At 42.6% G+C, this 135,509-nt stretch overlaps 4 protein-coding genes across 5 annotated transcripts in view; all 4 read right to left on the bottom strand.

The window, feature by feature from the left end:
- Window positions 1-15,582, bottom strand: part of cfap65 (cilia and flagella associated protein 65) — a gene marked incomplete at both ends in the record, with an annotated part of 27,932 nt that extends 12,350 nt beyond the window's left edge. The window contains 18 exons of the mRNA XM_080785963.1: window positions 16-181; window positions 479-625; window positions 849-933; window positions 1,393-1,532; window positions 1,734-2,003; window positions 2,371-2,508; window positions 2,984-3,131; window positions 3,500-3,738; window positions 6,221-6,421; window positions 6,986-7,254; window positions 8,386-8,611; window positions 9,410-9,540; window positions 11,431-11,639; window positions 11,982-12,148; window positions 13,444-13,546; window positions 13,770-13,951; window positions 15,025-15,097; window positions 15,521-15,582. Of these exons, the coding sequence (XP_080642089.1) occupies window positions 16-181; window positions 479-625; window positions 849-933; window positions 1,393-1,532; window positions 1,734-2,003; window positions 2,371-2,508; window positions 2,984-3,131; window positions 3,500-3,738; window positions 6,221-6,421; window positions 6,986-7,254; window positions 8,386-8,611; window positions 9,410-9,540; window positions 11,431-11,639; window positions 11,982-12,148; window positions 13,444-13,546; window positions 13,770-13,951; window positions 15,025-15,097; window positions 15,521-15,582 (2,956 nt within the window). The remainder of the gene's footprint in view (window positions 1-15; window positions 182-478; window positions 626-848; window positions 934-1,392; window positions 1,533-1,733; window positions 2,004-2,370; window positions 2,509-2,983; window positions 3,132-3,499; window positions 3,739-6,220; window positions 6,422-6,985; window positions 7,255-8,385; window positions 8,612-9,409; window positions 9,541-11,430; window positions 11,640-11,981; window positions 12,149-13,443; window positions 13,547-13,769; window positions 13,952-15,024; window positions 15,098-15,520) is intronic.
- Window positions 15,583-18,228: 2,646 nt separating this feature from the next.
- Window positions 18,229-21,188, bottom strand: LOC308330889 (uncharacterized protein; the record flags this gene model as incomplete). The annotated part of the gene is made up of 3 exons (XM_080785962.1): window positions 18,229-18,537; window positions 18,824-18,981; window positions 20,726-21,188. The coding sequence occupies 3 exons, from the start codon at window positions 21,186-21,188 to the stop codon at window positions 18,229-18,231; spliced, it is 930 nt and encodes a 309-aa protein (XP_080642088.1).
- Window positions 21,189-34,498: 13,310 nt separating this feature from the next.
- Window positions 34,499-46,778, bottom strand: LOC308331048 (tubulin alpha chain-like). The gene is made up of 4 exons (XM_080786165.1): window positions 46,642-46,778; window positions 37,250-37,472; window positions 36,506-36,654; window positions 34,499-35,768 (listed from the first exon to the last, which is right to left on the bottom strand). Exons 1-4 carry the CDS (start codon window positions 46,642-46,644, stop codon window positions 34,794-34,796), a joined length of 1,350 nt encoding a protein of 449 aa, XP_080642291.1. The 5' UTR covers window positions 46,645-46,778; the 3' UTR covers window positions 34,499-34,793.
- A 346-nt stretch (window positions 46,779-47,124) lies between these two features.
- fn1a (fibronectin 1a) lies at window positions 47,125-98,766 on the bottom strand. Of its 2 annotated transcripts, none has more exons than XM_080786300.1 (49): window positions 98,439-98,766; window positions 97,245-97,370; window positions 96,384-96,521; window positions 95,604-95,735; window positions 94,846-94,983; window positions 93,498-93,656; window positions 92,358-92,540; window positions 91,220-91,402; window positions 89,923-90,099; window positions 84,965-85,120; window positions 84,452-84,580; window positions 83,937-84,080; window positions 79,808-79,929; window positions 79,160-79,328; window positions 78,139-78,324; window positions 77,393-77,521; window positions 76,778-76,867; window positions 76,202-76,396; window positions 72,451-72,729; window positions 71,052-71,318; window positions 70,259-70,353; window positions 69,422-69,590; window positions 68,468-68,554; window positions 68,036-68,227; window positions 66,683-66,973; window positions 65,497-65,611; window positions 64,927-65,003; window positions 64,603-64,692; window positions 63,420-63,686; window positions 62,550-62,666; window positions 61,713-61,877; window positions 61,335-61,490; window positions 60,832-60,945; window positions 60,118-60,387; window positions 59,446-59,657; window positions 57,974-58,061; window positions 57,588-57,770; window positions 57,049-57,138; window positions 56,739-56,930; window positions 55,539-55,628; window positions 54,328-54,433; window positions 53,671-53,890; window positions 53,312-53,491; window positions 52,612-52,750; window positions 51,591-51,758; window positions 50,347-50,472; window positions 50,033-50,139; window positions 49,745-49,864; window positions 47,125-48,847 (listed from the first exon to the last, which is right to left on the bottom strand). In XM_080786300.1, the coding sequence occupies exons 1-49, from the start codon at window positions 98,554-98,556 to the stop codon at window positions 48,779-48,781; spliced, it is 7,515 nt and encodes a 2,504-aa protein (XP_080642426.1). In that variant the 5' UTR covers window positions 98,557-98,766; the 3' UTR covers window positions 47,125-48,778. The 2 variants fall into 2 exon arrangements, with proteins under 2 accessions (XP_080642426.1, XP_080642427.1); XM_080786301.1 differs by having other exon boundaries at window positions 66,701-66,973.
- Between the last annotated feature and the right edge of the window lie 36,743 nt (window positions 98,767-135,509).

Below are 135,509 nucleotides of genomic sequence, written 5' to 3'. Positions count from 1 at the left end.
ACGTTCAGAGCGTACCATTGGGTTCAGTGTCGGGGTCATATATAAGCTCTTTATCCTGCAGTGTCTGTTGTGCAGTGAGACTAAAGGTCACAGCACATAGGCTTCTGTTGACCAGAGGCATCTCAAATGACTGACAGCCTCCAACCAGCATCTCCCCCAAATCCTGGACAGCATTCTCCGCCTGGAATGGAAACACGGTCAAAAGGCACGGCCCATTTAAACACAAACAAGTTATATTGAATCGAAATGTAAATAACACATTTTCTCAATAGAGACTGACCAATTCACAGTATTTTATTAAAATATTATAAAACACATTTTCAAAAATATGCAGGATATAGAAGCATGTCATCTTCCTGGACTATGCAAATTTGAAGTGAGTGGTACTGGTACCAACATACCAACATTTGGTAGCAGTGTTAATAAAATTAATTTCTGATTTTTTAAATAAACTTTCCCACACACACACAGATCCCACCTGTATGACACCTTTGGCCCCCATTCCCGTCACTTTAAGGGACAGACTGGACTCCTTACACCCAGGGTTCTGGGTCGGCCAGAAAGTGAGGTCACATGTACGAGCGTGCGTTGTTTCCTCCAACGGGCTGAAGGACCACGTCTGAACCTGGGTTACCGACGATGAACAAACAAAAATACATTAAATCACATACCTTATGAAGGTCTTTGACCAGGGTCCTTTTCCCCTTTCTACAAGATCAGCTATTTTCACTGAATGTTCGCCCCCCACAATAAGGAACACTATAGTTCCACTATAGTATGTTGTTAAGAGTTCATTTTCATATTCAAATATTAAGCTTGAGTATGTGTATAATATTTCAGTCCCTGACCGCACTCTCATTGGGCTGCAGTTCCCCTGAGTCTGGGTGTACAGCGATGATCTTCTGGTCCTCTTCACAAATCCTCCATTGGAACCTATAGCAAATGTCAATAAAGGCCATTAAGCAGAATAAGTACTGGCGCTCTACAGTGGTGGTAAGTAACTAAATACATTTGCATAAGTACTGCACACATCACTTTATGTGAGTATTTCCAATCTCCGACCAATCATTTTACTTTTACTCTATACATCTCAGATACAAATATTGCATTTTTAGTACATTTATTTGACAGCTTTAGGTCACAATGCGTCGCTATGCGACGCATTGTAAACTTGTAGATCTGCTATTTTCAAAAGATGTTTACATACATTTGAAAACTTGAAATGAGTACTTTCTACTTTTGGTACATTTTATACCAATACTTTTACTTGTAACAGTTCTATATTGGTAGCCTACTTTTACTCTCAAGTACAAAATGTGAGTACTTTTTGTTTCAAACCAATGGTGCTCTATACATCTTTACTGATACGGTGTATAAAGTCCAACCACGGACCTCAGAGGCAGGCGGCTGAGGTTCCTGATGGAATGGGAGCGCTGCGACTGGGAGCCCACCGCTGTGGGCTGGAAGTAAAGACCACTCTCTCCTTCCATAGACAAACACGGCTGCTCTGCCACACTGACCACTATTAACTCCTAGAGGGGACACACATGGAAAATTGCAAACAAAAATACATGCAAACTTATCTTGCAACCATATGTATACCTGTGTTAGTCTCCTGGGTATACGCTGTGTGTGTGTGTGTGTGTGTGTGTGTGTGTGTGTGTGTGTGTGTGTGTGTGTGTGTGTGTGTGTGTGTGTTTGCGTGTGCGTGCGTGCGTGCATGTCGGGTATACCTGTGTGTGTTTGGCTGCGTTGAGCTGCAGAGACATGCTGAACCCCTCCTTGGGGCTGTCCTCTGTCGGGGTGGATGCGAGGGTAAGGATCTGGTGTTCACCAGGATGGATCAACCCACAGCCAGGCACCACGAGCACAGAGGCTGCCTGGGTGCGGTCTGGGCTGTGGTCTGGGACCTGTTCCGGGTCCAGGGAAAAGGTGAGTGGCAGGTCTCCAGAGTTGTGGAGCAGCACTGTCCGGTAGGCGGGAACACTCAGCGCAGGGAAAACCTACAGTAGTACAGCATGTGTCAACCACATCAATGAAGTGATCTTTGAGTCTCCCCCAGTCATCAAATTATTGGCTTATAGGAATGTGCTAAAATCTCCACAAATTCAAGGCTTCATGTGGTGTGTGTGAAGAGTTGAAACGAGGAACCATTTAAGTCCATAATACTTATCCATAATGTATAAATTATGGCTAAGGGGTAAGGACAGATATGACTTTTCAGGGAGGGGTCAGAATGGACTTCAATGGTTCTTCGTAATTTTTTTGGGTGAACTACTTTCTGCAGTCAACTCTGATGTGAGAGAGAGAAAGAGGGAGAGGGGCACACAGACAGACAGATAGACATTGAATAGACATATATATATTTACCACTAATGGGCGCAGCAGGGAGCAGTGTGGAATGAAGTGCTCTTTGCCAGGCTGGAAGGAATGACCTATGACCCTGACCGTCACACACCAGGGGGGGCACAGCAGCCGCTCATCCACCTGCCGATGGTCCCGCAGTATCTGCAAGGGGAGGGCGGAGAGGTTTGGATTTTGACCACTTGAATCCTCGCTCCCACAATTCTGGGGGAAATACCAGATCTACAAGCTCACAACACAGTTTGTAGATCTACTATTTCCAGCGAAGCGATTTGGCGTAGAAGAAAACTAAAGCAGAACAAGTTTAAAGTCAAGTCAACCCAGGTGGGTTTCATAGTATAGAGTCCGCGGGACATGTACCACCAGTACGTGAAAAGCAGGTATCTTTATAAGCAGCTTCGAGCTTAATGCTATAGCATAATGGCGGCAGAAGATGTAACCCAGGTAAAGTAATGCGTCACAATATCGCAGAGACAGTTGGATTTTTTAGACGATTTTAAGATGTTATTCTGCATAGAGAAAAGCTTCTGAGAAACCCTTGGAACCAGGAGATGAGCGAGTGACGTCAGGACTTCGGCACTCTATACATCAACATATATAACCTGATTACCTTATAGACAGCGAAGCACTCCAGCTGTGCTCCATGCAGGGTGTTGAGCTGATGGGGGTCAAAGGTCACTCTGAACGAGGTGCACTTCAGTGGGCCCAGGTCACATGACTCGGGAGAGACGGAGAAGGGGGAGTCCTGCGCTACGGTCCACAGCAGGCTGCCACGTGGAATAGAAAAGCCTCTGATTTAAGCAGTGAGTTCTCAAAGACCCCCCAGATCGATATGCATTTGGCTGCAGATCCCATTTAAAAAGATGTCCCAGGGACAACCATAAAAGAAATGTTGAGAATAGCACATTTATCACGACGGGTACAAAATTGTCGTTTGTTGTGTCATTTTGCTGGGGGTCTGGGGACCACCTGGAATCCACCTGGTGGACCCCAGTTCCACAGAAAATCAATCATAGTCAACAGTGAAACCATGCTGAATAGAAGAGAATCCCTTGTCTTAATTGATTACCATATTAATTTAGGATTAACAGTTTTGTTGTAATTCCCCATTCGACCCTCGATTTTGGGGAAGTACCTGAGTTTTCCTTTGGTATGGTTGGTGATAGACACAGACCGAGAGGCAGAGGATGATGAGGATGAGGATGGAGAGGGCCCGTGATTGAAGAGCAGTTCAGCAGGTTGGACTGTGACGTGAGGAGAGGAGGAGAAGGAGGAGGCAGAGAGAGGAGCCATGCCACCAGAGCAGGCCTGGTAGTATTCCTCCATTGGAGAGTTGTCCATGACAGAAACATGGTCGGCTTCCTGGTCTGGGTTCTAGAAAAGGTTCAAGGTGCATATGCATATAAGAGTAAACATTAAAAAGGCAGTAACCGAAAATGAAACAAAGCTAAATTAATCAGGGCCTTCGCAAATTATGCTAGTTAATTTATTTATATTTTTATAAAGATATTTTTGAGGAGAGAGATGGGGGGGGGGGGGAGACACGCAGGAAAAGTAATTGGGACTCAAACCTGCTACACGCTGGACCGCGTGGCCGGCCCAGGCCATATAGTGTTTTTACAGTACATAGATTGTGCATTACATTCACCCATGGCGGAGGAAGTCACCAACCTGCACATCAGGAGCAATTAGTGGTTGCCCCCGGGATCGAACTTCCCATCCCGCTGACTACCGGCCAATCTACCCCTAAGCCCATGAATGGTATACTTGTTTATCCATAGAAATGAATCTCAATAAAATGTATGAAATAAAACACCATAACAACTAATCTTATTTTATTATGATGAGGTCTTCAAAACAGTCTTCACCTGTTAATATACTAGAATTTCGCCGGCCTTCGGCCGGCGAATCCTAGTTACATTGCAGCACAATATGGGAAGAAGGAAATAGCGGGAGGTGACAGACTCCACTTCATGTTTCAGCTGTGTTTTTAAACTCAGTAGTGTGCCCTGCACATGTAGTAACGGATGGGTTATAAATTATTATAATAACAGAAAGTGTTTTTTATTTCTCATAAAAACGCAAACATGGTGAAACAGCCTATTTAATTTATACAAAAGGAGAAGAGAGAGAGCAATGTGTTTGTGGCTCAAACTTTGTCTAATATTGTTTTAGAGCAGTGGTTCTCAAACATTTCCATGCCAAGAGCAAAGGACCCCCAATATTTTTTCAATCTACAAAAATAATCCCCAAATCGCTTATAAATTAAATTAAATTACTTACTAATCGCTTATTTGGCAACACTGGCCAGAAATTACCAGTGTTGCTTCTTTTTGTCTTATTTTGTATAGACCTAGGTGGCTTGTTTCTGCCATAGAGTTATACTGGCAACACCTGGCTTCAGCTAGCTGGTGCTGCTGCTCTCTCGTCTCTGTGTGTACTGTCAGTCCCAGCTCCGTGACTGGGAGATGGGACTGTCGATAGTCTGGATAGAACTTTCTGTTACAGTTAAATCAATATAAAAGTACCACACAACAGAAAAGTATTGCGACTGTGACGGCGATCATGTTTGGACATCTATGGACAGCTATTTTTCGTGGCACATTATGTTTAATCACAACAACGTCACGTTTACTTTAGCTCCTCAATGTTTGGGTCGGGACATGTATGTGTCTACGTGCGCTCCAGTCTTAAGCATTAACATTTCAATGGCCGAGGATCGTTAAGAGTCTATTGTTCCGTGTTGTTGTTATTAGACGTGTGACAACGCAACAATAGGAAGCGATTACCACGGTCCATTCTGTTGCTGGCGCTCCGAGTAAAATGATCTGATTATAATCAGCTGTTTTATGTGCGTGCGTGCAGGCCAGGGTGTCACCCAGGAACCGATAGAGAGAACCGAAATGTAATTATTGTAATGGGTACCCGGTACTCGAGCATGTTCGGTTCGGTACCGGATTGGTCCCGAGGTTCGGGACCCACCCCTACCCCCCCCCTCTCTCTCTCTCTCTGACGTTCTCTCTCTCTCGCTCGCGCGCGTTACTCTAACACGTCTTTCTGTCTTTCTCTCTCTCTCTCTCTGTCAGAAAGCGTTGTCAGTTTACTCACAGCACCGTCACTCCTGTCAGTTATTTCGTCGTGTATTGGTAGCCTATATGAGCCCAATATTGGCGTTACGCATTTCACTTGAATAATGTTGTGTGCGCACGTGCGCACGCTGAGAAAGACAGTTATGTAATGAAACTGAAAATTATAAGTGCTGCACTGCTGTCTCGCTGGCGTATAGCCATTCCTGTGTGTGTGTGTGTGTGTGTGTGTGTGCAGGCGTGTGTAGTCGGCATTGGCTGGCAGGCGAAAATAGCAAAAGCTATACGTGTAACGTAAATATTTCGGCACAATCCAAGTAGTGACAATGAACAATGTTGATTTAACTAAGGGATTCGCTGAGTGTTTTATTTTGTAAATACAGGGATTTAGAAGTGATAAGCAAAATAGTGAGCCAATAATTTCTCCCCTTCCTTCTGTCTGTTATCCTGCGAGAGCCCTAAAAAGCAAGATGGCTGCCGATTGCGAGCTGAGAGACGGAGAAAATAGTGACGTGTGAGCCGGGGGCGGGCCTCTGACAACAGCATGAACACAGGGCAGTGTTGCCAGGTTTGCGAATTGTAAGCGAGTTGTAGTGTGTGTAAATAGCGTGGTTGTGGCCTTGTTTCTGCCCCTGGTTGGGGCAACAGAACATGTCGACCAGTTTCTGTCAACCGCTTTTGGTCAGGTGACCAACTCCACAAATGTTAAATTAGATTATGTTTCCAGGTTTTCTATTCTATTCACACATAGAAGCCCCGCCCCTCCTGACCTCTACAGGTAAGCAGAGAGACCCCTGTTGGTCCAGCTGTAGCTTGCAGTCTAGCAGCATGGCGCCAAGGAGGTCTGGTGGGTACTGTGCCAGTCCGCGGTGCCGGTGTCGGCGATACAATGCCAGGTGTCTGGGTCGGAGTAGGGCTGGTTGTTGGAGCTCCAAATGGCAGGTACCAATCAGGTCCAGGAATACTGGGTCCTGCAGGCCAACGAAGGGATTTTTACCACTTATTTTATACTTCAACTCACTGGCAGGTGAGCCAGTACAAAAGCAGTGGCAACTCAGAAATCAGAATTAATTTCCATAATGGTTCAAATTGCACAGAAAAATACGCTAAAAATAATTGTGTGAACTCTTACCCAGTGTTAAGTTTCGATTAAAACTATAGGACTAGGCCCTTAGTTTAGTATAACAGGGTGCAAGTAAAAAGTGACAACGTTTCGATGTGTAAGTTACATCTTCGTCAGGTCATCATGACCCATCATGACCTCGCATAAATATATTGACAATTTCGAACAAATAAAAACTAGACTAAAATGTTAGGGAGGGACAAGACATTTTGAGTTAAGTCGTATTCATAGCTGTGCACTCACTGCCTTAACCAAGGGCAGTATCCAGAGGAAGCACACCTGTCATTTTATGTATATCGACAAAATCAAATGACTAATGACTAAATTATGAATAAAACTGAATTACATTTTATTCAAAAGACTATGACTAAACTAAATCAAAGTTTGCTGTCAAACTTAACAATGGTCTTACCTTATGCAGTATGAGACATGCCACTCTCCTGTAGTGTGCTATAGGGTGTGTGGGCCTGTAGACCACCTTCAGTGTGGCACGGCTGTGTGGTCGTAGGGCGCCCCCAGCTGGTTCAATTGTGAACACGCTGTGACCGCTGCGGTCCAAGTCCCATTGGTAGACAGCCTCGGCGGGGGAAGCATTAAGGAGCTCCACGCTCCGCACGACTTCCTCTCCCTGCTCAACGCAGCCAAAGTCCACTGCAGGAGAGGACAGGGTCACTACAGGCCCTGGACAGACAGAGAGACATTCAGCCATTTAATACGAAAACACCACAGTGCCATTAAACAGTGGTGGAAAAAGTACTAAAATGTTTTACTTAAGTCTTTTAGAAATACTCTTGTTACAAGAAAAAGTACAAAAGTATTGGCATCACAGTGTACTTAAAGTACCAAAAGTAAAATTACTCGTTATGCAGAATGTCTCATTTCAAGACAAGTTTTCATATGTATACAAATATTTTGAAAATGACAGATCTACAAGCTCACAATGTGCCACATCACAACGCAATGTGAGCTTGTAGATCAGCAAAATGTATATAGGGCTGAAGTGGTTAGTGTATGTTTTGTCATCATTATGAAGATGTACAAAGTAACTACCGGTAGTAACTAAAGTTTTCAAATGAATGTAGTGGAGAAGTAAAAGTTCTGGAAAATGGAAACACTCAAAATTGTACATAAGTACAGAACTTAAAGATGGAGTGCCACATTTTTTTCCACCCTAAAACATGATCATCAGGTATTATTACAATATAAGGGGGAAGAACTTTTTCCAAAAAGTGTACAGTATTTGTTAAAATCATGCTTTTATGTGGACACGCCCACCAGTTCATTAAGTATGCCTGGACCGCACCCACAGCTGTAGTTGTATAATAAAGGGGGAGGGGTTAGGGGAGGGGCTGATAGTGTGGTGTCACTATATTACTGTTTACTTCATTGGCCCGTTTGACTGTCAAGGGTTCAGCCTCCAGGAAGAAACCCTAAATACAAAGTTAATACACCAATGCACATAAAAACAACTCCAGGGTGTCTAATGAAGTACTGTCACCTCATAGACACATGAAAAACTGGAAAAATAAAAAAATTGTGGCACTCCATCTTTAAGTAAATGTACGTAGTTACTTTCCACCACTGCCATTAACGAGAGCTTTCCAAAAGCAAAATGGTTAACCACTAAATCCCTACTTTATACTTAGACGTACATTCGTACAATGGTGTCTTGCTAACACAAGCTCACAAGACATGTGACAACATGTCACATCACAACATGTTGTGAGCTTATAAATCTCATATTTTTCTGTTTCTGAAAGAAGTTAGCTTCTTCTCGCCCTAAAACGATTCATAGTGCACCTGTATACCTACCTATACATTTCCCGGTGAGTTTGAGCAGGGCTTTGCTGAGCGATCCGGGATAGTTCAGGGACAGGTAGTCGACAGAGACTGCGTCTGCGGCCAGCGGGGCGTAAGTGACCGTCACCCGCAGCGACGCACCGGGAGCCACCTCCCCGTTGGTGACGTCACAGCTGAACTCTGACCCGAGCAGGGGTGAAGCACCAGGCAGCCGAGAGAGGGAGAAGGAGGCCATCACCTGGAGGAGAGGGAGGGAGGGAAGGAGAGTGGAGAGAGAGTAGTTAGGGAAAGTAAGCCAAATGTGTGACCAACCTGCAAAATAAATGCTTATACCAATAGCTTTCTTCACAAAATGTGTTCATAAAAGGTGTCTACTATGACCTCTCAATTTGTTCCAACCCAACTCTCTTGGGAAACTTTGCGACAGGTGCTGAAAGTTCCAGTTCCAAGTACCATTAACAACCTGAACCTATATGCAAATTTACAAATTTCCATTTTGCTTTAAGTAGCATGTGACGTGTCAAACTATAGGGGTTTTTCATGATTCTGTTTTGCACAAAGACGTTTTAGCCGGCCCAGGCGGTGGCGTAACCGTTTGGGCACCCGACTGGTAATCCAGTCACAGTGTGCCGCGGGTTCGACTCCCGAGCCCGACACGGCCTTTACTGCATGTCATCCCCCCATCTCTCTCCCGTTTCCTGTCAGCCTACTGTCTGTCCCTTCAAAAATTAATAAAAGGCGTAAGCCGCAAAAAATATAAAAAAAAAACATTTTAGCCCTAGTTTGACCCGTCACATGCTACTTAAACTAAAGCAGATTAAAAATTTGAACTTTGCCTGCATATAGGTTGTTAATGGTACCCCAACTTTCAGCAGCTGTCACAAGGTTCGGTTGGAACAAATTGAGAGGTGATATTTGTGAAGAAAGCTATTAGTCATATTTTGCAGATTGGTAACTTTCGCTGACTAGAGAGAGAGAGAGAGAGAGAGGTACAAGGAGGATGCGTATACTGAGCATGTCTTCATTTTCTACTCACAGGGGAAGGATTGGTAACATCAAAGTGTTTCTGGACACTGACACCCACAGGTACAGAGCCTAAGTGGAGCGCTGCGCTGTCCACTTCCTGCTTCCTGTCTGAGCTCTTCAGCTGCAGATATGGGTACTTTGCTACAAAGGTATAGTAAGAAAATAGACGGGGAAGAAAAAAAAGAAAGGAGTGCAGACGGAAAACCCAGGGCAAAAATAGGGGAAACATGGAGGCAGATTCAGATAAACTCATCCAAACACGATCACCCTTGTTTCAGCTTTAGACGCTGTTGTTCTACTCCAGTGTTTCCAAAACTGGTGTTCAGGCCTGCCAAAGATCGCGAGGCCTTGTATGTTTAGGTAAGGTAATCCAACCCATGAGAAGCAATAAAGAACCATTGCCGTTGTGTGAAATATATTAATCTAAAACTCTTTCAATTAAATAACATTGACATTTGACAACAATACACGTGATGGAGGCAATGTACACAATACAGGGAAAATATCATGTTCAAAGTAAGTTTTAATTACTATTACAATATAAGTGCAGCCATTCCTATAACTAAAACAATATTGTGTTCCCAATAACTGTCAGTAAAAAAAAGGAAAGGAGGAAAATAATAATAATCTATAAATAGATTTCTGGCTCATGTCATCCAATATCGAATGATATGCAATAAAAAATAACCGATTTGCAAGCACTAGTAACAATGAAACAAAGACACAGTCTTGCCACACACACCCACACCTGAGATAAAGTGAAACATTTTGGAAAGGTTCTTGAAATAATTAAATAATGTTATTATTAATTATGTCAGGAAAGCAGCCCATATGATCCTGTTAACAGCAAAACAGTGACTAAGAAGAAGTGGTCTTGCCCATGCAGTCTAGTAGGCTACAACCTATGATCAAATAAATAGAATATTGTACGGATATTCTATAAGGTTCTTAGCTTACCATTGATGACTATTTCTATGTATTTGATGTATTAACATATGTTGTTCTTCTTGCTTCCTGTAAATCGCTCTGGATTAAAAGCGTCTGCTAAATGCCTCTTTTACAGGAACATTCCATTCTTAGCAAGAGAGACAGTCTCATTTCTTTACACAATTGGTATGGTCACTGAACTGAGATGTATTTACTATTTTCCATGTTCTGAAGTCTGATTTCTATTTCATGACGTGCTGGTATGTGCGCCCCAACGTCAATAGGCAATCTGCAAGCACACAACGTGGCAGTGGCGTTTCCGGACGTCTTTGACTGTGTAAACTAAAGCCTGTACCCTGTTTAAAGTTTAATTTAAAAGGTAAATAAACCTATCACAACACAACAGAGTGGCATCATACAAATATATACATTTGTATGATGCTTGTATGACTTTAAAATCATAACTTGCATTTACCACCCGTCTGCCTGTATGTTATCAATGTGAATCATTTCCAAATTCCAAACCAACATAAAGTGGAGATATACAACCTTACCTTACATCACATGTCAACACGCTATTTTTGATATTTGTCGCATGAGAAGTTATGGGCTCAAGTCAAGTGGTTAACATGTCTGCACATAATGTGCATGCCGTGCACCGATCTGTGGGAGATCTCGTTTAGTCAGTCTAAGCGACCATACTGCTTATTTTTGGCCACAAGCGAAAATCCCTGCCTCAAAGTAACTCTTATCTTGTACAAATGCAAAATCTAAGCTGCTTTCCCGGTTTCCCCACTTGTCCGGTTTGTGTGCGGCAAGCAATAACACCCCGCAGGTGCGTAGTTTTCAATAAAAAAGGTGTTTTGATCCACTCTGTCTCGGAATCTAAATATTGGGCTAAGTCTGAGGAAGGAGCAACAGCCTGAAGCGTCACCTGGACTACATGACCATGCCATATTTGGTTGAGAAACTACTGTATTGCCTCTCAGGGCAACATTACCTTTTGTTTAATTTGAATTGTCTTAGATTGCAGCAATTTCCTAAAGGTTCAGGTTCAAGGTAACAACTCTCGCCTTGCGGTTATCAGTGTCATGTGTTACTAACCAAGTCCTTCAAGAAGAACAGTGCAGCGGTTCTCAAGCTCCTCCCCTTCCTCTCCAAACTTGCAGCGGGCCTCTTGCTGATGCAGCAGCGCCTCTTGTGGTCGGAAGACCACTGCGACTTGACACTGCTCACCAGGCTTCAGCAGGCCTCGCTCTGGGCTGAGTTGGAATGGCGCCACACTCTCCCACTGAAAACATGTCTGCAACTTACTGAGAGAGGGGTGAGTGGGTGAGGGCAGGCCAGAGAGAAGAGACATAAATGGGGATGGTAGAGGGAGGGTGGTTGAAAGACTCATTCCCCATGCCTTGCTTTCTTCACACTTCTTCACCCAATGTGCAGAAATCAGAAATGTCTAAAATAATGCGACACCGACACGTTGGTTTTTGAAAAGCTTTCATCAAAGTATTTCAAATGTATTAGAATCAATTTAGCACTTTTTGACAAAATATCAGTCAAAACATTGGTAATCAATCATCTAGTTCTAGTACTATCCAAACTTAGGATCACACAAACACACACACACACACACACACACACACACACACATATACCTGGCATTTCTGAACAGGAAAGTGGTGCGTGAGGAGTGCTGCACGGCACAGAGCGGCAACAGCACCGATTCGGGGATCTCCACTGAGTGGCGTGGAGCGGCGGCACGAAGGGTGACCCGGAAGGTGCTATCTTTACCCCAGAACTCAACATTGTCCTCATACTCGCACTGCGTTCAGGGGGACAGAAGCATACATACAAGAGAGGAACCAAGTCAGGAAGGCACAGAATGGATGAAATGTCTGCCTTTATGTTTTATTTTTTCTCTCTTTTTTTTTTTCTCTCTTTTTTTTATTCAATAGTTTTTTATAGAGGGTAGTAGGCTGACAGGAAATGGGAAGAGAGATGCAGTAAAGGCCGTCGGGATCGGGAGTCGAGCCCACTCGAGGCACACTGCCAGGCTCTGGCTACCGGCCAAGGTGCCTGGACCACTGAGCCACGGCCCAGGCCCTCATAAAATAATTTACCCGGTGCAAATTGCCTAAGGCTGTGATGCTAGGCACCACTCTCCCTCTGCCAACCTGGGGAGAGCCCCGAACTGAGCTCATGTTTCCTTCAATTCAATGCATGAGGAGTGAACTGCGAACTAGCGTGTGGAAGGAACAAGTTATTCCAACCATTTCCTTTCCCCTCCATCAGGCGGACCAGGGGGAGGGAGTATAGACAAATTCAGAAACAGGTCTAATGGTCGCAGCAAACGCATTTCCTGTAGGCGGAGACGACATATCTGCGGTGTAAGCTTGCAGGTCTTCTACGACATTGAATGGTAGAGTGACTTATGTTAGTCTGCTCAAACTTTACTCTTTTACCTGCTTTTTACTAACACTAACTTTACAAAGATGCCCAGAACATCGGATGAACCTGTGTACTGTAGTTTATGGCTGCCAACAGTAGTGGCCACATTCAACTTGTCAAAAAATAGGCTGGCTGAGACCAGAGCCATAGAGTAATGGTTGAGACGAAGCAGTGAAAGGTCCTGAAAGATACATGACGTCAGTCTTACACAATACCCAATCATTCTGTTGTATGAACACAACGGCTGCTGTACTTTATACCTCATACTAAGCATTTAAAGTATGTTGTTTGCTGCGACCATGAGACCCGTTTCTGAATGTGTCTATCTATATAGAGACCTGGATTACTGCATGTTTTTGTGAGGGTACCTACCCTAGGGACACATACTCTATTAATGATGAATGAAGTGATTAAACACATGAACCCTACCAAGCTGGATTTACAGGTGAATATTCAACAAAATCATGCGGCAACAAGCTTGCAGATCTGCTATTTTTTGGCAAAAAACATTTGGTGTAGAGATAAAAAAGGAGTGGGGTAAGTACAGACCACTGGGGGCCCCAGTCTATGGAGGAGGTAATAGTATATAGCATTATAGGGTTTAAGTGGTTAAAGGATTCCAAATCTATCCAGCTAAATACTTTTTAGCAGTTGTAGAATAGATTTTACATTTTCTAGGGGTCTGAAGGTCACAGGCATAGAAAAGGAGATCCCAGGACTGAGAACGATGATCTGCGGGAAGAAGGTGGTGAAGAACTTGGATACTGGAGGCCTGGTGAGAAGGAAGAGGATGATTGGTCCATGCTCATCTGATGTAGGATATTTTGAAATGTTGGGTTATTATTTATTAATACGTATAAATTTTGAGTAAAATCACAACCTCTTTGCATGTAAGTGTTTTTTTATGCATGAACACAGGCTCCTGTGCTTGCACATGTGCTATTATTCAATATCAATTATTTGCATGCAACCGTTCATGTGTGCATTTATAGGACCTGAATCGTAGCTTCTGCAGCTTGCTGTCAACGTTCTTTAACACTAATGTCTTGGTGAAGTCCTTCCCTAGCTCCCAGTCCTCCCAGACCAGCTCTGGCCATGTCTCTACCCCTGAGAAGCACCTCCTCTGGCTGGATTCTCGCCGCTGGAGTAGCCCTCGTTCCCTGAGCTCACCTAGATGCTGCAAGAGCCGGAAAAATAGAAAGTGGTTTCACAACTCTTGAAGCTGTTAATGACGTGACAAATGCTAGAGAAGACAGTGAAAGCATCACAAGCTTAATGCTTTTCACACACAGGTCATTTTTATTTTTGTATCCCATGATTTTGTAACCCATTTTTCACCCGGTGCCAATTTCCTAAACTTTAATCCTGTGAACTACTCTCCCTCTGCCAACCTGGGGAGAGCCCCAAGCATTCAATGAATGAGTGAGCAGGCCGAACCAGTTCCTTTTGCCTCCATCAGGCAGTATAGAGACCAGGATTACTGCATGTTTTTTGTGAGGGTACCTACCTGCCTACCCTAGGGGACATGGGGAGAACATGCAAATTCCACACATGGGTCATTATATCTGCCATGTAGGCCAGCCAGGCCCATCAGTAAGTAACCTAGGTGTAACAGATAGCAAGGTGTCTACTAGTCCACTGCAGAGGAAATTTAGAATAGCCATGCATCTTTCATCTTCTCAAACCATGCGAGAAGGCCTATTATATTACTGTTAAACATAATGAATAATTATGTTTACAGATAGACAGATACACTAGGTGGTGCTAGAGCACCTGCCCTTTTGCCCTCTGGAGAGTATTGTGACCTTTTGAAAGTTCGTTTTTGTAGGCCTACAGTGTTTGTTCGTTTTGTGTGTACACTGTACAGTATGAGGCCCATGGTAACATTGATCAATTCGGACTTATATAAGCTTCTAATATAAAGTATTATGTAGCTATGGCATGCCCGAAAATCTATAAATTATCTCACACACTATTAAGGCAGCTGGTGGTTCAAGCGCCACACAATGTGCCCTTGCTGGACCTGCCCCTCAAAATATCTGTGCAGACTGTGTGCACGCCAATTATAGCCTTAATGATTTTACTGATTTATCCAATTTGGCACCTACACAACATGAAAAGTGTACTTCCTTTCCTTATCACAGGATTCTTTTTTTTTCTTTTTCTTTTTAATAACTTCAGTTTATGAAATGACATAAGTAAAAACTTAAATTACCTCAATACAAACTACAAAGTTGCAGATGGACTTACTTTGGCATCTTTACCACAGTTGTTGGATGTCCATTGTGCGGCCAAGTGTGGAGCCTGAACTGCAGCCGACATACTGCATGGGGTCGGGACACCGGGACAGGTTCAGTCGTCTGTTTACAGTTAGTCCAGTCCACATAGGCAAACTTGCAAGTTGCACACCACCTGTGTGAAATGCTAACTCAGCTGCAGTAACTTTAGGTTAATTAAAAAGAGTATGAACACATAAGTTTGTACTTTGTAGTACACTAATAACGCTGAAAGGCAAGCTAATTTAGTCACATGTGCAAATTAAGCACCCCGGGCGCTAGCATTCGCAAACATCTACCGACGTTATGTGATGTCACATTGACATGCAATTTTAACAGGGTTTAACGTATTAAACGTAGGCTACCTGATTTAACAGACCGTTCTTCTCTCCGCTGATTGTAATAAAGGCTCTAAAATGAATCTTTACCTGCTTAAGTTGTGCAAATATCAACATTATTTATTGTTTAACTTGTCGAAACAGTTGTACAGCCTTCGCTCAGGCATGAGGATGTCGTGCTTGCTGGTTTCCATGGTTAGAATGGGCGACACAGTTGTTTGTTTGTATTGCTATAGCAATGACGGTGGCCGTAGAAGAACAAAAGGCTTAGACGCTGTCTAATTAAAAGGTACCAAACTAGTGCTGGGAAATGCTTTAAAAAAGTACCCCAACATGTAATGAACATTCTTAAAAAGTCAGCAAATTGTGAATGCATTTATTTGTTGTTTTCACCCCTTTTCTCTCCACAAACAAGCCCATGAGAAGCAATAAAGAACCATTGCCGTTGTGTGAAATATATTAATCTAAAACTCTTTCAATTAAATAACATTGACATTTGACAACAATACACGTGATGGAGGCAATGTACACAATACAGGGAAAATATCATGTTCAAAGTAAGTTTTAAATACTATTACAATATAAGTGCAGCCATTCCTATAACTAAAACAATATTGTGTTCCCAATAACTGGCAGTAAAAAAAAGGAAAGGAGGAAAATAATAATAATCTATAAATAGATTTCTGGCTCATGTCATCCAATATCGAATGATATGCAATAAAAAATAACCAACTACTCAAATACCCTACAATTAAATATTCTCTGTTTTGTCCCTCGGTCAACAATAGGCCTAATAAATGTTATGAAAGTCATATACCGGTATATTTTATAAATAATGATGACATTGTAATTTCACAACACTTGGTGGTATATAAATTATAAATTATTTTGAATCCTGCTATATTAGGAGACATTTTTGTTGTTGTTGTTATTATTATTATACATGGAAGGAAATAATGCCCACATCAGAGGTGGGAAATAGTTTCAAGTATATTGTAACAAGATTTGCAAGCACTAGTAACAATGAAACAAAGACACAGTCTTGCCACACACACCCACACCTGAGATAAAGTGAAACATTATGGAAAGGTTCTTGAAATAATTAAATAATGTTATTATTAATTATGTCAGGAAAGCAGCCCATATGATCCTGTTAACAGCAAAACAGTGACTAAGAAGAAGTGGTCTTGCCCATGCAGTCTAGTAGGCTACAACCTATGATCAAATAAATAGAATATTGTACGGATATTCTATAAGGTTCTTAGCTTACCATAGATGACTATTTCTATGTATTTGATGTATTAACAATACATGTGTTGTTCTTCTTGTTTCCTGTAAATCGCTCTGGATTAAAAGCGTCTGCTAAATGCCTAAATTGTAAATTGCAAATGTGTTCAATCCAGATGAAAAGGACAGAGCAAATATCTTTTACAGGAACATTCCATTCTTAGCAAGAGAGACAGTCTCATTTCTTTACACAATTGGTATGGTCACTGAACTGAGATGTATTTACTATTTTCCATGTTCTGAAGTCTGATTTCTATTTCATGACGTGCTGGTATGTGCGCCCCAACGTCAATAGGCAATCTGCAAGCACACAACGTGGCAGTGGCGTTTCCGGACATCTTTGACTGTGTAAACTAAAGCCTGTACCCTGTTTAAAGTTTAATTTAAAAGGTAAATAAACCTATCACAACACAACAGAGTGGCATCATACAAATATATACATTTGTATGATGCTTGTATGATGTATGATGCTTTATACTATAAAGCCTCAATATTGCTCTCTGGTTTAATTGTGCCTATAAATGAAAGTTCGGCTTTCCCTTACTAGGATAATGGGTGGCACTTTGGGTGGCCAATGATTCCAGGGGTGGCACGTGCCACGTTATACCACCCCCCCAGACATGCCATCGGCGTTGTGTGTGCTTGTAGATAGGCTGTTAAATCAGGCTTTACAAACACATCCTCTTTCCTGGAGCTCCCTTTCCCAATGGGCTATATACACACAGAATAACGCTTCCGGGGTGCTTCCCTATACTTACCTATAGGTGTTACCGATGATACTAATTAAGGCTCTGTTCCATTTACCATGGTTCTCAAACGTTTTAACTCATTTACCACCGACACACCATCTGGTATCTGAAAATGGTACTCCAGGACCGCAGCCCAGTATTTTATACGGCGAGAGTTAAGTTTGAAAGCCATTTCACTCGGAAACCGAGACCCAGGAAGTGAATTTAATGGGTGCCGCGATTGTTATTTAATTCACCCAAAACATACATTTTGTAACCGGGGATCATATCGTTTTGAGAAATTAGCAAATCAAGCTTGTTTTGAGCCAAAAAGAAGAATCCGAGATATTACGATTCTAAAAAGTGCGTCCCGATAGACAGCATAAGCCAATGTATTATTTTATTTTTTCGCACCGCAACCGGACTGTTATGAGCCCATACAGAACATAGTTGTGAACAATAATCAATTTATATTAAAAAAGGTGTCAAAATGCAAACTCAGCACAGAGGGCGTTTGGACCGGGAGGCGTCAAAAGGCAATCTCGGTGCAGAGTGAGCTAATTTCAAGGACCCCCATAACTCGACCAAATGGTTCTATTTGTACACTCTCAGAGTTAACCCGTACAGGCATTTGGAACGCCCTCAAGGACTGCTCACTGTTTCCCAGTGAGCCAACATGCACAATTGTAGCACCCTGACTCTGTTTGACCAGAATGGAACAGAGCCGTCATTAGTATCAGTGGTAACACCTGTGAAGGAAGTAGGGAAGGGGCCCAAGTTCTGTCCAAAATGTTGTGTGTCCATAGAGCCCATTCCTTTTCAGAGTCAGGAGCCGTAGTTTCCTGCTCTTCCTGCCATGTGCCTCAGAAACCCGACAGAGCCTAAAGACCCTGCCACCCGCAACACCTCTACCCCCTCCTCTTCCTCCATGTCCTCTCCTTCAAGCTCTTCCTCCTCCTCCTCCTCCTCGTCAGCGCTGGAGCTGTGAGCGTCGTCCGCCCCAGACTTGCCACCCGCATGAGCCCCCGCTCCCGGGCTCTCTGTGTTGGCCTTCGGGGAGGTGGACGTAGCCTGCTCCTTGACTTTGCGGCTTCTCTTCCACTTCATTCGTCTGTTCTGAAACCAGATCTTGACCTGTGTGCGTGTGCGTGCGTGTGTGTGCGTGCATGCACATGTGTGCGTGCGTGCATGTGTTTTAGGGAAAACAAAGCATAAGTCAACTGAGGATATAAGAGGACATCAAAATGTACACATCTGTATGCAAATAAAAAGTGTATTTATAACCTATACATTATCCAGTATCATAGCGTATTATATATGATGCCTCAATAATAGACATTTGATCGTATATAATTCTAGATAGCAGATAGATACTGGCAATAATTATGAAAGCAAATAGCATAAAAAGAGCATCTCTTACCTGAGTTTCCGTCAGCATGAGGGAGGTGGACACCTCGAAGCGTTTGGGTCTGGACAGGTACTTGTTGACTTTGAAGTGGTTTTCTAACTCTAGCAGCTGCTGGCTGGTGAAGGCCGTCCTGGGCCTTCGACACTTTCCCAACAGACCTGGCTGAGCCACTGAGGAGGGATGTCACAGGAGGGATTTGCCACATTAACATTTTGCCATGTCAACATTTCGTATATAGAAATATATATATAATATATATATATAATAATAATAATAATAATCATGATTTATATAGCACTTTTCATGTCATAAAGTGCAGCGCAAAGTGATTTCCAGGGCAAAAGGAGATAAAAACACAAATGTAATGTAGCAATATAGCAAGCAAAACACTCAACATTAAGACAATAAAAAACAATAGCAAAGAGCATAGAAACAACAATAAAAGAACAATATAGCAAAGAGAAATTATATAGAAGGGATAAGGGAATATAACTAAGGGATGTGAAAAATAACTATACACATTTTCTGCCCGCACAATGATCTTCTCACATCAGAACAATATAGAATTTAGCCTGAATATCAGAAGTTTCCTTTCATTTGACTCTGAGAGGACAACCAACCCTTTAGGATCCTATACATTTGCACACAATGGATACATTTTAGCCTACATGAGGATTGTTAATGTATCTATATCTGTTGAGATGTCTGTTTTTTTTTTGTTAAAGTGCAAATTTGTTGTAGTGCCTTTCAATTTAACACCAGTGTGCTTGACACAACCTTGCCTCTATCAACATTAAGATTTATGTTTTGTTTAGATGCCATAAAACTCTGCAGAGTTGCAACAACTGAGCACCACACATCTGCCAGCTGCATTGACGGATTCCCCTATGCCAACTTGCCCCCACATCTCGTTCTGTCTGGCTGACCGACATCAGGTTTATTGCAAGTGAATGGTTTATGTGGGGACATGGTGCTATGATATTGCTTCAATGGGGCTATAAAACCCTTACAATCCATTACCTTAATGAAAACGCTATGAATGCTGGCCATTGATTTTATCGATGAAGAAGTGGCCTATCTATCCAGGTGTTTCCTTTTCCATGTTGGCATTTCACTTTATTGGATATATCTGTCATCTTGCGTTATTAGCCATTTTATACGATTTATAGGGAACTGTCAAAAGCTAAGTTAATAAAATAAAGACATGAATTACTTTACTGCATAAACTAATCTCAATAATAACCTAATTTATATTATAAAAACATAAAGGCCTATAGTGAAATCTGTTTTGCACTAATCAAATGGCCTTAGAATATCCTAGGTTAAATACAGCCTAGTTCTTAGTTCTATCAAAAATACCGTTACAAAAATATGCGTCTAAGTTAATACGTTAATAGGCCTACTAAATTGACGATGCATTTTATAATGGTTAGAAGTAGGCCTAGGCTACGAAATTAATATTTGCATTTAGCCTATGTTCAATTATTTATTTAGTAATCGAAATGGAAATAAAATGTCTGTTGCCTAATCAAATTGTATAGGCGTATACATTTTGTCCAAATCGAACACGTAGGCAACGACGAACGTCACCCAAAATAAGGCATTATTTTCTGGCCTATAGGCCTAAGCCCGATAGATTCAATATGGAACGGGGTTAAAGTTGTTGGAGTGGAAACCAATTAAAAAATAAACTTGTTGGCTTTCCATTTAATAAAGTTGAATTAGAAAGCCCATTAATTAGGCTAAAATATGCGTTTTGAGAAATATAGCCTATTGCGCTATAACTTTCATCGGTTCCTTTAACAGCCTATCCGTTTCATAGATTCAATGTGTGCTGATAAGCAGAGAGCTGTAGCCTACTCTGAGGACACTTTTGACAGAATAATAATAATAAAATGAAAGACCTGCACTCACCACCATAGTCCCCGAGTCTGGGCATCATCATGCCGGCTCTGATCCAGGGCTCCAGATGGAAGGAACCCGATAATGCAGCCGCCTTCAGGTGCTCTGGGTACGTCTGGGCCAGCTGCGCATAGCCGGGGTATAGGAACGCGGGATGTTGGCCTCCCAAGGCTGCCAGAGGGTACATGGGGCTCGCATACATTCCCGGGAAAGCTCCTGCTTGAGGCAGCGTGGTCAAACCTGGCGGGGAGAAATTGAGGAACGAAGATTTGGGGAAGAATGCTCCTGTCTGGAACTGAGTCGTGCAGTTCGGAGTTCGCCGAGGGGACGGGGTGTCTGAGCCGGGGCACGACGCGGGACTGGCAGCCGGGCTGATGTTGTGCGATCCCGGCGACGTGTTGTCATCTCTGTCGGTCCGGTGAGTGACGCCGTGTGCCAAGAGCGCATCGATGCGAAAGTTCTTAGATTTCTCCATGGTGGCGGTGGACATTATTTATTATTGCCGTTTTCCACCTCGAGAAGGTTAAGCAGATTCGATGTGTCTTGTTTTTTCTCAAAAAAAAACTAGCCTATCTAATCAAAACATTATGCTAAAACTTTCTTAACCACTGACTATTTTACCTCCGTCTTCTCTTGTGTATAGGCTACTGTAATTTCGTCTCCTCTGCCGTACATGTGCGTAAAAACTGCGTCGCCAAATGCAGCTTCCCTGAGAGTGAACTGCGCCCCACTCTCCTCAGGAAGGACTCTGATTGGCTGAAACTCGGCAGCGCAAGGTCAGTTTACACACGGACTGGACAGCTTTCTAATTAGCTAATTAGACCTAAAATAACCACTTCATGATCCACCCCTCGCCAGCCGCCAGCTCCACTTCTATCAATAGAAAGAAATAATGAATCTATCTATCTATCTATCTATCTATCTATCTATCTATCTATCTATCTATCTATCTATCTATCTATCTATCTATCTATCTATCTATCTATCTATCTATCTGAGAAAAGTTCAGAAAACACACACTTGCAACGCTTCTTTGCCTGTTTGTTTATCTATTATTTAATACAACTTTCCCTCACCCCCTTCCAGCCCCTCCCACCACCCACCCACCCACCCCCCCCCCCTCTCTCTCTCTCTCTCTCTCTCTCTCTCTCTCTCTCTCTCTCTCTCTCTCTCTCCAAAACACACAGTACATGTTCAAGCAATTAGGCCTATTGTTAATTAATCTCACTTTAGAGAACTGACAAAAATATATATAATTTATGACTGATGATCGTCACCATCATTTTATAACTAAATATTCATTAAACTTTATTGCCCGTTGAGGTTGAGAGTAACTCACCTGTCTTTATCATCAATTACTGACATCATTACAGGTCATCACCACACCATGGAGCAGATAAGCAGGCAGTAAAACCGAGCCAATGCAAACCAAAGCCACCCAAAAAGGGAAGCGACAGGGCAGTTATATAGGCAAAGGCAATGCTATTAACTCTGGGAGTAACTGAAAGTGGACAAATGATCATTTCCAGTACAAACCAATTGCAGTTTCAAAAGACAATCATAAGAAAAGCCTAGGAAATTGTCAAGTAACAAAACAGCAATATCAAAGAGTACCTGCAACCATGCAAATAAGCAAACCGTGTTGGCATGCAATCATATCGTTCATATAGTACAACTACGGTATTCATTCTTGAAGGTAGACACTTTCAGTGGCCAAACTAAACTCTTTCTGTGTCTGGCTGTGGTCTAACAAGTGTTGATTAGCTGGAAATGTGCTGCAGCAGGGCTGATAAGAGACCAGGAGGCCTGGGAAAGATCTGCTCTCACCTCAAAGACAAACATCAACACCTGCTGAGCTACCCAACACATAAACTGTCCCGTCTACACGCACCTGTGTGTGTGTGTGTGTGTGTGTGTGTGTGTGTGTGTGTGTGTGTGTGTGTGTGTGTGTGTGTGTGTGTGTGTGTGTGTGTGTGTGTGTGTGTGTGTGTGTGTGTGTGTGTGTGTGTGTGTGTGTGTGTGTGTGTGTGTGTGTGTGACGTGTGTGTGTGTGTGTGTGTGTGTGTGTGTGTGTGTGTGTGTGTGCTGCATGCGTCGTGTATACGTGTGTGTGCGTGTTTATTGATCCTGAGGGTAATTCAGGTGTCATAGCAGCACCACAGTTGGCCCTGGTACAGAAAAGAGCAGAGAGATACGAAATGAGTATAACAAACATACTAAATTAAAAGACTTAACCACTTAAACCATAGTTTATCTGCTATTTCATTCGTTTTCATTCATTTGAATTAAAAACATGCAACATTGAAATAATGTGGTTGTTGGTAACAGCTACAAAATTAAACTTATAAATTAAACTAATTTACGGAAAATGTGTACTTACGTAGACACAGGAAAACAAACACACACACACACACACACACATTTTAATCATTTATTTATGTCCACATAAGAGATACAAATACAAGGACACAAATATTTACAAGGTGCCGCACAGAATGCAGTCAGCAAATCCCTCTCTAATGCGTCTGCTTGCATTAAACAACGTTAAACTCACTTTGCCACACCATATGCCACTCACTTATATACATACTCTATTACTGGAAAATGAACTGGTTGGTGTTGGGGCACCGACCCCCAACAGTGATGCAACTGATTTATTCTATTCTATTCATAAGTGGAGTATTCCTATTTTTTTGGTATCACAATGATTTTTTTTACATATACTTATGTTTTATATTAATTCTATATTATCATTAAAATCTTTAGTGTTTTGCCAATTATTAGTGGGCACACTTTACTTGATCCCTGCATGGCCCACACGTTGAGAATCACTGTTCTGCAGCCTATTGTTCTGTTCCTTCAGTACTTTCTCGACAGCAGGCAGCAATTAAACTGCAAGGTAAACTCTAGCGCAACACAATCACAAAATAAAACAATTTCCATTGTTTAAACATAGTAGTTTATGTCCTTCCTGTTTTTTCCCTCGCTGTAATTAGGTCTCAAACTCCATTCCCTTGTCATTGATACATAGCCAGGCCTCTGATGTGTAAAGTATTACAATAGAACTCAGTTATAATGGCTTTGGGTTGATGGCTGGCTGTAAAATGATTAACACTCTCTGATCTGATGCATGGGAGGGGCCCGGGGGGGACATCACACCATTTAATAAAGGTACAGCAGATCATTACATCAAAGAGGATTACATGAAAGTCATCGTAGAGATTAAGAACTCATTTATCAGCCGTTTATGCCAAATTTAGCACGACTAAAGTGATAGGACGTTTGGTAACATAGTCATATATTGTGTTTTATGGTGACTTGGCCACCACCTTAATAATCCTTTACAAAGAAGGCTTTGTGTTTAATTGCACTGCTATAACATTATTGGCACGTATGAACTGGCAGCTTGCAGACAGGTTATCTAACCATAAAAAGATAGGATTCATATCTTGACACTTTGTACAGTTAATTATATACCTTGAAGAGAGCACAGGGAGAATCACATCTATACAGGTGGAAACAATGAACATTGTCTCCCTTCCACGCAATGGGCTTAATTGCAAAAGCCAAATTAATACATTCAGGTCCAGCACAGAAGCACACCAATGTTAATGTGCACGCAAGGTCACCGGTTTAATTATGAGAGTGTACAAATGTATATTTGTACATTAAAATCCTTTGCTCTCAGAGTTTTAAATTGACACATTGACATTTTTCTCCAGTTAATTAAGATCAACGGTAGTATGTTAGATACCATTCACCACCATTCACCCTTTTACCTCTCTCTCTCAGGAAGCTCTTCTGTAGACGCAGAATGCAGTGCAATACTTGACATGCACACTTTAATTGACACCCACTTCAATTAGTAGGCTATAGCTTCCCCTTTCCCCTTAGTTGTTTGTTTTGTCACTGTGCAAATAAAATAGGCCCTCTTCCAGAGTACTCTTCTCCACACAACGAGATGATCTCCTTGTGAAGGAGCCAGGAGAAGTGCCTCTTCTGGGGAGCAGCTATAGAGGAGAGACACAGATGCTCTTGCCTTGCATGCACACACACACACACACACACACACACACACACACACACACACACACACACACACACACACACACACACACACACACACACACACACACACACACACACACACACACACACCGGGCTATATCACAGAAATGACGTCTCTCCTCTCCTCAGCCGTAAAGACACCATTCAACCCTGCTTCTATTCATACACAAATGTGGTACAAAGGTTAACCCTGTGGGTGAATCTAGCTGACCTTTTGTAAACAGACACAGGGGTTACACCATACCAGCAGTCCCCACACAATATTGGGAGTGTAATTGAATAAGTACCGTGCTAAGTTGTAACTTGCGATTTGTAGAGGCATCACTTGTGTACACATCACTTGTGAACTATCCTCTCCAACACAGTTCCTAGAATATTGGTGTGTGTGTGTTCACTATAAGGTAATCCAATTGGTTTTGTCTGTTGCGGAGTCGTGCAGTCATTCACTCAGTGACAAGCGTGCATGCCAGTACAATTATTAAAAGACATGATCACTCTTACAGTAGGAGTGATTGCAAGAGACAATGATTTCGGATAGGCAAATGGATTTTTTACAAAAGCAATTATGTATAAATTATGTTGTAAATATTTTGCCAAGGGGAATATTATTTGCCCTTCCCAGGCTGAGATAAACTGACAAGGAGAATAACAATGTTTGAATATTTGATGAAGCATAACTTTCATGGAAAAACAACCTCCCCCAAAGCCCCAACAGATAATATGAATAACAAAGCCTGTTGTTCTCCTGTCTGTTCTCTACTCTCGTATCTGTCATCGGTCATTGCCATACTATTTATTGTCATGCCTCAGTCTTCCCTTGATTGGCCTGATGGACCGCAGGGGAATAGAATACTTCCTGGTTGAGCAGGGGTGGCCATTCAGGGTTGCAAAGTTCAAACTCGTTCAAAATGATGTGATTAATGATGGCTGTCCCAAGTGAGACATCAACATAATGTGGAGGAGAGGAAGAGAGGAGAGGTGGGGAGGTGGGAGGAGGGTTTTGGAGATTGGGTGATTACTACTTAGCACAGTAAAACAGATAGATGACAGCACAATGAGATAGGGGGGAGTGGAGGACAGGAGGGGAGAAAAGGAGCGATGAGGCAAAGGGGAAGGAGCACCTCAGTAATTAGTCCTCAGCACTGTTCTGTGAATGAGAGGAGGGTACAGACACACGTATGGCTGGTGGGGACACAAAGATGTGGGCAGTGACGGGGGACAGGGTAATGGTGGTGGGAGAGGAGAGTCAGAGTCACACATCTGTTGCTCCGTGGGAGATCTAGTCTGTGCTCTTGTGGCGTTCCCCTTAACAAGACTAAGCTTAAAAGCCCTATTAGCAGTCCCTGGAGGCCATGCCACTCCTACTCAACCTCAGGCCCGCGGGCCACATCAGGCCCGCGGGATCATTATGACTGGCCCACCAATGAAAATCTAAAAAAAAAGAAGAAAAAATAATCTGGAAAATGAAATAAAAATAAATAAATCTGAATGAAGTTATCTTTAATTACATTATTATAAGTAATACTATTAGAGTTGTACTATTACTCGAACGAAAATAAAAGCTTGGGGGGGGGGGGGAGATGCAATGCAAATGAAAGACATATACTGTGTATCCCTATTCCCTGACATAATTTTATAGCTAAACGGACAGAATTCTATTTTATTTGAATGATGAAACATTAATAGTTGGAAATGGAAATGGAAATTGCGGAAATTGCGGAAATTGCGGAAATTGTAATTGCGAAAATGGTGGAAATGGAAATTGCGGAAATTGCGGAAATGGAAATTGCGGAAATGGTAATTGCGGAAATTGCGGAAATGGTGGAAATGGAAATTGCGGAAATTGCGGAAATGGAAATTGAGGAAATTGCGGAAATGGAAATTGCGGAAAGAGAGAAGTTATCAAGTATCATTAATGTCGTAATTTTATCTACTGGCCCCTGGCCCCTTGCCATTTTTGTAATGTGGCCCACAGGTAAATCTATTTGAGTATCCCTGCCTAGCTGGCACAAGGAAGGAAAGGGCAAAATATTAGTACTACTCCTACTTCAGGGAGCACAAATGTGTCCAGCAAGTTACATGGCAATCCAGCCATTAGATTTTACAATATATTGTGTGCTACTGAGATGTTTGGCTAAGATCTATTGGGGTAAAGTGCACAGGATCACCAAAATCTGTTAAGGTTCATCCTTCGGGGAGCATAAAGGTGCACAGCAATTCCATGTTAATCCAGCCAGTAGTTTTTGAGATATGTTTTTTGGGACCAATGTGGTGGACATACGGACCTGCTGCAAGTGAGTTAAAATGAGTAATACTTGAAATGCATTGTTATGAACTTGGTGTTTGAAAATCATAACTCTCTAAGATTTTGTGTAGAGTAGTAGTAATTTATTGGGGGAGGGATGAACGTTTGAGATTGCATGCAATGAGACCCAGGCCTGTTTTGTGTTTATTAGTGTATATTTGTTTATTCATGGTGTCGTCCACAGTAACAGTTTTTGTATTGACTTGTGCTTTCGCTTGTAATGTACCCATTCTGCATACTGTGAAATAAAAAAATCAATCAATCAATTGTTATGGACTAGCCTCGCGTAGCGATACTAATATCACTGATGGATATTAGTCTTGTCTCTCACAGTGTTAGATTTATTTTTAAATGTCCCATCCCATATTTGCATACTGCGTGGGCCCTGTTTGGTTATAGCCTGTTCCAGACGAATGTGGTTGGCTCGTCACCACTTCCGCTGTGAAGTCCTCCCACAATTGAGAGGGGCCAGACTTAGCCTGCCTGAAGGCTGGCTATGAGAGGCTAGTCCTGTACAGTAGAAAACAAGACAAGACAGAACAAGACAAAAAAAGATAGCCTGTGATGGGGGCAGCCAGGTGAAGTAGCTTCTAGTCAGTCATTATTCTTCTCAACGATAATTTATCAATTTAAATCCCTTTAACTCTTAAAATGTTTGTACACACATTTATACAGATCATTTTACTGTAAGGCAAAAGTGAAAAGCACCATTACCAGATCAGGAAAAGTATCAGGCAAACAGTTTCAGCTGGGTTAAAGCTTCAAGAATCTGAAACCAGATTTCAATATTGTCAGGGATGAAAGTTACAAAAATAGCCTTATCCCCACACTCCTAGACATTCGTATACTTGTAATGGGCTTCATTAAGCTATCAAGTCTCAATCCGTTAAGGTAAAGCTTAATAAGTATAGAGGAGTTACACATTCCCCACCTGTCAGCAGCGATAAATTGAAATCTTAAAAACAATATTGAAATATTGCAGCTATATCCACATAAGGGCTCTTAAAACAAATGAGATGTATTTGTATGCAGCATGGACAGGTATAACTACTTGAATATAATCTGATTTATTTTGTTTCCGTTTTTCTCTCCCTCTATGTTTTTAAGCAGCCATGAAACATAAAGCTATGATTGAGGACAGACAGACACTTGAGTGATAACAACACCTCTTCCTAATCAACTCGTCTGCCTCGCCTCCTCTCTCCTCTCCTCTTCATCCCATCTTTCTCTGACCATCAGGCCTGCATTTTTTCATCTGGGCCTCATCATTCTGTCTGTATCCTTCCACAGCGGAGGGAGAGAAAAACACATAAAATGTGACAGTTCAATTAGCCTCGTGGTTCGCTGACACTCCCACCATTCTTGTTTGCTGTGTTTAATCAGAAGTATGCGTGCGCGTGCACACGCGTGCATGCACGTGTGTGTGTGTGTGTGTGTGTGTGTGTGTGTGTGTGTGTGTGTGTGTGTGTGCATGTGTGTGGGGAGGGTGAAGGGAGATGCATAATTCAATATTATGCACCTCACCTGACCCTTCTCTACCTCTCCACCTCTCTTTCATGCCCTTGTATCACTCCGGTGTCTAACAAGGCTGCGTTTAAACATATTTATTTGTTTGTTTCATTTCATTTTGTTTTATATCTAGTTCTTGGTTGGGGGCCACTGAAATAAAACATTCCACTTTCTTTCACATTTTCTGACCAAGCCAGGAGACAATCTGAATGATGTAATAGAGGTTACATAAACAGTATGGACAACATGGGCAACTTGCTTGATTTTTGTTGTCATTTTTTACTGTTATTTTTTTAGGTGATGTATTTTGGATGTCGTAAGAGCATTTTTTTATTTGAACCACATGAATCCCACTATCCCTATTCTGGGCTTCTTGTAATATGTGAACATTTGGCTAAAACGGGCAATCTACAATCTCACAACACGCCTCAACCTAATGCGTTGGGAGCTCTGATCGGATATATTTATGGTGTAGAGGGGGAAAAGTATAGGCCCCTGGGATGGGGGACCCCCTACACCTAAGTATATCGGGTTGAAGTGGTTATGCTGATATGTAAAAAAGAAAAAGAAGAAAAGAAGAAAAAAAATAAACATTTTATGCCCAATGTGACAGTGTGAGTGTGTGCATTCGTGCATGTCTGTGCTTGCACACACAGGAGAGATAAAGCTTTACTTTAGAGTGTCTTTCTCAGGGTTAACAGGGAAATTAGCTTTGGTTTAATTGGTCGTTTTGACAGGAGAGGGGCTGACAGGCTGAGAGGAGGGTCTGTCATTGGTTGATTTATTTGTGGTGCCGTGCCAAGCACAAGGTTTCATTTCCCTAATTAGAATCTCCCTCCTCCTCTACTTCTCTTTCTCCTCAATCTTTTACTTCACCTTCTGCCATCATCTCTGTTCAGCCTGCCTCCCTCTCCTTCTCCTAAAATCCATAGTGGTAATTTAATTCTGAGAGTGCACAAATGGAAGCATTTGGACCTGTGGGTCCATTTGTACACTCTCAATTAAATTAACACTGTATAGATTTTACTGGGTATGAACCCTTCACATGTCATTTATTTAGTGGCAGTGATATCAAATTAATTGGTTACATCAGTATAAAATACTTGAATCCATCTCATAATGGGAATGTCTTGGGACTTTCGGTACAAAAATGGACATTTTACATATTTGGCTGGCCCCAGATAACCGTTTTAGGAAGGGGGAGGAACAGGGAGTAGAGCTATTGTAAAATAGGTCGTTGGATAGAAGTATAGAAGAAATGTGAACACACACACAAGTGTGCACATAAAGACACATCTAACACACCTATTCATTTACAGTATTAACCACATGAACCATGACTGGTGTCCCCCAGGATTCTATTATGGTAGGTACAATTCTTTTTTTACACCAAATCTTTTCACTGAAAATAGTCTGTGACCATGCTCACCACGCATCACAACATGTTATGAGCTTGTAGATCTGCTATTTGCCCTGAAAGTTTGTCCCAGCATAGGGACATTGGGGTTCCGGTTAAGCTGCTTGTACAGCTACACTATAAAGCCAGTAAATGAGTACCAAATGATGTGTGTACAGCTATTTGCTTATCCATATCTATCCTCACAGCTGCATCTATTCACATGCACAAATACAGACAGATCAATGCATACCAGCTAGTCCTGCATGAATGCACACACTAAAATAATAAATAACACTGGCACAACAAGAGAGAAGTTGATACATGGACAAGTTGTTACATGAATGAAAGGAAAATTAATAACCTGTCAATTAAAATACTAGTATATATATGTGTAGAGGATATATAAGTAACCTTGCGTTATGTGGTCACAGCTATCCACAGATGGTGCAGCAGACGTTTCTCTCTCTCTCTCTCTCTCTCTCTCTCTCTCTCTCCTCTCCACTCCCCTCCATTCTTGCCTATTGACGTGATAATAGCTACAAAGTGATGAAGCCATTGAGTGTGCTGGTGACATGAGGGTGAGAGGGGACATAAACTCTCCGCCACCCAGAAACGGTCATTAATCAGAGGCGTGCATGTCCCTATCATTCCCTATAGACTGCCTGAAACGCTGCCAGGGGAGATAACTTCATACCGTACTCTCCTCTCTCCCTGTCTGGACTTCTGCAGCTCTATTTCTCTCTGCCCATGAGCCTCTCTGTCTCTGTCTCCAGGGTTGTGACCGCCACACCCATGCATTGTCCCTCTTCACAATACACTTGCCAAGTAATTACTTTTATTACTTAAGCCCTATTCGTTGTCGTACGACAATCTACAAGCTTCTAGATTTCTTATTTCCACTATTTTTGTTGGCAATTGGTGCTTCTGATGACATGTGCAAAATAGGGATAACAGCGTGAATGTGGTTATAAGTAAGAGAAGAAATGGAGGAAGGCTGCAGGTCCAGGGTTGGATAAGTCTTAGTCAAAACTAAGCAACATTCAGCAACTGAGCATGCAGGCAAAAGGTGATTCTGATGTATTTTTCCAGACAACCCTAAGAATAAATATGCTTATGCATAATATTATGCATGTCTCTTTCTGGGCATTTAGAAAAATACTCAGTCTGTGGAAGGATTCATCTAAAATGAAGCACTCATCTAAGTAAATCACACTGTTTTTGCTGATGTTCCCCACCCCACCCCTTGCAGATTGTGCAGGCAGTATAGTCTGAGGGCAGAATGACCTCCAAAATGAAACATTCACCTCTACTGAATCCTACAAGTTTAAAAAAATAAATGAGTTTCCCTTAAATGATAGATGTGCATATCACGGTCTGAAGGTGTGCTTTTATTTAAATCACTACATAGATTTATGCAGAAGTAAATCACTACAACGGTGGCCAATGTGTTGACACACACACATGCACATCCTGAACCCCTCACCTCAATAACAAAATCAGCCTTAACGCTGTGACGGCTCAATACAGCCAATACAATCAACTAATGCTCAACTTATACACCATCTTACGACAAAGTATAAATCAGGCATAAGAGCTGGATTTAAACAGGTACTGCTGTGTAGCTTATTACCTACAACTTTGTGAAATGCTCATTTTTGTGGCCTTTTCACCCTTTTATGTTAAAACCCTATTGCAGTTTACAAGAATTTGAATGGTGGTCAATGACAAAAGTTGCTCCTAAAACAAACACTAGAGGTTTTAATCAATCAGCAGCGTTAAATGCCAGTGTCATACATAGTCATCATTGTAGACCTGGTTATAACAATACAGCTTTTGTACAAAAATAGAGATGGGTGTATTAGGTACTTTTGACTTATTCCTGTACACCCCGCCACCGGACTCTGTTTTGAGCTGTTTTCTTCAGCTGGGCCCACGGTAGTCCGGTTGTCTTTGCCTCACTCTCCACTGATCTTCTCCAGGTCTGTTTTGGCCTCCTCACCTTTCTTTCACCCTGTGGATTCCATGCAGTCTAGTGCTTGCCTAGTAGTGATGTTGTCACTTGTCAGTAGGTTTTCGGAGGGTATGTATGTCCAATCCACCCCAACTTTCTCTTCTTCACATCCTGGCTGATAGAGTTTTGGTTGGTTTTCTCCAACAGGCTGGCATTTAATATTTTAGTTTTTGGTTAAAAAAGAAAAGAAAAGTTAAAGCTCTATATTCTGATATAGGTAGGCCTAGATATATAGTGTTTGTTCAGGGTCTCCTCCAGTTCTAATAAAGAGAAAGTACATTTTCAGGTGGGTTGCAAATTTTCAACCAATCAGGACTTGGAACCCCATTATCAGCTTCAAATTTATAGTGTTAGAGTTGCCATTTTGTCTGATCATTCATAATTTCCATGTCATCACTTCCAATCTTACTTGTTTATCCTGTAGCCTGTGTGAGATCCCTCTCCTGGTTGGATAAAATTGATATCCCAACCTGAAAATGCATTTTCTGTTTATCAACGAGTGGAGAGACAGGGAAAACCCTGTTACTGAACAAACACTATGAACGCAATGAGTACTCTCAGGATACTGTAGTTATTAAACACTTGAACAAAGGAATATCACCTACCATACCGTTAATATATCTGTATGGCTAATTGCCTTTTCACAAAGTGCTAGATGTCATTGTGTCCATCATTTCCTTGGATAAGGAATAAAAATGTCCACAGTGGATTGTTTGAATGTCAAGGAACTAATATTTCTTTACGTAGCGTGTAGTAGACACAGAGGAAGTTTCCATGGGGAACGCATGTTACGGTATGTTAATAAAACAAAAATGAACAGCAGACATGACACATTTAATTATGTGACTCATTTCCATGAGGACTAAAGGAATGTCTTGAGCATGATACAGTAATCATATTGAAGCAAACAATTGAATAATATTTACAGAGAAACAGGTGACAGAGAGAGACAGTCACAATGTCTTTATTTGGAACAGAGCAGCAATCCAAAGAAAGTAGAAAGTGTCTACAACACTTAGTATGTAATATTTATGAGTGAAAGGCCCATGTAGCCAAACACTAAATTAGCATTGATTGACCCCATGCATACGGTAAGCTTGCTTTGACTGTCCTCTGGTGGCTGTGCCATTTAACTACAGACACTCGATAGGTTGCAATGCATTACTTAAATTGGAACTAATCTCTCAAGACAGATTAAAATGATAGTTTCTTATTTTTCTTTTTCTTCTTACCAAATGGGTTCCCAAGATTGTACAAACAATCAAACAAAAACGTATTGTGTCAGATTTGGGGAAGGGTTATATAATGTATAATCACTGAAGGCATAACATACATTGTAAACAAACACTTGAAAGTAAGAAACCAATGAAGGTGGAGTGGTTGGAGGGCCCTTCCAACAGACACGTTAGGTCATGGGGCCACTCAAACGCTTACGAGATCATCCTCCAGGGAGCATGAATGTACTCAGCCAGTTTTATGGCGATCCACACCCATTAGATTAGAGATATCCGTGTATAGGTGGAAATTCTGGCCTAAGGGTGGTGCTAGAGGAAAGGCCATGGGGTCAACAGAATCAGCAGGGTTTATCCTCCGGGGAGCAGTAAAGTGCACGGAAATTCCATGGCAAACCTGCCTGAAGTCCGCTCTGGGGGAAAAGTGTTAACAGATGCATAGACAGTCCAACATTGCCAACCGTAGAGCCCACAAGCACTTCTAAAACAGACTAGCAGTCAGTGAGTGTACTTTAATGTTGGACTAGCTAGGCCAGTGGTTCCCAAACACTGGATCGGGATCAATTTGGGTCGCGGACACATTTTTATGGGTCCCTTTATTTTGTTCTTAAACAAATGTTTAATAAGTAGTGAAAATAGCCGATCTACAAGCTCGTGAAGCGACGTGTTGTTTGTAGATCTGCTTTTCACTAGTTTGGGTCCCAGGCAAATGTCTAATCTCTCTTTTGGGTCTCCAGCTAAAAAGTTTGGGAACCACTGAGCTAGGCCATGATAAAGGAATAGCTTAACACAGTGGTTCTCAATCTCAACCAGTGGTCCTTGAGGTTCCAGGTGGTCCCCCAGCTAAATGGAACCAATATGACCCTTACAGGTCCATTTGGTTTCATTTTATGTTGTCAAGAGTTAAAGTCTACACAATGAGAGAATGTAGAAGAATTTTGTTAATTAGATTATCTCTCCTATGGTACCAACATCAATACAGCATGGAATTGTGGACTTAACAAGTGACAACACAATATTCTAAGTTTTGGGTTTGAGAGGCTAAATCTCATCAAATGATGGTCTGTGGCTCAAATGCTGAATAAAAAATGGACCTCGATTTGAAAAGGGTTGAAAGTATTTGGTTGAAAAAAGTAGATCTGTGTTTGGGAAAGTTGTTATGATCATAAGTCTGGTAGTTGCGTTTCTTTTAAAAATAATGAAAAGTGAAAGATGCATTTTCAGGTGGTAGAGAGAACAAAAAAGACTATATAGAATGAAAAACATTTTAAAGGAAAATTTATTGAGCAACAACACAGAGCTCAAAGTCATAAAAAATGATTACTGTACAACAGTTAAGCCTTTGGATGAAACGAGGTGAATAAAAATAAATGTCAAAAGGCTTATACAATGGATCAGTCTCATTGGTACAGTAATTGATTTCAAACCTTATCGAGTATTGTTTTGTTATTAAAATAAACATAAAATGTTATGTTAATGCCACATCAAAACAAAAAAAGATTGAAAATTTCAATCTTTTTTCCTGAAAACACTCAAACTAATTTGAGTCTAATATTCTAATACTCCTCTCCTTCTTCATCCTCCTCGAAGGAGTCAATGCCCACCTCTTCATAATCCTTCTCCAGGGCAGCCATGTCTTCTCTGGCCTCAGAGAACTCTCCCTCCTCCATGCCCTCTCCAACATACCAGTGGACGAAGGCTCTCTTGGCATACATGAGGTCAAACTTGTGGTCAAGACGAGCCCAGGCCTCAGCGATGGCTGTGGTGTTGCTCAGCATGCACACAGCCCTCTGGACCTTGGCCAGGTCTCCTCCGGGAACCGCGGTGGGAGGCTGGTAATTGATGCCCACCTTGAAGCCTGTGGGGCACCAGTCTACAAACTGGATGCTGCGTTTGGTCTTGATCGCACCAATGGCCACATTGACATCCTTGGGCACCACATCTCCACGATACAGCAGACAACAGGCCATGTATTTACCATGACGAGGATCACACTTTACCATCTGATTAGCTGGCTCAAAGCAGGCGTTGGTGATCTCAGCAACTGACAGCTGCTCATGATAGGCCTTCTCGGCAGAGATTACTGGGGCGTATGTAGCAAGGGGGAAGTGTATACGAGGGTATGGCACCAAGTTGGTCTGGAACTCTGTCAGGTCGACATTCAGGGCTCCGTCGAAGCGAAGGGAGGCAGTGATCGAGGAGACTATTTGGCTGATGAGGCGATTAAGATTGGTGTAAGACGGACGCTCAATGTCCAGGTTCCTGCGGCAGATGTCGTAGATGGCCTCGTTGTCCACCATGAAGGCACAGTCAGAGTGTTCCAGGGTGGTGTGGGTGGTCAGGATGGAGTTGTATGGCTCCACTACAGCCGTGGACACCTGGGGAGCCGGGTAGATGGCAAACTCCAGCTTGGACTTCTTGCCAAAGTCAACCGACAGGCGCTCCATCAGCAGGGAAGTGAAACCTGAGCCAGTGCCGCCGCCAAAAGAATGGAAAACCAGAAAGCCTTGGAGACCGGTGCACTGGTCCGCCTTAGGAGGCACAGACACATGAGGAAAGATCAATAAATCGATTGTTCAGTCAGACAACTCAAGGAGGATGTAATATATATATTTATTGAATATAAGATAATCAATGCAATATATTTATTATGGTTTGGCGATGTATTGGATCTGCTTTTTAGGTACTCAGGATCAAGCGCATCAGTCCCGACCATAGGGACTCTGAATCCCCCCGTACCTAAAACAGTAGATCCAAAATGACAGGTGGTAGCTGGGGTGGAGGTGGGTGCGCACTTGTATACCGCAGCGTAGAGTATACAATAGAAAGCAGCAAGCGAGCAAGCAGAATTGAGCGCAGGTTGTATGACAGCAGCACGCTGATACAACGGCAGTGGGCCAGCAAGACGGCAAAGGTTGTATGACAGCAGCACGCTGATACACCAGCAGTGGGCAAGCAAGAAGGCAGAGGAATGCAAACCTCTGGTTCAAGTAGCCGGTATGAGAGATGGGGTGAGCTGTGATTGGCTGAGTGAATCATGCGGATGATGCTGCGGTGGCCCGATTAACGGCCGGCGCGCTGACTGAGGTTCCCTGACTGAACTTGCTCTGCGCATGTCTACGACAGGCACAAATGCTCATATATCTTTCTTAATTTTTGTCTGTGGTCCATTGGTCACTACAAAACTAACATACATGCCCCAATTCATGGGTCATAAGGTCATGCCCCATGAATGGTGATAGAATTGGGTCAGGGTGGCGAGGCTCACCAGTTTGCGGATCCTGTCCAGGACAGAGTCGATGATCTCCTTGCCGATGGTGTAGTGTCCGCGGGCGTAGTTGTTGGCCGCATCTTCCTTTCCCGAGATCAGCTGCTCGGGGTGGAACAGCTGGCGGTATATTCCGGTACGCACCTCATCTGGAAAAATGAAAATAAAATAAATAAAAGGACGGTAAATGTTGAGAAAAACTCTGCAATCAATGGGTTAATTCCCGGAGCTCTCTATTACACAGTGATATTCAAACACTGATCGCCACGCCATATAGATGTACGGTTAGAACTGCTCAAGGAAGGTAGGTTGTGGCCTAATATTTATACTTGTGTATATCGTTGCTGTCTGGAAGATTTCATCTTTATACGTTTCTACATACAGTGATGCCCGATTTCATACCTGCGAAAATATGAAATAGCCGATCTATAAGCTTGCAACGTATCGCAGGTGCGATCCGTCTATATAACGACATGGCTAATAACGTTAAGTTCATTATGCATACATCATGAATAAGATAAGATGAGTTAGGCTAATAATGTGCCACAGAGGCCGAAACGTTGTGTTTTTTACCCCGCTTTGGTAAATAAAGTTTTTGGGGAGCTTTCAAATGGTGTGCAGACTTATTCTTCCTTTTGCAGGCTAATAATGTGCAATTTCCTCAAAGGTTTGAGCTCATTACAAACAATCACAACAATGTACAGAATACAACACAGTATGGACAATCGGGGAAAAGCAACTGACCAATGACGGTGGGTTCAAGGTCCACAAAGATGGCCCTGGGGACGTATTTCCCAGTTCCGGTCGCACTGAAGAAGGTGGTGAAGGAGTCGTCGTGACCTCCAGGGGCCTGTTTGTTGGGCATCTGGCCGTCAGGCTGGATGCCGTGCTCCAGACAGTACAGTTCCCAGCAGGTGTTGCCCATCTGCACGCCAGCCTGGCCCACGTGTACAGAGATGCACTCACGCTGTCCAAGAGGAGAGAGAGAGTGACAGGGGGAAGGGAGGTTTAGTTCAGTGAGCGGAGCGGCGGGGAAAGACATGTTGGCTACCATTGCTGCTGACTTCTGCTTTGTATGGGTGCAACGAGGGCTGTCACGATTACAAATTTAAGTTGACGATTAATTGTCTCACAAATAATTGTGATTCACAATGTGTGTTGAATGGGTGTTTTTGGTGTTGAACATTGGAGCATATGAATAAAGAATACATTTCTGTTTGCCTGCATGTTAATCAGAAAATGGTAAGGGCAGATATGACAAATAACTGAAATATACAAAGAAATGACTGACATTCATTATTTTAGGGGAAATAGCAGATCTACAAGCTTACGAATCAGTTCGTGACACGTTGTAGCTTGTAGATCTGCCATTTCAGCTTTTTTGATGTTTGTATGTTCAACATGGAAACAATGATGACAAAAATAATTATGATTATCTCAGACGATTATGTAATAATTGTGACAGGCCTAGGTGCAACAGTTAAGTGTCAACACCGAAGTCTACCACTGGGCGGAGGCAGAGAGTTGAGAAGAATGTCTCCAGTGTGAGAGAACAGTCAAAGGCTGCAGCTTTACTGCATGGTTCTTATTTAACAAGTGGCTGGATGGAGGTCAGAATGTTATGTACTGCATTCACAACATTGTCAAATATGTTGAAAGAGCTGCGACAGCATCTAATGCATAGATAAGAGCATAAACGAATGGAAAAGGTGGCATGCATAACAGACTTTCAGTGATAAAGCTTTTAAATTATAGCTCCCCCTGCACAAAAAACATTATCTTGTATGCATGTAATTCAACTTCAAAATGTAAAACAGAGGCGCTTTAAATGAATGAACAGTATGTACTACTAACTATAGCTAGTTACACCATAGACAATAGTGTTGCACCATAGAAGAACACTATGACATGACAAAAAGTTCACCTGCTACTATAGGACTGGTAAAAGATACAATGAAAGAATTAACTCTATATGCATATTTATATGCTGGTCAATTAAGTATAGGGTTTAAGTTGTTAGGTCAAAGCTAAAGACCTTTCTACAAGTTTTTCCATTATTTTATTCAAATGTCCTTTAAAATGCCCGTTAATGCTCCCTCTTAATGCTTAATGTTTTGTTTAAAGCACTTGGCCTTGTTGTTAAAGTGTGCTATAAAAATAAATAAACTTAATGTTGGTTTTAACCTCTCCCTCTACACAAGCAGATATTTGTCTGACGTGACTTGACTAATACAGTATGTGAGCAAACAGGTTTGGAGAAACCTGTGTAGCGACAACATACAACTCTCGCTTCTGTTATCAGTCAGGTCTGGTCAACCTTCATTCAATCAAAGTTGAATTAATAAATGATAAACAATCACAGCCTGCTGTGATTGTGAATACATTTACCTGGAGCATTACAAAGTAAGTTGCGAGCCCTTGCTTTTGTTCATGAATTAATAAATGAACCATATCTTCACATCATCATTGGAATAGCTCAAATCTCACATTGGAAAGTTTAGTCTACAGTGTAACTAACTAATACACCAAACTAAACATCAGACCAAAGAATTTGACCCAAAAAGTAACCCAACTTGTCTCCCAACTTACCATTGCTTTACAAGAAACGTTAAAGTGTCTTATAATCTAACTTTTAAACATAAACACAAAACCTTTTGATACAAGTTTTACAAAATCATGTTAAACATCAATATATGAAAATAACATGCAAACTGCATAAACAAATACACAATCTGAAGTTTGTTTAATTTAAACCACCTAATCCCTAGTCAAAGATTTAAAAAGTCAGCAGTGAGCTTGTTGATCTGCCCAGTGCCCACCCCCCCACCCCCCAGACATATCGGCTGTTACAATGACCATAAGGTCAATTATGGCTGATATACTGTACAGTATCAGCCAAACTTTCGATTGGGCTAAAATTATTATAATATATTTACGTATTATATAAATAAAGGCTATACAAAGCTTTGCATCAGTGTTGTTGTGGTCAGAATTATACTTGCATCTTAAGACTTTGGCTTATAGGATATATATTAGAAAAATTACATGGTTAACAAGCTGTTATTTTTGTGCAGTGCAGTCACAAGACACTGGGGCAACCTGAAGACTGCCTCATTCTCTGCATACCACTGAGACAAGGTCATTTCTGATGTAGCCTAGTTCTGCACTCGTTGACACTCCTTTATGTGTATGTGTTTGGGAGAGAGATGGTGTGATGGAGTGTGTGTGTGTGTGTGTGTGTGTGTGTGCGCGCACACACAGTTCTGAAAGTATATTTCTGTGTATGCTTGTCCTGGAGGACAGCTATCTAGGACAGCTACCGGCTCATTCAGGCCTCCTAACTTCAGCTGTTGCAGCTCAAATACTTTTTACGGTATTACGCTGCAGGGAAGGCATATGGCGTGGTTTTTCCTGACCCATTATGCTGGGAGATTCATGGTAGTATAAAACAGTAGGACAAGTCTTTAAGGTTTCACACAGCCTATTCGGTGCTGCAATCAACTGTAAATGCTTTCATACCGTACATGACAGAATGGATATTCTTGCACGGGGGGGGGTATTATATAGCTCAGGCTCAGGGGTTCTCAACCTGTGGGTCGCGACCCCTCTGGGGGAGGGGGGGGGGGGGTTACCGGTCCCCAAATCTTTAAAAAAAGAAAGAAAAAACTTCTTTTTTTTTGCAACTGAATGGCTGGAAAATGGAAATGAAGAGTTTACATAATAGTACACATAGTACATGCATACACCTTCCCTTATGATTATATTTGGTTTCAGTATTTATTTATGGTGTATTGTCTCTATTATTAAGGTTATTGTAGCAGTCAATTTATATTGGGGGTCGGGAGGGGGCGGGGCGGGGGTCCCGAGACATTGCCAAAGCATTTCCGGGGGTCCCCGGCCAAAAACATTGAGAACCCCTGATATAGCTTCCCTCAGTTGATGTCATCAGGAGGATATTCAAGCTGTCTGACAATGTGTCAGTAGACTCTGGTTGCAGGGTATGTTTAGTAAAGGAGGCAATCTTCTAGCCCATACAATTCCTACATTGTGGGAGTCAGAAGCCAAAGTAGTTATGGCCCGGACCCTGGTGAGGCTCCATGATTTGTTTTTCTTTTAGGCCTTAGCTTGGGGGGAGGGGTGGGATTAACCCCCTGAAATCCACTTAAGCCCTATAGACTTTGTCATATGATCACAAATCACAACGTGTCCCATTCTGAGCTTGCAGATTGACTATTTTTGCTATGGAGAAAATAAAAATAAAAATAAGAATGTCGGAATCAAAAGACTCACCTACTGTACAATGAGTATGACATGCCCAAAATAGGGATGCCTTAATGTGGTTAAGGAAAGCGCCGTTAAAGAAAATGACTGTTTAAAAATGCAGCTTGGTGTATCATGGTGTTGAGTTTTCTGCTACTAACTATTTGTGGGAAAGTCCATGCTGACACCCAGAGATGTGGCGGTCAAGAGTGACTGGCATTCTACACAAGGCAAGAGTAGTCCTTGGCAGGTTAATGTTTAATTTACTGTATGCACACTGTACAGTGTCAATTGTATTGTGTAATAGAAAATGTATCCAGAGTGCATTCAGATGAATGAAGATTTACAATCCTAGGACTGGGTGAAATGGACAAAATCAAATATCACTTTATTTTTGACCAAATACCTCAATGTTGATAGTGACAAATTCTAACAATATCAATTCATGAAAAAGTTAAATAAGAAAATAAAGTATAAATTAGAGCTTAAGTGATTTTAAACCAGGAAAATACAAAGCTTATTCCACATCACAATATCATTTACAAATCAAAATACCAGACAATAACTAGTCTCATGACGAGAATATGATATCAAAAATAATATCATTGGTCGTGCCCTAAAAATCCTACATAATTATGTGACTACAGTATAACTCCCTCATTTAGAAAAGCGTATGCAGTCATTTCTGCTGCATAAGTTCTGAAAACAATTTGCAGCACTGACTGACTCATCAACACTGACCCCACAGGTGACTCAACTGGAGGACATAGTAAACAGTGAGTGCTAAAAACAGTTAGGGTGTGTCTGCTAAGCAAAGGAAAAGGGTGTGTCTCGTGTCTCCAGACTCCAACCACACTGACTTGAGATTACAGTCCAGCTGCATGCATCTCTTACTGGATAAATAATCTAGTGGGGATACTGCACTCTGCGACACAATTTATTAAAACATATTTTTAGGGCCGACATCTACAGCCTGACTGATGCCATAATTTTGGGTCTGATCCCGATGTCCGATGCAGTCCAAAGATTATCGATGTTTTGACCGATATTTATATAACGTCAATCGTTTTGACAGACTTTCATTTGATTAAATAGTGTTTTTTTTTAATGAAAAATAGCTTAAAGCTTATAATGGAACTCATTTATAGATCGATTTTTGAAATTATGTTTTAAAAGGTCCTAAAAACATTTTGTCTATGATGTCATGCCCAAAATAGGGACACATGGACTGCACAGTTTTTGATACAAATCTGTATTCACAAATGTCAAATAATGTCTGATATATCAGACAAAGCAACCGATATACAGTAGACATAACATTTAATACCCTCAGGTTACAGTACCTTCTACCACTATGATTGACAAGCAGTCTTGTAATACAACACAATGAGGTCAAAGGCTCTAATTGAGATCATGGCTGGCCTTTTTCCCCTCACGTACTTGACCTAATGTTACGACAGTTGATCTCGGACTAGATTACAAGTGAAGTGTTTAGGTTACACTGATTTTAAGATGTAAATTGACCAAGCCCTTAGACAGGAGTGATGCATTTCCATCAGACTGAATTTCAATGCAACATAACATTCTTTTGAGGATCTGGTGAAATATTTGTAATCCGTCAATGACCTCATTTAGACAAAACTGAATGACAAAACTTTCTGAATGACCCCAAATGATTATTTGGGGGAGGTCCCCAAACCCAAATAATCATATTGGAAGTGGGGACCCCCCCACCCTGACAGGGTCTTGGAATTGTAGAAGTATATATTTTGTTTGACTCTGTTCCACACATTGCTAAAATAGATTTATGTTTTTGGCCAATGACCAGTTTGTTGATTACCTTGATTACTTGATGCAGTAATGGTCCATTTTACTCTATTCTTTAAGTCAGGGGTGCCCAAAAGGTAGATCGTGATCTACCAGTACAGTAGATAACAAAGGCGGGGCTGTTCAGGTAGATCACATGACATGCCCCTAAAAATATATACATTTTAAATATAAAAAAGGGCATGTCAGGCTCAGCTCAACCTCAGGTACATCTTTAAACTATTTTCAGCAATGGGATATGTTTTTGGTGTGTAAATCTTGTTATGCTGGTTATGTTTTTTTTTTTTTTTTTTAACTTAAAATTTTTATCCCACGATTTTGTAACCCAGTTTTCTTTTCACCCAGTGCCAATTATCTAATGCAATTCTGGGCGCTACACTTCCTCTGCCAACCTGGGGGGGCAGCGGACTAACCTCATGCCTCCTTCTATGCATGAGGAGTCCAAGCTGCTTCTTTTCACCTGACAGAAGGGAATTTCCCCGGCCGGACGTAGCGCGTGGAAGGGACACGTTATTCCGACCAGTTCCTCTCCCCTCCATCAGGCGCCCCGGCTGGCCAGGGGGAGGTAGTTTTAGAGACCAGGATTACGGCATGTTTTTGTGAGGGTATCTACCCTAGGGGACACGGGGAGAACATGCAAACTCCACACAGAAAGGCCCTATCGCCAACCCCCGCCTCGGGTATGGGCACTGATGACGCGGAGGAGGGAACACGCCACCAGTGCCCACAGCGTCCCCAGCGGGAATCGAACCCAGGACCTTCTGGTTATGCATTTTAAAGTAGCTCTCAGGTCAAAAACAGTATGGGCACCCCTGCTTTAGGTATTGAACTACTGCTATCAGACTGCTGAATAAGAGCTAAGCCTGTGGCCACTGCATCAGATCTGTGTTTTAATGGACTCTCCATTACATACATTCATTAAATTATTATGCACATTTAGCCACTTTTTTCTAATGCACTTTATTCTGCTTCCATTCTCTATCTTTTAACCATCAATGCATGGGCCTGCACAATTAAGAATTTCAACCCATGTTACTTTAATGTGATGATAACAAAGTTTGATTCTGATATCAATATTGATATATTGCCCAGCCTAGCCACCAGCATCAATGTGAAACGGTGTGAGTAGTCAAAATATATTGAAATATACACAGAAAACCAGTTTACATTCTTGCCCTACAGATCTGCATGCCTCCTCTTGACTCAAACTGAGTCAAGAGGTTTAGGCGTGTCTTGAGACACGCCTAAACTCCTTTAGGCATCACACTTTAGGCGCACACTTCACTCTTCCTTGTTGAGCTGACAAGTTATTAAATACAAAGTACAATGCGAGCTTGTACACACGTAGTTTTTTTTTTTTTAAACAAATCTTGTCTTCTGTGGGTCCCTGACTCCCTGCCATAAAACATTTTCAGATGAGGGTCCATGACCAAATATATATCATTTTAGGAGTCTCTCAAAACTTTTGAGAACTACTGATTTAGATGGCATTTGTAGAATCAGCCTCTTAACCTCCGGTTAATTAGTAGAACATAGTTCCAACTTTTGGAGCGGAGCACCACTCATCAATGTCACGTTTGATCCTCCTGGCTGTACCTGACAGTGACAACAAGGTCATTTACGACCTGACTTTGCATTTTTATCACAACCATGAAGTCCATGTTTACCATTACTTAGCTAGGCTATTTGTGCTGATGCAGATGACACGAAACGTTGTGGGTATCAATCAATGAATGCTCTGTGAGTGAGTCTGTGTACTTACACTTAGTAACAAGCACTCTGTAAATGATACCCAAAGTACTCTAAAGTCTAGCTCTGGTCCATAGCTCTAATGCGTTGCATTTAGAGCTATGGACCAGAGCTATCTAAAGTCTAAAGTGCTCAAAAAATGCTTTGTGTGAACACACTGTACTAAGTACTGCACTTTTTACAATTTGTATTTGTACTGAGACAAATATTGTACTTTTACTCCACTACATTTATTTGAAAACGTAGTTGCTAGTTACTTGGCACATTTGGGTTATTATGACAATCAAAAAACATTACCCACTTTTATTTGAAAATAGCCCATCAACAAGCTCACAATACTTTCAAAAGATTTTTACAATATATTGAAATGGGACCTTCTGCACAATGACTACTTAAGTACATTTTGATTCCAATACTTTTGTACTTTTACTCGAATACATTTTAAATTCCAGACTTTTACTTGTAATGGAGTATTTCTATATTGCAGAAGATACTATTACTTAAGTAAAACATTGGAGTACTTTTTCCACCACTGGAACATGGGCCCTAAGGCCCCATGTACAGTTGTACACCATGATGTAAGCAACATAACTTCAGCTATAATAATCAAACAAACGGTAAGGGGTGTATTAGATTTAGGCGTGCATTTTCAAAACTGTTGACAACAACCCAAGAGGGAAATAGCATTTTAATTCTGTAATAAGAATAAAAGATCTGTCGGGGAGAAGCAAACCATGCCCACTTAGGATAAAAAAGTAGCTCCAACCAAGATCGACTATCTTCATATAACACACCCATTATCAATTTGATTAGCTACAAATCTACAAAAATCAGCCTAGGGTTTCATGCTCTGGGTTAATTTACCCATTCAACTGTTGAGGGTCCATTTGTTTCATTTGTACGCTCTTGAGAGTTAGATTAACACTCGGGAGTATTATAGTGTATGTGTGTGGCTGTGTGCAACACCTGCTCTGTGGGGCACCAGCCAAATATAGAAATGGCCAGTCAGTCAGATCTATTTTTGATGCGTCAGGGGTCCTTGCTGCGACTGAGAGACGCAGAGTCAACTGTGCCTCTGCATTGCACCTTTCTGTAGCAGAGTGTTTTCTAAAGGCAGTGGCACAGTCAAATATGTGTGGGCTGTGGGGAAAATACTGTACTTAAATGAAAATTACAGGTACTTTTAACTTTGAGTATTTACATATACTTGTACTTATAAACTTGCATTAACTGATTATCATGCATTATAGATTAAGCTGCATTGCACCTTCCTGTAGCAGAGGGTTTTTCTAAAGGCACAGTCATGTGTGGGCTGTGGGCAAAGTAACTATAAGTACATTTAATCAAGTACTGTACTTAAGTGCAAATTTCAGGTACTTTAACTTTGAGTATTTATACTTGTACTCAAACTTGCATTAACTGATAGAAACTACCAGCCTACATAGCAGTACCACATAAAGGCTTATTGAAATCAGGCCCACCTTTGCCAGCTATGGAACATTAAAGTGATAAACAACAATGCAGTATATCTGCATAATGAGTATTTTTACAGTATGTTTCACTGTAAGGACGGGATAGCAGGTAGTAATCGCACTTTATTAATCCCCAGAGGGAATGGGGGTGCACAGCACCACAGAATAATAACTGTAAGAAGTTATAAAGTGCACAGTAGACAATAAAGATTGAGTGTGCAATAAATACAGTACTGCAGCACCACACAGTGCGTGTGTGTGTGTGTGTGTGTGTGTGTGTGTGTGTGTGTGTGTGTGTGTGTGTGTGTGTGTGTGTGTGCGCGCGCGCGCGCCTTGCCAACATGAAGTTGTACGGCTGCATACAAAAACATAAATGAAACTAACACCCACCATGCACATATTAAAAACAGCTGCACATGTCAGTCAGCTTCTGCTACTGGCGTTCAGTTACAGACACTTGACTGATCCACTGATCGTAGCTAGCCCCTTTCGGGACCCAGCCTTGTTTACCTTTTCTGTATTTGGGAAGACGTCTTCCCAAATACAGAAAATGTAAACAAGGATTTCGAAAGGGGCTATACCTATATCTGCTTACATGAATACAAATTAACGACGTGGAAATCGCAAGAACAGGAGGTGTTAACAGAACACTGCGATACGTAACGATTAGCCCTTCTCTTGTAGGCCTACTATAGCCTATATAAAAGAGATACATCTGAAATTAAAGTGATGATGTCATACGAGACACAGACATTTAGGCTAAATGCAATTTATTTAGATGATGGTATTAAAGTGGGAAAAAGTATGATAAATCAATCTTCAACTTACCATTGTGCCTCGAAACAGTAGAAATGTATTCTATGAAGGTAGGAAAATACTTTAAAAAAGTGATCTTGGTTGTAATCTTCTCACACGGTCTTCAATGTGGACCTCGTAAGTAAGTAATGTCAGGTGTGTGGAGCTGTCACGCTATTATTCAACTCCAAGTGACGTTGTCAAACTCCTCCCACTAGCCTTTTCCACACTGTTTCTCATCGTTTGGTCCGGGGACCACCAGGGGTCCAAATGGACCCTTACGGATCTGTCTGAGGATAGTCTCTCAGACAGACCGAGGCGCTGTTTTCCCGAATATGTGTGTGTGTGTGTGTGTGTGTGTGTGTGTGTGTGTGTGACCTATGATGATGTATACTGTAATAGGCTAGACTAGACTAGAAATATGCTTGATTTATCCTACAAACAAAACATTTTAGTTACATTTACTAATCTGATGAGGATAATGATAACAAAAAAACATATTGAACAATACAATAATCACATTGACTTGGATTTTGTCCAAATTTATTAAAAAGAACTGTCCACAGTAGTTCAGACTTTGGCACCAACAATATAAAAAACAAATAAACAAACAAAGTGTACACCCCAAAGTAGCATTCAAACAAAACGTTTGGATAAAAGGGATAAATAAAAAATAGGAATTAAAAAAGAAGTCTTTTCTAAACATTATGAACACATTTCTAACCTGTATGCATATAATCTGAAAACAATATCAGATTTTCTTTCAATAAAGAGTGGATAAAGTGGATTTTTGATTATCACCTATGGAATAGTTATAACAGTACTTGCTACAACAACTGACTTGTAACTTCAAACATTCTCAAGTGGCATTCAATAGAGTTGACACAATCACATGTATATGCAGACCACCATTTGAACACATAAACGCAACACATTGTGAGCTGCAATTTACACGGTACACAACCAAGCATAAATTAGTTTTTGTAGAGTTTATATTTTCAATAACTTGCACGGAAATGGCAGCAACTGAATGTAAATGTGTAAATATCCAGACCACGACATAGAACCGAGGGCCATTTCTGGGTCTATACCTCATTTGTTCTAAAATGGGGCTTAAGTGGTTAATCAGACTACTCAATTCAGTCGATTATAAAAAACATTTCTTCTTCTTTTTTTTGGCGATATTCATATAAAAATGTGCTTCAAGACTATTCAATTAATCAAAAAAAAAAAATATATATATATATCAATAGAATACTCACTAAGAAAATAATTGATAGTTGCAGCCCTAATTTGGAACACAACTTTCTTTCCTGGTTGAAATGTCTTTGAAGACAGAGACAACAATGACATGAAAATTGTACAACATGCCATGGAATGTTATTAGATTATGTGGAATTCATCTTGGAATTCAAGACTCCACAATATGGAAATGCCACAACTTTGACGAAGGACAGGGACTCATTTGTTCACTGGCTCTTCCCACTATTAAAAACAAAACACATGTCTGTAATAATAATGAATAATAAAGCGATGCCACACTGGCCATGAAGAACAGAGTGTCTTTGAGTCAAGAGTGTCTTTGATCTGTATAGATTCTAGTGTTGGTTAAAAAAAATTAAAAATATACAATGAGAATGAGAACGGGTTGATTTTATATACAAATAAAACATGTTAAAATATAAATGTAAAACGACACAATTCCTGTGCTCAAAGCAGCTGGAGTGGAGTGTGTTTGAGTGATTTTGACGCTGGGGAAGGACAGTTTGAGGTGTCGAAGCAGCAGAAATGGTGCTCTGGTAGACTGGACAAACAACACAATACATACAATTATTTCTAAAATACATTGGATTTAGGAAATCCTGATTGCAGGGCAACAGTAAAGACTGTAAAGGTTGATTAAAACGCTTGATTTTGGCTCTGCAGAGGGTCAGCGTGGATACGCAGGGTGGATCTTGGGCAAAGCGGGCGTCTTTTCAAGGCACTGGGAGGCACGGAGAAGGCCTTTATTGCGACAATGTCTCGTTGAGGGAAAAGTCTCTTAATGCACAGTAAAAGAAAAGTCTTGTGTAATAGCGGAGGAGAGTTTGGTCTCGACTCTGTGGCGAGACTCTGGGGTCCCTATTATTTGTCTCCATCCTCCTCGTTTTTCCTCCTCTTCCGTTCCTCACTACTCTGAGGTGTTGTGCGCGTCAGCAAGCAGCTCTGGTCTCAGGCATTCAATAGGACACTGGATGTTCTGCAGGTGCAAGCAGAGAGAGGGGGAGGGGGGAGACATTCTTTTAGTTATGGACATCTGCTGGTGGAATGCACATGCCAGACGCTTCAGTAAGTTCATCTTCAGTAAAGTAAATTCTCTCAAGACTGAGTTACACTTAGTTGCACACGTGTGTCAAACACCGAAAATAGCATCTACAGTACATGTGCTCAAAGTTGTGCTGTGTTCGACGCCAGTGTGCAACTAAGTATACATACGGCTTAAACAAGGGGTGCAAAAGACTGAGGGGGTATCTGTGTGATTCTGGTATTCATCTGAAGTCTTTTATATCAAAACCATGGGATGCTAAAGACGTGTATAGGTGTCTTTTGGTCTTTTTTATTGATATATTAAAAATAAATCTTTTTGTTTTGGTTGACCTTTCCTTCTGCAATGTACTCCTTGTTGATTTGCGCATGCGCACTGCCGTATACTTCCTTGTTTGCGGCTGCAAAATAATGGCTCGTATCTCCTAATCTAGGGATAGTTTTGACCAGATGGGCAATGTTCTGTCTTCATTTCTGACTTCAGCATGCCTTTAGTTTGGAATATTAACGCTTCTAGAAAGACTTTAGCGTAACCAGCGCAAGGTAAGAATGGAAGATTATGCCTCCCGATTTTGGGGGGGAACGGAATGCTTTTCAGAGTAAAATCTGCCATATCTGCTGGCACTCTAGCACCTTTATTTTGAAAGATGCTGGCGGCATCGAAATTGTAAGCAGTGAATACGTTTGGTATGATAGCAGAAATAGACATCCAGGGGGACGTACACTTTTATGTAAATTATATTGCCACAAGGTCTGCCAACAGTCTTTTGGTGATTAGGTCTAATACCCAGACAGGAACCATATCCTGTTGTACAATTAGGGAGTCACTGACCAGCTTGCGCAAGGCGTTCTCTCTGTAGACGTCGTAGACATCTGAGTGTACGGGTTGCAGGAGGTCAACGTCCACCTCGGTCGGTCCTCCCGGCCTCCTGCAGTTCTCACAACGCCAGCCCTGAAGCAGCGATGGAGAAGCGTTATTGTACGCACATGAACACACATGGACAAGCATGCGTGCCTACACACACACACACACACACACACACACACACACACACACACACACACACACACACACACACACACTCTCTCTCTCTCTCTCTCTCTCTCTCTCTCATCCCACCTGTTGCCCTCCATAGCAGGTGCAAGTACAGATGGCTCCCAGGTATTCTTTCTGCCACTGGTTTCCTATCTGGTACATCTTCCCATCATCATAACATGTCGATTCATCTGGAAGAAATGGAAATCAAAATCAACAAAAATACCATTACATATCATTTTTTTTAAACTGGGTTGCCGAGTTAATCATTTTGTGCTTCCGCATCAATTTGTACCTGTATGCCTTTACACACTCACAATTGTCAGACTAACATAATTGAACTTGAGAGTTTGCAGGTACATTTGTACGCTCTCTCAAGCATCGTGTCCGTTACTTACGCGGTTCACATTTGAACTCTCCCTTGCCGTTGCCCAGGCAGGTGCAGCTCATCATGTGGCCATTCTCGGCGTGGCGATCCCACTTCTCGCCGATGCGATAGTTTTTGCCGTTGTCATGACACCACTCTATGAGGGAGGAAGGAGAGGTGGGGTAGGAGGACAACACAGGGAGATAGAAACGGTGGAGCAGAGAAAGGAGAGGGGTTAATGATGGTGAGGGGGGGGGGGTCACATTATTCCTAATCCATTAATTAATAAGGTTCATACACAATCTGGAGTGTTCATTCAATTTGAGAGACAGTGCAATATGTTTTACTTGTGAAGGCAGGTTGTCACTTTGGATAGATTCATCTTGTGTATTAGGCACACACACACACACACACACACACACACACACACACTTGAACTCATGGCATTTGCACTGCGGCAAGTTGCTGTCTCAGTTTTTGGTATCATCAAGTTAAACACACTGACAGACAATACAATAACCAAGACTACAGCAATTTGCTAAGGTGCCATGTTTTTACTTTTTAGAAACACAGCAGATGGGGCTAGCATGGATAGAATGTAATATATATATATATATATATATATATATATATATATATATATACACGCACAGAGAGAATATGAAATGTATACAATTGCATAAACTGTATCGCATTTCAAGGCTATCCATGCAAGATTTTTCAACAATAAGTTCCGACCAAGTAATTTGAATGGACAAGAGGCTTTCCATGAGTGCTGTCATAGAGTATGACAGCAATGGGACTTTTAACTCTATATTTACTAGATGTTCTAACTAAATACATTTTTACTTACTTACCATAAATTACTTTTGAGAACATGCAGATAAATGACTAATTATAGTTATGACACAGCTGTACTGATTTAAAAAACAATAGCGCCCCCTGCTGTGTGATATTGCTTACATAGTGGTAGAATAGAACTTTATGTTCTATCATTTTGTATTACATTTATTATGAAGACCTTTATTTAACTGAGAAGATGGGCCAGCTTTTCTGAACTAACAAAAAACAAAAGTCGAATATGGCTGGCGAGAAAGCCGTTCCTCTGTCAGAGACGTTACGACATGCGTAAAAGAATATTCATACATATTCATTTCACACTCCATGTATTATAAAGTCCCATAAATTGAATAGAATCCATAAAGAGCTCTAATTCTATTGCACTTGGTCGGGTGTTTGCAAAGCATGCTGGGATGGGGTTAATAAGCCACTCACTGGATGAATCACATCTAAAATGGCCGCTGCCCAGTCCCAGGCAGCGACACCACAACTTGAAGCCGGTCTCGGACATACGCTCCCACTCAGAGCCCACCTCGTGGTAGGTGTGCGTGAACGTGTCGTAACACACGTCGCGGTTGGTGCCGATGGGGAGGTCACCTGGAACTATGAGGATGGAAGAGAAAGAAAAAGAACGATCAGATGGGTGTTGTTTTTCAGATCTACCGACGTATTTCTGCTAATGCTAATAGAAAAAGAACAAATTCATCCTTACTCGTTCAACAACTAGCAGTTTGATTAGAACTTTCGCCCCCAATGGCACAATTTCTACAAATACAGTTACTATATTCATTATTCATAACTACATTGACCAATTACTGTAATGCTTGTGCAGTATAGTAATGAATATTCATTAAAATACAAACAAATGTTACATTACACATAACAAAATACCATATTCCTGTATTTAAGCACAATTGTCCCAAATGAGACAATGTGCTCGCATGAAAAGTTGTATGCTCACAAATACATATTACTAGGACAGAATACTGTACCGGCATTGCCCACGGTTATGATACATATTACTAGGACAGAATACTGTACCGGCATTGCCCACGGTTATGATTTAAATACATATTACTAGGACAGAATACTGTACCGGCATTGCCCATGGTTATGAATGATTACATATTACTAGGACAGAATACTGTACCGGCATTGCCCACGGTTATGATTTAAATAAATATTACTAGGACAGAATACTGTACCGGCATTGCCCACGGTTATGATACATATTACTAGGACAGAATACTGTACCGGCATTGCCCACGGTTATGATTTAAATAAATATTACTAAGACAGAATACTGTACCGGCATTGCCCACGGTTATGATACATATTACTAGGACAGAATACTGTACCGGCATTGCCCACGGTTATGATACATATTACTAGGACAGAATACTGTACCGGCATTGCCCACGGTTATGATACATATTACTAGGACAGAATACTGTACCGGCATTGCCCACGGTTATGATTTCTTCCAGAACCTTCTCTTTAGCCTCGCCCCGCATGGCCTCCACTACGACGTTATAGGACGCCCCAGAGGTCAGGCCAATCAGTGTTGCACTGGTGGATGTTCCAGGAAGTGTCATCTACACGAGGGGGAGACAAAGAGATTAGTAAGCATGTGTGTGTGTGTGTGTGTGTGTGTGTGTGTGTGTGTGTGTGTGTGTGTGCGCGCGCGTGTGTGTGTGTGTGTCCGTGTGCAAAGTCTGTACTCCCAGTTGTGTGATTATGCACGTGTGCCTCATGAAAATTATATATTTGTCCAGCAGCTGTCCGAGAAGCTCACAATCTACCATGCGAGCTCGTAGAACGGCTGAGACGGTTGTACGAAAAAGTATGAAATAAGGATTTAAAGTTAATCAGACTAATTAGGGCAGTTTTGACGAAGGTGAGGACGCTATTTGGCTGGAATGAGATGATGTGTGATGTTGTATGATGATAAGAGCGCCCCTCACTTCACACGATTTTACATTGATAATCGATAGTTGCAGCCCTAGTGTAATACAAGTGTGCGTGTGTGTGTGTGTGTGTGTGTGTGTGTGTGTGTGTGTGTGTGTGTGTGTGTGTGTGTGTGTGTGTGTGTGTGTGTGCGTGTGTGCGTGCGTGTGTGTGTGCATCCGTGCGTGTGCATGTGTCTGTCCAAGTACCTGGAAGGTCTTCTCCTCCAGGTGTGTGATAGGGTTGCAGGACACCACATACTCGGTGCTGTGGGGGATGGGCTGCCAGGAGAGAGTGGTCAGAGTCTTTGCTTCCTGGGGCAACTCTGTCTCGTTGTCAGGGAAGCCAAACGCCAGACCCCCGAGGCCAGGCAGCCGACCCTCGTTCACCTGTCGGACCAAACAGACCAAAGATAAGAATCAGAATCAGCTTTATTGTCACACTTTTATCTTCTATACGTACTTTGCTCAGCCAATCAAATCATCACTATGTGGTGATCAGCCAGTCACAGGCTAATGAGGGGGGAGTAAGGAGATCAAGGCAGGAAAAGAAAGAAAGTCTCACTCACGCTGACGAAGGGTACTCTGTTTCCATCAGGGCCTGGCACAGGGATGTAGACCAGTGGTTGTCCAATCGTGGGTCTCTGTCCTTCCCTAGGTCCAGTACCAGGCACATTAAGGCCATTGTTAGGACCCAGATTCTGGTACTCTGTGTAGATGTGCTGGCCTTGCTGGCCCGGCTGGCTCTGGCCTCCGGTTCCAGCTAAGTGGACGTGGTTGGAGTTGAAACTGGGAAGCGAAAGAAACAGGACAATGTAAGGTTGAGAGAAAAGCAGAGAGAGAGAGAGAGAGAGGAGTGTAGATAAGACAGAAATGGTTGGGTTTTTTATTCAGCCACCAGGACGGGACGGGTTAAAGGAATACTTCCACCCCAAAATAACTTACTGACTCGTATAATCGTAAAATAATTATTAAAATGTATTTGGATATAGCTTTGACATTGTTTATGTTGAACTAATTTTTGGATTCTTCACTCATCGTTGAAGGAATGTGACAAAAACCCATGAATTCAAGATTTCACAGAGTGAGTAACTTAATAACTCACAATGGGGTGTGAAGTATTCATTTAAACCCTGATTTATACTCCATTGTACGATAAATGAAAATCCCAGTGAGCTTGTAGATCGGTTAGGTTGCACAAAAGAATATAACTAGTCTGTGCTTACCTCTTGTCGTTGAAGGTTTCTGGGACATCCAGGTGGGACAGGATTCCGGGTCTGTGCGGGACAGGCAGCTGGGGCAGCTCAGGGGTTAATACATCTGGAGTTGTCTCTGATTGGAGGAGAGACAAAAGGTGGGCGGGCTGTTAGGAGCAAGGCAGAGCAAAGCACTATGGAAGTACGGGGGGAGTCTTTTTTGCGGAGCCTGGGAGTCGATGGTCGCTGAGGGGGTGCTTGTTTTACAGGTTAGGGTTAGGGTTAGGTTTAGTTTTTGTGAGGTTATATAACCCCGCCCTACTAGTAGTAGCCGGCGCTGTAAAACAAGCGTCCCATCAGCGCCCATCGAAACCCAGGCTCCGCAAAAAAGGTAGTCCCATGGAAGTACATTGTCTTCCTTCTACGGAAGGCACTGGATCAGACTCAGACAGTTATAGCCTTTATTTAGCAGGGTGCAAGTAAAAAACAAGAGACGTTTCGATGTATCTATAACGTCTTCATCAGGTCAGACCTGTTATCGTTGTTATCGAAGCGTTGTCCTTTTTTACTTGCACCCTGCTAAATAAAGGCTTTAAATTAACTGTGCAAGTCTCTTTTTTCATGGTATGCTATAAAATAATTTATAATTTACTGATGTGAACGTTGAGCAGAAACTCAAAAGAGACATCTGTTGGAGCCATACTTGAGGTGTTATTTGTCCACAGACACTGTCATTTGCAATTTACTCCACTAGTTATTATGGTTCAGGATTGCTGTTAGACAGCTGATGTCTGGCCCGTGTTTATGGGCGTCTCATTCATTTTGTACCCCTGAACCACCAAAGTACAAGTGACCACCAATCAGTGTCAAGGGGTTCATTTAGGGAGTGCAGTTACAGATAGAAGCCAGCAGGGTGCAGCACAGCGCTAAAATTGCTAAACATTCTTCTGACTGCATTTACACAAGACTTCCAAATGTCATTTCTACCCAATGCATAAACTGAGAAGTGCATGCATTATTTGTTACATTGGATGAGTACTATGATTTAATTACTCTTCCTGTACATTTTGTCTGTTACTGTATGTTTGGTTAATTAACCAATTGTTAATTGTAAATACATTTTGTTTAACTATTAGAAACAATTTCTTTTGTTTTTGGCTTTTTAAATCCAAAAACATAATATGGCGATTTTATTCAATTGATAGACTGGCCTATTATATATCATTTGAACATGTACTTACGAGTTCTGGCCTTGCCCACCAGAGCTGTGCTCCTCAGTGCATTCTGCAGGGCAACGATCTTAATGACATACTCGGTTCCTGGTTTCAGACCTACAACCAAACAAACATATTTATTTACACATTAAATGAAGCCCAGCCGTTGCACAGGTCCCGACTTGGGAATTGAACCCAGTGCCTTGTGGCAATGTGGCTGCTGAATGACACCGCCTAACCACTTTACCCCCGGTGTCTCAATTTTGGGCATTTTCTATTTCTCAAAAAGTGTCACAAAATATGAAAATCTAGAAATCTATAAGCTCACAACGTGTCACATCGCATAAAAGATCAGCTATTTTCATTATTCTAAGTCAACAATGTGTTAAATAAAAATGTCTGTATATCAATACAAATACAAAATCACACCCGTGTGAACTGGTGCAACTCCCCTCCCCCCCTCTCTCTCTCATTCTCTCTCTCTCTCTCTCATTAGCAGGCAACATGCAGCACTATCTCTCTCTCTCTGTTTCTGGCACAACAGCTCCCCTACTGGTACTCATAGTCATACTGGTGCTCATAGTCACATAGGTTAACACGGACATTGCTGTTCCTTGGAGTGGTTGCACCACTCAATAATACAGAAAAATAAATAAAAATGCACTGCACAGTATTTGTGGGTGTGTCCCTCTTTATGAGCATATAGTGCACCCATGTGGGTGTGAAGGTGTTTACGTGGACCTCTCAGTACATGTGCATGTGTTTTTTAAGAGCCTGAGTGTACATAATATATCCAGACTTTTTTTCCATTGCAACTGCGGGAAGATGACTTCATGCCCAGCATGGTTGACTGGAAAATCCTGCAGCACTATTGTAGGACAGGAGAGAGGACTTCTACACTGGCTAATGGGGCAGTTAGAGGTTCAGTGTTTTGCTCAGGGAACAAGTCCTGGAGGAGGACCTTCCGATTCCCAGGCGGCCTGCCATCCCTTAACCCATTGAGACCTGAGACCAACCAGATTCTAAAAATGTCTTCTAAATCATGAAACTATTTCATGTTCAAGGACCCCAAAAAGTATATGTAATTGGCCACGACCCCATCTGAAAATGTTGTTTCAGGGACCCCCAGAAGCAAAACGTTTGCTGTGAAAGAAATATATATTTAAAGATTTGCACCACATTTTCACGACTTTGCCACACACGTGTCCATCTATAATCAACCCTCACCACTGACAACAGCGTAGCTCTGGCCTGCATGGGGCCTGGGGGTGAGCTCTCTGGGTATGCCTCGAGATTCCTCGTAGGTGACGTAGTAACCGGTGACCCCCGTGCTACGAGATGGCTCCCAGGTGAAGGCGATGCTGCTGGGGGTCAGGGAAGTGAAACGGATGTTGGTGGGTGGGATCACTGCTGGCTTGGCTGGAAGAGACGCATGACAGACGAGAAACGTTATACGTTTATGAACGTTTCCACTGCTTGTGGTCAGTGGCGAGTGAAGAATACTGTTGCAGTTGAGAGCACTGTGCGGAGGTGGTACCTGTGGTGGCCGTGAGGGTGAAGGGCGAACTGCGTCCGTTCCCATTTAGAGTGTAGATGTTGACTTTATAGGTGGTGCTTGGCTGCAGACCTGAACAAAAGACACAGACGCATTAGAGAGGGGCTAGCTGTGTGTGTGTGTGTGTGTGTGTGTGTGTGTGTGTGTGTGTGTGTGTGTGTGTGTGTGTGTGTGTGTGTGTGTGTTGTTTTCCTTTGTCTACGTAAGTACACATTTTCCAGCATTAGTGTGCATAAGAAAATACATTGTTATTCAGCCTTACCGACAAATCCAACCAACCAACTGGCTATTGTGCATGGCTCTCACAACCAGTTGGTGGACCTTAGGTTAGGAATGTAAATACAACGATGACGGCATCTGAAGGTAGTGCCATTTGCTACCTATTCCTGACAGCTAAATGAGTAGCCTATCAAACAATACGCATGCATATCAAGTCAAACAGCATGAAAGCCTAGACACGACTGTTGATACCCAGATAATAGTAAAATAGTACACAAGCAAATACAGTGACATGTGTATACCTGTAATAGTGAAAGAGCGCGTTTCCGGGCTGATGTTTCTCTGAATGGGGCTGAGGCCTGTAGACGTTGTGGGCGTGGCCTCAATCAGGAAGCCAGATATTGCCTCCGTCTTGGAGCGCCAGGTCAGAGTGATGGAGGAATCCTTAACGTCAGAGATGCGTACGCGACGAGGCGGGCTGATAGCTGTGGGTGGAAGAACAGAGGACAGGTTGAGTGAAAGAAAGAAGGAAAGAAAGAAAGGAAGAAAGAAAGAAAGAAAGAAAGAAAGAAAGAGGCAGACAAGTCACAGTGGCTTGTAGATCATCTGTATGTAATGGAAATCTCCTCACAGTCGCATGAAAACAGAAAGCACTGGCTACAATTATAGGTCGGCTGAAATGACATACTGTCCAGGGTGGTGACCTCTCCCTGGAGCGGCCTGCTGGTCAGCGAGTCCTTCAGGGCATACACATGAACCTCGTAGGTGGTGGCAACCTGGAAGAGAGTGAGAGAATCTTTAAATAGGACTTTCTACCTCCCCTGCAAAGTCTATTTTAACACTCAAACGATACATTGGCACTCATGATTTGTACAGAGTGGACACTACCGTAGTCGTGATTTGGGCAGTTGTGCTCTGTGTGTGTCTTTGATGCATAAACCATGTGAAGATGACAGGGCAAGGCGGTGGCCTGTGGCTTCATTGGGCGGAGAGACTGCTACGCGCACGCTCAATCGCACAAGCTCGCTCGCCATACTCGTAGGCCTCTTAAGTACTTCTGCCCCCATGTTCATGTGTACTTCTGTACACGTACACGTGTGAAGCCATGTCTGTCTCATTAAGGATGTCTCAAAGTGCATCTCCATTTCTGCATCTGACTGTGTATATTCACGTGTGTGTGTATATGTGTGAGCGTGCACGCGCGTGTGTGTGTGTGCATTAAAGCTGAGCTGTGCTATAAAATGGCAGTCTGAACCCGTCAGCAGGATAAATGCATCTGAGCATTATTCCAGATTCAAATATTTTTCCTATGACTAAATGGGGAGAAGTCTGGAGTCTGGGCCTGTGACATGTCGCCTCCTTACCTTGTGTGTGTGTGTGTGTGTGTGTGTGTGTGTGTGTGTGTGTGTGTGTGTGTGTGTGCACGCGCAAGTCTTATAGCATATGGACTTTAGTCTAGTATTAAGGGCATTTAACATGGCCTGTTCTTCACCTTTCCAGATCTGTCTTGTTAGGGTGGATATACAGTATGCGATTTATGACCAGGTTCAGCTCCAATTACACATGTCAGCACTCCATTTTCTTTTTACAGTATTCTTGCGACACAACTATTGCACTCTAGCTCCGATCCTTGGAAAGAGTTTTGGAGAATTCCATATGTTCTCTTTTCCCGCTGTTAAAACATATGATCTGGCAAAATGTTGAGAGTTTGAGAGACACACTGGTGTTGAAATATTTTAATACGGCTTGACTTACAGTAATGCTCAATTCTATTTGGTCAATTACGACATTCAAAGGTCTGTTATTTCTTGATAGCAGACCATTGCTATGAAGAGCTTGGCTTATGCGGTATCCAACATTTCGGCTAAGCAAATAAACACATGATGTCATTTTACAGTTAAACAATACACTAAAGAATGTTTTTGAAAGCGTTTGAGGTGAAAAAATAGGCAATGCAGTGTCAGAATCTTGATTCATATTGCATCAGCACGTCCAGAGTGGGCCGGCCACGTTGCGAAACACTCATTTTGTTGTTACAATTGTGTCAAATTATTGATTTCTTTAACACACACACACACACACACACACACACACACACACACACACACACACACACACACACACACACACACACACACACACACACACACACACACTAACCATGAGTCCTGGTACGAGGGCCTGTCTAGTGTCTGGGGCCAGGTTGAGCTCCTTTGTTGGACCTGTCTTGCTCTTGGGGTTCACCACCACGCGGTAACCCGTCAGCCCCGTCAGCCCCGTCAGTCGGTTGGCCTGGCCCGACACGGCCCAGCTGATGCTGAAGGAGGCGGGGCCAACCTGGGAGAACTGGAGGTTGATGGGGGGAGGGATGGCTAAGAGATGGAGAGAGAGAGGGATCTCGTGTTAGAGAGAGGGAGCGAAACATGTCGCAATCGGTTTGCTGTTTTGGTTTCCATTTGATTACACAATGTTTGTGTATGACGTAAATCGTTTGCCAGCCAAGTCTATGGACTTTAATGTTTGTTTAGGGCAGTTATGAGGTTAATCGTTTGCCTGCCAAATCTATGGAGTTTATTGTTTGTTTAGGGCAGTAAAACACGACGTAAGACGTCATATGGCCAATACAAATACATCTTGTGCCCCACACATTTATATAATGTTTCAAGGACCCCAGTTTGATATTAGTCCACAGACCCATTGGTTTTTCTGAGAACCCTATCTGCACCTCAAGAGTATTCACTCAAACCTTTAGCTGGGGACCCCCTGGAACCCCAGCAAGGACCCCAGAGCCACTGTCACGCAGTAGGTGTTGCATGTCCCTCTCCCAATTACCTGTGGCCTGGGTTCCCACCACCGGCGTGCTATCCGTGTGGTCGTGCACGGCGATGACCTTCACCGTGTATTCGGTTCCGGGTCGCAGGCCGTAGATGGTGGCCGACTCCGCGTCCCCTCGTGGGGAGGGAAGCAGCTCTCTCTCGCCCTCCTCTGGGCTGTAGTACAACACGCGGTACGCAGTCACCACTCCCTCCGGGCTGTCCCACGTGATCCTCAGCGAGGTGGAGTCGATGTCGGAGAAGGTCAGGTCCTTGGGCCGGTCTACAGCTGTATGGAGGGAGAGAGAGAGATCAAACAATACTATAAGACTACCCAAATCAACCAATATGATTAGACCATCAAATGATAGGATTTGATGATCAAGACAAAATATTATCCAAAACGTAACATTTACCATAAACCATGATTACACATCAACAAAATATTAGACTGGTGATTGGTGCTATTTGTTTCAAAAAGCCACTTATAACATGAATATAACAAAGAAATGTGACATAGCTCTGTTTACACAACGCTGTACCCCCTCCAACTGTACCTATTTTCAACCGCTTTCATTATATTTTCACACTTGCTTTGGCAATGTAAACATATGTTTTCTCATGCCAATAAAGCTCCTTTGAATTGAATTGAAATTAATTGAAGGGACCAGTGGAGCAGACCTGATGTACCAAGCATACTCATATTCTAATACTGTACATGTAAAACTCTTACTTGTCACAGCAGTCTCCACTAGCGGGGGGCTCTCTCCGTCCTGACCCAGAGCATACACACTCAGGATGTATTCCATAGTCGGCATCAGGCCTGAGAACGTTATCTCTGTCTGATCTGGAACCAGCAAGGAGGAAGAGAAACAGAGGGACCGAAAGAGAGTGAAAGAGAGGTTTAGAAAGAGTCACGCCGATCTACTGAACTAACTAACGCCAAATAGACGCCCCTCAAATAATCTTAAAAGGATTCTAGCCATTTTAAAATGTATTGTTACAAGTGTTTGAAACAGGAAGCAGAGGGCAGAATGACATGCAATGCATTTCTCTAGATCTGGACTCGAACCGGAGACGTTGGGATTATGTGGTCAACCCGCTATTCAGTCAGCGACCGGAATTACAAAAGCCAACTCATTTATGCATACTAGCACTGGTGTTTGTATATTTTTGAACGTGTGTGTGTGTGTGCCTGTGACTCCATGCTTGCCTGCATGGCCCATGCGTACATACCCGGAGCGACCACCTCGGAGAAGGAGGGTCCATCTCCATTCCTGGGGGCTCCTGTCACCCTGTAGCCCTGGATGGGCCCCTGGGCCGGTGTCCACCTCACAGTGATACTGCTGTCTTTCACTTCAGTCACCTGCATCTCAGTGGGAGAGTCGATGCCTGGGCGAGGAATGAAGATACAGGTGAGGTGGGTATTAAAGTGTGATGGCTTCGAAGGCTGAGAAATCCTTTGTACGCACGTGCAGCCATACATGTGTAAGTATATATTAGGGCTCAAAAAGGGATCCAAAAATCCCCATAATCGAGGAATATTCTAAACTCAAATATTAATTTACCAGCCCTAGTATACAGTATGTGTGTGTGACTGTGTGTGTATTCTACCTGTCTTGTGTGTGACGTAGATGGGAGTGCTGGATGCAGGGCTGTCTCCTCGGCCCGTCACCGCGTAGACGGTGACCGTGTAGTCGGTTCCAGGGTTCAGGTTGGTGATGGTGGCGGTGGACTGGGACCCAGGCACCGTGAACTCCTTGGGATTACTGTGACCTCCTAAACAATCAATGACACACAACAGACAGCAAATTAATCGGCCAGGCGTTTTGATAAGATTTTATTTTACGGACATTACAGAGTCATGAATGATGTGGGAATTAAGTCCATGGAATATTGTCACTCTGTGGCTTCTGACTACCTGCTTAAAGCCATATAATAGCGCCCATAGCCATTTCAGCACTGGTTCATACATACATTATCATCAGAATTCAGTAAAGAAAACTACTGTGATATTCCACTTTTAATTACTGCATGCATTCCCTGTTTGAAATGTAATAAAATGTATATTTACCCTATTAACCCTATTTTGAGTTAAACTGTACAAAAATAAAAAATAAAATACTGGTTACAAAATCTATCCCACCTTGTTTTTTTACCCATTCAGGACGGTCGGGAACCCCTTTTGGTGTTTTAAGCATTATGTTATACTATTGAAAAGAAAAATCGGGAAAATGTGGCGCAAATCTTTGAATACTGGTATATATTCTTTCAGAGCAAACGTTTTTAACTCAAATCTTTGCTTCTGTCATGGGGGGGTCCCTGAACAACATATTTTCAGATGGGGGTCGGGGGCTGGTTAACTGGTTACAAAATCTCTCCTACCTGTTTTTTTTTAACGACTAGAACCCTGTCCATGTGCAGTACTGCGTTTGGGAACCATGGACTTACCAGACTCTCCGTGGGTGATCCTGTAGTACCGCACGGTGACAGAGGGGGCGTCCCAGCGGATGGTGATGCTGGTGGGGGAGGAGTCTACCACCTCCAGGTCTGTGGGGGCGTCGGAGACTGGAGAGAGAAAGACAATGGAGAGACAGACGCTGATTAATCATATTCATGGCAATAATACACAATAATAACAGTTAACATGATCTCCAACTGTCTTTATTTGAATATACACACAGAGAACAATCCTGTATTCATTTAACCACAACGTTCATGTCCTACCCAGCGTAGGAAACTGAGTCACTCGCACGAGGCCCAAGACTTTTCCTGAGTTGAGTTACCGTATAATAGAGAGCATGTTTGAGAAGGCCGTTGTTTCCGTTTCAGTTTAATGCAATAAGATGTATTGCATTAAACTCAAATGGAAACAACCAGCAGTGGTGGAAATAGTACTCAAATACTACTGCAATGTAGAACTACATTGTTACAAGTAAAATTCGGGAATTAAAAGTTTACTTGAGTAAAAGTACAAAAGTATAGGTATCAAAATGTACTTAAAGTACCAAAAGTAGAAAGTTCTCACTATGCAGAATGTCTCATTTCAAGTTTTCAAATGTATAAAAAACATTTGAAGATAGCAGATCTACAAGACCACGGCTCTACCACACATATTGGTTAAAATACGATTTTATTCCCTAACAAAAAGTTGTGGATTGAAGTGAGTAAAGGCTCACTGATTCGATCCTCGCCCAAGTCTACGTGTCAAAGTGTCTCTGAGCAAGGCATTTAAAACACATTGGCTGCCACTAAAGACCTCCAGCACTATGTAGGTACATTTTATAGGCAGAAAAACAAACAAAAAACAGGAACACTTACTAGTCTTCTGTGTTCCACTGAGTGGAAGACTTTCCTGTATGCCGCTCACGGCATAGATGTTGACCAGGTAGTCCGTCTCGGGGGTGAGTCCCATCAGGGTGAAGTGGCTCCTGGAGGGGGGCAGCCTCTCTTCCTTGGCCCGCCCGCCGCTGGCCATCTGATAGCGGATGCGGTAGCCTGTGATCCGGGACTGAGGGGTGACCCAGTGGACCGTGAAGGAGTTGGTCAGGATGTCCGTGAAGCGCAGGCCATCCGGAGAGTCCAGGGCTGGGGGAGAGAGAGATGGGGAAGACATTAGTGAAAACTGGCAGCTGAAAAATAGTTTGGGTACTCTTTGTTTTGTATGTTTTGGTACAGAAATGTGCAGATTATTATTTTGATAGTTAATGTTCAGACTGATGCCATTTTCTTGGATTACTCGCGATCCTAGTTAACTGAGGCACTATACACTGTCTCTCTGCATCTGATGTATGTTTACCTTGCTTAAGTCGCACAGGTTAAGATCATCTGATAAATGCCTAAATAGTAAATTGTAGAGTTACAGTACAGTATTTTGAATGAATAATCAAACTCTCTAGATTAGTACACAGTAAAATCATCAGTGTTAATGTATCTACTTGTAACCAAGTCCAGAGTTAATGATTCTACTGTGTACTGTGCATCTTTTGTTTAAATATATATATATAATTTTTATCCAATGATTTTGTAACCCATTTTTCACCCCTGTGTCAATTATCTAATGTGATCCTGGGCTCTACACACCCTCCGCCAACCTGGGGAGAGCAACGGACTTGAACTCATGCTTCCTTTCATGAGTGTCCAAGTTGCTCCTTTACACCTGACAGGGGGGAGTTTCCCTGGTTGGACGTAGCGCGTGGAAGGAACACGTTATTCCAACCAGTTCCTTTCCCCTCCTTCAGGCGCCCCGGCTGTACTGTGCATCTGATGTCATTCATCTGACGGGGCGGCAGTGGATAAGGGGTAGAAAGAGTGGCCGGTAGAGCAGCCCGGCTGGGAACTGCAAGGTTCCCAGAGTTAGTGACGAAGTGTCCTTGAGCAAGACGCTGAACCCCTAATTGCTCCCGCTTTGCATGTTTTCCTCCGCCATCGGTGTGTGAATGTAAAGCACGCTTTGGATAAAAGCACTATATATATGCACCATTTACTAGTAAAGGGTACTCACTTGTTCTCTGCGTGCCAACTACTGGTGAGCTCTCCCTCTGTTCGTACACACACACTACGCTCACCAGATACTCTGTGTTAGGGAGCAAATCTGTGGGCAAGAGAATGAGAGACACGGATTAATCATGTGGTGTGTGTGTGTGTTTGCGTTTGTGTGTGTGTGTGTGTGTGTGTGTATGTGTGTGTGTATGTGTGTGTGTGTGTGTGTGTGTGTGTGTGTGTGTGTGTGTGTGTGTGTACGTGTGTGTTTGTGTGTGTGTGTGTGTGTGTGTGTGTGTGTGTGTGTGTGTGTGTGTGTGTGTGTGTGTGTGCATGCGTTGCATACTTCTCAGCACCACGCTGTCACTCCTGCCTCCAACACTCGTTTCTGTCGTTTCGTCGTCGTCATCAATAGGGTGGTATCTAATCAATGAACACAAAGAAATGAACCCACATTTCAAGATAATGTAGACGGAATACTGGAAAGCTCGCCTCAAAACACATGAATGATGAAGGGTGCATAGCCGAAACGCGTAAGCGTTCCTTTTTGGTGTGTGTCGGAAATGGAAATGTGAGTACCTTTTTGGATTTTTTAAAATTCCTATTTTATTATGTAACCTAAGTAAACTATGCCTAAACGGTTAAATCTAACCTTATTGCTAACTTTAACCTCAGTAAAACTGTGCCAAAACCTAACACTATTCCTAAACTTAACCCCAGTAAAACTATGCCTAACCATAAACTTATTTCGAACCTTATTCTCAGTAAAACAAACACAAGAATACAAGAACTGCCGCACCGAGCGGTTGACACCGGAGCGTGTTTTAAGGTGAGCATTCCGTATACCTGTAGACGTATTGTGAGTAATCCACACTGGCACGGCACCGCCACTTGAGAAATGTGGACAATGTTCTACCTGATCAGGAAGCTGTTGATGTCATCGATGTTGGGGACGCGAGGAGGGATCCAGGTGACCTCCATGTTGTCGGCTCCCACCAGGCCAAAGCCCAGACCTGTCGGGGCTGGCACAGCTGAAGAGACAAAGGACATCACACAATTAATGTATGAAATGTATTATTACACAGGTGTGCCACTGTCGCGCGCTGGTGTCACTGTGTGGCGCGCCTAAAATAGCTGGTCTACAAACTCACAACGTGTCACATCTTGTTTGTCATAGAGTGAGCGCATGTAAGCCTGACTGCACGTGAGCGGATCAATCGTAGGACATAGGGAGGAAGCGCTCTCGTTTTGGTTCACGTGGTAACATATTCCGTCCTCCATGGCCCAACTAACATGGGCGGTGCCATTGTCTGCTCGCAGAGGGCACGTGCTCCATTAGTGGGTGCACGTCACAAGCCTCGAGGCCTCACCATCAGCATGCCTGCTCGGATGTCGAGAGACCCAAAACGACTGGATTGTAAATCGCTTATGCCTGGCCTGACTGTGACGCACACAGAATTTGAAGAGGTTGAGATAAAGTGGTGCAAAGACAGAGAATACAAAATACAGGAAGGCAGTTAAACAGTAGATGTGATGAATGGAAGTTATTATGCATATTTGAAAGAGAAATTGATTCAGCGCACATCTCTTGAACTGTGTGTGACTGACTGTCTATGAGTCTTATATTGCCTGGAGTGTTCCATAATCCTCCATCAGCAGGTTTACAACATCTTGAAAGTGAAAAGAACAAAGAGCGCTCTGCGCTGGGGAGCTAAATGAGCCCCAGCGTGATCCCACATCGCAAAGTGAAACCACATGGTCCACGACAGACTAGACGGTACTGCCTGTAACGCAATTACATCAGGGAACCAAACACATGGGCTTTGAAGAGCCATGATGTGCTCCGCTCCAGAAGGATTTTACAGTGCACAAAACACACAGTGACTCTGTCAGTCTATATGCACATTTACGTGCATGTGTGTATTGTACATTTAACAGCTATGCTGAGGTTCCACGTTGTTCTACACTAGCGCAGAAACATGACACCTTATGAAAACACTGAACACAGTGGCGAGGTCTCTACGACTGTGTGTGTGTGTGTGTGTGTGTGTGTGTCTGTGTGTGTCTGTGTGTGTGTGTGTGTGCGTGTGTGCTCTCTCCACCTTGCGTCACTGTCTCACCGGTCTGCTGCGTGAGTGTGGTGGGCTCGCTCTCTCCGTTCTCCGTCACGGTGATGACGCTGATGTCGTAGTCGATGCCGGGCTCCAGGCCCATCACCGTGTAGTAGCCCGCCGTGGCCTCCACCGTGTCCTCGAAGATGGGCACGCTCTCGCCAGCGGCCATCACCGTCACGCGGTAGCCTGTGATGGTGGTGGTGTTGAGGGGCGTCCAGCTCAGGCCGATGGTGGTGTCGGTGACGTCCACAAAGCTGAGGTCAGTCAGCTGTGGGATCTCTGTGTGTGCGAGGAGAGGAGAGGAGAGGAGAGGAGAGGAGAGGAGAGGAGAGGAGAGGAGAGGAGAGGAGAGGAGAGGAGAGGAGAGGAGAGGAGAGGAGAGGAGAGGAAGGCAGCGGAGAGGAGCAGAGCGGAGGAGAGCAGAGAAGGCGAGCCAGTGGACACAGACAGACAGACAGACAGACAGACAGACAGACAGACAGACAGACAGACAGACAGACAGACAGACAGACAGACAGACAGACAGACAGACAGACAGACAGACAGACAGACAGACAGACAGGACAAAGGGACAGACACATATAGCGGCAGTGGTTAGTGATTAGCAGGTGTGTGATATGTATTTTGTCATATCACAGGTTGGTTTCTCCGATTTATATATAATTATTAATGTTTGTTTGTTTTGTTTTCTCATTCAATGAAAGGACGTCGTCCATTGAACGGTCAGTTCTTAATAATAATATACTCAGGAAACCAAGCTTCGGGGGAGCAAAATAGGTGTGCGGCTATTTTGCATTATAATGTTGGGTGTGTGAGAGGCTGTGGATTAGATCAGGGATACTGATGTCACAGCTAGTATCACTGGTGGATTGAAGGTTGTTTCGGAGGGTTGAGGAGACATTGCTGTGGCACAAGAGACTGTGATCTTATACCTCTCTAATGAACGTCCTTCAGACCACCACCATCAGACAAAACATACCTACAGTACCCACACAGATTCTTAGCTTTATATAGTTTTAAATAGAGCCAATTGCCAATGAAACATTTAGGGCTCTATTTTCGGCAGTGCTATACCCCTTATCCCTACATTTCTTTGCCTATTTTGAAAAACATTTTTGATCTACAATCCACAAGCTCACAACGTGTCAATGTAGATCGGCTAGTTGAACAATTTTAAACAATTGTAAAAAAGGCAAAGAAGTTTAGGGATAAGGGGTATAGCATGGCGAAAATAGGGGCCTTAGTTTATTGGGGTTTCCTAATGGATACGTTTATCTGTCAACAGTCTGTAAACAATACATCTACTCCATGTTATAACCTCTCTCTCTCTGTATGTCTCACCTGGCGTAATGGTAGATGACACAGGGACACTCTCCATGTCGTCTTTGACTGTCACCACACTGACGTTGTACTCCACTCCAGGGCTGAGGTTGTCCAAGGTGCAGGAGTTATGCCCCGCCTCCACAAACTCCTCCACACTGTTGCCTTGCTGCCCATTGGTGGGTGTGCATGTCACTCTGTAGCCAGTTATGTCTGAGAAAGAAAGAAAGAAGGAAAGAAAGAAAGAAAGAAAGAAAGAAACGTTATGTAATGTAACAAGAGTAAACAAGTGTACATTTTCAAATGTATGAATCATAATGTATCCAACTTTGGTGTGTTTCCTCTGAGTGTGTGTGTGTGTGTGTGTGTGTGTGTGTGTGTGTGTGTGTGTGTGTGTGTGTGTGTGTGTGCGTGCGTGCGTGTGTGTGTGTGTGTGCATGCATGTGTGCATACCTGGTGTCTTGGCTCCATTCCATTGGACAGTGAGTCCTCCAGTGTCTGGGTGAGACTCCAGATTGAGATCAGTGGGAGGGGAGAGGGCTGGAGAGAGAGGAGGGTTTAAGGTTAGGAGGAGGGCAGAGGGCAGAGAACGTAAAGAGATTTAAAGAAAGGAGAGAGAGGAGGGTTTAGGTTAGGAGGAGGGCAGAGGGGAGAGAATGTAAAGAGATTTAAAGAAAAACAAACGATGAAAATGATGAAGATGAGGTGAAATAAAAGGTGGAGAACAGGGGAGTCCTATTAATTTACGACTTCCAACTTAAAACCATTTCTTAATACGCACCTTAACCCTGGAGTCCCCATGTTGTGCCTAATACATCTTATTAGTAGTAAATTAAAGGATTCTTGACTAGGGAGTCATTTTCATTTATTTTTCGGTTTTCTTTTAGGTTTTATGACCTCAAACAAACCTCTTAACTCCATTGGACCATCAAACTGTCTGCTAAAACAGCTAACTCCATCACCTCTCCCCCTCTCATGCATGTAATTGACAACATATAAAGTCATAATACCAACTTTGATGAGGCACTATTGCTTTATTTAAAAAAAATATGCGGTTTTCCTCAATTCCTGACAAATATTTTTCATTTCCTGAGAAACGAACATTTTTACGTTACGTGGTTTCTACCTGACATAGAGATATCTACAAGCTCACAACATGCCACATCGTGACACGCTTTGAGCGTGTAGATCTCTGCTATTTTTTGCAACTTTTTGAGCGGTACCTAACCGCTCTAACGACTGGCCGCGTGTGCATGTCTGTCTGTCTGTCTGTTTGGAGTACGAACAGCTGCAATACCGCTGGGTGACCTAAAGTGGCACTGTTAGGGCCATTCGCGTTGTTCTTAAGTAAGGTTACGTATCATGTTGACAGAAGCCTGTCACATACTATATTGAGTTATTACTCACGTGTCACGACTCGCCGTGTGATCGGGGTGCCTTGCTCGTAGCCGTTGATGACCGGCTGGACGCTGTAGGTGTACTCCACCCCCGGAGTCAGACCGGAGACATAGATACTTCCTGAGTCAGAGGTCACGTCCCGGGGGGCCTCGCCGCCTTGGCTAGGATGTACTGTCAACTGGGGAAACACACGCACGCACGCGCACACACACACGCACACACACACACACACAGTACAAATGAGTACAACAGCGCTAGTACTGAAGAGGAATCCTTGCGCCCACAGACATGCACGCACACAAACAGACAGACACACACAGGAAGAAGACTGATATACACATACCCGTAGATGAGAGAGAGAGAAAGGGGGGGGGGGGGGGGGGGGGTTGCACACAAACAATCACAGTAGGGTCCAGGGGCTAAAGGTGAGAGAGGGGTCGGTGCTTTCCCAGGAACATGGGAGCCTCGGAGGACTCCTTCCAACCAATCACATTTATACATGCAGTTCCTGCTCCACTTCCTGTGTGGGCTCATTGTAAAAAAAAAGGGGGGCTTCTTTTATCCCGCCTTTCTGCTTGAGATTAACTCAAGATAGCAGTAAATTCACAAATTCAAAGGCACGCCATAATTATCTGAAGCTCTGAAACCATTTTTCAATGGTAAAGATGATGGCTTGCGTCTTCCTTTCTAGGACATAGGGCCGTTAAATATAAATAAATGTATATAAAACGTAATGTGAAGAAATGCATAGATAGATAGCAACCTTCGCAGAAAATGTGGTGCTGATGGGTCCAGTTTAGACCCGGTCACACAGTGCCATTACTATACGTATGTAACAACTCATACCTTGTATCCAATTCGGGGCACTGGAGTCCAGGAGATGACGATGGAGGTATCAGTCACATCAGTGCTGAAGCGAGGAGCGTTGCCCATGGGCGAGTCTGGAAAAGTGCACACACAGTCACAAGGTTAGCAGTCGCTTGACATAATGTGGCCGTCTCTACTTGATGACACATACAGTGGTAAGAATCAATAATTTTGTAACAGCGTTCATAGCAGACTGTAAGAAGCCATTCTTGCTGTCAAGCCGTGTCCCTAAAGCAACAGCATGGAGCTATGTGTAACTCCACTCATCCGGGCTGCCCTGGGTTCTGAAGCAAGCCAAGATATTCTCACAATCAGGTTGTACTATATAGGGCAAAATCTGACCAATGCGGCACTCGTTTGACACAATGGGAATCCTCTGCCCATGCCATTTGTCAACGTTCCCGGTAATCCCGTTCTCATTGAAATGTAATGGAAGGGCTGTTCTTCTCACACCTTTGCTGCGTGTCACTCTCCATCTCTCTCCCCCCATTTCCTGGCAGCTTACTCTATCAAAAATAAAGGCAGAAAAAGCCCCAAAAATAACGGAGGGAAAATAAATTGTAAATCCTGTCGCATCTAACGGGTGCCGTATAGTCAAATCCTGTCCCAACTCACGTTGAACAAGCACACTCTGTGAGGTAACACTTACTGTGTTCATGTGTGTGTGTGTGTGTGTGTGTGTGTGTGTGTGTGTGTGTGTGTGTGTGTGTGTGTGTGTGTGTGTGTGTGCGTGCGTGCGTGCGACTGCGTGGGTGAGCCCATCAACACTCACTGGTGGTGAACACGGCGGTCTCTCCCTCGCTGAGCGTGTTGTCCTGCTCGGCGTGCAGCGTAGCGGAGTAGGTGGTGTCGGGCCTCAGGTTCAGGAGGGTGTACTGGGAGAGGCGCGCGGGCAGCCGCAGCTGCTTGGGGCTGCTGGAGCCCTCCACGGTGAGGAACAGGCGGTAGCCGCTGATCTTGGCGCGCGGGACGAACCACAGCATCACGGCGCTGTCCTCCGTCACGTTGGCGAAGTGGATGTCCGTGGGAGCGTCGGGCTCTGGAAGGAGAGAGAAAATGTTGACGGTCCTATTTAGCAGTGGTAGAAAAAAGTACGGTACTCAGATGTTACTTACTTACTCAAATTAATATATTTGAGTAATATTGTTAATAATATTGTTATATTCTTTTAGATTTTTTTTTGTCTCCTCCGTCCTCCTGCTGTACTAGGCGCTTCTTTTCCAAAACAATTATTCAAAATATGTGAAAACAGTAGATGAAAAAACACGGCCCCCTCACGTAATTAGATGGACAATATCAGTCACCAGAAAAAGGTTGGGTGTTTTTCGATTAATCTATCATGGTTAAAATGAGTTTGAAGTTACAATGGATTTGTATAGGAAGGAGGCGAGGCAGCTAAAATGAATATCAAATAACTAAATACTGAATCGAGCGATTCAGTACGATGAAAGTGAAACATCCCTTTAAACGGTTGTCCGTGGCCTAATGCATATCAAACAAAAAGGTGAAATGTGAGTCATGGCTAAAAGAACATGATCACAGATACAAGCAGACTAAATGAGTTGTCTCAGCAGGGTGGCTAGCGTCTCCCTTAGGGATAGGGTAAGACGCTCAGTCATCCACGAGATACTTGAAATAGAGCTGCTTCTCCTGTGTGTGGAACGGAGCCAGTTGAAGTGGTTCGGGCAAATAACGGATGCCTCCCTAGGGAGGTTTTCCAGGCACGCCCCGGCTGGGAAGAACCACAGGGCAGACCAAGGACCAGGTCGAGCATTATATCTCCATACTGGCCTTGAAATGCCTTGACATTCCCCAATTAGAGTTGATTAATGTTACCAGGGGAAAAGGGGAGTCTGGGATTCTCTGCTGGAACTGATACCTCCGCAACCCCAACTCCAGATAAGCGGACCAAGATGGATGGATGGATGGAATCACTGTAAAGGAGCTTGCACACTGCTGCGTTCTCCGGATTAGGCCCAGTGACCAGTGCGTTTTTTGGAAAAACGGCAAAAAAAAAGAAATTCCCTCCGATATTCAGGTCCGAAAACGCAGCAGTGTGCATGCCAGCGACCCTAAGAGTAATTATTTTGTGTGGGTCAGTGTCTGACGGGGGCGTATGCATGTACTCATGTGAACTGCCGTGTATGCTCTATTTGCATGAGTCAACTCACTGGTAGCGTGCTCCCCGACCAGTGGCACACTCTCCTCTCCGTCGTGGATCCTGTAGATGTTAAAGCGGTACACGGTTCCGGGCTCCAGATGAGACACTTCGACGTAGGAGTTCTGAACGATGGGCAACGTCATCTCCGTCTGGGGCGCTCCGCTCTCGTCCACGGGTACCACCGTCACTCGGTAGCCCGACATGTCGTTTTCCGGCCCCGACCAGGTCACCGCGATCTTGCCGTCGGACACCTCGTAAAACTGCAGGTCTGTGGGGGCGACGACTTCCTCTGTGGACGTAAAACAGTCACATCACTCAGTCACCATCATCAGACACTCTGCTGTAAGTGTAAACGGATAGCCATGCAAGTGGGTGCGCCAAAAGCTCTTCACTCGTTCAGATCGCGGTTCTCTTTTTGAGTGTCTCAGGGCACAGACAGACCACCTCCTAATTTGACTCACGGTCATGGATCTGTCATTAGGCCTTAACATAAAACCATACTTGGGATATGAATGTTTTTCGCAGCATAGCAACTAAAATGCAACCCAAAATTACTTGGCAAAATGGCAAGTATTGGCATGACTGGCTGAAAACATGAGTAATAGACAAACGAACCCATTCATTCAGCATGGAGAAAAAAACAGGAGATGGACAGAGTAACAACATACACTCACACAAAAAACTTAGATGATACAGACATTTGGTTGGAGAGGAGAGGGTAAAAAAAAGTTCTGTTTAAAAAGGTGAGGTAAAAAAGTGAAAAACCACCTGAATAAACGGAGTTGTCTGAACCATGGCATATAGCTATTAGCTCGAGAATAGATCAACCCATTCCAAACCATAGTATGAGTCACACAGACAGCTGCTATATGCAGACAGAACAAGGTTAAAATAACATGACATCATAGCACTCAACAACCCAGAGGGAGAGAGAGAGAGATGAGAGAGAGAAGAAAAGCGGGAGTAACACACAGACAGATAAAAAAGGTAAGTCAGACAGATTTAAGAGGGAGACGAAGCGAGGTCATCATAACATGTTATGATGCCACTCAGCTGTCCACAAAGACGGAGTGACGGAGTCAAATCCGTGAAGGGTTAAAAGAAAAAGAAGACGTGTACAAATTTAACACAAAGCTCATGGCCATCATCTACCACGGGAGACAGACAGAGAGATGGGCTGAGGTAATAACTTAGCAGAGGTATATGTTTAGACAGAGATGACTCACAACAGTGCTTTGAAATACAGGCCAGGCAAAACCTTGACAAACTAACGGAATGGCTCCTTAGGCTAGAGGAACAGTCAGATTTGACAGTTACACTTTGCCAAATATAATATTGTTGCTGTCAGGCAGAACCCTACAACTCCGTATTTTATAGTTTTATGTTTCTTTGTCAATTAGTACCCTACTTCATCGTACAAGAGAAGAGTATCACACAAGTAGTGATAATAACCGATGTATGCTGAAAAGTAACATTTTGGGATTTGTGCTCAAATGTCAATAAAATGTATATAGAACAGTGTATTATATACGGTAGCTGTTGCAGACTACAGACTGATTGTTTAATTGTTTAATTGAATCGATATTACATAAGATATTCTCGTGATTAGTGTTGGGAGTAACGCGTTACGAGTAACGCCATTGCTGTACTTGGATTAGTGATGTTCAATTGTTTGACTGTCGCTCTTGACTGGAAAAACCCACAAAAACAGTCAATCTAACTAAATTATTTTATTGATTTAAACACATTTTTGGAACAAAATGCCTCAAATCATCCAATTGCCATCCATCTAAGGATGCCACAACCTGACCTGCCCTGGTGGAGACCTGTGCCCCAAGGGGAACTTTTTCTAGTTAGTAATGTTTTGTGTCGATTTGTTCATATACAAAAGAAAGACAAAAAAACAACTGTATAATCAGTAAGAAAATAATGGAAAGTTACCGTCCCACACAGTAGGGAGTGGGGACAGAAAGACATGGGGAGTGGGGACAGAAAGACATGGGGAGTGGGGACAGAAAGACATGGGGAGTGGGGACAGAAAGACATGGGGAGTGGGGACAGAAAGACATGGGGAGTGGGGACAGAAAGACATGGGGAGTAGGGACAGAAAGACATGGGGAGTGGGGACAGAAAGACATGGGGAGTAGGGACAGAGTTGGTGAGAGTGAGACTCAGAGGGTAAGTGAGGATAAGCAGGCAGGAGGTAAAGAAGAGCTGGGAGAACTTGGAAGCGTTTGGAATGGAGGGGTGGGCTGACGATCAACTCTTTCTTTGGCCTAACCTTCCTCTCTCACTCCGTTTGTCAAACGGTAAATCATCCGCTACAGTCATGAGACAGCAGGAGAACACTTGGTAGTCTGTCCAAAGACGGCCGCGGGCACACACATTACCTAGGTCGTATGTCTTCGTCCAGCGAGGCAGTGCAAACACACACACACACACACACACACACACGTACACACATGTGCATGCCAACACACACTCCCACGTGCGTACAGTATACCAACCGATGCAAACAGACCACAGTCGTATTTCATCGTTCTGTAAGAACACGCACACATAAACGCACATGCGCGCGTGTGCGTACACACACACACACACACACACACACACACACACACACACACACACACACACACACACACAGTATCTGTTTCCATTGGCCTTACAGTATCAAGAGTCCTGGCAGTGTGAATGATTTTACATAACCTTACGGCAGTCAAACAGAACGGGAGCACTACAGCTGTGAACTCAGTGACTGCACTTTTCCATTGGACAGCTCCTTTCCTCTGATGGAGAGATTTGGAACATTAAAACAATAAAACACTGACTGATATTAGTATACGTTCATCATTTGTAAATCACCAACAGCATCAGCTATAGTCAGGCCGAAACAGATGGCTGTCTGGTCTGAGGAGACTTCATCAGTGTGCACAAACGTTAACTGACTCAGGACAAACATCAGCTATATAGTGTGTATACATCCTGTGTACGCACCGACCGTGCACACATGGGCACGTGAATACTTAATCCCTATATACAAATGTGTTGAGCTACCATTGCTATTATTCTAAAATCTAAATGGATGGTAATAATAATAATAATTGTTGAAGAATATAGGGACTGATGCCAGGGTTCATGTGGTGAAGTAATATGTATCACTTGTTAACGGCATGGACGATGGTATGTGTGTCTTTTGTCACTGTTAAACAATTGCCCAATCACTGTGTAAACACAGCTGCCCCACGGGTCACTGTTTCCACCCAGATGAATGTGAAAGAAGAGTAAAGACTGAAAGAAAAATAAAGCCAAGACACGTATGGATGGGCCTCCCCCGGAATCTCCCGCTCGCACGCACGTACGTAGTCTACGCACATATGCGCACGCACGCACGCACACACACACACACACACACACACACACACACACACACACACACACACACACACACACACACGCTACATGTTCTGACCTGTCCAAAGACTTGTCGCATCTCTTCGCACCCTTATGAAAACAAATATGCTATAACAGAGGTTCCCAAACTTTTTAGCTCGTGACCCAAAAGAGAAATGAAGAGATTTGCCTGGCACCCGAACTAGTGAAAATAGCAGATCTACAAAAGTAGTAGTATAGTTAAAAAAAAAAAAAACATCCCCAAAAATCTATGTTTTGAAATAATTATTAAAAACAAAATGTAGGAAACAAAAAATAAAGGGACCCATAAGTGGCTCCCGGAACTCTTTCCGTCTCATTCTTCTTACCTGGCAGCGGGTCTCCGGCGGTGTTGACCTGCACAAACACAGGCTCGCTCTCCAGGCTGTCCTCCACGGCGTAGATGCTGATGTTATACAGCCTGCCGGGTCGCAGGTCGCCCAGCGTCACCGAGGTGGCCGTGTCGGGGAGGTTCAGCTCCGTGCTCTCGCCCTCTAGCGACGGTGTGTAGACCACGCGGTAGCCTGGACGCCAAAACAGTAGGGGTGCAACAGTTAATGGAATTAATATGTTTAATTGATTATAAAAACTAGCTAAATAGCAGATCTACAACCTCACAATGGTTGTAGATTTGCTATTTTTGCCGGACATTGTTATACTATTACTACTACTGCTGCGTTTTCAGAATGGAATATCGGAAAGAATTCCGGGTGCGCCGTTTTTTTTCTACCGTTTTTCCGAAAAATGCAGCAGTGTGCAAACTTCTTTATTCCATTAATCGAGAAAGTAATTGTCAGAATAATCACTAAGAAGATAATCGATAAGCTGCAGCCCACAAAACCTGGACGGAGCACTTTCACCATCAATTCCTGGCCAACGGTGGTTCTACTGGCCGCAAAACATACCGGTGATGGGAGCCAGTGGTTTTTCCCAGCTGATCACAATGGAGGTCTCTCCCACCTCCTCCACTTCATGGTCCACAATGGCATCCGGAGCTATGAGACAACATGGAGAGAGATGTAGTTCACGTACTATAGCACTCGGAAAGCTTTCGCTGGAAATAGCAGATCGACAAGCTCACAAAATCACGCACAGCCTCGCGCTGTGACAGAGAAGACAGAAAGAGTGAGAGACAAAGCAGAGTACGAGGACTAGGCCTGGGCGATATGGACGAAATCAAATATCACAATACTTTTGAATCAATATTTGACGATTAATATTGTCTTGTGACGATAATATGAAGGGTTTTTTTTGTAAATCAGTAGAAGACCAATTTGGTAGGAGAACAATTTGGTCCGTTAACACATTTGATGCTAAGGACGAGTGTACTCGTCCAATCATATAAACCTGCTTGATGCTTTGGACGAGTATACTCGTCTTAAGGCGTATATATATATATAGGAAGGCCTCTCTACTTTCCATTACACTAGCGTTACATTAGATAATGATTAGAATACCGTTGATATCATGGATATGTTGCCCTGCCTTACCGAGTCGTGGCTGTGAGTTTGTGTGCTCACCAGTAGTCTGTGAGGTGGTGAGGATGAGGTTGTTCTCTCCTTCGCCTGTGACTTCGTACACGTTCACTGTATACTTCCTCCCGGGGAGAAGCTCGTTGATGTTCACCGAGGTGGACGTACGTGGCAGGTCTGATAGGAGACAAAACGATACATCAGTCAACCATGATTTGTCAGTGTTTTTTTTATTGGGGTTTTGGGGGACTACAAACACATGTCTAAAGTATTCATATGGTACATGTTATATTTAGTGTGGTTGCTGTAGACCAGAGGTTCCCAACCACCGGTCCATGTGCCACTGGTACGCGAGAAGGGAATCCCAAGTGTTCCCGTTGTATCTAAAAACACGACTGAGAAAAAAGAGAGGACATACACCAGACCTGAGTGTATGTCCAGGTAAAGTAATGCGTCACTATGCATGTTTAAGGCGATGTGAAAATAGCCAGTCTATGGCTATTGCGACTAGTATAAGTCAGGTCTAAATCATCCAAAGCCTGTTATTTCCAACACTCGTTCTGGAACGCTACAGTACGTGTCTGTAATTAAAATATTTCCAGACATTGCTGTCTTGCGTTAGTTCTTCTGTTGGAATTAACTTAACAGGACTTTACTGTGTGAGCGAGAGAAAGTGTGTGTGTGTGTGTGTGTGTGTGTGTGTGTGTGTGTGTGTGTGTGTGTGTGTGTGTGTGTGTGTGTGTATGTGTGTATGTGTGCATGTGTGTGTGTGTGTGTCCTGTGCGTGTACTAACCCAGCACCATGGACTGTCCTGTTCCCTGTCCCCCTTCGGTGAGCTCATACTCCACCCTGAAGCCAGACACGGTGTCCGACGCCGACACCCAGGAGATGACGAAGCTGCTGGAGGTGATCTCGGTCACCGACTCCGAGATGTCCACCACCGCGGGGGGCGGGGTGGTCTCTCCCTCTGATGTAGCCACTGCAAACAAGAGAGGGTTTTAGAGTTTCTTGTTGGTCACATAAACCAAACCTTTTCAGGATTCAAATATAAAGTAGGAAAGAATGTTGATGGTTTTGTGTGACGCTGTAGTATGATCAAATAGACTAGTAGAACATTAAAACACAAAACGGTCTGTGGAGTTTTGAGTGCCTCTGGAGACAAAGTGGGGCCTCCCAAGGGCTATATTGACCCCATCATTTTATCCCCCTTTTCATCAGTGCCTTACCCCTATCCCTAAACTTCTTTGCCTTTGCCTTTTTGATTTTTTTTACTATTTTGAAAAACATTTCGCACTGATGAACACAATTTATGCACTTTAGGGCACTGATGAAAATAGGGCCCTAATTCTCTTCACCGAATATAAGCGATCTACTGTATCAGCTCACAACGCATCACAACATGACATGCTGTCATCTTGACAGTAGTGGTTATAGCAGCGATATACTAATGTAACCACCTTTCAAACCTGAGACACAAAATGTCATTTTTCCCTCTATTGATTACTCCCCCCATGTTTTTATCACATTCCTAAGACAATCATTTGATGACCAGCTCCCTATAATCTATATGGAGACACAAATGAGAGTATTTGTGTCTCCATAGGGAACCACTGCTGGTCATCAAATTATTGGCTTAGGAATGTGACAAAAACAATATCCATGAATTCCATGGATATTCCAAATTCCAAAGAAATTGGGTGAACTATTATCTAGTAAAAAAAATAAAAAAATAAAGAAAGAAAAATGCAAAACCAAGCCAGACAGGTGTCTGAGTAAAATCCCACTGATACTTCCATTCTGCTCCGTGTACTCACGTGAGCCGTAGGTGGTGGTGAAGTCGAAGCGTGTGACTTCGCGGCGTCCGTAGCGCAGCACGCTGATCAGCTGACCCTCGTAGGTGATGCCAGGCTTGAGGCCGGAGATGGTGTAGGAGTGGAGATGGCCAGGGATCATCACCTCTCTCCATGGAGTATTTGTGTTCTTCTGTTAGTCGAATGAGAGACGTAAAGAAGGAATTGGGAGGGAGTAGAAGAAAGAGTTTAAGACACAACATAGAGAGGGGATAAAATTGGTGTTTTTAACGTTACAATATAGTATAAACCTGTCACTTGTTGTAGCTTGTTAATCAACTATTTCCGCTATTTTGTAAAGATTTTTTTTTCTATTATTATTAAATGTGTTTGTGATTTCTTTGTATATTATTTTAGTTATTTTTTCATATCTGCCCTGTGCAATTTGTGATTACGAAGCCAAAAAGGCAAACAGTTCTAAATACAAATTGTAACGTTCCAATGTTCAATGCAAAAAACACAATTAAATCGTTAAACGCAATTATTTGTGTGACAATGAATCGTCAAGTTAAATTTGAATCATGATTCATGAAATTTGATTCATGAAATTTGTAATCATGATTCATGACAGCCCTAATTACACCTGGAAAAAGAGGCTCTGGATAGACTCACGTGTCTCCATTTGAGGATGTACTGGGTGATGTGGGCAGAGGACGGGGCATTCCACTGGATAGGGTGGGAGTCAGGCTGGTTGCCAGACTCTGTTATGATCACCTGGACGGGACGGTGGCCCCCTGAGAACGAGACAATGTACATGTAACTGGGTATGCAGAACAGGACAACCAAAATGATACGGGGCAAAGAGTTGAGACACAGAGAAACATGAGTGAAAGAAAAATGTAGCACTGCATTAAGAGCATACTGTACATCAGTGGGGTCCAAACTCTGGCACGCAGCACTGGCCCACCAATCAAACGTGCTTAATGTCGTCAAAGTTACGCATCCAACAACCTTTAAACTGAGCAGATTGGACCTTCCGTTCCAGAGATAATTGTTTTGGGCAGGAATTGAGAACTCTAGTTTAATGTGGGCCCAGCCCCAGTCATGAAAGACTAAATATATAAATTAAATGTTCACAGCTTGTTGAAATGCAATGCATTTGTATGTGACTTTATGGTCCAAAAGTACATTATGATAGTAGTTGGCCCTTGGGTGTTTTCATATTTTCTAATCTGGCCCCCTTTGAAAAAGGTTTGGACACCCCTGCTGTACATCCTACAATATGATTATGTTTGTGTAAAACTGAAAACTTTGCATTAAAATGGTTTGACTCCACTACAATAAATATCCCCTCAAGCTTTCAGCTGTTAATGTACGTCAGGTGAATCTTTACACTTTCAGAGTTAACACCCTGGAAGACATGTAACTATAAGAATACTCTGGTACCTACAAAACTCCGGACCAACAAACATAATGATACTAGGTTGATATTCTAAATTTATTTTAGATGGAAGACATTTCCGTGTCTAAAAGGCAATCACGCTTTCCCTTATTTACCATGAGCTGTTGGAGTGTCAAGTGTCCACTGCCCAGCACTATGTTCATAGGAGCAGTCGCAGGGAGAGAAAAAACTGACACATCCCTGAGAGATTCCTCTCCGGTTTTCAACAGCTTGAGGGGAAAAGGTCCAGAGCATTTCTCCACTCCTCTTACCTTCTCTTTCACCCTTTTCCTAAATGTTCTCTGTAAACGCTCCGCCACGTTTTGAGGAAAGTGTCTATGCAGCGTTCCTGCAACAGGCCGTACTTCATTTGGTTTTATGTACCCGTTTTGACAGTGTAATTGGAAAAAGAAGCGTTACTACAGAGAGCATAACTAGTTGAATAAGCTATCTCAATATCTCATTTATTTCACAACCATGATTCATAGTCGTTTGGATAAGCGGTCACTTTAGAGCCCTCGGTTTCAGATAAACAATGATTTTTTTTTAACACAAAAATCACATCAACCACAATCACATCCACAGAGTCTGAACATCCATGTTTCCTCAAGTGAATAATCCAATTACTTTTTCTTTTCTATTACGTTTTTTTTTACAATATATACACAAGTCATATGGCAAACAGACTACTGGCTTAAGCCATGCTGATAGAAACGGCTAGCTACTAGAAAGAACTGTGGTCTACAACCCACTTTTCCAAACAGAAAGGCTGTAATCAAAGGTTCTGAGCAAGTGGCTCGGTTAACCAGAAGTCGCTAGCAGATATGCAGGCCTCAAAAACAATCTGGGAACTATTACTGCCTATTACAGCCCCACGGGCCACTGATGGGGTTTAGGGTTACAGAGAATCAGATGCTATATGCAAATGGATACGCAGCAGTGCGCAAGTACGTCCATGCAGAGTAGGGGCGCGCAAACACAGGTATATAAACAAACAAGTGTACTAGTTGCATGCAGAAAGACACGCACGGGAGTCTTTGTTGAGGAAATATGCACCACTGGTGTGTAAATATACCCCAGGCAGGGGGAAAGGAAAGAAAACAAACAATATACTTTCTCATCTGGAGACCTTATCTCGTCAAATCTAAACCTGAAATTGAAAAACTAGCAAAATGTCCTCGACTTGTGTTGCCTTTTAAGGGAAACCCCACCGACTTCGAGGTTGGAGCCATGCTATGCTGTCCTTAAATTTTAGCATGCCCTGTGCATAGTCACACGTGTGTGCGCGCATGGCGCACGCATGCATGCATGCACACACACACACACACACACAAAGAGCAAGTTCACGGCTGCATGCTATTATAGTCCTATGGCAGAGTGTTGTCCTACATTTTAACTAAATGCTATATCTCCTGTCAACCTGTTTTCAAGATATAGATACAAACGCACGCACAGGCGTGCACACGCACAGAGAGCGAGCAGGGAACAGTTCAAACATTCCTTTACGTAAGACTTGTCAAACCTAACGCTGTTTGCAGTGTGGATGTGGAACCCTGCTTCCCTGGGAGCTACGTACCTTCTGACAGAGCAGACAGTTGTACCATGCTTAGCTGGGAGCTACCTTCTGACAGAGCAGACAGTTGAACATGGGCTAGGCAGAAGTTTGAAGCTGCAGTGATTTTCGGCCTCAACCCCAATTAAATCATGCCAAAGCCTTGCCAGACACGTGTCATGGTAAGGGCACACTCTCCTGATTGAAAGCATTCCCACCCCAGGGGGTGTGGCAACTGGCAATAAGTGCCGTTAAACAAAGTGTCTACTGTATTATAAGTCAAGTACCCAACGAGGCCCACTGTTTTGTGCAGTGTGGAGATCAGAACAAAAGAGGAAATCAAGGAAGTAAACAACCCGCCTTACAAATCAGATTGCTGCAAATTAGAACAAATTGCACCCTGGTTCAGAATAAAGTTCTAGGTTGTAATACCACTGAATGTAGAGAATATAGAGTAGGCTGCTAGAAAACAAAACAAGAAAGAGTCTGGAAGGAGATCTCTGGACAAGTGGTAAACACACACACACACACACACACACACACACACACACACACACACACAGCACTTTCTTACCATACACATGCAGGAATACCTGCATCCTTCAACTCCACTTGACTTTGATGTGAAGCAGAACGGACGTGTTTGTGTGTGTGTGTGTGTGTGTGTGTGTGTGTGTGTGTGTGTGTGTGTGTGTGTGTGTGTGTGTGTGTGCGTGCGTGTTTAAGGGTGCTCTGTACAGCTGTGGCAATAATACAGGGGTAACACCACATGGTAGCAAGAACAAAGGCTCAGAGTGGGGGGTATATTTGAACAAGGAGGAAATAACAGCCCTCCCACCTCCCTCTCTTTCACATCAAAGTCAAGGCGTCTCGTTTTCAAAGTGGCTTAAAGAAACCCCACTTCGCTTTAACAAATTGTAATGTTGTCTTATTTTACAACCAGTAGTAGCACAGAAAACAGGCCTTCACAAAGATTTTAATGGCTTAATTGCTGTCACTTTCACACAATAGTGAACGTGTGTGGATGTGTGTGCTTGTGTGCACGCACGCACGCACTCACTCACGCACGCACGCACGCACGCACGTGATCTTAGGACATTGGACCTGAATGTTATTATTATTATTATTATCATTCTTTATTATTATTAAGTAAAAGAAAAAAATCTCATTTGACTATTGTTCCATTCTATCATCCACCCAGAGGCTAAAGCTCAACCTAAGCTATGATGGGTCCCAAAACAAACACGCCCTATAGGACCGCACCCATTAACCTTGCCCCTGTGCCTGTGTGTCTGTGCATTCCTAAATGCTCATAATGTATGAATTGAATACACAGGACCACAATAGAAACTGTGTTATCCTTTTAGCACCATTGTATAATCACTGTACTATGTGCAAACTGTTAAGACCTGGAACGCATCTGTGTTACCTTAGCGTGTAACCACGTTAACCATAATTTTAAACTTTAGCTGTTGAAAGTTAGCAGATATACAAGCTCATACAAGCTTGAAGATCTGCTATTTTTGAAAAATCAGAACCGTAGTAACTGTAGGATTAAATTAGCCGTGTAGCCCACCAGAACCGTAGCCTACGTTTTCCAAAGAACTCAAATGTTTGCTTCTGGGTGCAAAACCTTTTCAGATGGGGGTCGGCGTCCGAATACATATCATTTTCGGGGTGCTTGACATGAAAAGGTTTGAGCATCACTGATAAATCACTGATAAAAACATAGGTTTTTCAGAAAACATAGGCTAATGTAGAATCTGGAAGTATTCATTCAATCAATCAAAACGGCCTTGATTCCTTACCATGCAAGTGCTGCTGAGGCTCACAGCTGAGCTCTCCGATTCCGTTGCCATAGCAGTAGCATTTGTACATGATCCCATGGATGACCTTATCCCAGGACTCTCCAATTTGGTAGAAGGCTCTGGTCTCAGGCTCCTGGCACTGGTCTGTGATCAGCCAGAGATGAAAACAGAGTCACGTGAAACCGTTCAATGCAATACAACGTGGCAGGGACCCACACTGACAGGAATTTAGGACCAGATGAAGTAGCCTGCTGCCTAAATTAACGATTAGCCTACCTATTGCCGATCAGACTGGGGAAAAACTAAACCATTGCCTTAAATGTTAAATAAGTGTAAATAAAGTCAGTCAATTCTGCACAAATATTAAATGTTTATGAAAGGGATAAAATAAAAATCTTACTTTTTTTATTAATTTTACTGTGCGGAGAAGTGTTTTTTTTTTTTCATTCAGCTAATTACGGATTCATTAAAATCAGGTTTATCTTAATTCGTTAATGAAGGCGAAAGGGACCCACCAATGGCGTCGCACTTCCAGCGACCACGGCCCTGTCCAAAACACGTGCAGTTCATGGTGTAGCCTTCCTCGTGATGTTTGGTGAACGTCTGGTTCACCTCATAGGTCAGACCGTCCACAATGCACTGGTCTAGAGGAGGAAACAAAACCACACACGCACACGCACATGCACATGCACACACACACACACACACACACACACACACACACACACACACACACACACACACACACACACACACACACATTAACATGCAGCATGTTAATTGTGCATCCTTCCAGGTGTACAGCATGATGTCTGTTGTCGTGCATTGCATACAGCTGTTTAATGCCATTAAACAGCTGGTGGGCTAGCTCGAGTTTGACCTTTGACACGCGAGTTACCAGAATAACTAATATCAATTGCAAATGAAGAGACCAGACACATAAAAAGCATGCTCCTCTTGACAGAGTTGACACAGCCTCCTTTTTGCTTAGTTTTGCTCCTTCTGAATGTCCTTTCTCTGTTACACACCTTTAAGCTGAGAGTAGGCAACGCAGTTCCACTCTCCTCGTCCGTTGCCGACGCAAGTGCATCGCATCATGTGACCCAGGACTTCGTGGCGTTTGTCCCACTGGTCTCCAACGCGGTACATCACCCCCTCGCTGGTCGTGCACACCTCCTCGTGGTCTGAAACACACAACAAGACAACAGACGTCAAGTACACACAAGAGATGTATTTTGGCCTACAGACACACTGACTTATTTGTGTATCCCGAAGGTGAAATTAGCCTTCGTAATTTTGGCTGAGCAGTTGAAACACTTTTAAACCCATCATCGGACATTTATTTTCCCGTAGTTAGTGCCCTTTGGCTTCGATTATCTTCTTCTTAGACCACCGATTAAGTTTTGACTGATGAAAAGAAGATTTAACTTAAATTATACAATAACCAAAAGGGTTGAGGTTCATCTAAAATAATAATAACAATAAAAAAAAACACTACGCCCTAAAATGGGACACATCAGCTACATAATTGCGAGTATCAATGTTGTGAAAACATGGCCAATATATTCGCTAAACCGATATTGTAGGAGGTTGTGCTCTACAGACTGCTGAATTGTCTGCTCAATTACCCCCTTGGTGCTCGTTAACTTAGCCTACAGATACCACAACCACCACGCAACACCTGTGTCCATTTGGAGAGAAACTTTCCCTGGAATGAAAGCCAGAAACAGATGTGCGTGTTCTCCATGTGCTCTCCATTCATTAAAAGGAGATGAGTAGTATGTATCAGGACAGATAGAAAGTTTGTGTGGTCGGGAGCGGCAAGCTTAGACAGGTCAGCTTGTGTGTGTGTGTGTGTGTGTGTGTGTGTGTGTGTGTGTGTGTGTGTGTGTGTGTGTGTGTGTGCGTGCAAATGTGCGTGCTGTGACTGTGCATGTGTAGGCGGAGAGGCATACAGTATATGCATCTGCCAAGTGCGTTTGTATGAGACAGTAAACATATCTCTCTGATGGAAAGCAGGCAGCAGACAGTTGTATTTTGCACGTGTCCTTTGACTGTCTTGTAAACCCAGGGAGGGTATACCGTATGTCGGTCCAGAGAGAAGGAGGACTAAATGGAGAGAGTAGAAACACACAGCAGGGCAGATCGCAGTTTATTGGATCCCAGCCAGGGTCTTTCTCTCTGCTAGGGAGGATCTGATCCCTATAGCCAACCAACTTTGATTACTGGCGCTCGGTCCTTATTGGAGTTGGCACCCCTAAGACTGATACCACATCAGGAACAAAGATGCTAGGGATCAGTGTTGGTTTCGTCGAATAAAACTATGATGAAGAATGTTTCTGTAGATAAGGGTATGAGGGCCACAACAAGGGAATAAGCGTAAAACCACTGTGAGGGTGAATTCCATCAGTAAGTCCCCTCGTAAAGAACAAGTTCATTGGTACAACAATGCACTAAACCTTAGATACCAGCCCTGATCCTTCCGTGACTAAAGGATCAGAGTTTGTTTCTGTTAACTGCAGCATAGTGGTTAGTTGGGTTTTATTCATAATGCTTTATTTATGTACTTCAGCTGCAATGCTAGACTAGAATCCTGTGGACATGCAGGGTGTGCCACTGTGCCATGCAGGGTCTGGACCTAATCAGGCCAGCTAGTACATTAAAGGGCAAATCTAAGCTGGAACCAGAACGTTCATTCCTATGATCTTATATATAGGTTTGTAATGAAGTGCCCCGGCCCCTCGATGGGCATTTGCATATGGCTTACATATGGACACATGCTCTTAGCTCATGTGATGAACCGTTCTGGGTGAGCTACGAGACCACGGCCTCCGTTCTCCGCTTTGATAGGATTTCTTTGTAATTCTAAACAATTATTTTATTCGCAGTTACTGACATTATATACAAACACAGCACACAAGTCTTCCACGTTAGGGTGGAGTCTGCATTTCTGCGTAGGGTCAGGCTTTAGTGGCTTTGACCTCTAGTTAAGCTTGGATATTTGTTTTGACTCCATAATGTTCTGTGTGATGGTGGGTCTGGAGCTCGTCACAGCTTCAGATGGATCCGTCCTCCTTTGGCCTCTTTTGGCCAGTGGTGGAAAAAGTACTGAAATGTTTTACTTAAGTAAAAGTATCAATAGCGTACTGTAATATAATAGAAAGAAGTAAATGTCCGTAATTTAGAATGTACAAAAGTATTGGCATCAAAATGTACTTAAAGTACCAAAAGCAAAAGTACTCATTATGCAGAATGACTCAATTCAATTCAGTTTTAAAATGTCTACAAATATTTTGAAAATAGCCAATCTACAAGCTCACAATGCATCGCATTGCGATGCATTTGTGAGCTTGTAGATCGGCTATTTTTAAATGGCCGAAATGTACATAGCACTGGAGTGGTTACAGTATGTTTTAGAATAAGAATCTAAATCTACAAAGTAACTGGTAATTAAAGTAGTGGAGTAAAAGTACAATATTGGCCTCTGAGGTGTAGTGGAGTAGAAGTAAAAGTATTTGAAATTGGAAATGCCCAAGTAAAAATTGTACTCAAGTACAGTACTTAAATAAACTTTACACCACTGCTTTTGGCCCAATGCAGTTATCTAGGGTTATCTAGGGTCTGGATGTACAGTATCTGGCCTGGATCCAGTTCTGCTGTGAGAACCAGCAACAGCTCTCCAACTCCCCCGTTATAGAAAATCAGATCTTTCCTTTCACGGGGCAATTCCCCCATTCACTTAATGACTCATAAAGTGGCCACTTAAAGCTTCATAACTGTTCGGTCGGTCAGTGTAAACACCAGCTGTGGGAACTACTAAAGTTGGGTCCCTGGGGGGCAAAAGCATTTTATTGCAAATGAATGTAAACTATATGATAGCGGATTTGAACTAAGATGCAAAGGGAGAGAGCCAGGTCATAAACATCTGACACTACTGTAAGTAAGGTTGTATAGTTTTTAGTAGTGTTAAGTGAATCCTCTCGGAGCAGAAGGGAGTCATTCATAGACGTCCATAGCTTCTGTTTGGACAGTACAAAGTACTTTGAAGGGCTCCCTCCGGAAGGGCACCGAGGGCAGCGTAGTAGGGTTGAGGTCATCGTTCATAAAGGCTAACAAATTATAAAAATTAAACATGCAGCATGAAAAGATGTTAATATTTAACTTAAACTCAACTTTCGCCATGCAACACTGTTGTACAACAAAGTATACAAAATAGGGATTAAGTGGTTATATTCTGTATGGCAAGCCAGTAGAATAATTGGCCTTTTAATTTGATGATTCATAAGATTATAAGATTTAGGTAGTCAAGAAATGTCAAATGTATATTTGACATTTAGTAATCAATATTTCCTACATTCTGCACACGTAGAATGAAACTACGGCAAATGTTTGTTTAGGCAGACAAGTTCTTCTGAAAATCTGAGTTTGCGAGAAAAGAGCTTGCAAACCACTGTCTACAGATTAGACCCAGGTGTATACTTGCATTTTGTGCACACTGGCAAACCTCTGTAGCAGATTATATATAGCTGATTTTTTTTTCTCCAATTGTTTGAACTCTCTGAGGTATGCTTGATTTATAATGCCACATACCCAGACAAACCTAAAAGTTGAACAGGCCAATAGCTAGAGCACTTGCTTATTGTGGTTTAAGACATACCAAGCAAAAGATTTTGACGACTCTGAAGCCATGCAGACACTATCTAATCAACGTCAAAAAACCCCATCCTGTTGTGACATGGTCTCGCACCTACAACCAACTGTGACACTGCTTAAAACACATAATAGATAACTTTCCATTACTTTGCACAAAGACCTCACGGCTCACGCGAATAGTTAAAATGTTTTTCTCTTAATTTCAAGACGAACAATTTAAATCTTACCACGATGTCCTAACTACAATTAAGATGCCAAAGCATCGTCAGTGCTCTGTCTCCTTTAAACACATGTGTAATTGTCCTATACCTCCCGGTCTACATTTCTCAATGGAAGAGCAGGGAGACCACTTTATGCAAACATTTTTACTAACATATAATATACAGATATGCCATTTTTGCATAAATCAGTGCTATTGAACACCTGTGTGTTCGCTTTGGACAAAATTTCTTAACTCCATTGGACCCTCAAACTGTCTGCTAAAACAGTGAACTCCACCACCTCTCCCCCTCTCATGCAAGTAATTGACAATATATAAAGTCACAACACCAACTTTGATGAGGCAGTATTGCTTTGTTTTAAAAAAAAGTGTTCTTCATTTCTGAGTTAGGTACATGTTTTCTTCCCGACAACAAAATGTCCTTCTAAATTCAATCGGAATAAACAGTCTACCCGTCACCAGTGTTCCACATCATCATTATCATTTCACAGACCCCCTAGTGCCTCACAGTTCTTGGCACCTATTGTCACTCATGGGGAACTAATTGACACCTTAACAACAACACAACCCATTCTTTCGTTTTCTTTCATTCTTGCTCGCTTAACAACCCTCTTTACTTGTTTGTTTTTGCCCTTAAGCTGATCTACCTCGCGCTTGTATGTCACTCTGCATAAAGAGTGTGGAGTCGTAGACTGCTAAATGCCTTGATTGTAATTTAAATTGCCCAGACAGACAGACAGACAGACAGGGATATGGTGCCATGCTAATGCTGCTAGCTGTGTCACCACGGCTAGTAGGCTAGTGTCAGTAATAATTGACTGTAATTGGTCTTTATCACTACTTCAACCGTTTGTTAGACATACTAACAGTCCGACAGGCATTAGTCCGACAACACCGTCGCTCCCGACATGCGCTGCCGGTTACAACTTACCCGTGGTAGTTTAAAACGAACTCAGGGCTTCATGTGAGGTTAGGTATTAGGTTTTGGGTAGGGTGTCGGACTCATGACTAATACGTCGGACCAAACACATGCACCCACTTCAACTGCCAGGCGCCTGCACAACTTAGTTGGTCTCGTGTCTGTGTGACTGTGTCTCTCTCAAACACACTTACCAGCCATGGGACAGAATCCAAAGCGCTGCTCTCCATCATAGTCGACGGTGGTCCCGCACCATTTCATGCCATCTCTGCGGCCATCGGCGGTGCAGTCAGTGTAGTTGCGCCCGTTGTAGATGTAGGGAAACTGGCACAGGGCGCCGTTAGAATTGCCGCCTCGCGTCGCCACCATCACTGTTGAAGTTTAAAAGGGATCAAGACAGATCAGACACCAAGTTAGTGACATTTACGCCATGACCAGTCTCATCCTAGTCATTATTAAGTATTATCATTGTCAGACAGCAATGTTGGCTTTAACCACTTAAATTAAAGGCCGTTTTGCCTTGCGTGGGGGTGAGACAAAACATACACAAAAAACATAAGGTTATTTATTTAGACCTTACATAGTCTCTGCGTGAGTTACGTCGCTATTGTAGGCTTGGCGTCGGTCTATAATGTGCAATCAACTATTCATCCACTAGATGGCAGCTATGACAGATTAGATTGTAGTACAAACTGTACTGACACAAAAGTCGCACTATATTTTTGTTATGAGTTGAGATGTAGTTATAACTGTATGAGTTTTACACTATATCATCATAATTCAAGTATATACCACTGCCTGTGCTGGCCAATCTACAAGCGCACACCACGACGCCTTGCAAGCTTGAAACTTGTATATTCTAATTGAATTGACCCAGTTTTGCGTCTTTTGCTAGTGATGTAATCAATTAATCATTTGGCACCAGCTGTATAAAATTCCATAGGATTTTTCTTTTAATGGCTTTCATTCATGACATACATTCATGATGTTCATTACTAGTGGATGATCATCGGCAACGAAAAACACGGATTGTTGGTCGTGTCTGTAAACGGCCAAATTGTCACCAAATGGAAGCATAGGATTAGGAACGATAAATTATACACAACTATCAGAGCTTGTACACACTGTTCTCCGCTGTAATTCCACAGCGTTCTTGTCTGAACACCGCGGCCACGGGTTCCGTTCGGTTCTGATAATCACCAGGGCTGGACTGGGCAAACATTAATCTCTGACATTTGGCCCAAAAGATTCTTTAAGCAAGGCCCACTGGACATTACGTCAAATGGCCAGTCCAGGCCTGATAATCACAGACGAGTTTGCAAAGCTGTGCTTCGAACGATGATGTCATGTTGTCCTGTTTAACTTTCAATGTGATCTATCAATGCCGATCGTGTTTACGTTTACAACTCAAGGTTTTCCTCATCCATCCACAATACTGATCCACATGCACCACAGAAAAATCCCGTAACCATCATCACCACTATGTCTTACCATTTTTCTCTGTACAGAAGGAGTATTTCTGGTCCGTCTCGTAGTCAGAGGAAGTGGAGCACCACAGCTGTCCGTCACTGTGTCCCTCAGAAATACAGGAGTGATATGTCTTTCCCTTGTACACGAACGGGAACACGCAGGGCTGACCGCCAGAGTTACCACCGTACACTGGAGCTGGTCCCTCTGCCATGGGATATACAGAGATAACCAGTGTAAATAAAGTGTAAAAAAAAAACAATGTATATGGGGACCCCCTGGACACCCTCAATAATGGGGGTTCCCAGCCCTCTCTTAACCTTCCTAATCTAATGGCGTTTTTCCACTGCATGGTACATGATCAACATTTATTTTGCAACTGTTAATATAGTATTCAATCAATCAATCAAAAAGGACCACAATGGAAACAAGTCCCCAGGACTTTTCTGTGTTACCCTTTTAGCCTTTAGTCCATGTGCTGTTTACAACTCTGACTAATAAAGTAAAAAGTAGTATAGTAATCAATCAATCAATCAATCAAAAACACTGCAGACTACTACATGAGTAACATGATATGTGACATCCTGCACAAAACCACCACTTTTAAATAGCCACGCTAAGCTAGAATCTTCTTTTACATTGATAGCATAGTCTGCACTTTGCAGAGCATGTCATTTTACAAAGTTTTACTACACATGCTTGTATTCACTTGAATACTCAATTAAATGGCAACCTGCAACAGCCACATATAGCGTGAATCAAGATATGGGCCTCTATTGTTCCTGTGTGCATCACGTTAAAGATGATGCCACGGCATTGTCATGCACCATCGCTATGAGGGGGGTACTGTATGCAGTGGGAATCTAAGTATTAAAGTACCAAAAGCGAGTAGGGTCGAGTTGAACCAGTACAACGTGGCTAAAGTGACGTTGAGGCCCCCACTGCTTAGTAGTTTCCATGTGTGAATATATGTAATCCTCCCTTCCACAACAACTACTCCCCCGGGCCTCTTGCAGCAAAACAAATGTGTGATTAATCTTAATCAAGTTGTCTAGTAGGCTATAGTGGAATTTTTTATTGAGCGATTGCAGACCATTGTGCCATTGTGCAAGCGTTACAACTTCAGGGTTGAGTAACAATAAAACCACAGCATCTCTCTCACCCCATTCCTCGCAGCTGATTCCGTTGCCCAGGCAGGTACAGATCATCTGCTTGATTCCCTGGTTCTTCATCCAGCGCTGGCCCAAGGAGTAAGCCATACCGGCATCCGTCCGACAGGCTCCCTCCTGGGGCAGCAGCTCGGCCAGCGCAGGTTGGATGTTGGTGATCACACGAGAGCCGGTGCCTGAATTGTGACACAGACGTGGCATTAGTAGATGAGAACTACGTATGGCTACATAAAAACGGACTACTAAAATAATATCTGTGACATGGCGAGAATGTTGGGTTGTTTGCTCTTAGAATAGTTTCTCACAGGGTGTGTCATTTTGTGTCCTCAAGAGAATAATGCGAAATAGCTACAACCTCTCTCTGGTGTGAAAATACATTATTTTTTAATATGCTATACCTTACAGACGATAAGTTACATGATAGAAAGCAAAGAAAATGCACCATTACAGTTCCATAATAATTTAGGTGGAGGAACAAACTGTGATGACGTATTGTCGATTTTAAAGTTGCATAACACCCTAGATTAGAATAATATGTCTAGATTTGATTTATACAACGTACCTTGCTCGTAAATTGCTGGAAATAATTTTGTCCGTCAGACACATTCCTTTTCTTTACTTTAATTACTTCTCCGTCTCACTCACAATAATCATTTCAGGCATGTTTGTTAGCCTCCCTTTGGCCTTTCCCACATGTCATATCTCCCTTCTCCCTCCCTCTATCTTTTCCTGTTGCTTAATTTATGCTCCGTCGTATGACGGAGTCGCCCGACAAAAACAGAAGATCCACAAGCTCACAGCGCAGCGCATCATAGTCACATTGTGAGCTTGTAGAGCGGCTATTTTCACCAGTTGATGAAGTATAAATCGGCCTTATCTCTCTCGCGCTCCCCATCCAGTGATAAAGAGGGAGGAGCCATGTCTCCTACACTTCAGCACATCGACTTTCCCTTGGCTTGTTTTTATCTCTGGCCCGTTTGTCTGAAGTGCTTTCTCACTCCGTATCTCTCTCTCTCTCTCTCTCTGTGCCACTGTCGGTCTCTCTCTCCCCCTACTCTATCTCTGCGGTATGCGTTTGTCCTTCCGCATCATAACATCAAGAAGCCTTGCCAACAACACCATCTAGCTCTCACCCAGTGCCACAGTGTGTAGAGAGGCATGTCTCTCGCACTTCCACTCCCCTCGTCCATTCCCTGTGCACAGGCACTGCAGCGGGTGACCTCTGGAGTCTGTCTTAGTCCAGGTGTCTCCAATGCGGTACGACGACAAGGTGTCCTGGTCATTGCAACGATCTAAAAAAAAGTGGTTAAACAGAGATTTAATCAGCGAGAGTGAGAGGCATATGGTATTGGTTGATACAATAATCTAGGAGGAGAAAAGGATGAGAAAGAGGCATCAAAGAGAACATGGTGTGTGTGTGTGTGTGTGTGTGTGTGTGTGTGTGTGTGTGTGTGTGTGTGTGTGTGTGTGTGTGTGTGTGTGTGTGTGTGTATATGTCAACAGCTTCATGTCATGCAGGCACAGTGTTTTCAGTTGCAAGTTGTAGCACACTGTTGACAATCAGTCTCTGTTGTAAAATGGCCACCCTGAAGTCTCATATGACAACAAGCAGGGAATGACTCTCATTCTCATCTCTCACATGAGGCAGAATCGTTAAGTAAATAAACGTAAGCAAGTAAACGCTTCTAATTGGAAACACGGCCAGTGGATCTTTCCACCACATGCTGTTAAAATCCTTCAACAAAACACGCACTACCGTTTTCCCTTAGCCCTGCCAGTATAAGGTTAGTGTGTGTGTGTGCATAGTGTAGCTTAGTGCCAGTCGCCCTCATCAGAGGGCGACTAGAATGTTATCCAGCTGCTGTGTGTGTGTGTGTGTGTGTGTGTGTGTGTGTGTGTGTGTGTGTGTGTGTGTGTGTAGGCACACGTGACTCATTCCAAAATAGAGCCCAGGAGCAAATCAATTTCACACGTTGTGTGCACCTCTTGTTTTCCCAACTCTCCCTTCCTTGTTGTAACAGGTACAATCAAACTAAATAACCCAGGAAATCAAGAGAAGATTTTGAATGGCAAAAGAATAAATAGAAATTAGAGATATCTAGCAAAAGAATATGCTTATAAGTTAACCACAAGAGAGAAACATATTTGTTTCTTGTATTCAGACACAGCTTCACTTCAGCAGAGTTCACTACCCTGCTCCTTTCTGATACAGATAACTGTAGACAAATTCAATGGAGGAATGCAGAGAATAGAGATACAGGGATGGCTTCTTAGGGCTGATTCATACTCCTATTTTACCGCTGTTTCGGCGCTGTAGTGCCGACATTATTTCGGCTCGTCAGAAATTTTCATTAGCACCGAAGAGCCGACTTTAGGACGGTACCCGCCCCCCATTACCTCAAATGATGACACATTGTAGGCTCTACAGAGCCGAACCGGCTTTTATTGGGCTCTAAGATAGGAGTATGAATCGGCCCTTACTCCTGGATGTGCAGGTGATGCGGCCGCTCCCCTCTCCCAGACAGGTACAGTCCACCACCATCCATCCCTGGTAGGGCTTCTCCCACGTCTCCCCGACCACGTAGGACGTCCCCGCCGTGTTGTCGTAGCAACGCTCAGCTGTGGAGACCAGTCAGTTAGGGCCAAATACGTTCAATTTGTCTACTAAAACTATGACGAAACGTGTCTGGCTAGTGGCTACCACCTCTTTTTCAGCTACGAAAACCAAATAAAGACTAAGCTGTGATGACTGAAACTATGACTAAATATATTGACAATTTCCGTTGACAAATAAAAACTAGACAAAAATGTCGGGGAGGGACTAGTGGAGAAGAGATCCAGTAGCTCCAGATATGCTTCCTGGAAATAGACGATCTACAAGCTCACGCATCGTGAGCTTGTAGGTTGGCTTGTAGGCACACAGTAGAATTCATTTTTATGCCATCACAGCTCACGAAAATTACATTTTAGTCAACAACATCAACTGTAGATTTATTGGACTACAACTAAAACATTTCAGATGACTAAAATATTACTAAAAGAAACTAAACAACATTTTTTTTAATCGAGGAAAGACTGACATAGAAACATAGCTTTTTTAGAATACTGTCAGGATATAGAAGACATTTTTAGAATCTGATCTCAGGTCAAAATGGGTTAACATGCAAATCGCTGATTCAGCCAATTGTCCAACTGGCCACTAACTGAAAATGACAGTGAGTGAGTGAGGTGGTGCTCACCAACAGGTTTGCAGGTCCACTCTCCCTTGCCGTTCCCCAGGCACACACACTCCAACATGTAGCCTCCCGTCTCGTGGGGTCGTCTCCAGGTGTCGCCAATCTTATAGGACGCACCACCCTCATGACAACGATCTGTGAGAGGAAAGGAGAAGTGAACATGTTAAACTAAGTGTTAGGGATGGGGGAAATAACACTGCAGTATTTATAGGAGTCCCCCAGATCTCTATGCTAGACCCCCTCCTGTTTTTACTCTACAGTAAATATATAGTAAAAAATAGCCAGTCTACAAGCTCACAATGTATCACGTTGTGAGCTTTTAAATCTGCTATTTCTGCCAAAAGGTTTCCCCAGAATAGGGACGCTATGGGTTTGTGTGGTAGATGCAGTATAAATCAAGTGTAAGAAACACACAGCCGAGATCCATTCCTCCCATTACCTAACCACACAGATAGCTACAAACAGCTGCATTGCCCCAGTTGTTAATCTCATCTGCTATGGAGAATCTGGAGATTGCTGGAGAATCTTGGAGATTAAGCAGTCTGGTGGTCTACAAAACCTTCTTCTGCTCACTGGCAATTGTCTGTCTGGTCTGGGTCACCGCGACACATGCAGGCGTATACATTCTCAATGAGTTATGGTCACTTTAGCTGGTCTACACCACTTAAACACTTATTGGCCAGGGGACAAAGCCTCTTCTGGCCTAAGCAGTAAGCACACACAAACACACACGCGCAGACACACACGCGCAGACACACACACACACACACACACAAAACTTACTAGCAATAGTGCAGCTGATCTTTCCTTTTCCTGAGCCAATGCAGGTGCAGTCCCAGATCATGCCCTCTTTGGGTCGCTCGTACGTCTCTCCCACAGTGTATGACTTCTGGTTGATCTTATCATAGCACGTCTCCTCCGCTACAGGGAGAGATCAGGGTGGTGAGATAAGACACAGGTCACATGATGACACGGATGGAACCAGGGGAACAGCAGAGGGTTGAGGGGAACAGGAGATAACATACTGCATGAAGAGGAGAGACCCCCAAGCACCATATCATTCTCCTATACAACACAAAGCGAAAGTGGCTGATCTACAAGCTCACGTCACGTCACATTGCGATGCTGAATTGTGAGCTTGTAGATCAGCTATTTTTGTAAAAAGCTGTAGAATATTTTTTTTTACTATTTTTGATAATATAATGACTACCCATACCAAAAGGTTGAAAGTGAATGAAAGCAAGTTGTGATTAAGCCCTTAAAACCAGGAAAGCATCTGTGTCATTTTAGATTTTTGTTTGCTTTGACAATTCAAATATAGTAGATATACAAGCTTGTACATCTGTTATTTTTGAAAAATCTTGTGTTGAGAACTGCTGATTTAGAAGGCATTTTGTAGAATCGGCCTGGGGTCTTAATGGGTTAAGTGCATGGACGAACGTACAGTCAGTAAGCAATGACTGCATGTGTTGCACATGCAGAGATTTAATTAAATTGAGGAATAAGGTCTGTGAAGGAGGGTCTTGTTCTTGTAGAGACAGAAAATCTGATAACATATACACACACAGAGACAGACACACACACACACACACACACACACACACACACGTGATTGTAAACATGAATACAAAGTTGAGAACTAACCTTCGGGTTTGCTTTTACACTTGATGCCAGCCACTCCATAACAGGTACAGATCAGTGTGCTGCCCAAGTATGGTCGTTCCCACTGCTCATTAAGACCATAGAATTTACTATTCTCCATGCAGCCATCTGAGAGGGACCAACAAAAAACACCTGGCTATGGATTATGTTCACGGACAAGTTACAGTTTGTTTTACTGAGTTTAATGGGTTCATGTATTTAACCCATTTATATGCAATTTCTCTGAAACTATTTACCAGAGTTGAAAACATGTATAGCCTATTTAAGTCCATTGACCAAAGTGGTTTTGACCATTAAAATCATTCAAAGAACTAGCCTATACTGAATTCTCAATGTAACTTAAGTTATAACCACGAAGAAAATAAATTCGACAATGACATTTATTCTCACGTCATGGTTGAAGGCTACAGTAAAGTATTAATTAGGGAGCAGGAAATAGGCAGGGTGTGATTTGAGAGGGGATAGACTAGGCTAGAGGGGAAGAATGGGAAAAGACTTCCTCCCTCCCCCCATGTAATAAGCAGAACTTATATACACCCTTCTCCAGCCCCCCACCCCCATCTCCACACGCGCAGTGTCGCGCACAGACGTACGCACTCACGCACGGAGTTTAGCTATACCATTTCCATGAGCTGCAATGCCACCATGAGATATTTTTAATCCACTCACTCACTGAGATGAGATCTCAAATGGAATAAGCGTTTATGACTATAGCCTTCAGGACTGTGAAATTAAGTCAATAATGTGCCAGTTTAACTTGGGACAGGGTCGCAGGCACAATTAGACAAAAAACATAACTTGTGCAGGGACTAGTTGTAGCCCTATTTGTTTTCTCCTCCAAGCACCCTAAGTCATTTTGATTAATGTCAGCCGTGAACGTCTCAGATTACCCTTTCATATAGGAAATTAGGCTACATTCTGCGTTTTTTCTTTGCTTTTTTGCTAGTGCAGTGTAAGGTTTTCCCTATTATATTTTCATATTAAGGCACTGATGTTAAAATGATGATCCAAAAATCAAAAATAAATAGGCTACGCATATAGCCATATACTGTATAAGTATAACAATAACAATATATTAACTTTTGTATGCCCATAACGTTACTTTATAATGCAATGATCAATCATAGCCACAACAAAGTGTAAATTTCGCCTTTTAAGGAAAAGTTAAAAGCTTACCTTGGTTGACCGAGGGCACTTGATGCTGCTGCGCAGCCTCTCTCGGCATGCAATTCACCGAAGCGGCGACACATAGCGCCATCAGCACCCTGCCAATGCATGGGCTGCTGCTGGACATTTTGAATGCTGGAACCACACAATTACTGCAGAATAATGTAGTCTATACCAGATGCTCCTGACTCGCTCAAAATTACACAAGATGATTCCCCTTTTTACGGGCGAGGCCGCGAGAGCAGTCTGTTCCAGTGTATTTTCTTTATTGCCCCGCACCAAACTTCCACCCATGCAGTCCGTTCTTCACCTCTGTCTCTCCGACCCGTGTGTGCGCAGGTTAGTGCACCAGTCTGTGGGAGTGATTTATCTGGGCATGGCTTAGTTTCAGTCGGAGGAGGAGGGGGAGGTCCCACAAGGAGAAAGAAAGAGCCCCACAGTCTACCCTACCCACGCAGCATCAGAGACAAAGTTGAATATGCGTTCGCTTGGTTAATGGGCCATTTCAAAGTGACGACTCTTATTACCATACAACTTTTGTTTATTGGGACGCTAATGTCAATTAAGTCCCATTTAGTCTAACCTAACTTTAGCCTATATAATGCCCTCATCAGCAAAGCAAACGTTATATATTTTTAATAGATCAGATAGGCTACGATCTGGTGATCACAAACTAATAACCAACACCTCCCAATTCAATTTATTTTCATGTGTTCAAATAAACTGTCCTGCAAATACATTGCCTATACTTTTTCTTGTTGAACTCTTCGGGCAGTCCCCTAGCTGAAACAAGTGTAGAGGAGAGAGGTTGATTTGATTATTACAATTAAATCATTATATCCCTCCAGTGTCTGTTGTCTCACCACCAGGCTGCGACAGTCATGCCCAAGCCCAACAAAGACCATGATCTGATTAGGCTACTGACTTCAAAGGCGTGAATGTCTCCTAGGCAATTAGCTCTGCTCCATAGCTCTAATGCCGTCGCAAGGCTATGGAATCAGAGCAAGGCAATGACTTTGTCTCATACATTTCAACAAGGCAATTCAAAGTGCTTTAGATAAAACATTAAAGAGCATTGAGCTAAAATAGAAAAACTAAAATAAGTATAAAATATCAGGTAGCCGGATAATTTGAGATATGTGCCACATCATAGTCATCTTTATTGTCACATATTGAGTCATCAATGTGTCTATACACACAGACGACAAATGTGTCTGTGGCACGGAGGAGAAAAACAAGGTATCTACATACATACTAACATACTTATAGAATATCCATCCAAAGATGATGTGCATGAGGTTTATAAATGGTGCATGCATGAGCACAGCAGCTGACATAAAAACACTGAGGACAGAAAGCTGACCTGTCCCCGATGACCTGAGAAGTGTGTCAGAAAAGTATTTTGGCCACAAACCATTCAATACATCTGAAATACCGCCACCAGTAGGCCTTGATTCTTTGACATAGACATATATTACATTATTTGACGTAATGTAGAACAATGTATAGTAGCCTGGCATATATAACACAAATAACCAAGATAGTCTATCATCACTGTCAAGACACAGGTTCCCAAACAGTTCCATGCCATGGACCCCCAAATAGCCATAGCATGGTAGCAGCCCCTCATTGCAAAAAAGAAAAGAAAGAAGAAAAAAAACACACCCGTTTGTATCAATAATTCAAATTTTCCTCTCTTTTCCAATTGGCCCCGTGGCAGCCCCCACTTTGAAAACCTGTGATATAATCCACAGATATGGCCATCATCACTGAAGGGGAAAAAAATATTCATTCAGTATCAGGTTCTGAAATTGGGTTTTTGTTGAGCAGGGCTTCTGCAGGACATCAGAACTATGCAGGATATTGCCTATAGGTTTACACAAGCAGCAGAGATCTGGAGGAATTAGGTCACATGGCGTCAGTATCTGGAAAGCCTCCAGTAGCAATGTTTCACTGTCTGGAAAGTGTTTATACGTCCAAGGTCTTTATTGCTGCGAGTCGATTGTAATATAAAGCCAACTTTGCATGGTGGATCCCTGACCTTCTTTTCGTTAGCTAATGGTGCAGGGTCTGTTTAATTCTTACACTGTTATGATTATGTTCGATCTCAATAAGAGTAGCAAATCTATTGGGATAGTATCCAATTTGGCATGGTCAACATCACTCACTTAGCTTTATTTTCAGGCATAGCTTAATGTTGAGGAATTGATTTCCATCAACATTGAAAAAGCTTAACAAAACAAGACAGAGAGAATAATAACGGTGTGGTTCCCTGTGCGACTGAAAAGGCTTTCACACGCACGCATGCACGCACACACACACACACGCACGCACGCACGCACGCACGCACGCACGCACGCACGCACGCACGCACGCACGCACACACACACACACACACACACACACACACACACACACACACACACACACACACACACACACACAGACAACACAGCCTTCAGCCTGGTGGATAGGAGATTGTGCTAATATTCAAACTAAAGTGGGGCGACACTGGCCAGTGGCCACACATTTACATATGTTGCTCTTTCTACGATTGCATGATTGTGACACCACATAAATGTGTGAAGAAATGTATTTCTTGTCCTGGTCTTTCAATACTCATATTGAAAGAAAATTAAACATAACCTACTGGGTGATAACAAGTGAATTTAGGCTAATTGGTTAAATATGAATTTTTGTTTTGTTTTGTGTAGTTGAATGGTCATTCAGGGGTTCCATTTTAGGTATCAAAAAGAGTGTTTGGTGGTGGTTTGTCAAAGAGACTCTTTTAAGGCCAATACTAAACCAGAATCAGAAATTGATAAACCACAGAGTAGTGTGGCCGGAAAACTTTGACACCTGAAGAAGATTTCTGAGGGTTTAGCAAGCTCTGAATCCATTCAGAGCTTTTGGACAAAGGAACCTGTGGTGGCCTCCCGACTTGAAGGTTGGGTGAGGAATATCCTTTCCATTATTAGAGCAATGCATTACTTTTTGATTACATTTTCGGAACTATAGCCTACTCATTGGAGACATTTAAAGGAACTTTGCTTTGCAGGACTTGGAGAAGAGAAACTCGGAGTTTGAACATTAAATATATTGATTTTTCATTTGAATTGAATTATTTTGTTTGATCAAGTCTGCAATACAGTTTCGTTACCGTATAAATAATTACTGACGCAAGTACAGGACCTTTATGTCTTTCAGACATACAATTTTATTGTTCTGATTGTTATACGATTAGTTTTAAGTTGCCTAGTTCTTCTTTTTCGAGTCCGTAGCAATCTCAGATGTCGTTCTGCCAACATCGGACAAAGGCCTCAGCTGACAGAGTAGTTTGTGCCAAGTCTTCTGGAGTGCCCAGGGGCATCGGCACATTCCAGCAGGTGGGAGTGGGATATTGTCTGCAATGATCCACAGCTGCTCATGTCTTCTGTTGTGTAGTTCCAGGCTTTCATCAGTGCTTTGCACCTCCCCTGTTCCACATGCAGTCTATTAAGTGACATCCAGGTTGTCCAGCCTAAGGTTGCTTTCCGTTGGTGTGATTCCTCTGTCCAACCATTCACGAGCTTCTGTGTCATTGCTTTGCCATTCATCTTCCCAGGTGTTGGAATTTCTTGTTTGGTTGTCTGGCCGCTGGCGGCACAAACCTGGCTCTGGATCTCCTGTGTTCTCCGTTAATTTTGAGCGATATCCAATCGTCTGATGATCGTGGGAGAGATGTGCCAGCTAGCGCATAGAGGCGAGAGGTTTTGTCTTGACGCATCCCATGATGATGTGGCAGGTGTCCATTTCCAACTTGCATCGTTCCAAGTAGGCCAGTGCCCAATGGGCACCGCTATAGAGGCCCCACAGGCAGTGTTGGGGAGTATTAAGCTACATGTAGCTGAGCTACGTAGCTTAGCTACATTTTGCTGTAGCTTGTGGTAGCTTAGCTACATTCATATTGGTGTACCTCGTCAAGTAGCTCAGCTACTTTTTGGGTCATTTTTGGTAGCTTAGCTACTCAAGTTACAAGCTACAATTTTGGGCAATAACATGAAATAAATATATTCATTTTGACCATTAGTTGCTGTGTTAATTCTTGTACTAGAACCCCCTTTGAAAAATCAAGGACTGTTCCTTTTTCTGATTGCTTTGAGGGCATGTCAGCTCTTGACAAGCCAACAGCTGCCTCTAATTGTTTTATCCTTTCTTTAATGGGGGAAAATCTGTCTAGAACAGGGGTCTTCAAATGTTGACGATCAAATGTCATCATGTAACAGTTGTTTAGTTATAATGTAGGTGTAGTTATCTCATTATACAAGGGTCTCTTTTTTTACAGTTAAGATGTGTTAACATTGACGATCAAATGCCATGTATAACACACAGTATCCTCAACAGATCCTCTTTTATTTGTGTAAGTCTCTAAGTCTTTTTTTTTTAATAAAACCGTTGAGAGGCATATTTCAGCTGGCATCGTGGCATGTGACTTTTTTGTAGGATATATTTTGTTTCATATGCACCGCATGTACATTCTCAATTTAACGCTGAAAAATAAAAAGTAGCTGAGCTACTTTTTCCATGTAGCTGTAGCTTTACAAGCTACATTTCTCCAGGGGTAGCTATGTAGCTTGATCAAGCTACTGCCATGGTGAGCTACTTGTAGCTTTACAAGCTACGCTTTCAAAGTAACTTCCCCAACACTGCCCACAGGCACCGTTCTAGTATTGAAGATTGGGCCAGTACGCTACCTTGTGGCTACCTCATTGTAAAGGTGATTAATCAAAGATAACAACGATACAATACCAATTAGTATTATTGAAGGGGAGAAATAATCGACCAAATGTAAGTTTGTGAGCCAACATTGCCTACAGAGCATGGCTGTGATTGGTGTATAGCAACATCAGTTGAGCTGTATCTTTCACTACATGCGGCAGCTGAGCTGAGCTGTGTTTGGCATAACGGTGTCAGCTGAGCTGTGTGGTTTGCTGTATGCATGTGGGTTTGTGTATTTTTCGGCCATTTGAATTCTAATTTCATATTTGACAGTATTCCGAAAACGGTTCGGTGTTCTGGATACTGTGGAAGTGAGTTGCAATTGAATTCTGTGGAAGTGTGAGTTGCAATTGGGCTATTTTTCTGGGGACAGGGATACAGAGATCAGTGCCACACCATAAAAACAAGTTTCATTATACAGCAAGGAATTTAAAACTGCCACAGTGCCATAGATACATAGCGCCAGGAAGATGCAATAAGAAGTGTGATTTCTGAAATGGATAAGTCCAGTTTGTTCCACATTCTCTTGAGCTTCTCATTCATTTCCTCTTGAGACAGGACAGGTCTAAGCCCCGATTATGCTGGAATGGGTGTGAACACTTGAAACCTCAAACCAATGACTTTCAGGGACCCAAACATGTATGGTCATTTGTTTTTTAATTAACTTATTTGTATATTGTATATTGTAATATCTGCGATCAGACCTTTTCTATTTTAGGACTTTGTGAGATTATACATACTCCTTTTAATTTGTCCCTTTTAATGAAAGGAAATTTGAGATTTGGTCACAAGATCATAACCTCCTTGTTAACCTATGGGGTTGACTTAATTGTCAAAAGATATGTAGCAAATTATGGTTTACTCTAGAGTAGTCAATTCAAGTAAGCTATACTCTATTTTCCTCATATAAGCATAATAGTAGGCCTACTAGCCTACTGCTTGCGTTATATATTTTCTTTAATTACTATTACAATTTATACTTAGCCAAAACAAAAATATGTTTTGCTCTCATATACACAAGATAACAATAAAGAAGAAACTTGAACCTTGAATGCTTACCAGAAATCTTGAAATGATAATCTACTGTCTACAATATGAGTATGACTCTACAGTCACAACTCTTAATCCAAGATTATCACTTTGTCGTGCAGATGTGTTATATGGGCAGCTATGAGCATCAGAATTAAAAAATATATTTTGACTCTAATTTGTGTGACTTGTTTCTAAAAGAAAGCGAGGCCCTAAACAGAAACAAAACCCAAAACACAGAAAATCTCTTTTCCATAAAAGAGGATTATGGCTTAATTGACAGTAAGAACTTGGGTAATTAGTGGGATGGCTAACTTGCATTCTCAAGCGATTTGTAATAGCTCATCTTCACAGAAGGATGTAAACTAGTGAAATGAAATGCTGCAATGTGGGTGACATCAGTTCTTCTGTGAATGATGTCACCCACATTGTAATGCATCCATTACAATGTGATGGATGCATATTTCGATAAAAATCCCACAACGTGATTGAATTAATTTACCAGCCAGTCTTATTTCTTTCTTAGTGTTCATTAGTGTTGTACTCATGACAACACGGAAGAACTGATGTCACCTACATTTGAGTTGATTGTGAACGTGGGACTGAAAGATGCTTGGCTGCAAGATGTTTAAGAAACAACAGGGTTGCCACACCCAGTCCCTCGCTGGTGCTGGACAAAGGTAGACACAGTTCAAAGGATATAGTGACACTATGGGCCCTATTTTGCGTGTCTTAAGTAACCAGGTCTTATGACTTAACTTAAGACTTGGAGGCATGGTCAATGCTGTTTGGCCACTCAGAATAGCCAAATGGCATTGACCATGCCTCCAGGTCAAGTTAAGTAATAAGACCTGGTACTTAAGACACGCAAAATAGGGTCCTATTTTTCTTAAGTTAGATTTATTGAGCAACGTTTCGGGTTCAGACCTTCATCAGGCATAAAGAAGAACTGACAAACAGTCAGTAGTACAACTCTGGGATCAGCGGGGTCCAATCAGATGCCCCACGCCAAACCGTTATCATGGAGAGGGACTGCACACAGGTGAGTAGGCTACAGGTGGTATATTTTTTCCAGATAAAAGGATTTTTTTAAATATATTTTGAAAACCAAGTAGAATAAATACAGCTACAACAGAATAAATCAATCAAGAAAGGCAATATTGTCATGGTCACGTCCTGAGCCCCTCCGTTTGTCCATGATTTCCCTCTGCTGTCTCTCCCAAGTCTTGCTCCTCTGACTCTGATTGCCCTGAGTGCCATCACCTGTGGGGACCAGCTGAGCTAGGTTGGGTGATGAGCTCCAGTGACTATTTAAACTCTGCCTTGTGTTTGTTCAGTGCTGGAACTTAAGTTAGTGTCAGGTTTTAAGTTCAGTGTATGTACTTCTGTTATCCTATGTCATTTCCCAAGTAAAGTCACGTTTATGTGATCTTCTTGTCCTGCCTTTGTTTGAGTTTCCTGCACTTGGGTCCTAACACCTGCAAACCGTGACAAATATAAACAATAAAAATTGAATACCTTTAAGGTGTACTGACTGAGGCAACAAATGAATATTGGACAATTATACAAATAAAGCATGTCCCTGGAGGGCATAATATCCAATACATGTATTAGGGGCCAGACCTAGTAAATTAAAGGTGTAAGGATCTGTACTCCAAGACCAAAATACATCAATTAAAGCAAATTAATGTGACATTTTCTTGTTGGTTTCATGGGTTGGCTGCAGTGTTTCTCTTTGCCCTGCTGTTCTGTGCTGTTTTTGCTATAGACATAAATAGGTAGGCCTAGAATAGATACTTCATTAACCAGTGAGCCAGTTTTTTGTTCATACTACAAAGTTGTGCTGCTTAATTGAAAGTCTGTTTTTGGATTTAAAGACCTGCTTTTGGGGCCAAAACACAGCTGAACTACCCCTTAACAGTTAGGGAAACAGTCAGTCACTGTTATGCAGAATAAGAAATGTAGACCACATGGTTTCATCTGTATATTTTAACAAATCTAATAAATCATTTAGCCAGATTAGGGATATTAAATCTATGATCTCCGTTTTAAAATCCCAGCGGACAAACTGCAGAAGAGAGAATTACAGATAGGGGAAATAATGTGGTGACATGAATGATGGTTTGACTTTATTTTCGAGGCTGTTGATGTATGACATCCACATCTATTCAAATCTAATCTAATAAGAGGTGTGGTGGAAAGATGAGAGGAATGGTGGGAAATGAAATCGATGTTTTCTTTCATTTTCACCCCAGAGTAAGGAAGGTGCATATGTCGTAATTTGTCTCTGAAGATATGTCCTAAGAGGGGTGGGGATATAAAGAGGCTCTAAGATCATTACAAATCAAGGGGAAAGTTTATTTATATTTTTTATGTGTTTTATTTGTTATTTTTCTCAGAATCATGACTGCATATTTCGAGTATTGTCCTGGGCATTGAGAAGGCCTTATTATTATGGTGTATATAATCATGCTATAATTCAGACCATCTGGGCCCTTGGGGGCAAGAAGGACACTGGGAAGTGTGATGAGACACTCGATTTGTGTTCAAAACAAATTAATCTTTGTTAGAGAACATTGCTGTTTCACAGATGTTTTGATTATTTTTATTGTTTGCTCAAGGGTGAGAATAAAATATAAACGGTAACTATTAAAGCATGCATTGGGCATTCATTCATTGGGCCCACTGGACATTAAGTCAAGTGGCCAGTCCAGGCCTGATAATCACAGACGAGTTTGCAAAGCTGTGCTTCGAACGATGATGTCATACTGTTTAACTTTCAATGTGATCTATCCATGCCGATCGTGTTTACGTTTACAACTCAAGGTGTCATCCTATTTCAGAAACATAAAGAGGAAGTCGAGCAAAGGAGGAAAAGCCTTCTTGCTCTCTGCTGCCAAAGGTCACCAGTGGTACTTTTATCTGCTTGTGTCGTGGACCGCTGCTTGCGCTGCGTTGGATTGGGGGTCGTTCCCAGACCAACGGATGACTCAAGGGACGGACTGGAAGCGAGAAATTTCTCTCACACTCCATTGCTTTATAGCGCTTCTTGTGTCGATTACGTTCAACTCTGTAAAGCACTTTACTGAAATATCTGATTCCTATCATGATTATCCACCCGTTCAGGCTTATGGGAAGTTAGTAGCTCTGCTGCACATACAGTAGGTGCAGTGTTTGAGATTATGTTTGTTTACAAGTGAGAGAGAGACAGCAAGCAAAGCAAACGATGTTTGCTACTACGTGGCTTATTTCTAACCTATGCTGACTGCTGATTAAGTTTAAAATGAGTAATACACCATCTGGATGTCATGTTGAATGAGATTCAAAACAGAGTTGCTCTGTAATTTAAATCAGGTGTGTTTGAATGAACATGCAGCTATTGGAATCAAACAGGTGAATGAAATCAAGATTAATTTATATTCAAGAAAGTTGATCTGTGTCACCCTTTTAACCCATTGAGACCTGGAACGCATCTGTGTCACCTTTATAGCTCTTAACCACTTTAACCAATTATTTTAACTTTATTTAAACTTTAACTTTAGCTATTTAAAAAAAAAATCTGTGAATATATGTGCCGCAAATCTTTGAATTTTATATTCTTTCACAGCGAACGTTTTTAACTCAAATCTTTGCTTGGTGAAGAGGGTCCCTGCAGGTCAGGAACAACATATTTTGAGATGGGGGTCGGCGGATCATTTTTACATTATAATTTTTGGGGGGTCCTTGACATGAACTATAGTTTGAGCACCAGTGTCAGGATTTAGAAGACATCTTGTAGAACCGGCAGCCTCAGTCCTAAATGTCTTAACCCATTTAGACGTGAGAACGATTCTACAAAATGTCTTCTAAATCATGACAGTTTTCTGAAAAACCCTATGTTTCTATGTAAGTGGTTCTCAAACATTTTCATGTCAAGGAACCCCAAAAATTATATGTAATTGGCCACCGACCCCCATCTGAAAATATGTTGTTCCAGGGACCCCCGGCCCAGAAGCATAGATTTGAGTTAAAAACGTAATAAGGCAGACGCTCACTCTATTCTGTGATGCAGGTTATTGGCAGACACTCCCTATACTAAGCAGGCTTCACGCGCTGGCCCTTTAAAGGGCTTTGGTTTTCCAGCCCCCTCCCCCCCCCCCCCCCCCCCCCCCCACACACACACACACACACACACACGCCTGCTCTAAACTGACGAGTGCTTGTCTGACTCAAACTCCTTCGTGTTTGTTAGTAAACAGTGAAATAAACAAGTTAAAACGTACCCTTCCACCTCATGGAAGATGAGGAGAGTTGTCAGTGTTGTCAGGGAGTGGAAACTGCCCAGAGACATGACGGTGACACAGCAGGAGGAGAAGTTTAATTATCGTCCTTGGAAAAAAGTCCATTACTCCATTCCCCAAGAGACCAGGTGCGTTAGCTTACCTAGCTACTACCTACAGTTAATTAGCTGCTTTAGCATTCATGGTTAATAGAGGTGAATTGTTTGTTTGTGTGTAATGTCATGTCACTAATTATATTTACAAAAAGTAAAATGAAAGAACTAGTCAGGATATAAAGCATTGTTTGTGTGCTGTGCCTGTGAAGTGAATAATATTGTGTTTGTTTGCTGTTAGGCAGAAATATCATATCCCCCATTTAGGCCTAAAATATATTTTCTGAAAAACCTCAACCTCAGTGGTTGTCAAGGACCCCAAAAACGATATGTAATATATGCCACTACGCCCATTGAAAATATGTTGTTCCAGGGACCCCCCAGAAGCAAAGATTTGAACTGAAAATATATTCAAAGATTTGAGGCAAATTTTTTCAAAAATAGCAGACCTACAAGTTTATAGCGCGCTATGAGCTTGTAGATCTGCTATTTTAAAGTATAACGCCCCAAAATGGCTTAATGCCCTATACTTCTTCATACAAGACTGTCACACTAAAGTATGAGAATAGGCATTTCTACAAGCTATGTGCAAATGTTTTTTTTTTAATACTAAAATAACAATAACTGAACAAGTAGATTCAACTATAATTATTATTATCAAGTCAATGTCAAACAATTTACAGTAATAAAACCATACAATGTAAAAAAAATACTCTACTATAGTATATTCATGAAAAAATAGCATGTTTTTATTGATGTAAAGTGTGTTTTTTAAGGTGCTATATAAATTCAAGTTATTATTATTTATGATTTATGAACCCCTAATGGCTCCTGATGTGCAGGTTGGTGCCTTGCATGGTTTCCGCCGCCATCTGTGTATGTGTGAATGGGTGAATGTAATGCACAATCTATGTAAGGCGCCTTGGATAAAGGCGCTATATAAATGCACCATTTACCATTCATGATGTCCGCTCTCCTATATAGCTGTGAATGCTGGACCCTGAAGCCTGCTACCGTCCCTGGCCCCACTGTGCTACACCAGAATGCTACGTGCAGTGCTAAACATCAACCAGGATGAACACGTTACCAACATGCATCTGTATGGAGTGATACCGAGGGTGGGTGAGAGAAGATGGCCTCCAGGAGGAGGAGAATGAGGCTGGTCGGTGCCATTGACACTGGGATTAAATGGTAAACGGTGCCATTTATATAGCGCCTTTATCCAAGGCGCTTTACATATGCATTACATTCACACACACACACACACACACACACACACACACACACACACACACACACACACACACACACACACACACACACACACACACACACACACACATTCATACACTGATTGCGGCGGAAGCCATGCAAGGTACCAACCTGCACATCGGGGAGCAATTTTGCCCAAGGACCTGCTCTACCTCCTGAGCCACAGTCGCCACAGTCGGGATGTATGGAGGATGGAGAGGACTGGAGACCCCGCTGGAGGGCTCATCTGAGGACCAACTAAAAGAGGACTGCTCTATCTCTCTCTATCCATTGGTGGGTTCCAAACTTTGACCCTGCTGGCCGCCATCCCTTCTTCTACAACTGAAGTAGAAGACAGCTCAAGGTACGAACCCTTTTCCCCATCTTTGCTGCTGCTGCTTGTGTTGTAAGCAAATGAAGCTGTGTGTACACTTCAAGCTGTTGCTGTCCTTTTAGGACGCAATGATTGGGTGGCAATTAATGAAACATGTTCAGTCAGTGACTGTTTGTGTCTCTGGGATTGGATGCTGCAGTCTGTGTTGTGTTGTGTTTCTGCTCTGGGATTGGACGCTGCAGTCTGTGTTGTGTCTGCTCTGGGATTGGGTGGATGCTGCAGTCTGTGTTGTGTCTGCTCTGGGATTGGGTGGATGCTGCAGTCTGTGTTGTGTCTGCTCTGGGATTGGGTGGATGCTGCAGTCTGTGTTGTGTCTGCTCTGGGATTGAGTGGACACTGGATGCTGCAGTCTGTGTTGTGTCTGCTCTGGGATTGGGTGGATGCTGCAGTCTGTGTTGTGTCTGTTCTGGGATTGAGTGGACACTGGATGCTGCAGTCTGTGTTGTGTCTGCTCTGGGATTGGGTGGATGCTGCAGTCTGTGTTGTGTCTGCTCTGGGATTGGGTGGATGCTGCAGTCTGTGTTGTGTTTGCCACTGAACAAACTGAGTTGTTGTAACAGAGAATAGTATTATCATGTGGATCTTGGCCACTTCAATTAGCCTTTTAAGTTCAATCTAGAGGTTTTGGGCTTTCACATCATTTCAAAATGAAGACTGATGTTCATCTACACTACAGTTAGTAGATAGTTAGTTAGTGTTACTAAGACTAAGAGTGCGGCTGCTGTGTTGTGGGTGTGTTGAAGATTGTGTGTTGTGACGGCTATTGTTTAATGACTGGCTTGACGGCAAAACTTATCTCTATGTACTGGTCAATTCCTCATGGCCCGCCGTGGCCATAATTAATTATTTCTTTCTTTCTTTTCTTGCTCTCGCTCTCTCTCTGGTTGGTTCATATGACGCTGGCTTGTGTCAACACCTCTGTCAATGTAGGCCTTTTCTTAAGTCCTGCCAAGCATGTAGCCACATCCTTCTCTCTCTCTCTCTCTCTCTCTCTCTCTCTCTCTCTCTCTCTCTCTCTCTCTCTCTCTCTCTCTCTCTCTCTGTGAGAGAGGGACACTTCCTTTGTCTTGTATGTGTAGGACATGTTAGTGATGCGTGAGTTCATACATGTCCAAGCACCCAATTATGTGTGACAATTAATCATAAACTTATATTTGTAATCGTTACAGCCCTACCATTTGGTGTAAGAGCGTGTGTCCTTATTATGGAGAGAAAGTGTGGGTACCTGAGGAATAAAAAATAACATACAAAACATAGCGGCAATACAAAATGCCATCCTACAATATCTAATACAATTAAGTTTCGAAATACATTTTAAACCCATGTCCTGCTTTCCTTTTTAAATATGCTCATGGCACTCATATTACATTGAGTTTGGCAGTACAGTAGTAAGGAATTGCAATACACACACAGAGTGTTGGTATCAGTTTTTCTGTCTTGAGTCCAGGGTTCTCTGTCTTTTCAGTTCAGTTACTATTTGTATGAAGACCACCTCTCCAGAGGTGGCCCTCCTGATCACTCCTGGTGTTCCAGATCTTATTGACCACAGTGCAAACCACAGCCCAATAAAAGTCTTGTTCCATAGCAGACATGTTTTTCATCAAAGACTCCATACAATACTGCATTATAAGTATAACGTTAATGTTAAAAACCGATCTGTGGCATTTTCCCCCATACATCTCTAGACCTCTGACAGTCCACTAGCAGGTTCTCTATGGTTTCATCTGGGTTACAGTTTGCATCCGGGCATTTAACAGTTTTTACAGTTTTTACAAAACGACTCCAAAACAACTCCATTTGACCACCTCCCTTACTCCCTCTTTTTTATGGATATACTTTTACTACCAATGTTCTTTAAACATACCTGTTTTTGTTTTTCATCAAGATTTCTTTTTTTTCTAACTTGTATATATATTGCCATTATAAGCTCATTTGCAGGCAATTTGTTCAATGTTCAATTTTCTCTCGGTTCATAATTTTGTTTTTCAGTGTGAAAGCAAAATAAGTGACATTACACTTTAACCCATTTTGTTAAATACGTTGGCTATTGAAAAATAGTAGATCTACAAGCTCATAGCTTGTAGAACTTGTAGGTCTGCTATTTTTGAAAAATCATAAAAATGCGGCACAAATCTTTGAATAGGTATATCTTTCAGAAAGTTTTTTCCTCGTCAATAATCCACGGGTCCGCCTGCAATCCTTCCTCTTACCACTATGGCCCGTGTGCAGCACGTTGTAGTTCACAGGAAGTAATTCAAATTGGCTTTATACTTTTGTTCCACCCATGGTATTATTATTTTTAAAACCCATTCACCAAATCCATCTCTTAATTGGATCAAAACAATATTAGCATTGTCACTATATGGCTTTGACGCTACACAAGCTATGTTAACTCCAGCAGGGCTTCATGACCTTTAGGGATGGATTCATGACCTTTAGGGATGGACACTCTCTGGGCTTTTCGGGGAAAGATGACCGCTGACATAAAGTTGGGTTTTTTTCTTCTGCTGGTTATACTGTAGTGCAGCAGACATGATGCACACGTTCCATATGTCTTTAATTATCTTCTGCGTTTAGAGCTGAAACTATATCTGCTAGAATCTGTCTGGAAATAAAGAAAATCTATCTGAGGAAGATAGTTCTTCTCCCTTCGGAGTCAACCACTTTGTGCCAACTCCTTTTCACCTCCTAATCTTCCTTTATACACTGTATATTTATTCATTCCTTCCTTCCTTCCTTCCTTCCTTCCTTCCTTCCTTCCTTCCTTCCTTCATTCATTCCCTCTGCACCCCCATTGAAGCCCCCCTAAATCACCCTTAACACACTTACGTAACTATTATATGGCCATGTTCTTAGGTCATGTGAAGTCAAGTTTGACATGTCATGGTTAACTCATCTGTGATGTACTACTGACAACTGTTTCACCCTCCAGATGCGGTCGTTCTCACCATCGGTGGCACTGCATCATATATCTGTCTTTGTTTGCATTTGAACTGCATATGGGAGCCGCTGACAACAACAGGATAACCAAAGAATGCATGACACAAGGACAATTAAATATGAGGTTCAAGGCAGGGGAGGAGGAATCCAACGCAGACCATATCATTTCATAATTTTTGCAATAGTAATCACGCATCCGTATCCATCTTGGTCTGTGACGTTATGCTTGTTAAACCACTTCCAGAGGGAATGCTTAATGTCCAGGGTCTCGCTGTCTCGCTTAATTTGATTGTTACTGTGTCATTCCACTCTCCACTCCTGTTGCATCATCCAAGTCCAACATTAACTTTTCATAGACTTCAGCAGGAATTCTGAGGAAGCTTTCTCAGTCTAGTTCGGTTGACTTAATTTGAAAGATAATCTGCGTATATAACAATGTGAAGACAATCTCTTCACATTACCGTATCCAAACGAAAACATCACCCCATGACTGCCGTGACCAGAGCTTCTATGCTAAAACCACTGACGTGACTATAAAAGTATAAAGTAGGCATTCCCATTTTTAAGTCATTATCGGGTGATTGTGCAAGCTAAATGCCCACTATGGTTTTCACAGACCATACATAAACATTCTTGAGGATTGGACTGGTTTTAGACTAACAGTAATTTCCTATTAAAAGTGAATCATCACAGGGGTGGGTCACTGCAGACAAAAGAACACAATCAGTTCCAGTACTCTCCTGGGTATATTGTTTACAGAAACAGTAGAGGACAGATAAATCCCCAAAACAGATGAAAAGCGTTATAATCACAGAACTAGAATGTATAGAAATAAATATAGCCTTAGTTTCTCAATTGCTTTGAATGGATATTTGAGATATCTGACCAAGTTACTCATCATAAAACAGGACATATTCTTTGAATAAAAAAGGTTTATTTCAACACCATTGTAATGCTTTGTCTGCCGACACAGGAGAGTGATGCACTGATAAACATTCTTTCTCTAACCATTTTGATTTGATGGCAAAGGAAGTTTGAGTGTTGTTTGTGGAGGTGGTTTATAGGGCCATGTTGTTCTCATGCCCTCTCATGCACTTTTCCACATCCCCACACAAGTCCCCTAAGCATTATGGCTAGTATGAGCAGAGTGGATGCATTTTAAAATGTGAAAGGGATTGCACATACTTTACTATATTATTTCTTGAAATAATGAAAGCATAAAGCCACCAAATTGACATATTTTCTCGTTTCATGAAGTCAGAAACCATTAACAATCACACCCATGTGAGGAGTCAAGCACAGTTGTTGACTTAAGCAGAAGGGTTGTAAAGAGTCAAGACCCCTCCTTACTACTCACTAGGGGTCAATAGGTCATGCTCAGACAGACATACACACTCACACACACACAAAGTCACTGTTGGGAGTGGTAGCACCACTCAAAAAAGCAGGATGTATATATACAACTGGTTTTGAGACTGATTTAACACATTAACCGTGAAAGCATCTGTGTGGTTTTAGATTTTGGCGTTGGCTATTCAAGCCTGTATCTGCAATTTGTATTGGCATTTTTTTTAATATTGAAAGTGTGAGAACTACCGACCTCGGCCTCATGTCTTAATGGGTTAATAATACCAGTGTATACTGAGACATTTTCAGTGATGACCAAGACCTCATCAACATTAAAGTGTGGAGCTTGAGTCCCTTAATCACTCTATCTTTCCCCAAACTATGACCTCACCTCCCTTAGGGAGAAGCATGAGGAGGGAGGGAGGGACGCCAGGAGAAGATGGGGGAGGGAAACAGAAAATGGAGAAAGGAGGCAAGGGGGATAATATTGGTTTCCTGGAGAATCTGGCCTTTTGTTTGCTTTACTATAATAGAGTGAACTCGCTCCACTTGGCATTTTTCTTCCAGCTTTCCTTCTCAACTTTCTTTCCTCTTCTGACTCAAAACACAGTGTTGAAAATGCACTAGACTAGGTCATATTTATAATTATATGGATGACAGTCAACATTTCTGACCAAAATGTATAGAGCAGGGATTCCCAAAGTTGGGGTCAGGACTCGGGACTTGGGACATCACATGGGGCCGCTGGACAATGACAGTGGGGCCGTGAAATGATTTTGGGTCATCAAAAATATTTTACACACCTGAATTAGAATTAAACAATGAGTGAAATACAATGTAAAAATGACTGCAAATACATTTTAATCATGGTTGTGAAATATAAAGATGAGAGGTCAACTGGCAGATCAGGATAAAGGAGGTGAGGAGTGACTGATAGTAGAATAGAAACAACATAGGAGAGGGTGACTTGAAGGAGAGGAGGTATAGGACGACTAAGAGAGGGACTGAGGCAAGGGAATGTCATAGATCTTTAGAAAGGGAAAATATTACAGCTCCCTGCAGGTTGGCTGGAAAATAGGAATGAAGAGAAGTAGGACCCAGCCAGAGACTCCCCAGAGAGAGAGAGAGAGAGAGAGAGAGATTATGGAAAAGAGAATAAAACAGGAGTATCTTCATATTGAAATTGGCTTAAGGTAAGGGAGCACCGGCCGGCTGGCGGGTGGGCCGTAGGACCACGTCATCATACTCATGTCACTATGACTCAGCCATAACTATATAAGGAGTTCCACATGCATGCAGCTACTACGCCCAAATATGGAGTGTGTTGTCTAACCACATGTGTGGCATGTCACATCAGACGCAAACAAATCAGTCAGCACAAAAGGGGGGATCCACAAAAAAGGGGATGCCCATGTTTTGACATATATATTGATGACGTCAGCGATCTCCATATATGGGCATAAAAGGGAAAGGACTGACAGACACAGAGATCTCCATATATGGGCTTATTGGTCGGATCGGCGTTGCGATGTGAAAAGGATAGCATCAGAGAGCATAAAAAGTGGAGATGACATTTACAGTATGTGAAATATGAAAGCACAGCAACTTTATGAGTATAGACGTCACGCCAAACCTTGTCATTCATTGTGACTGACGGCCAAGCTACACCAGGCTTTTCAGTGCGCGTTTACGCGAATACGTACACACACGCACGGCCACACGCACAAATTTAGGTCCGTTTTAGGGTAAACGCGCACAAAATGTACGCCTGGTGTAGCCCGGCCGTAATACTGAATACGCAAGCTGTGGAGTGGAATAAAACCAAATATTAATATTGAGACATAGAGAGAGAGAGAGAGAGAGAGAGAGGAAGAGGGGATAGCGCAGCAGAGGGACTGACTCGCAGCTGTGACCTCTTAACTTCCCCATGTCCTTGTTCCCATGATTACTGTGACTGTATTGTGTTGTGTAAGTGCAGGCTCCTGCTACCCTATACCCATCACTTCCACACATCAGCACAACTGTCCCTGACTCTAAAAACTGTGTTTCAACATTGCCCCCCCCCCCCCCCCCTCCCATCACTCACTCGCTTATCCCGGCTGCATTTTACAAACTTTGACTCATTCAGCGTATTCCACATGGTGCCAAAAAAACGTCCAGACTGTCTCTATAAAACTAAGAGACTTACTGCAGGGAAGGAAACGGAGAATGAAATGGAGGTTGAGAATTGGATAATGATGAATGTCTCGTCTTTACCCCATGTGCCCCCTTAGCTGCTCCCACTGCTTCATGTCCCCCCATGGGATTTGTCCTAGCATCCCACAAACTGTAACCGTATTTCATAGCTCTGGCAAGGAATCTGGAGTAGCCCCTGTGGTCCTCACAGCTGAATCTCACTGGAGCTTTTATAGAGAAGACAACTCCGGAGCAGTGGATTGTGGGAGAGAAGAAGGGTCTCTCATTATTTCGTGATATATTATTACACTTTGGGGTCAAGAGACAGTTTTTGTTTTCAGTCGTACTGTCTGTAATGTCTGTCTGTGCACAAGTATTATGTTGAGATATATAGCTAGAGAGAGAACAATCTTTCCAGAAGGCTATATTATTATTCTAGAGGTATGAGTTTTTTTTTTTTTTTACGGTAGGTATACAGGCTATGTGATCAGCATTATGTAATAGGTGCTATCAGGGACATGCTGACAATTGGGAAATCTGGGCAGAACGTCCCTGAGTGCCATTATCTTCAGAACAATAGTGCAGAAACCCTCCAACAGCTCTTCTTAGGGTTATGATGATGTGAATGATCTGCTGATGGCGGAAGATGTCTCTTCTGTTCTTCCTGGAACCTGATCATCATTTGACACTGTCCTCCCCCAGTGCTTTGAGTACCCACCGACTCTGCAGGCTCTGCCCTGAACTGGTTTTAGTCCTACCTGGAATAGAGTCGATTGGGAGATTGAAAATTCTCAGACCTGCACCTTATCATCTGTGGATCGGTTGGCCCATTCCTCAAACCCCTGTTGGGTCTTGGGTGTGTATAGCTCGAGAACCATCATCAAACCCCTACCCCTGTTGGGTCTTGGGTGTGTATAGCTCGAGAACCATCATCAAACCCCTACCCCTGTTGGGTCTTGGGTGTGTATAGCTCGAGAACCATCATCAAACCCCTACCCCTGTTGGGTCTTGGGTGTGTATAGCTCGAGAACCATCATCAAACTGACCGACGCCAAACTTGCCGTGCGCTGCGCAGATGACCTGAAGAAGCACCGGGCTGCGGCTGAGTGACGGTTGTCCAGGAGCACAGATATGACAGACAGACAGACTCTGACAACACGAACATGTAGGCCGATTGCATAACTGAGTGGGGCACGCTTTCCCAACTTGCATCGTTCCAGAGTTGTTTACCATGACTTGCTTATTGTCTCGCATTAGATACCATGTGATTTTACAATAACAATAACAGAACTCACAATTAAAGTAACATTATACGGGGGCAGCACCGTTTGAAATAATAGTGTCAGATCAGAAACATTTTCATATTCTCAAATAGGCCTACAGAAGGCACACGTTTTTGACATGTGTAAGGTCTTTGTTGCATACCACCGGTAAGCAACCTTGGCACTGCCCTGGTTTCATTTGAAATATGTCCATTTCAAACAATAATAATACACAGAAATAAGCCACAATTGAAACTCAGTGTTGCGAAAGCAAACGGCTAAGAGTGCATAATGTCGGTGTTTGATTATACAGCCAACAGAGGCTAAACAAGACCTTACACAGAGACAGACTATAGCTGTATTTGCTTATTGAGGATTTAGCGATCCTACACACACACACAGTAAAGTCCTCAGTGTTCATTTAACCATTTGTAACCTTCAGTTGGTACAAATGTAACCAGTCCATTTAGATACATTTGTAGCCACTCAGAGTAAAAGCCACACTATAACTACTTCATTACATTGTAATGAATACAATGTAATTTTGTCCAATGTAACTACTTCATTACATTGTAATGAATACAGTGTAATTTTGTTCGCACAGCTTTGTGCACGGTTCAGTTGGCCAAGTCATAGACTGTGATGTATGCGGAAGTGCCGTTTACGCCTGTTCTTTGTGGCCGTGATACGTGACCTCTGCGTTTTCAACCCAGCTTTGTGGGTCTTCGACAGACGACAGTTCGACTACACAGTGGGGCTTTCCTAGAACTGAGGTGAGATCCATAATAATGCGACACCCCGTTTCAATCCAGCTTTTGAAGTTTGCCTTTCCGTGACGCAATGGAGTGTTTACGGAGCTCCCACACAACCTGCCCAGCGTGGCTAAAACACATTGGCCAAAGATAAATCGCTGTCTGCCTTCGTTCAACATGTAGAGTTTGTGTGTGTGTGTGTGTGTGTGTGTGTGTCACTCCTTCAAATTTGAGACATTTAGATCGTGTCAAAGGTTCTATAATATATTGCTCTCTCACATGCACAGACTTGCGTGTACTGTGCTCACACTCACACACGCACACAGAGACAGACACACAGCGAAATAAATGGAGATTGAGAATAAAGAATGAATGTCTCCTCTTTACTCCAATCTTTGCCAATGTGCCCCCCTGCCCCTCCTGCATATCCCTCCTTGGAATTTCTCATAGCATCCTGCAAACTGTAACCGTATTTCATAACTTTGGCAAGGAATCTTGAGTAGTCCCTGTGCTCCTCAAAGCTCAATGTCACTGGAGAAGAAGAGTCTTTCCATGAATACAATAGCACAATACTGTAGCACAAGTCTCAGTGCACATGCATGCCTGGGACATTGGTATCGCCAAGTCACTGAAGAAAAAATGGCAGACCTCCCAAAATAAGCAATTTGGTAATTACTTAACTTTCACCGCAACCTGGTCTCACCCAAACACGGTGAAATAGCACGGATTTGCATTTTCGTACATACACGGCAAGAAAACCCCCAAATCCGTACACTGAAATCCTCCCCATAGACTGTTGCGGAGGGGCGCTGCCTCTACCGAACTTGAGCCACGAGAGACACCGAGCAAGCTAAAGCAAGCGAGTTGCCGTGTCGAAGGTGTCGCCACAGTCGCCGTGTCGTCCCTTTGACCTAGCCTGGCCTGGCCATCCACAGAGGGCAACTTTTATTGTTTTGGCTTTTTTTGCCTTTATTGACCTTACAGTAGCTTGACAGGAAGGGGGGAGAGAGACGGGGGGAAGACACGCAGCAAAGGTCGTCTGGCTCGGGACTCGAACCCGCGACACGCTGTCAGGCTGGATTACCGGCCCAGGTGCCTGGACCACTCAGCCGCGGCCCAGGCCAGAGGGCAAGTTTTTGTTACCGGCAGATTCACGGCTGGCCACTGTGAGGCTACCTTTGACCTTGTTCCCTCCAGATTTAGGAGGCTCAAGAGTAAGAATGCATTTTATTACGCAGCCACTGCTCAGTGGAATGCTCTGCCAGCAGATCTGAAATCCCTGAATTCCTTTCCAAAGTTTAAAACTGATCTTAAATCATGGCTTCATTTAAATACTTTTGAACTTAGATAAACGTATGGCCTGGCTGGACTGCCACTAGCTTGTCTACTGATGCCTCTCTCTTTTGTGTGCCTTTGATGGAAAAAAGCTTGTCCTACGTGTACTGTTCTTAACTATATTAGTATTCTTGTGTTATATTTTATAATCTGTTGACCACAACGGAAACAACTATCTCTAGGTTGTTTTGTGTTCAATCCTGGCGCTGGCACATTTAATAGGCTGCTTTTACATTTTAGCAATAAAGCTACACACACCCTCAGACCGTCTAACCCCACCACCTCTGTCCCCCTCCAACCCACTTTCATCCACCTTCTTCCTCTGTTGCTGATCCCTGTCTTCCTCTCTCTCATTACATCTGTCTATCCACCCCTCGCTCTTCACTGAACAAACATGCACATGATGTCAACACAGCAGCATTTGGTTTATCTCTCGTGACAGCCCATAATGCACTGGGGCAGCCCCCCTCAGGGATCTAATGCTAGGAGGAAGGAAGCATGTAAGCAAACCTAGTGGCACTGTGTGTGTGTGTGTGTGTGTGTGTGTGTGTGTGTGTGTGTGTGTGTGTGTGTGTGTGTGTGTGTGTGTGTGTGTGTGTGTGTGTGTGTGTGTGTGTGTGTGTGTGTGTGTGTGTGTGTGTGTGTGTGTGTGTGTGTGTGTGTGTGTGTGTGTGTGTGTGTGTGTGTGTGTGTGTGCTCGCGCACGTCCCACAGATAAGGATAGTCTGCTTTGCCCACTATGGGACCAAGTGTCGACCAACAGGAAGTAAAATTGCAATTTGGACACACTGGGCTGAGTGCTGAGCTCAGTATTTATGGGTCCATTTGTATACACTCAGAGTTAAACGAACACTCAAGGGATTTGATGATTTTACATTGGACCATTTTCAAAATGACCATGGTATTTTGCAAGCTGTTTTTCTCAGCTCCAAGGTGTTCTCAAAGTGCGTCAAAGTGGTGCATGATTAATAATGAAAGTGAGCCTTCTGAGACAAGGAGTATCTTACAGTACATTTGTGGTGTCTCAATACTGAATGAGATGACACAATTACAAGCTAATATCATCTGTCTAACATACACAAATATAAACATCTCAATATACACCTCAGTAACATAGTATATCTTAATAGGTAACAAGTACAGATACAAAGAGATGAATTGCGGCTGCAGTATGTACAGGCATGATACTGTTGGCTCCTACAGTATCAGTGGGCTCGCCAATGTCGCCATCAGTTCCAAGTGCCTGACATAGTGCCCACCAGCCTCATTCTTCTCTTGCTGGCCTAGGAGCTGGGCAGACTCCTTGGTCAGGAAGGTTTGGATGACTGTGATCCCCCACACACTATACAACATCTGGAGGATACAATGGACAGTAAAGTGCAAGTGTTGTACGGCTAAGATTGGAACACAACAAATGTACCTATTGTACTGTACTTGCTCCTTGCTCTTGTTTAATGCAAAGGTTAGTCTGTAACTGTGTGTTTAGTCACTTCAATCAAAACATATAGCCAAACATTTTACGTAAACATTTTCTCTGAATAATTTGGCACGCATTTTTACGCATTATTCTCTCTGTAGCCGCTACTACCTAATTCTGGGTCCCAACGTATCCCTAGCAGATATTGCATACAGTTAATGTATCCACAACACAGCCAGAATAGGCGTGATTAATTAATTACATCATACCAACACAACTCACCTGTCAATTTGTGCGGCCATCTGCGTTCATTGAAGGACGTTTACACGAGTAGTGCGGCTGTGAATCCAGCCGAATTGCCTACTCAGTAGGCAATGCGGCAAATGTCTACAACACTCAGTCTCAGTCAGTAGGCCCTACTGACTGAGTGTCAGTAGGCCCTACTGACTGAGTGTAGTAGACATTTGACTAAATACACGTTTTCTGACACTGATGGATTTGAAACTAGCTGACTCCAATTTGTTATTGGGTGGGTGAGTGTTCTGCAGCTATGTTATTCGAATACATGAAATATAGCTATGGAATAGGGACTTCAAGCAACGACTGTTGTCAGGACGGCTCCGCTAGACGGAAGTACGGCGGCTATGACGCCGTCGCCGTAGCTGTCAAAATCGTTAAGCAAACAGCCGTTGGCGACGGCGACATTGGTTCCCATGGTGACACGTCTATGCAGCATGTGTCAAACATAAACACTTTTTTTAAAACACCCTGTGTGTCAGCTTTGCCGATATTGCTTAATTCTAACATGCACTGGACATGATCAGCAGTGGAAAGAGGAAGGTGCTAGTAAGTATGTTTTAATAAACATGGTTAATATGATATGATATGGTATTAGTGATATTTCTTCATTCAGAGCATGCCAACACATTACACAGCATAAGAGAGGTGATGGAGCAATCGGTGTAAATGTATGACAGCTATAATTTCAATAAACATGGTTATGACATGGCGTTGTAGACACTACGTGTAAGTGTAGGTTCTGCCGTAGTAGAAAGGGCTGCGACGGCAAGCAGGTTTATGTATCGAGCACTGATCCATTTCTGCCGTAGCCGTCATTGCTTGTCCCTAATAATATTAGCCACTCTACTGCAGTGCAGTCCCAATTTAACTCACAGATTGAACTTCACTGTCTAAAGTATTGTGCTGGGGCCCAACATACTACTGAACAAGTCCATCTCTAAAAGAAAGAAAACATAGGCCTACCTTATTATATATATTTTTTTATTGCACACAAATATCTTTTATTAGGGATAGTTTTGTGAGTGATGAATGACTGATGCAAAGCGTCTGACTTTGCAAAGGGTTGGCAGAACCCATGTGTGCATTTCTTTTAGACAATGTGCCCTTGCCCTCTGTCTGACCTGGACATAATGAACAGCCCTATTTGCATGAAGGTCACAGAGCGGCAACACCAACTAATTCAGGTCGCCAACAGACAGCTTTTTGTGAGAGTTCTTTCATTTACATTTCTGGATGCACTGAAAAAAGGAGAATTTCCTTTATGCATTTGTTTTTAAAAACAGGAACAGTAATATGGGTGGAGAGATGTTTCATTTCACTTTATATTTCACAAGAAGTGGAAGCGCTTCCCCTTATAAACTGTCACAATAAATATTCAAGTGCATGGGAGAGTCAACCGGCCTGCAGGGCATCATGTACCATGTACTTCCAACATTGTGTGTTCCTGTCTCTTCCACGATATATATATATATATTAGAGATGTCCCGATACTGTATCGGTATCTGGAAAAGAATAGATCGGCCCTTATTTGTCATATCGGGTCATATCGGTATCTGTGAATATGCCAGTCTAACCACCGATCCGACACAGGCGTAAGGGGTTGACACTATGGCAGGTAAATAAAATGTTGGGACATGTGGAGTTTGCTTTGGAGTTGCCCAAACGGCAAGTGCACATTTGAGTGAGGAGTCTGCTATAAACCCGACATGAGATCACGACACTGGCTAAGACAGAAATGTAGGTATCGGGATCGGATCGGAAGGACGGAAGCATATTGTAGTATGCTATAAATTAAGCATTATGCACCTTAATCTTTCTCATATGTTTTCAATCACCTGCCACTATTTAATGCCATTTAGTATAAAAGTCTATAAAATACTAGAAGGATGTGCACAGGGGGGGCCAGTATTCACATCACAGTCTGAAGTCTACATGAAAGACATAATTCTAAAGTTAGAGTGGCTAAGAGGGCGTGCGGGTATCCATGGTTACTCCATAACACTGAGCGGGAATCCCACAGTCATAACTCCATTGTGGGATGGAAGAGAGAGAGAGAGAGAGAGAGAGAGAGAGAGAGAGAGAGATGGACGGACGGACGGTGTGGTAAAATGAGAAAGAGGGGGTGGAAACATGAAGGACAGAGAAAGCAATAGAGGCGAATAAAAGGCCATCATTATCATCATCATTACCACACAGATGTGTGTGTGTTGGCTGAGTCACTACGGAGTCACAGAGGAGCTATAAGAAGGAGTAGGGAAGATTCACTTACCTCAGGCGTTTGAGTCAGAAAGAGTGAGGTTCTAATTAGAACTATCTAGCTGCAGACGTTTGGGAAGAAAGTGGTGTTTGGATGTGTGTGTGTGTGTGTGTGTGTGTGTGTGTGTGTGTGTGTGTGTGCATGCATGTGTGTGTGTGTGTGTGTGCGCGCGCGCGCGTGCGTGAGTGCATGCGTGCATGGGTGCGCGCGTGTGTGGGGGTGTTTGCGTGTGTGTGTGTGTGTGTGTTCTTCATGGTCCCTCTAATTAAAAAGAGATGATGGAAGTGTGTGTGTGTGTGTGTGTGTGTGTGTGTGTGTGTGTGTGTGTGTGTGTGTGTGTGTGTGTGTGTGTGTGTGTGTGTGTGTGTGTGTGTGTGTGTGTGTGTGTGTGTGTGTAGTGGTGTGATGACACTGTGACACTGTGTACTGGGACCAGAGGTTGAGGAACGTCATCCCCTCTCAGTCTCACATGAGGTTTGTCCATCCCTCAGCCACAAGGGAACACCTGCGTCCTGCGTAAAGCACGTCCCAAAAATGACATAACAAAACGGATGATGACACACATGAGCTCTCTGGTTGGTTTACTGTCCTCAGTACACAGTGCAGTGTCATGAGCTCTCTGGTTGGTTTACTGTCCTCAGTACACAGTGCAGTGTCATGAGCTCTCTGGTTGGTTTACTGTCCTCAGTACACAGTGCAGTGTCATGAGCTCTCTGGTTGGTTTACTGTCCTCAGTACACAGTGCAGTGTCATGAGCTCTCTGGTTGGTTTACTGTCCTCCTACTGTCCTTCGAACTGGACACTGACCAACCAGGGGTTTTTTCCACCATGAAATTTGTCAGAGAGATAAACAACATCAAAAGCAGAGCCATGAATACCAATGCCCTCAGCAAATCGAACCCTGACTGAAATTGGTAGTAAAATCCCATGGATTTTCCTATACAGTAATAAACCAGCAAGTCCCTTTTTACAGCAAGTGTAAAAAGGGACCAGTAATATAAGGGTCATTTCTTTTACTTTGGTGTGAAGTACAAATTACAAATTATTGTGATCCATTTGGATTCTCCAATAGGAGTGGTATACATTGGTAAGCTTTGTGTAAAAGACTTATTTTATTTTGTATATGAAACCCCCAGTAGCAGGACTTGTCTTAATCTTTAAGACTTTAACAATACTACTGGGTTGTGCAACATGATCCAAAAGCACTGGGTCCAAGATGTAATTGATTCCAACTGGATGCTATTGTACTTTGGAACCAATATCATGACATATTCCTGGCTGATTCCTTGAGCATTTTCTGACTGGAATGGTCCATCATGAATTCCAGTAACTGAGTGTGTGTCCTGCATCCCCAACCCCCCATGTGCCCTAAGGTCCTCTGGTGGGCCGCTACTAAAGGTCCCTAAAACGTACCTGGTAACAAAGGGTGACTGGGAGTTTTTTGTCCAAGCCAGACTGGAATGCTCTACCCAAGTCAGTTCAGCAAACTAACACCATCACATCTTCACCATCACCATCCTCTCGCTATAATTTCGCTATGAACTATAGTTTTTCGATATTTCTACTTATTTGTAGGATTTATAGGACTGAATTGTGCACTATAGTTCCTCTTATACCCCTTTTTAACTAATGTCTGTGTTCCATTTTTATGTTCCCTTTTGTTATTTTAATCTGTGTGAATTTGTGCAACACTTTGTAACTTTTTTTTAAATTAAAGGGATAGTTCAGATTTTTTTAACTTAAGCTTTATGAAATACTTCCCATTAATGTAGTGGTTGCAACTGTATTAATTGATTGCCCGAGTCCCGTGGTGGGAGTTCTGCTCTGGTTTTGGTCAATATTAAGTAGTTCCGATCATTTTTCGGGGGGCCCCATGGGGCCACGCAGTAAAAGTAAATTAATTCACAAAACTAACTTTGTTTGCATTGTTGACCTATTTCTAAAATATTATCGCAACTTTCGTTCAACTCACTTTTAGTCAGATTCTTTGCTTCCCTTCGTTGTTTGAGTGGTTTCCTGTTTCTGGGCATTTATGCATCAAAACCACTGTCATGCGTGGTTGGTTTGGTTTTGGTCTTTAATAAGCGGCATATATGTGGTTATTCTTCCATCATTGCTTTCAACTTTACAAGGGAACATTAATGTAGGGATTTGGAAACATTAAATTATGGGTGAAATCTGAAACAACCATGTATAACTCACCAGACTAATCTGCAATTTGTCCAGCTTTGTAAGTATGTAAGCATACCCATGTATGAGTCTGACCCGGCCTGGTTTACTGCACATTGACGGTAAAGCTGCCACCCCCACCTTCATCTTTAACCCTATCTGCTGTTACATCACACTGTGAGTGAGTCAATCTGGTCTGAGTGGAAACTGGAAACAGACTGGGAAATACAAACACACTCACTCACACTTGCACGCACGCACGCACACGCGACACGCGACACGCTCCCAGATGGTTCCGTAGCAGAGTGAAATGGTCAGCAACTCCACCCACACGGAAAGGACTTACTGTATATGAAACTTATATGTTCATATGTGCATTATGAGACATACAAGTATATGCAAACATATATGCCACATTCAGGTCCATATATGTGCATATATGAACATAAATATGACATAGCCTATATGCATCATATATTATAGAGCATAGCTCTCATATATTGACATTCATGTTCATAATATTGCATATAGATCACAATGCATCATATTTAGCTCCTAAATTCCACATCCAGATTCATAGATTAATGTTGACATACACCATATCAAGCTCCTATATCAACATGTCAAATCCAATACATTTGCATAATGCTATTATACAGTATAATGTAAATTATATTTCATTTTTTTGAGGGCCCTCCTATATTCACCTTTTAGTGAATATATAGTAAACTTCGTCCTACACAAACATTCAATTCCCATTGATAATGAGTTGGAGAATGTTATGTGTCTGAGCAAGTATAGGAAACGTCATGATGATGTAAGATGATAAGAGCGCCCCTCACTTCACACGGGTGTGATTTATTTATTTATTTGCAAGTTAATGTGAAAATCAGTCAATCATCAGTCAATGATTATTATAGCCTATAGGTTCCATCAAGTTTTATTTTCAATAAGTTTTAATATTTCATCAATCTAATCATAGTTGAAACCCCGTCATATGGCCGACTTCGTTGATAGACATGCTGAAACATTTCACTGAACCGTAGGAATTCTGTGTGTGTGTGTGTGTGTGTGTGTGTGTGTGTGTGTGTGTGTGTGTGTGTGTGTGTGTGTGTGTGTGTGTGTGTGTGTGTGTGTGTGTGTGTGTGACTGTGTGTGCGTGCGTGCGTATGGTTGTCCGTCTTACACAGGGCTACTTCATTAGCAGGGGGCTACTTTATTAGCAGGGCCTCTGTTCCCTTGCCACCTGTCCATTGAACCAAGAATGATAACATCAGGTCAAACCTTTTGATGCTGTGCGCTGACTTGCCCTTGCCCCATATCTGCTGTTTTATCACAACACAGGATCCACTGTTTTGCCCCGAAAGCAGAGTGCAGCCCTTAGTCACATAGTTGATTCATTTTCAGGATAGTAGTCAGTGAGGGGGTAAGTGATACCATAGCACAGTTGTTCTCAAACTTCTTTGGCCCCAGTACCCCCTTTCCATTATTTCTGAATACAAGTACCCCCTGGCTTGTACGACTACAACATTTGACGTAGAAAATATTGACATCAAATGTCCAGTCAGTGTTCAAAATATACCAGCAGAATGGCAAATTCATATTGCTTTCTATTCATTATCAGTTGTGGTAGTCAGTAAAATACTCTTTTTCTTCTCTCAAGTACCCGCTCTAATACCTCCACGTAGCCCTAAAGGTTACATGTACCCCTATTTGAGAAAAACTGCCACAGCATATAGCTGGAGTTAATATAACTCAAGTTACGAATAACACGTTCCTTCAGGATACCCCAAAGGTATCATCATGCAAGCAAGCTGCTGCGACCACTTTATAATCATACACAGCTCCTGTGTGTCTGACTGTATGCAGCAGGTTGAGCGCTAGCTTGTCCATGGCTCCCCACAGATTGTGATCAGTTTTGTCTGGCGTGGTTTTCATAGCAGCTCAGAAACACATGGAACGTATTGTTGAACTATAGACGCAGGGCAGAAAGCGACCTCATATGAAGACATTTATATTTTTGCAAAGACTAACCATGAAATCAGTTGCAGTTCCTACCAAACTGAAGACGGATTTGTGGTTTAGCAACCTGGTATAACTGTCTGTCTATGGCACTGAGGATGATTCAGGAGTAATTAATTAACTAATTACACACAGCTGGCAGGGAAATGATGATGATGATGCCGATGATGATGACAGGTAGCTCTATACCCTCTCCCCCCTCTCTCTCTCTTTGTCTCTCTCTTTGTCTCTCTCTCTCTCTCTCTCTCTCTTTGTCTCTCTTTCTCTCTCTCTCCTTCCACCACCTACGTATTACGTATAGGGGTGACATAAAGGTCACCCAGACATACATTGCATCTTTTATGTCCTTATAACTCACAAAGTGAGTTAAGTGATATTTCTTTATTTTTGTCATGTTATCAACCAACATGTTTAAAATGTATGACAATGTTTAGTGTGTGTTTTTTATAATGACCCAAAATAGGGACGCCAGGGTAATGTGTTCAAGAAAGTGATGTATCTGAACCCAACAATGCCACAAATACTGTCCCCTTACCGTCTATTTCTCTATGTCTGTCTGCTGTTATAGCAAGCAACCTGAAACATCAATGGACTCCATACAGACAAACAGGAAACGGGTGGAATAATGGGCTAGAGAGGTTTTAAAATATGAGTAAAAACAATGATTCACGTCACCACCCAGCGTCCACACATTCTGGAGACCTTACTATAACCCTACCATAGATGGAAATATTTTATCCTGCCTGTGTGTGTGTGTGTGTGTGTGTGTGTGTGTGTGTGTGTGTGTGTGTGTGTGTGTGTGTGTGTGTGTGTGTGTGTGTGTGTGTGTGTGTGTGTGTGTGTGTGTGTGTGTGTGCGTGTGTGCGTGTGCGTGCGTGCGTGCGTGCGTGCATGGGTGTGTGAGTGTTTGTGTCTATTGAGCCAAATATAACTAACAGTGTGGGTGTTTGGTGACTGTGTAACATACCAGGTTTTTTTTAGGGCTATAATATGACACGATTCTTATCAATAGATTAAATAAAACAATATATTAGCTGAGTCATGCCATCCTGTTTCAGGCAACAGCAATGATCCATTTAAAAGATATTTAGACAAAACTACCATTGATATACACAAAATAACTCTTTTATGAGTGTGTGTGCAGAACATTGTGGGCTCATCCCTGTTTGAACCCAAACGGTGACAATAACACTGTCCTCTCCTTGTTTGTCCCATTAGTATAGGTCAGGGGTTTCCAAACGTTTTCTCCTCCCAAAATAGAACTTGGTCTCTCTCCGAGACCCCCCAAAAAATATCACAAATTAACTAATAGTCCAACTAGCGTTTCACATCTGAAAGTAATCGTAACAGAATTCTTTTCATATCATTTCTATGAGGTGTCCAGAACAACATACTAAAAGTCCTAAATCAAGAAATCCTAGTTGTGGAAATATGATTAATTGCAATCAAATCCAAGATGTCCTCTGACAATAAATTATTGTCAGAGACAGAAAGCCATGTAGATGCACAAGCAAATACTCCCTTGCACCTAAATTCCTCACCTCAAAATGTATTTGGAAGTCAATTTAAATCTCAGGAATGAAAATTGGACTCACCATAATCTTATATGGCTTTTTGACAATAATCTGTGGACATCTTGGATTGATGCCAATGCCGCTAGGATTTCTTAGGAATTTTAGTATGTTGTTCTGGACACCTCAGATAAATGATGTGGTGAAACAAATTCCATTACAATTACTTTGATGTGAAATGCTAGTTTATGCTAGTCTATCTGGCAATAACATCATGTCTGTTATATTGGTTCAAAAATTACTTAATTGTGATCTTGTAGATCTGCTATTTTTGAGAAGATCCTTGAAAAGTGGAAAAACTGATGTTTAATTTGGGATCCATCTGTGGCTCAATATGGGTCATAACAACAACCCTTTTTGTGGAATACACTGGTCTAGGGTGTCTCCAAAAGAGGTGTGAGAACCTCATGGGTGGCAGGAGGAGACATGGGAACGTTTTGTGGCACAACTCCATGAATTTTCAGAAGCACACAAAATTCCCGAGTTAATTTAACTCAGAGAGCGTGCAAAATGCACTCTACTACGGCTACACACAAACACTCACACTGACAGCTATTAATTATGTAAGCATTTTCAGGAAAGTTCTTCTGACTCACATGCATTCCACTTCCATCCCTGTTTTCCAGACCAAATGCTGGCCATCGTTCACACCCTTTCTCACGTACATTATGTTTGCCCTTTCCCCCTCCCTGATCTTTCTCCTCTCCCTTCCCTGTTGTGCATAGATAACATTTCAATTTGATCTGGACGATATTCACGAGAATCTTCCACTCAGAACTGTTTATGACTCATGCATTAATACACAATATTGTATTATGTTAAAATGCGTTGGTCAAATATTATATCACGCAATCTGACTGGTTGTTAATGCAAATAAACATACAAAGAAACACCAGCATTCACAGAAATGTCCCCTGGGTATCTTCTATTCCAATGAGCACATAGGCCTACAGGCAGCAATCTGAATAAAATATACCCTAAGGGCAGTTCTGTGAATGGCTATTGGCTGCCCATGATTCTTCGCATCCTTTGAAAGCTGCACCTGGTAAAGTAATTGCTTGAAGAAACATTTGTAAGAAGTCTTCCTTTGTACCTGTAAACGACTAGTCACCACCCAGGGTAAGGAAGGACACGACACAGGGCAGATTTTCTTAAGTTGGTTGTTTTATTCCTTTAAGTCGAGGGAGTGGCATTTCGAAAGCATCACAATAACATTTTACATTGGAGAGCAGATTTTTATGGAGATGACTGCAGGTGCGCAGCCACACCCAGCTCTGGGTCCAGTTATAGTTTGACTCCGGCCAGGTGTGACTGCTTAAATCCATCTCATAGTACATAGTAAAGAAAAAAATTAAAAGAACAATAGCGACTTGTCTAGAAACAATCTCTATTTCACCATACCAAGAACAACATATTTCAGATGACATTTTAATATATTTTTTATCCCACGATTTTGTAACCCATTTTTCACCCCTGTGTCAATCATCTAATGTGATCCTATGGGCTCTACACACCCTCCACCAACCTAGTCCCCATATATGGGGGACAAGGGGAGAGCAACGGACTTGAACTCATGCTTCCTTCATGCCTGAGTGTCCAAGTTGCTCCTTTACACCTGACAGGGGGGAGTTTCCCTGGTTGGACGTAGCGCATGGAAGGATTCCAACCAGTTCCTTTCCCCTCCATCAGATGACATTTTAGGTGAGAAAGGCAACGCAGTTGTTCAATATTGATTCATTTTAGGTTTACAATGGCTAGTTTTTACCAGTATTCGGGAGCTTTCATGCAACTATAGTTTGTGCAGGTAGGTCGACTCGTACCACGGTGATGAGTTCAAAATCAATTGGACTCTACAAGGCTTCCCAGTCGCGTTGCATGTTGATGAAGACACAATCTGGGAACGCATTGGCAAAACAAAGGAAAAACGGCTCCCTCTTTTGAGTCAACAGTCTAATGAGGACATAATGAATTCCAGTTCCAAGCCTATCGGTATGAAACTAGAATAGTGCTGGCTCAGCAGAAGCGACTGACACTTTGTGGAATATTGCCCCAACTCATCAAAATATTAGAATCTGTAGCCTAAGTATAATGTTTAATGCAAGCAGACAGGGACTACTTTCTGGTAGAAGTTATTCATGAAATGCTGTTATTAAAATACTATTTTAATTGGAATATGATTTTACTATGACATATTTGGTTTCATAAAAGCAAAAACTGTCGAGGTTGTTCTTTATCATAGTTATTGCCATGATAAAGCACTCCCTCTTGTCTGCTATTGCTTAAGTATGACAACCACAATGACCTAATTGCATACTACCTCCAAAACATCTCTTTTCCTCTCTTCACCCATCCATCCATGTCCTAGCGATTCCCAACCGAGTTGAGGTCCTACACCCTGTGATCGACTGACACGCGGGGAGGAAGCACCCATTTTGGTTCACTCAACGACCTACTTAAGTCTGAGGTTTTACAACATATTCATGACTTTTGAAATCACTTGAAAGCAGGTGCGGGCACTTGCCCACTTGGCACTGTGCTCGGCATGGCTCACAAGCCTCAAGGCCTTTGCATGTGGATGAGCTTTGCCATCTGAGTTGGCAAACCGCGGTGGACGGAATAATACGGTATGACGTGAACCAAAACAAGCACTCCCTCCGAGCATCTCAGCCAATCACAATGACCCGAGGGAGGAGTTTTGAGCTCAATCGTTGCTGTGGGAGTCGCTCACACGCCAATTCCTTCTTCTCTTTTGACCTCTATCCTCTGAACGACCTCCTCCAAATCTTTGTTCTTCCCCTCCCCCCTTCTCTCTCCCTTTCATTTTGAGCACTTTTTCCTCACCTTTTCTTATATCTCCCCACTCCATCTCTCTCCCTCTCTTCTCTATAATCATGTTTTCCTGTAATTCCTTTCTTCGTCCTGTTCTTTCTTCTTTACTCTCGTACTGACCTGTGTTGATATGACTCTTCTGTAACGTTTATGCATCCGCCGGTTCAAGCCTGTAATCACTCCCTGTCACTCACGGCCGCTATGGAAATAACACTGCGTATTTGTGTGGGTGTCTGTGTAAGTGGGTAAGTGAGTGTCTGGCTATGCATGCTCATTGCACACGCGTGCGTGCGTGCGCACGTTTGTGTGTATTTGACTTTCTGTGTTTGTGAATGGCTGGGTGTGTCACGGTCCGTGACATGTTATGTTTTCTTGTGTACCTTTTATTTTGTTGTATTGTTTTGTGCCATCCTGTCTGCCCCTGTAGTTCTGTACCTGCCTTGTCTAACCTGTATTGTGATTAGTCTTTGTTTTCCACCTGTGTCCTCTTAGTCCCCCAGCCAATCCCTTTCTTGATTTGAGTTTTGTTCACCTGTGTCTAGTATTCCCATGTCTATAAGTATGCCCTTGTGTTTTCAGTTCTTTGTTGGTTCGTAAATTGTTGTCAGTGATTTCTAGCTCCTCGTGGTTCCTTGTATATTCCTAGTCCCAGTATTATTTCTTGCTCCTAGTATTCCCTAGTTTCCTCGGGTTTGTTCCTGTACCTGGTTTTTGGTTAATAAACCACCGTGCACTCGACCTGCCTTGTGTCTGCCTCATCCTCTGCCTTTGTCCTGCGCTTGGGTCCTACACACCTCTGACTCTGATCGTGACAGGGTGAGTACATGTATGTACTTATACAGTGTACACCTGAGTGCCCTTGCATAATGTGTGTGTGTGTGTGTGTGTGTGTGTGTGTGTGTGTGTGTATGCAGCGGTGTGTGCCACAAGTCTTGCACGTGCGCGTGCATTTTGTTTTGTGTGCACAGTATATGTGTCTCGTGTGTCTGCCAAACCCATTCCCCAGCGTAGGTCATCCAGGAAAACTATAACACTATATCACAAAGTGGCAGTCGGCCAATCAAGATAAACATCCAATTAGTGTTCCACAGGGGTTGCTGGGCAGAAAACATCAAAGAAAAACACACTCTTCCCTAATTTCTTTCCATCATGCATCCTCTTTTCCTTTTAATCTGCTCTGCTCTCCACCCTTTTATCAACCCATCCCTCTCTCTCTCTCTCTCTCTCTCTCTCTCTCTCTCTCTCTGTTGATAGTACCTTTTCCTCTCTGTTAAGCAACATTTCTCTTCTTTTCCTCTGTCCTCCTCCCTCCTCTGTCGGACCACATCCTCTCTTCCATAAACAAATGATGATGATCCATTTCCTTCACTAAGATGTCATTGGGCCACGCGAGCCAACACAGAGGTCAAGGACTTGAACTGTGTGTGTGTGTGTGTGTGTGTGTGTGTGTGTGTGTGTGTGTGTGTGTGTGTGTGTGTGTGTGTGTGTGTCATTGTGTGTGTGGTACAGTATGTATACAGCGCACAAACAGTATACATTTGAGCACCGCAACAGACATGTCAGTTTGATACGTGAGGCAGACATTCCAGACAACATGCAACACAGGATGAAACGCAGAATTGTTTTTGTCGTCCATTTAAGGTACAAAGCTGCAGAGGAGTGCCCTTAATTAATCGGCATGATTGCTGATCTGAAGTCAATTCAGATCAGGAGATTTGAGATGACAGACAGACAGACAGACAGACAGACAGACAGACAGACAGACAGACAGACAGCTAATTATTAGTGAATTAAAATATCCCATGTGTAACCGGTGGTGTCTGTCTCTATTAAAGAGAAACATCAATTGGCTGAGGACTCAAGTGCTATACCTGAGAAATGAGAGAGAGAGTTCAGACTTGTAGTGTATACTTGCGCAAGCAGAGCGTGCAAGTATTGTGGTCGGCTGGACCAGTAGTGGTGTGTATGTATGGTATGGTAGGCGTTACTTTCAAGTTACATACATAAATACTAGCCTAAGATTTACACTCTCGTAGACGTATTTATCGATTCTGACATCATCACTCTCTACGAGAGTCTAAGGGTACTAACCCCATGGGTTGCTGTCTGAAAAGCTTTGCCTCAGAGTAACTCGACGTGTACAAATGCAAAATCTAAGGTGCTTTCCCTTACAACCCGTACCCCGGTAGTTTTCAATAAAAAAAGTATTTTAATCCACTCTCGGAATCTGACATCCATCTTGGATTCCCCTCCATTGTAAATGAGCAACAGCGCCCTTGGGGGTCAGGGTTCTGTCATCTGGTTAGGATGCCTCTCGGGCGACTCCCTAGGAAGGTCCTCGAGGCACGTCCCACTGGGAGGAGACCCCCGGGCAGACCAAGGCGCAGATGGAGGGATCACATCGACTCACTGGCCTTGAAACGCCTCCAGATCCCCCAGGAGGAAGTTACTAATGTTGCTCTGGAAAGTGATGTCTGGACCCGACTATGGATAAGCGGTTGAAGATGGATGGATGGATGGATGGATGGATCATGTATATATATATATATATATATATATATATATATATATATATATATATATATATATATATATATATAGACCAATTGCAGAGCAGTTCCATAATGTGGAAGTGCTTTACAGAGTGGGCACAAGACAAATGTTAGAAGAGAAGCGAGAGGGAGAGAGAGACAGAGACAGAGGCACGTACACAGAGACATAGACAGAGATACAGACGAGAGAGAGCGTGACAGAGACAGCAATCTGAGACCCCATGGTCCAAAAATAAAGGAAAAACAGCACCCTCTTTTCCTTTGACGTAGTCAACAGTCTGTCTCGAGAGACTACAGAGACAGAGACACATACAGAGACAGAGAGAGAGAGAGGTGGGGGGTGGGAGG

The sequence above is a fragment of the Protomyctophum bolini genome, assembly GCF_963924005.1.
Source record: "Protomyctophum bolini genome assembly, chromosome: 16".
Lineage (NCBI taxonomy): Eukaryota > Metazoa > Chordata > Actinopteri > Myctophiformes > Myctophidae > Protomyctophum > Protomyctophum bolini.
Note: the sequence above shows the minus strand (reverse complement) of the source record. Positions and strands in the feature narration are given on the sequence as shown.

Excerpts from the sequence above, each read along its gene's own strand:
- fn1a (XM_080786300.1), bottom strand. The coding sequence starts at position 98,556 with ATGTCCAGCAGCAGCCCATGCATTGGCAGGGTGCTGATGGCGCTATGT. Across the intron at positions 64,693-64,926 it reads TGACAGCGTGGTGCTGAGAA|ATTTGCTCCCTAACACAGAG; the intron begins GTATGCAACGCA and ends TCTTGCCCACAG. Across the intron at positions 62,667-63,419 it reads CAGTGGAACACAGAAGACTA|TCTCCGACGCCCCCACAGAC; the intron begins GTAAGTGTTCCT and ends TTCTCTCTCCAG.
- LOC308331048 (XM_080786165.1), bottom strand. Across the intron at positions 36,655-37,249 it reads CCTTGAACCCACCGTCATTG|ATGAGGTGCGTACCGGAATA; the intron begins GTCAGTTGCTTT and ends TCATTTTTCCAG. Across the intron at positions 35,769-36,505 it reads TGGACAGGATCCGCAAACTG|GCGGACCAGTGCACCGGTCT; the intron begins GTGAGCCTCGCC and ends GTGCCTCCTAAG.